Below are 121,896 nucleotides of genomic sequence, written 5' to 3' on the forward strand. Positions count from 1 at the left end.
AATTTTATAATAAATTAAATTAAAAATTTTATTAAAAATTTTACTTAAATAAAAATTTTAATTATTTATAAAAATAAAATTATTATTTATTAAAAAATTATTCTACTTAATAAATTAAAAAAGTACCATATATATATAATGTTTAGAATAAACAAAATTATTTTATTATTATTATTTTTAATTCTATAATATTTTTATTTTATTCAAAAAATTTATATTTTTCTTTCAAAATATGTTATTATAAATTTAAAATAGAATTTTAATACAACAAGATTTCTTTTTATTTATTTTTCAACGATTTTATTTTTAGTAGAAAAAGAACATATTTTTTTCTTTTTCCAACGATTTTATAGTTTAAATAATTTTTTAATTTTTTAATAGAATCCTACCAATTTTAATTAATTTTAATTTTTAATAACTAATTAAATTTAATTATTTATTATTATAATTAATTTTAAATTACATAATCAATTAAATTTAATCTTTCATTATTAAAATACTAAATTACAATGAATATTTTTAGAAATTTCAATATTTCCCTCTTCATATATTTATAGAATTATAGATACATGCATTACATCAACAACAGTAAGAACAGAGTCAACACCTAAAAGGCAATTGCATATCAATTATAAGAACCAACATTAGTGTGGGAAGATCAATGGATAGGGCTAGAACCAGTACTCTATCCATCAAGCCAAATTGACTAAAAATGGACGAAGGACCTAATTATTGATGGAACCAACTATTAAAGACTAAATCAGCTATTGTTGGAAATTGAAGGACCCAAATATTAGTTATGGCATAATTTAGAAAATAAAAAATAAATTTGTATGGATGGATCTGTTGGATTTTCCATAAAAAAATATATACAATATATTTATTTTATAAAACTTGTTGCAACTTAATGATGATATGGAAATATAAATTTTCTCAGTTGAATTATAGGCTTGCAACATGCTTTTTAAGGAAAAAATAATATTAAAAGCTATTAATCTTTTTCACATTTTATTTATTTTATTTCTAAATTTTAAGAAATTATTAAAGAAAAGTGAATTGTTCAAAGCCTCATGTCCCCTATTTGAGGACAACGAAAGCTTAGATTTTTGTTCATAGCCATGGCCTCCGCATCCAAACAATTGCTCATATTCATATCCAATTTCAAGCTATGAGCGGCACCCACTACAACCTCTAAGCCCAGAAGAGCTAAACCTCAGCCAAAACATTTTGAAGGATTCATTCCCTTCCTCAAACAACGCTACATTAACCTCCCATTACGTAGGCTTAGATGAGTCTGACAAAACCCTTGTTCTTTCCCAGTTATAAGAACCCATCAAATAAATTCATATTTTAGAAATTATTGTGTAATTCCGAATTACATGCTCCCTCTATATAAAATCTTAAATCTCATTCCCCATTAACATGGAAAAAAAAATAAAAGAAGCCATAAAATTAACGGTTGAACATTTTGCCCAATCCATTAGAATGAGAGGTCTTAACTTATCTAATATTTATTTATTTTTTTAATTTATATTATTAAAATTATTTTATTATAAGCTTTAAAATCAAACATTCTTAAAAGATAAGCAACTCTAACAACAAAAATCATACGTTTGAGGAAGTTTTCTGACTTCACAAGTATCATAACTAAATTACATTAATTGACTAATTCCCTAATATTAACTTACTTATCATGAGTCTTAAGACCAAACTAGGACATTTGATCGTGAAGCAGAGGAGGAATTCCAACCTCCGACGTTGCTTCCAGCATCTGTGTGACCTTCTTCATAGAAGGCCTAAGAACTGGATCAGGATGAATGCACCATATTCCCACCATTGCCATTCTCTCGAACCTCTTAAAATCACTCAATACTTCAGGATCATGCCTTACTACCATCTCTAGCTTCCCTTTCATCATACAACTTACAACCCAATCCGAGAGAACAAGATCATCCTCTTCGCTCTCTTCCTCCACCCGATTTAACTCAATGTGCCTTCTGCAGCATAAAATTTCAAGTAACACCACTCCAAAACTGTAAACATCAACTTTAGATGTCACTGGTGCATTCCTCAGCCACTCAGGTGCCAAATATCCCATTGTCCCTCTTACATTTGTGTCTGTTCTGGTTTGATCTTTGTTCAATAGCTTGGACAGGCCAAAATCTGCAATCTTGGCACTGTAATTGGCATCAAGCAGAACATTTTGAGGCTTTACGTCACAATGGATTATCTGGGTCTCGCACTCTTCATGAAAGTAAAGCAAGCCTCTTGATATTCCAAGCACCATTTCTGCCCTCGGAACCCAGCTTGGCCTTTCTCCTTCCTCAAACAGAAGATCAGATAGTGTGCCATTGGCCATTAACTCATAGACTAGAAGCCGTTGATTGTTCTCTACACAATAGCCCAATAGTCTTACCAAATTCTTGTGGTATGTCCGGCCTATTATCTTGAGTTCTGTCATGAATTCCTCTTCACTTTTCTCAATCTCTTTCTCCAGCTTCTTTACTGCAATTTCGATCCGCATATTCTTTAAGCTTAGAACCCCACTGTAAACTTTACCAGAGGATCCTCTTCCCACGGTCTTACTAAACCCATTTGTTGCCTCATGCAGCTCTACGTATTTGAATTCTCGAAAGTTGACTCCTATAGTAGTATCAGAAGAGTGCTTCCTTCTGACAAATTTTCTAGTAGCTGGATGATAGTAGATAGCTGTGGCTCCGAACACGAAAGCAAGAGTGGCACTAACAATAAGACTAATCTCCAGAAAAGCTCGAAAATTAAAATGATTTTTCTTCTCACCTTCCTGAGTGCCAGGATTGCTGCTCTTCAGTGGCACCTTGACAAATGCAGTGATTCCCTTGGTAGAAGCACTTTTTCTTGCATTTAGCAGAGGCATTCTTTTCTTATTGCATCTAGAATCAACCAAGGAAGCAGCAATGCTATAGCAATCATCCATGAGAGCCACTTTGCATCCCTCCACATCAACATTCAATACTCTATCCAGATCTGCAAAACCCTCGAATGGGAAGTCAGCATCATCAATCACCGCAATTGTGAAATTTCTCATTGAAGGGTCTGCACAATAATTCACCACAGTTTCAGGGTGACACCCTTTTGAAATGTGATTAGGATCCAATGGGATGTAACCTGGTATGCAATTACAGGTCACTGTTTCATTATCCGGAGAAGAACACATGCCATTGACACCGCATACAGCATTAACCAAGCAAGGTTCATGGATAGCCTTCCACATACTTATCCATCCACTACCGTTTGATTTATGATAAACATATTGTTGGAAATTGCCCATATCATCAATCGTTGCTCGGTGATAGTACTCACCAGTCGGGGCTGAGAAGTTTTCCGTCAAAGAGTAAATAACATCATTGGTGCTATTGACAATGTATAGGGAAGCATTAGAATCAAACACCAGACTGTCATTGCTGACCAGAGTTCCAGTGAACCAATATCCAGGATCAGAGAAGTGATAAGCAGAAAGCACCAAATTCCCATCATATTGCATTTCCAACATGAAGTTTCCAGTTGAGTAATCAGTAGTCCCTTTTGCATTTGAAAAGAGCATTTGGCCATTAGTTAGAACTTGAGTAGGTAAGAGTGTATCTGTTGGCGAATCAAAGCTCTGCCAGATGACTCTGGAATTGCCATCTTTCAACACAAAGTTGCCATTATTTTCCATGAATCCTAAACTCGCAGCCGCTCCACCGTATACAGATTGAACACTACCATTGGAATACGTTAGGAAAAGCTGACCGGCGAAAGTTAGGCGGATTGTGGATCCAGCTTCTGCAGGAGTATCGCGGTTAGCTGACCAGACTAGTGTTCTTTCTGGTATTTTGTCGAACCAAATCCCCATAAGATAGAGATTGTTCTGCAGAGGATAGAACCCAAATGCAAATTCACCAGAGAGGGATCGCCAAGAATCATTGGTTCCAGCTGTAATACTGGAACCTAGGCTTATATTTGGCAGAATCTGGGCATGTAATCCACAGAAGTTTAGCGCTAGTATCAGAAGATAAGGAAGAAGTTTCTTGGCAGCCATTTCTAACTTTCTTTTTTGGAACTGAAGAAATAAACAAGTATATTACCAAAGGTTTATGAGTTGGAAACAATTATCAATGAATCAAAGTGAAAAGAGGAAGAAATTCTACAAGTCCAGAAATTAATTCCCTCTCCCATTTGATAGCCATTAACTCCCAATTGAATATATTGTTTTGACTTGGATGTGGATAATTTATAATTAAGTAGTCAATCAACAAAGGTAAGATGGTGAAGGCATGGCAGGCGGCGAAGCCAAATTCCAATCTGCTGACTTTAGTCCTCTTCTCTACCACTTGCGCTAAAAGAGCCATTTTATTATCTTTGACTCTTTCTAGGTCAATGGACTTCCAATCTTCCATTTTGCACTGGTGGGTAATCTGTTATATTCAACAGTATGGCCACAGAGGCTTAGTCAACAATCAACACGTTAATTAATTAACCAAGTAACCATGTTCACGCAAGGAAAACCCGCAAATAGATGATATAATAGATGAGAAATTATTTGGTAGGTTTAGCTTAGATGTCAGAATTTTTGCACACCGTCACTTAATTATGTGGTGAAGGCATGCGAGAATAATGGCAGAAACTTTATGTTCTGCACGTTATTGAAATATAATAGAAAAATATGAGCAAAAGATATGGAATTTCTAGGGTCAACTAATGGGGGGATTTGAATTATAATATTGATCTACTAATAGCAGAACAGAACAGATAGACAGCCTAACTCAATGAATCGCACTATAATCTTATATGCAATGAATAAACAGCTATGCTATCTGTTTATATAAGTCAGTGTTAATTGAGGCCATAATTCAAATTCCAATTACTACAACTTAGATCAGGCAAACTGTTTACGGTTACATATAAATACAGAAATGAAAAGGCACAAGAACTCGGAGAGTTTTCAAGAATGCTGGATTCTGCGATTCTAATCCATGTATGAAGATTTAACCAATGAAATGCATATCTGCGAACATAATTAAACTTAAAATAAAAGTAAAAAACTAGAATGATATAACTCTGTTTTCTTCCTGTGTTTATCATGGAAACAACAGCCTAAATCCTTATTCATTCCCCTGGTGCATATTGCACTGTTTACAATTATCTTAAACGCATGAAACGGAGATAATACCAATGATCTTAAAACATTTGTGCATCAATCAGAGGAGTACCAACTTCTATTGTTCCTTCCAAAATTTGCATAACCTTTTTCAATGATGGTCTGAGAGTTGGGTTAGGACATATGCACCATAATCCTGCCATCACCATTCTCTCGAACCTATTAAAATCCTGTAAAACATCAGGATCATGGCTGACAATGGCTTTTAAGTTATTAGTTCTTACCGAACACAGAACCCAATCAGTTAGAATCATGTCATCTCCTTCTCTTGCTTCATCAACTTGATGCAACTCTAAGTGCCTTCTGCAAAAAATAGTCTCAAGCAACATCACACCAAAGCTGTAGACATCAACTTTAGTCGTCACAGGAGCATTCTTGAGCCATTCAGGCGCCATATATCCCATGGTTCCTCTAACATTCGTGCTCGTTCGAGTCTGGTCCTTCATCAGGAGCTTTGCGAGACCAAAATCTGCTATCTTGGCTGTATAATTGATGTCAAGAAGAACATTCTGTGGCTTTATGTCGCAATGGATGATCTGCGTTTCACACTCTTCATGCAAGTATAACAAGCCTCTTGCAATTCCAAGTACTATTTCTGCTCTTTTATCCCAACTTGGTTTTGTCTCCTCACCAAACAGAAAATTGGACAAAGTCCCATTCTTCATTAGCTCATAAACCAAAAGTCGATGATTCTGCTCATTGCAGAAACCCAACAGCCTAACAAGATTCCTGTGGTGAGTTAGACCAATTACTTGGACTTCTGTCAGGAATTCTTTTTCGCCTTGATCAATGATCTTCTCAAGCTGCTTCACAGCAATCTCAACATCTTTATCCTCTATATTTAACACCCCACTGTAGACAGTACCAAAAGCACCTTTCCCAAGTTTATTTCTGAAACCATCTGTTGCTTGGCGCAACTCCTGGTAGGAAAATGCCTTCAAATTTATTTCTGCAGGCTTTGGACTTGGAACCGGCTTGATACTTATATAAGGCTGAGCTAGAGGGTGATGGTAAATGGCAATTGCTGCGAAGAGCAAAGCCATTATCGAACACAACAGAAGTCCTGCTAACAGAACAGCCCCGGATGGATATTTACGCCTGTTATTGTCTTGAATTTCGCTCGTGTTATTTACCTTCGGAACTTTAAGAAATGCCACTATATTACTTGTAGAAGGGAAGCTTCTTCTAGCATTCAACAAAGGCATTCTCTTCTTGTAACACACAGATTCGACCAAAACAGCTGCCATGGCAAAACAATCACCCGTGATTTCACTCTGGCATTGATCAAAATCTGCTGGTGCAGTCCTTGCCATATCAGCAAAAGGCCCATTTGGGAAATCAGCATTATCAATCACTTCGATAGTGAAATCTGAAGTCGAAGAATTAGGAGCACAAAAGTCCATCACCACATTAGGGTAGCAGCCTTTTGAGGGAACATTAGGATCCCATGGTGAGTAGCCAGGCAAGCAATCACAGTTGACAGTTTTATTATCAGGTGAAGTGCAGAAGCCATACACCCCACAAATATTATACACCGTGCAAGGCTGAGCAGCAATGAAATCTGGCTCCCACACAACTGTCCATTTGTTGCCATTTTCTTTGTGGTAAACAAGCTGTTGGAGATTTCCGTAGTCATTGATTGTCACTCGGTGGTAGTAATCTTCAATCGGAGTAGGCACTTTCTTTGTCATTGTGGATATGATTGAAGTACGATTCACAACGTATAAAAGAGCAGTACTCTGGTTGAAAATCAAGCTCACATTTTGGTTTCCAGCAGTTAAGGTGAACCAGTAACCAGGATCAGCAAACCTATAGGCAGACATAACAACATTGCCATCCATCTGAACCTCCAACATGTACCTCCCCGTCGAGTAATCCACCGTTCCATTTGCATTAGAGTAGAGCTTCTGGCCCATAACCAGGACTTGGCCTAATAAAATGGTGTCTGTAGGAAAATCAAAGCTTTGCCAGATGATTTTTGAAGAAGAGTCTAGCAAGACAAAATTGCCATCGTCTTGCATCAAAGCAGAAATAGTGGATGTGCCATTGTATACCAAGTATTCGGTTCCATTTGAGTGTGTGAGGACAAGTTGGCCATTAGGCCTCAGATGAATGGTTGATCCAATTTTAGCTGGATCGTCACGGTTGGCTGACCAAGCTAGCGTTCTTTCTGGGATTTTATCAAACCAAATACCAACAAGAAAAAGGCCACTAAGAAGAGGGTAGAAGCCGAAAGCAAAATCACCAGAGGGTGATAGCCATGAAGAATTAATCCCAGCAGTTATGCTGGAACCCAGGGTGACTGTGCTTGTAGTCATCTGAGCAGAAGAGAGAACACAGAGAAGAGACCAAACGAAGATCCTAACTAGAACCATTGTCATACCAAGGAACCTTTAGCAGTAGGAAAGATATAAAACCACAGAGAGGTTATATCCGGAGCAGTTTTTCCCTATTAAAATAGTATTTTCTATTAGATAGAAATTCCAGTCAAATCAATTAAACCTATTCAGGTAGGCAAGAGACAGCGGCCATCAATCTTAATAGAGATTAGTGATTAGATCAGACTAGTTGATTAAAAAAAAAAAAACCAAGAGTAGACAAAATCCCAATTTTAAATTGGAAAATATCCCCTGACTTGTGCGATTGTGTCATCCACGAAAGAATCTTTCAACTGAGATGGAATAACCACAACAAATGCCTTTGGCAATCACTGAACATGAGCCGCCGCGTGGGATTTTTTTTACAAACTCCATTAATTATTGGAAAATTTCAGAAAATGTTTGTAATAAGTCCAATAAATTTTCCATTTCTATAAATTCACCACCTTAACTGGTCAACCTCTCCAATTCACCTCAAAATTAATTTTTTTTAGGTAATTTAAAATATAAACTTATAATTTAAGAGTAACTAAATTCAACTGCTTTCAAAAAAGAAAGAGTAACTAAACTCAATTAATTTAAAACATAGATGCTTCTTTTTTTTATCATAATAATTTTGATATTATAAAAAAATTGAGTTTTATATACCTCCACTCTTATAAGCATAAAGTCCTTCAACTCACCTTTCTACTTGTTATAGGCAATAACTCATACTTGATATATAGTATAAGAAGCCATGATATGTGGATAATCATCCTCTCATATAAGAGAATTAACCGGTAATCAAGTAATCAACCAGTAAACTACTCAATTCCCTATCATAGACTTTTTATTTGGGTTCACAATCCACAGTTCAATCGGGTTCAAGCCAAATCAGACTTTTGCCTCAACTTTTGTTCGCATGGTTTCTCTAATAATCGTCCAATAACCTTTTTCTGGTACTCTTGCCATTATTAGTTTAGATTTGACAAAAGAGCAATGTCAAGTTCGAGATAATATGTGAGAGAGTGGTCATGATCAACTACGAAAAAGTTGTTTTCATCTCTAAAGGAATTACTAAAATCAATCTCAGTTGATCGATCATGGCAAAAAAAAAACGTCTTCATTGATGGTTTGGGTGTAATTGCTAGCGGATAGTCCATCTTGCAACTTCTTAGAATCCACTGTAAATTGATGGTAAATTTTTCCTATAAAAAATAAATAAGAAGATAATGAAATCGTTTAATCGCCTAATAATGATCATTACACTCAGAAACTTCATTGTTTTGGCAGTTAAAATAAACAATCATAGCAAAAGGAAATGCATTTGTCCACTCTAATAATGCGTAAGTTGTCTTCATCAATAATTTAATAATAGAATTTCTGTGTTTTTAAAGTTGAGGATCAACAGTTGAAATTTAGACAACTTTTTTTATTTTAAGAATTAAAGCGTATTGATTTCTTCAAAATTGAAATAGTAAAGTTTTTTTTTTATAAAAATTAAAAATAAAGTTTTATGTGCACATGTGTTAATTTTTTAAATAAAATTTTAAAAAAAATAATTTCCCAATTTTTCAAAATTTAACTATAATTTAAAAATGGTTTTAATTTATTTTTTCACTATTTTTTATAACAAAAGTCTTATTTTCTATTTTTTTAATAAAAAATAATATTTTTTATAATTAAAATGATATTATAAATTTTATATAACTAAAATTAAATTATTTAGAAAATATTTATTTATAATAATAAAAACTTAATTATATTATTATAAAATAAACAAATAACATGTATTAAGAATTTTAAAAGAAACATAAAATTTAAAATATATTTTATAATAATTTTTAATAATAAAATATATGATTTTTTTTTTCCAAATACATTGAAGAGTATAAACTTAGGAACATAAAATTATTTTCTTTGACTTGCCATAAAAATATTAATGAAAACTGACAAATACAAGATAGGAGTCTATTACAGCCTAGCATATCTATACAATCCTATAAGCAAAAACCGTATAATTTCCATTAAAATAAAGTAATTATGCATCCATGATGTTATCGCACAAGCATGTTATTTGAAAGAATTTCGCCTACTGACAAAACATATCCACAGTTAGCAGATTCTTGCCTGTACATACATTGTGATTCTTGATCAGTTAAGCAATGGGTTGCTTTCGAAAAAATTTGTAGGTCGAAGCTGAAATTCATCATGAAGTGTGGGCATCACCGGGAAATATTCTTGGCATGGATTGCGGTGGAACCCTACGGTGTACCATACAACTATATCTCTTTTCTCAATTACTCTGTTCCTGCACATTACACAAATCAACATTCAAACATTTTCTTTTTCTTTCATTAATGAAACAAAAATTGGAAAAAAAAATGAAACAAAAATGAAATTCCTAAAATTACCTGAGGCTCACACAGCTAACCCATCATCACCACGGCTCCGGTCAGCGAAAAATCCATCGGCCCATCTCTCCGACTTGTTATGGCGAGTCGCCCACGCTTGGTATTTTGTATAAGCAGCCCTAATGTGCGGATGATCATCATTAGAGAGAAGGGAATTAACTGGTTGTCCAGCAATTAACCGGTAACCCACTTGATTTCCGAGTCGGGTCTTCTTATCCGGATTTACGATCAATAGCTGAGTTGGCTTCAAGCCGAGCCGTATCTCCTACGTCCATAAAAGTCCTAAATACCATTCCTGGTAGGATCCATGCATGGAACAAATGTCTTGGACACATGACCTCTTTGTGGTACACAACGAAATTTCTTCATTTTTGCATCAAATATAGAGGCTTTTGATATAACTATGGCTGCCCGATCTTCAAATGCTAAATGAAGATCGCAATTAGCCCATCTAACCATGTAGCCGTCAATGGTAAACCCACCATCTGTTACGTTATAAATGGTAGAATTAGGCTTTGCCTTGGAACGAAAGTCGGTACCTCCAGCTTTAGGTAAAGGAGCTCTAAATCTGTCAATGTATGCTCTAATTTGCATAGAATCAACATCAACTAGGACACTAATTCCCTCTATAGGCCTTGCAAATACATTAATTAATCCTCCTCTGTAGAATCACGCAACTCTAAGTGCACGTTTTGTAATGTGTTGTCCATACCAACCAACAGTGAAAGGTACGCAGGAAACTTTGGATATGTTTAAGCCCCTTTTTACAATGGATTGAATGATTTTTGGATATTTCAAAGGAAGTTTGCTTGCTTGGAAAAGCTCAGTAAATGTGATAGGTTATGAACTGAAACATTGTTTAGCACCATATAAAAAGAGGCATAGCATATCCAAAATTATTGCATCAACGTGCCCACATAACGGCTACATACGGTTTATAATCTGTCAACTTTTCTTGCTAAGCAGGGAATGCACAGACAAGTTTACATATCATACAAAGTCCTTTTCATGCACCTTTTCGTGCAATGGGAGCAGGAATAATTTGATTTGCTTTGCCTTTAAACTGTGCATAAACTGGAAAACTTCCTGACACTAACATGCTCTCTTTTAAAATCTTGTGCTCATTGTGAGTGAGCCACATGCTCAATTTCTAAGATTAGTAGCCCAGCTGACACTAAAACAAGATATTGGAGTATAATCAAGCATCTTGCTCATCAAATTGAAAATTGAAGCGTATAGATGACTTTGAGTTTCAAACAAAAATTTCATGTGTTCAAACATCTCTCAAGATTTCAAAAGTCCAAGAATGATCAACACTTCCAACATATGGACTCCTATTAGAAATGTAGGGAAAGAGTAAGAAAGGAAGGAAGAAAAGACATAAAAGATATGTTGAGTGCACTTCAAGCAAAATCCCACTATTTTAAAACCTTCATCTATTTGCAGAGCAGTTTGGCCACTGAACAGATTGAGGTGGTCTGAATTTGAGCACCGGATTTCTCTCAAAAAAATTAGTTGGCCGGAGCTCAAATCCACTGCTTAATGCTGGCATTACTGGAAAATCTTCTTGGCATGGTACATGATGAAAACCCACCGTGTACCAAAGCACAATGTCCCTATTTTCTATTATCCTATTCCTGCATTAGCAACCCAGACTCTGTTATTAGAGTTAACCCAACAAATATTTTCAATAAATATATGATTATTGTTCAATTTAACAGAGAGTAATCAAATTGAATTCGCACCTGAGGCCCCATGTAGCTAGGGTATTATCCCCTCTGCTCTGATCTGCATACAGTCCCCCTGCCCATTTTTCAGACTTGTTATACGGTGTAACCCACACATTATAGTTAGTGAAGGCTCCCCTAATCTGAGGGTAATCATTATGTGATAAGAGGGGACTTGTAGTTGATCCAGGGATCAAACGGTAACCAATGAAATTCCCAATATGGGTCCTCTTGTTTGGATTAACTACCAATAGATCAGCTTGATCCAAGCCAAGCTTAATCCTTGCATCAGACTCTGTTTTAGCAGTTTCACTAACAACCCTCCAATAACTCTTCCTAGGCAATTTGTCATCAGTCACTGGTGTCATTTGCATCCTGGATTTGACAAAGGAGTTTGCATATCCATCCACATCAACATCAAGGTAGTAAGTAAGGAAGTGATCATGATGTGCACCCATGGTATTTTCTGCTAATAATGTACCAAACACTTCCTCCTCTATTTGGTCTTTGTGGGTGTATATTGATCCTCTTACTTCTAGCAAACCAGTCAGTCCAACCTGTTAAAAAAATATTATGATGTGTAAGAATCCAGTTCATTTTTTTTATTTGGTTCATTATTCTTATTTAGTTGAGAAATAGAAATGAGTTACCGTGACTTTGATGGAGCCACTCTGCTTAAATTCCCAATCATTTATGTAGTCATAGTTGCCCACAGTTGAAACCATCCTCACCACCAGGCTCACTTCTGGCCTAACCTCCCGAACCTGCAAAACACTTCCTGTTCCAATCAATCAAAGCTCCAGTACTACCAAAAAAACCCTGTAACACTTCACTTACCACATTGCCTGGGATCAGAGTCTCAGTGTGACGCCACATGATATCCCCAGAAAACCTCTCAAAGATGCAAAAGATGTTAGGCATCTGCACAGGCATTCCATTTTGGCTAGCAAAATAAGCGTCCATGAAATATGCATTTTCTGGGCAGTCCCTAAGTGGCTCAAGTGGCACTGCAGACAGACCATACCCATATTCACCCGCATCAAAAAAAGTCCTATAATACCATTCTTCAGTTAGGTCCATATATGGAACGAACAGCTCTGATACAAACCCTTTATATAAAACTTGACGAAACTTGTGCTTCTCAACATCAAATATTGATGCCAGAGATATAACTGGACCTGCTCGAGCATCGAAACTTAGATGAAAATCCCAATTGGCCCACCTGTTTTTTGGTCACAAGAACACTGGAAATTCTAAAACTGTTTATAGCAAGTTAGATAAAGCCCCATAAATAAAGGTTAAGCCAGTGGTCCCTCACTCTTACCTAATCTTGTGTCCGTCAATACTGAAACTTGGCCCATGAGGTTGAGCCACCGTGATCCCATTCAACAGCGGTCCAAACGGCGGCGTTTGCATGGATCCTCTGAAATCAGTTCCTTCCGCTTTTGGGACTGGAACCGTTAATCTATCTTTAAAGTCTATGATCTTCATGTCTTCAAGGTCAACGATCAGTGAAATAGCCTCAATTGGCCTCATGTACAAATTAATAGTCCCATCTAAATAGTAACACATCACCTTCACGATCCTCTTGGACCTTTTTTTCTCCCCAAACCACCCGACGGAAAAACTCCCACAAACGACCTCTTCAATTTTGAGCCCTCTCTTGTTAATCGACTCCAAAAACGGTGCGTACTGAAACGGCAATTGGTTGGCTGCGATTTGCTCTTCGAAAGTGAACAAAGGGTAGCCATAACCATTGTAGACTTGATCTGAAATGATCCGACGGAGTGACAAGTCTACGATGATTTCGTGAGTGGTTTGGTCAATACGGGCGATTACGAAGGATTGGCGATGTAGGTTTTTTCTGGAAGGGTTTCTTATCCATGAAAGGACAGTGGGTTTGGGTGGTTCTTCGAGGCCAACGTACTGAAAGGTGAGGATGTGTGTTGAGTTGGGGTAAGAACTATGGACAATGGTTTGAACCAGCGTGATCTCTTCTGGGGTTAGTGGGTCTAGTGGGTGTTGGCATAGGTGAGGGGGGATAATGGAGAGAGTGTAGAAGAGAAGGAAGAAGAGAGTTTTGGAGAATGGGAACATGGGTGGGATCATCAGCGGACAGTAATGGAAGATTTTTGCCATTGGCATAATAATTAAGAAAGTTTTAGTCTAAGCTCTTTCTGGGTATTCGTCAAATTATACGTCCTTGGACCTTACTGTATGTTGAAAAAGATGTTTTGGATTTTTATGATTAAAATATGGAAATGGTAACATGTTTTTGCTAGTTAATATCTATTTTGCCGGCCAAACTCTTCGCTCTTCACCAACCGTATCACCACTTCTTGAATTGTGGTACGTTGAAAAGATGCTTTTTTGGATTTTTATGATTAAAATATGGAAATGGTAACATGTTTTTGCTAGTTAGTATCTATTTTGCCAGCCAAACTCTTCACTCTTCACCAACCGTATCATCACTGCTTGAATTGTGATGTTTCTAGCAACTTCACATTCCTCCTCCCACATTTTGCATGTCTGTATAATTGCTCGCTTCCTTCTTGTTTCTTTACTGCAACTATAATATGGGCATGCCATTTAAGTAGTGATTCTTGCTTCTTGTTTTCTTCTTTTGTTTGTTTAATCATATCAAATTAATACCTGTCTAATGAATTACAGTGATCTTCTCTGAAATTGGGTTGTTCTTGTTTCCTCCTCCCACCTTTTGCATTTCCATGTCAGTTTCGCGCCTATCTCTCATCGTTAATTAATTCCTTGCTTCTTTGTTGTTTCTTTTACTGCAACTATAATTTGGATATGCAATTTAAGTAGTGATTCTTGCTTCTCGTTTTCTTCTTTTGTTTCTTTATTCATATTAAATTAATGCCTTTCTAATGAAGTATGGTGATCTTCTCTGAAATTGGGCCGTTCTTGTTTCCTCCTTCCACATTTTGCATTTCCATATCAGTTGCGCACCTATCCCTCATCTTTAATTAATTGCTCGCCTCCTTCGTGTTTCTTTACCCCAACTATAAATTGGGCATGCCATTTAAGTAGTGATTCTTGCTTCTCCTTTTCTTCTTCTTCTTTTTTTTTTTTTTCCTTTAATTATATGATATTAAATTAATACCTGTCAATGAGTGTAGTGATATCTGAAAATGGGTTGTTCTTGTTTTGGTTTATTTCTTGGAAGGGTGATTGGATGGCTTCTTATCAAACATATTTAAGTTCTTTACAGTTGGTGATTTCACTTTCTTTTATTCGGCCAGTTTCGCTTTCGTTTAACTAATTCTTTGATACCGATATCTGTATGAATAATATTCATGGCTACGGATATAATGTATATTATAGTTTTAGAGTTAGTTCTCCAAGGTTGTTTTAATTGATTTGTTTATCTAGGTAGATAGGTATAGCTAAATACATGCTTTCATAATATAACTATAAACAAGCTTTCATACTAAATAGACTGAATTTTTCTTAAATCAAGAAAACATATTCAAGAAAAAAAATGTGGCTAGCCTATGGGATTGCCAACCAAGATGACTATCCTCTGTTTAGAAACTAGAATTTTACAAGAATTTAATACACTTGTTTTCTTTTCTTTTCTTTTTTTTATTAATTTTCATGTGTAAAAACCTAATAGTGAAAGAATTAATTTCTTTTTAACTTAAAAAAACTCTTTTTAAAATAAATAAAAATCAATATGATTATGTGAAATTGAATTGAATTCTTTACTTGCAAATGACTTTTTTCAAATTAAGCCTATAAAATTGAAGGAGAGATTTGGTGTCTCTGATAAATATAATGATTAATGGTTTCATCATAAATTTACCAAGAAATTGTTTACCCATGCTTCATGAAAGACTAATGCAATTAATGGTTAATTAAGTATTCATTTCATCTCTTTACAGAGTTTGGGTGGGGGTCTCACCATTTGATGTATCTCCATTGATTTGGTTAGAAAGGCCTTAGAAGTCTTTGTTGAAATACCCAGGTGATCCACTTTCAGAAGGCCTATTGGCCCAAAAAAAAAAAAAAAAAACTCTGTGCAAAGTGTCTTATCTTATTTGATTATGAGCCTTCTTATAAGCTTGGTCTGGACACCTTTTTATATGATCTCCCAAAGGTTAATGGCAAACATAATCTGTTCTAAATATATACATTTGGAAGCTGTTTCCTTAATTCCTAAATGCATTTAGGTGTATTAGACAAAAATTTGGTGCCATTGTGCAGACTTTTCATTATTAGAACTTAATCTTAGGGAGCAAACTATTCTAAGTTGGCCTTATCATTCATATTTTCTGAATACAGTTGAAAGAGAGAAGGATTTATTTTCTGGTGTTAGTTTTATTTGTTTATTTATTTATTTTCTGAAAATATGGAGTCATGGTCCCAACTGTAGTTATGCCTTTCATGCTTGCCTTTTATTGATCTGTATAACTTTTGGTTGCACTATGTTTTCTTTCATCATAGAGTTTGTTGTATATTCATCATTGCCATAAAATTTTGTGGAAATTCAATATTTATCTATTTAATTAGTTATTTATTTTAATTATTTAATAATAATTTAAAATATTTATTAAAAAAATAATATAATAAAATAAAAAATATTTTATTGGATAGCTTGTTTATTTATTTTTATATATATTATTTTCGAAATTAAATATACATTTGTAATCTAATAACACAATTCAATAATAACTCTTATCTCATTCTACACCTAATAAAACTCTTGAAATATATATACCATAATCATTTTTTATGCTAAACTTTACTCTCAAAACCTGATTGTTACCTCCTTTTTCTACCAAATACTCTCAGCATGTATTTTCATCATCTTTTATTTATTGTTATATATATATATATATATATATATATATATATATATATATATATAAAAATTTAGGATTTATAATATGATGTGCGCAGATAATTTCTAAATTTTTATTTCTCAATTCATCACTTTCGATTATGTTTTCAAGGTAAAAAAAATTCTCATTTTTTGTTCAATAATGGGTGAATCTGATTTTATTTTCTCTCATTGATTTGTTACAACTACTCTATAACTTATTTTTTTTTCCTTGATCATTGGTATTGAATTGGGTTGATAATGATTATTATGAGACAAAAACCTTGAATTCAGATTATATATATATATATAATAATCTAAATTCAATGGAATTCGGTGGACAAGCCAGCTCCCTTCTCTGTTATATATATATATGTAAAAGAGAGGGTTGTTCATTGCTCCGGCCCTAGTTTTATTTTATTATTATTTGATATTTTCTTTTATATTTTGGGTGTGTAGGAGATTCAAATGTTCAATCTGTTAGTTGAAATTGTCTCTCTTCCATTGAAAATAACTATTGTCTTGGAGGTTCCAGGTGAGTGATAATTATAGTACATGACACCGTTTTAGTCACTTTTAAAATTTCTTAGCATTAAAATTATTATTAAATGAAGTTTTAAATCAATATTTTAATAATTATTTTACATGTGATTTTCTAGAGTTTTATTTTATTATTGAATTTTATTCTGATTTTGATTAAATAATTGATTTTATCAATTATCTCTGCATTAGAGTCATTAGGATTCTGGGAACAGGCCTTTAGTGTCTTTATATTGATTGATATTTGACTATAAAATTTACTGATGTGTTACACTAAATTTATTTGAGATTGATTTGATCTTATTGACTCTCTGAAATTATTGAAATAAACTATTGAAATTGTACTATCAGCTATTATTTGTTATCTGAAATTTTTTGTTGATTTTGATTGATTTGTACAAATTGATTTTCTATTTTGAATTGGTACCTGTGCCCAGTATCTGTTTCTGTTATCTGGCCTCATCGTGTGGACTATCACGGTTTTAGGTTGCATTGTCGAGTCATGCATTATTGCAGTTTATGGCTTGCATTAGTATCACATGCATTGATACCTGTGAAGGAGGAGGAAAGTATCTAATATCTGATAGCGCGCTTACCATCTGGCCTTTAGTGATGTGGGGTATCATCACCCTGGTACACCGTACCATAAAATTTTTATTGAATCAATTTCTTTTATTTATATGTTTTATGAAATTATTTTATTAATGATTTTGATAGCATGAGCATGATTTTATTGTACAGAAAATTTATTGCGAAATTAATCAAGCGTCTGCCTGTTCCTGTTTTGTTGTGTGCTATAATTATCATTCACTGAGCATTAGCTTAAACCACATTTCCTCTGTCTATTATCTATTTCATATCAGTATAATTCTGTAGCTGATTCAAATATTCAGTCCATTTTCTGGAGAAGAACAATATTTGATTTGTTCTCATGGTATGCCCGAATTCATGTTTCCTCGGGCTAATAATTAGTTTAGTTTATTGAACAGTTTAAGTTTTCATTTGAAATCTGTAGAGACTTCGCAGTTTATTCAAGATACTCTGATAAGACTTGCATGATTTAAGAATACTTAAATTATGCGCCGGTCGCGACACAAAATTTTGGGTCATGACAAAGTTGGTATCAGAGCCCGGTTTAGGTCTAGTAAACTTGCGGAGCATAGGATCCTTAACGTCTTTTCAGTTTATCATTGCTTTAGATATCTGCATCCTTCGTACTTTTTCACCTGTCTTAATTTGGCTCACATTTTCATATTTAATGCTTGTTTATTAAAATGAATAGGTGCCTGGGTCTGTTAGACGTAAGAGGATAACTAGGGCCAAGGGTCTTAATGGTGTAAACCTTAATCCAACAGGGGAGGTACCACCTCAAACTATTAATCAGACATCTGAACAGATGCCTATGGTTAAGACTGGCGCACAACCATTCCAATTTGCTACTGCAGCTCAAGCACCTAGAGCTGGTCAGGTTACTGTGGCAGATCTGGCAGCGGGATTGCATGCAGTAAATCATGCTATTAATACTATAACTGAGTACCTTACAACTCAACCACAACAATCAGTGGTTGGCTCTATTTTAGCACCAGCTCAGGATAGGGCTCGATTCCTTGACTCTACAAACTTTCTCAAGCTAAAACCAAAGGAGTTCACTGGAGAGGATGCATTAGCTGATCCCTTAGATTTTCTAGATGACATGGAGAGGTGTTATGATACTATGGGTTGCAGTAGTGCTAGGATGGTGATGTTGGCAGGAAATCAACTTAAGGGAGTTACTTGTGAGTAGTATATCTCTAAGAATAATGGGTGACCCGAAGGTTCTATCCTCTGGCCTGAGTTTCACTCTCTCTTCTTAGAGCAATTTCTCCCTCCTAGTGTTCAAGAGGCTAAGGCTTGGGAGTTTGAAACCTTGAAGCAAGGCAACATGACAGTTACAGAGTATGAGATGAAGTTTACCAAATTATCCCGCTTTGGTAAACACTTGATTCCAAATGAGGAGAAGAAGGCTCGTAGGTTTGAAAGAGGCTTACGAGACAGGCTAATTAATTGTGTAACTCCTTTACAACTACCTAAATATGAGGAGGTGGTTGATCAGGCTAGACAGATGGAGATGTATGATGATGAATGTTGGGCTCGTGAGCAGCATAAGCGGTTTAAGAAAGATAGTTAAGGTAATCAGTTTAACAGAGGACAAAGTCATTAGGGTTCTTATTAGGGTAATAAGCAGGGTTCTCAGTCTACAGTTGGTAATAGGGCACATCAATCTGGAGTTGGTCAGGGACGTGTGCAGAGGACTCATGCAGGGAATGCTCAGTATAGTCAGATTAGCACTGAGCTTGTTTCCCCTCCTTGTCAGCATTGTGGTAAGCCACATAAGTTGTCATTGGGTCACTGGAGCATGCTTTGGTTGTGGACAGCTGGGACACCGTAGATAGGACTGTCCTACAAGTGGGACAACTCAGGGTGCTGGTCAGGCGACACATTCTACTCCCTCTCAGGTTCAACCAATTTCATAGTAAAGTGATAGAAGTCAGGGTTCTGGTGGTCGTGGTCAGGGTGGTTGAGGTTTTGGGGCTCAAACTCAGGGACAAACATTTGTTGGTAGAGGTCAAGCCAGGGTTTTTGCTTTAACTCAGCAGGATGCTCAGGCATCTAATGTAGTAGTGACAGGTACACTTTCTATTTGTTCATTTGATGCTAGAGTACTGTTTGATTCCAGTTCCACTCATTCCTTTGTTTCTCCATACTTTTCCACGAGATTTAGTACAAAACCTACTTTGTTATAGTATCCTTTATCTATATCAACACCTATGGGGAATGCAATAGATATTGATATGGTGTATAGGGGATGTATAGTTCACATTGGAGATAGGGAATTAGCTGCAGATCTTATTTCTTTGGATATGTTTGAGTTTGATGTGATTTTAGGCATGGATTGGTTTGCTACTTATCACGTTTCATTGGATTGTCATAATAAAGTTGTACTCTTTAAAATTCCTGGGGAGGCAGAATTTTAATTTTAGGAAGATCGCAGTATAGCCTCTAGTAATCTTATCTCAATAGTGAGTGCTAGCCGATTATTGCGAAAGAGGTGTAAGGCGTATCCAGCTTATGTTAAAGACGTTCAAGTAGAAGTTGCAAGTTTGGAGAATGTTGTAGTGGTTAAGGAGTTTCCTGATGTGTTTCCAGAAGATTTATCAGATTTACCCCTGGAGTGAGAGGTAGAGTTTGGTATAGACTTAGTTCCTGGAACTGAGCCCATATCTATGCCACCTTATCGTATGACACCCGAAGAACTTAAGGAATTGAAGGAGCAGCTACAGGACCTACTAGATAAGGGGTTTATTCGCCCTAGTGTTTCTCCATGGGGTGCTCCTGTGTTATTTGTGCGGAAGAAGGATGGGTCTTTGAGAATGTGCATTGATTACAAGCAATTGAATAAGGTGACTATGCATAATAAGTATCCTCTTTCACGCATAGATGACCTGTTTGACCAACTTCAAGGTGCAAAGTATTTTTCCAAGATTGATCTTTGATCTGGGTATCATCAATTGAGGGTCAAGAAAGAAGACATACTCAAGACGGCCTTTAGGACTAGGTATGGACACTATGAATTTCTTGTAATGTCTTTTGGTCTTACCAATGCTTCAGCCACTTTTATGGATCTCATGAATAGAGTTTTCAAGCCTTTCTTAGATCAATTTGTTATAGTGTTCATCGATGAAATTTTAGTGTACACAAAGAGTAAAGAGGAGCATGAGCGGCATTTGAAAATTGTCCTTCAGACCTTACGGGAACATAAGCTAAATGCCAAGTTCTCAAAATGTGAGTTCTGGTTAGATAGTATGGCTTTCCTAGGCCATACAGTATCTAAGGATGAGGTGTGTATTGATAAGAAGAAAGTTGAGGCAGTGCTTCATTGGCCTAGACCCACAACTGTGTTAGAGATTCGTAGTTTTTTGGGTTTAGCAGGGTATTATAGACGGTTTGTTCAAGACTTCTCTCGTATTGCCACACCTTTAACTAAGTTGACACAGAAGAATATAAAATTTCAGTGGTCTGAGGCTTGTGAAAAAAGTTTTCAGGAGCTTAAGACTTGTTTAACTACTGCACCAGTGTTAGCCCTTCCGTCTGGATTAGGGGGTTATGCAGTGTATTGTGATGCTTCTAGGATTAGTTTAGGATGTGTTTTGATGCAGTATGGACAGGTTATTACATATGCTTCTCGTCAGTTGAAAAGGCACGAGCAGAATTATCCAACTCATGATTTGGAAATGGCTGCAGTAATTTTTGCTTTAAAAATCTGGAGACACTATCTTTATGGTGAGACTTGTGAAATCTTCACTGACACAAAAGTCTCAAATACATCTTTGACCAATGTGATCTTAATCTTAGGCAAAAGAGATGGGTAGAATTACTGAAAGATTATGATTGCACCATACAGTATCACCCTAAAAAAGCTAATGTGGTGGCTGATGCTCTAAGCAGGAAGTCTTCTGGTAGTTTAACCCATATATCTATCAAGAAGAGGCCTCTGATTGGTGAATTACATAAGTTGCTAGATCAGGGAGTAGAGTTTAAAATCATAGCTGGATCATTCTTAGCACATTTTCGAGTTAGGCTTATCTTAATTGATCGAATTAAGACTGCTCATAAGAGGGATTCTCAGTTGTGTGAGATTATAGATAGTATTCATCAAGGTCAAGCTCAAGGGTTCATGTTAAATGAGGATGGAGTTATTCGTTATGGCACTAGACTTTGTGTCCCCAATATTGATGAGTTGAGAAGAGAAATCATGGAGGAGGCACACCATTCTGCTTACACAGTACACCCAGGTTCAATTAAGATGTACCATGATTTAAGAGAGCATTATTGGTGGGGTGGTATGAAGAGGGATGTTGTAGACTTTATTGCTAAATGTTTGACTTGTCAACAGGTTAAAGTAGAACATTAGAGACCATCTAGGTTACTTCAGCCATTACCCATTCCCGAGTGGAAGTGGAAGCACATTACTATGGACTTTGTGGTGGGTTTACCTAGTACACGATGTGGTTATAATGCAATTTGGGTGATAGTGGATAGATTGACAAAATCTGCTCATTTCCTTCCTGTGAAGACTACATATGACTTTGCTAAACTTGCACAGTTGTATATAGACAAGATTGTTAGTCTTCATGGTGTTCCAATTTCCATTGTCTCTGATCATGGTACTTAGTTTACTTCTTGATTTTGGAACAAATTCCAAGAAGCTTTAGGAACACGAGTAAACTTTAGTATTGCTTTTCACCCTCAAACAGATGGACAGTCAAAAAGGACTACACAGACATTGAAGGATATGCTTCATGCATGTGTTATGGATTTTAGTGGCTGTTGGGATCATCATTTGCCTTTAGTGGGGTTTGCTTATAATAACAGTTATCAGGCAAGTATAGAGATAGCTCCATATGAGGCATTATATGGTTGAAAGTGTAGGTCACCGATTTGTTGGGATGAAGTTGGAGAAAGAAGGCTTACTAAACCAAAGTTGATACAATTAACTTCAGAGAAGGTTCGGCTAATTCGTGATAGACTTTTGACTGCTCAAAGTCGACAAAGAAGTTATGCCGATCTTAAGCGTAAAGACGTAGAGTTTATGGTTGGTGATCATGTATTTCTAAGAGTTTCAACTATGAAAGGAATCATGAGGTTTGGGAAGAATGGGAAGCTTAGTTCTCGTTTTGTTGGTCCATTTGAAATTTTGGAAAGAATTGAAGCAGTTGCTTACCGTTTAGCCCTTCCACCTGGTTTTGCGCATGTACATCAAGTTTTCCATATTTCTATGCTTAGGAAGTATGTACCAGATCCATCTTATGTTTTGCAACCTCAGACCATACAATTTAGGGACGATATGTCATATGAGAAGTAATCAGTAAAGATCTTAGATCGACAAATTAAAAAACTCCGGTCTAAGGAAGTGGCTTTGGTCAAGGTCTTGTGGCATAATTACTCAAGTAGTGAGGCCACATGGGAGGTAGAATCTGAAATGCAAGCCAAATATCCCACTTATTTAATTCTTCAGGTTAAAATTTTGTCTGTTTAAATTCGAGGACCGAATTTCTTTTAAAGGGGGAAGTATGTGGAAATCCAATATTTATTTATTTAATTATTTATTTATTTTAATTATCTAACAATAATTTAAAATATTTATCTAGAAAAAAAATAATATAATAAAATAGAGAATATTTTATTGGATGGCCTGTTTGTTTGTTTTTATAAATATATTATTTTTAAAATTAAATATATATCTGTAATCTGAACAACCCAATTCAATAATAATTATTATCCCATTCTACACCTAATAGAACTCTTGAAATATATATACCCTAATAATCTCTTCTGCTAAACTTTGCTCTTAAAACCTGTTTGTCACCTCCTTTTTCTACAAAATACTCTCAATAGATATTTTCATCATCTTTTATTTATTGTTATATATATATATATATATATTTACGATTTATAATCTGTTGTGCGCAGAGAATTCTTAAATTTTTATTTCTCAATTCATCATCTTCAATTCTGTTTTTAAGGTAAAAAAAATTCTCGTTATTTGTTCAATAATGGGTGAATCTAATTTTATTTTCTCTCATTGATTTGTTACAACTACTCTAGAAACTTTTTTTTTTTCCTTGACCATTGGTATTGAATTGGGTTGATAATGGTTATTATGAGACAAAAACCTTGAATTCATATTATATATATATATATATAAAAGAGAGGGTTGTTCATTGCTCCGTCCCTGTTCCGTCCCTGGTTTTATTTTATTCTTAGTTGATATTTTTCTTTTATATTTTGGGTGTGTAAGGGATTCAAATATTCAATCTGTCAGTTGAAATTGTCTCTCTTTAATTGAAAATAACTATTGTCTTGGAGGTTCCAAGTGAGTGGTAATTATAGTATATAGCACCATTTTAGTCCCTTTTAAAATTTTTTAGCTATTATTAAATGAAATTTTAAATCAATATTTTAACAATTATTTTACATGTGATTTTCTAGAATTTTATTTTATTATTGAATTTTATTCCGATTTTGATTAAATAATTTATTTTGTCAATTATTTCTGCATTAGAGCCATTAGAATTCCAGGAACAGGCCTTTATTGTCTTTTATATTGATTGATATCTGACTATAAAATTTACTGTTGTGTTACACTGAATTTATTTGAGATTGATTTGATCTTATTGACTCTCTGAAATTATTGAAATAAACTATTAGAATTGCACTATCAGTTATTATTTGTTATTTGAAATTTTTTGTTGATTTTGATTGATTTGTATAAATTGATTTTCTGATTTGAATTGGTACCTGTGCCCAGTATCTGTTTCTGTTATCTGGCCCCACCGTGTGGACTATCATGGTATTAGGTTGCATTGTCGAGTCATGCATCATTGCAGTTTATGATTTGCATTAGTATCACATGTATTGATATCTGTGAAGGAGGAGAAAGGTATCTAATATCTGGTAGCGCGCTTACCATCTGACCTTTGGTGATATGGGGTATCATCATCCTGGTGCACCGTACCATAAAATTTTTATTAAATAAATTTCTTTTATTTATATGTTTTATGAAATTATTTTATTAATGATTTTGATAGCATGAGCATGATTTTATTGGATAGAAAATTTATTGCGAAATTAATCAAGCGTCTGCCTATTCCTGTTTTGTTGTGTGCTATAATTATCATTCACTGAGTATTAGCTCAAATCAAGTTTTCTCTGTCTGTTATCTGTTTCAGATCAGTAGAATTCTGTAGCTGATTCAAATATTCAGTCTATTTTCTGGAGAAAGATAATCTTTGATTTGTTCTCATGGTATGACCGAATTCATGTTTCCTCGGACTAATAATTAGTTTAGTTTATTGAACAGTTTAAGTTTTAATTTGAAATCTGTAGTGACTCCGCAGTTTACTTATGGGATATTTATGATATTTATTCAGTATTTTGTTTATTTAGATTTTATTATTTTTTGAGATTAGTAAGTGACAATATATTTATTCAAGATACTTTGATAAGGCTTGCATGATTTAAGAATACTTATATTATGCGCCGGTCGCGACACAGAATTTTGGGTCGTGACAAATTTACACAATGCAGAAATGGCTAAAGCACAGTACACTGTGGCACTGTCATCTGATAGTGAAACCACTGGAGAGGAGAAATCTTCATCTGCTTTTTCTGAAATTGCAATTGGAATTGACATTGGCACACAGTGCAATGTTGCAGTCTGCTATGGCTCCCAGGTAAAGCTCCTTAAGAATACTAGAATTGAAAAGTTGATGAGACCATATGTCTCCTTCAAGGAAGATACTCCAGGAGGAGTCAGTAAGCAATTTTCCCACAAGCATGAAATCTTATCTGGAGCTACAATCTTCAATATGAAACGCCTGATTGGTAGAGTTCTTACTGATCCAGTTGTTCATGCCTGCAAAAGCCTTCCATTTTTGGTACAGACTTTTGATATTGGTGTCCATCCATTTATTGCAAGCTTGGTAGACAACATTTGGAGATTCACTACTCCTGATGAAGTTCTTGAAGTAATTCTGGCAGAATTACGAGCTGTGGCTAAAGGTTAGCTGAATCAGCCTATTAGAAATGTTGTTCTTACCATTCCAGTCTCATTTAGTAGGTCCCAACTGACACAGATTCAACGAGCTTGTGCCATAGCTGGCCTTCATGTCCTCAGGCTGATTCCTGAACCAATAGCTGTGGCATTTTTATATGCACAGCAACAACAATAGAGTGTGCATGAGAATATGGAAAGTAGAAGTGAGAAGAATGCCCTCATATTCAATATGGGTGCTGGATATTGTGATGTAGCTGTAAGTGCTACTACTGGAGGGGTTTCACAGATTAAAGCCTTGGCAGGAGCTGCTATTGGAGGAGAAGACATCCTGCAGAACATGATGCAACATCTATTGCCAAATTCAGAAAGCCTTTTCTTGAGCCATGGCATCAATGAGATCAAATTGATGGCCTACTTCAAGCTGCAGCCCAAGATGCAATCCACAGGCTTTCTTACCAGACTAGTGTTCAGGTTGGTGTGGATTTGGGAAATGGAAAAAAAATATGCAAGGGCATTACTCAGGAGGAATTCGAGGAAGTGAACCATAAGGTGTTTGAAAAGTGTGAGAGCCTTATAAAGCAGTGCTTACCTAAGATGCACGAAACCGGAGGCGGGAGCGTTTCCCTGTTCTGGAAACGTTTCCTTACCGAAAACATTAGAACGTCTCTAGGCAGTTTTCATAATTCCTTGAAATCGAAAATGAGTTTCCTTCGCTGGACACGCATTTCTTTAAAAAAAAAATCGCACCTCCAGGAAGAAAGAAGGAGAAGGCAAGGAAGAAAGAATAAGAAAAAGAAGAAGAGGAGGAGGAGGAGTACCTGGCGGGGCAGCGAGCCGGCGACGGGAGGTGACTGGTATATATCAATGCTCTGCTCCCTTCACCATCCAATGCTCTACCAGTCTCCCTCCCTTCCCCGATGACTCTACTCCTTCCCCTCATCCCGTGATGTATATCGATGCTCACGCTATTTCCTATTTGAAAACTTTTTTTTAAATCATTATTATTTTTATTTATTCAATTTTCACTGTATTAAAACTTTGACCCTGTGTTTCCTACATTTTAATATTAATTTTATTTTTCTATATATTTATTATTTCAATTATTTATAATTATAAATATAAAAATAATCTAAATAATAAATCAAGTAATTAATTTCATTATCTTTTCCTTTTTTTTAACATTTAAATGTCTTATAACTAGGAATTCCAAATCCATATATATACACACACATATATATATACATCTATTTATTTATAAATATATCCTTATATTTTTTATATTTATGCGTTTTCCCCATATTTTTGTTTCCTATATTTTTTAAAATACCATTTTTTTCGTGTTCGTTTTTGCGTTTCCCCGTGTCTGTGTTTCCGTTTTCGTGCTGCATAGGTGCTTACATGACTCAAAAGTTAGTGTTGCTGTGAAATAGCTTCCGCAAGTGCACGAGTCACAGTAGTATAGTTTTAAAAGTATCATTCCCATAGGGAATTGTACTTAAATTGGAAATAAATGAATAAACTAATTAGAATGCTAAAATTTAAAGATATTTATAATGAAATTTAAAATTAAAATTGGTATTTGAGGAATTTAAGCCAAATCAAACAATTAATTAAACTAATTAAACTAGATGACTAAAATTCAATTTGAAATCACTAATTATGAAATTGGGAGGAATTAAATCTAACTTCAATAAAGATTAAAGTGATTCTAGAGATAGGATTTTCAATATTGTTTGTATGTGGTTTATCCCCAATTTAGCCAAACACATGAAAATTGCAATTTTGCAAAAAATCAATTCTTAGTTCTTTGAAACCTTTCTCAAGCATTTCAAAGTTGATATTCATCAAATCAAACCCTGTTTTCACGGTATTTTAAACCTGACAAAAATCCAATTAAAGCTCTAATTGATTTTAAAAGTCCCCTTAATCCTCTTAGCTTATCTCTAACACCAAGAAAACTAAGTTTATTGTAAGATTATCTATCCTAAATATTCACTTTTCAGTCTATCTGTTAAGGATTAAAACTTCACTTAATGAGGGCCCTTTCATCAAGCAAGGCAACAAGCTCACAAGCAATAAATCAAAATGCAGCAAATCTCATTTAAATGACTAAATCAGTTCAAAAACCACAATACAAAGTAATATTTACAGACCCATCTCTAGAATATCAAAGATCTACTCACAAATCATGATTTTAAGACAAATCCAAGTATAGAAATGAAGAAGAAATGAAAATTTAAACTAAGGGACAGAAAAACCCAGTAAAAATTGTGAAGAAACTGCTGCTAAAACGTTGCAAATGGCGTCCCTTTTTCTGCCACAAGCCTCGATCTCACGTGCTCCTCTTCCCTCTCTCTTTCTTGCAAAATCTCCCTTCTTTTCTCCTTATGGAAAGGAAGAGAAAAAAGTGTTTATATATGGTTCAGAGGTCTGCCCTAGAATGGGTTAAAAGACAGAAGATTTTGGAGAAAATGATGTATTAAATCAAAGGAGCGAAAGTAACACGTCAGCAATTTTCATTAAAACGTCACAAGCTGTGTTGCGCCTTGTGTTGCGCCTTGTATTACAAGTTGTGTAACTTTCTGCCTGAGAAAAACTTCATAGCTGACAACGACACAACCTGTGACACAAGCTGTGTCATAAGTTGTCCAACTTTCTGTTTCTTTAAAACTCAACTTCAAAATTTTCTTTTTAAAATTTTGCAATTCAACTCTAATTTCCTCCAAATGATTGCTCTGATCAAAATATCACCAAAATTCTCTAAATTTAACCTGCAAAACAAATAAATTTCAAAAATTAAACTAAGAAGTGTAAAAAAGTAAAATTAACTAAATATATGCTAATATCTATAGTAATAGTTATAAACAAGAGTAAATTATGTGCAAAAATTATAGCTAAAGGATGATAAAAATGCATGCATCAAAAGTAGACATAGAGGACTTGACTGATGTAATACTTGTAGGTGGACGCTCGCACATGCCAAAAATAAGAAATCTTGTCAAGGATGTATGTAAAAGAGAGGAACTCTACAAAGAAATGAACCCATTGGAAGCTGCAGTCTGTGGAGCAGCTCTTGAAGGAGCAGTGGCTTCTGGAATCGAGGATCCTTTTGGAAGTTTGGATCTATTAACAATCCAAGCTACTCGTTTTAAAACTCAACTTCAAAATTTTCTTTTTAAAATTTTGCAATTCAACTCTAATTTCCTCCAAATGATTGCTCTGATCAAAATATCACCAAAATTCTCTAAATTTAACCTGCAAAACAAATAAATTTCAAAAATTAAACTAAGAAGTGTAAAAAAGTAAAATTAACTAAATATATGCTAATATCTATAGTAATAGTTATAAACAAGAGTAAATTATGTGCAAAAATTATAGCTAAAGGATGATAAAAATGCATGCATCAAAAGTAGACATAGAGGACTTGACTGATGTAATACTTGTAGGTGGACGCTCGCACATGCCAAAAATAAGAAATCTTGTCAAGGATGTATGTAAAAGAGAGGAACTCTACAAAGAAATGAACCCATTGGAAGCTGCAGTCTGTGGAGCAGCTCTTGAAGGAGCAGTGGCTTCTGGAATCGAGGATCCTTTTGGAAGTTTGGATCTATTAACAATCCAAGCTACTCGTTTAGGCATTGGGTACGAGCTGATGGAAACAACTTTATTCCTATAATACCTCAAAATACAACAATGCCTGCAAGGAAAGAGCTGTCATTTACAGCCAGTCATGATAACCAAACAGAAGCACTCATCTTTGTCTATGAAGACGAAGGGAAGACAGTACAAGAGAATCATCTGTTGGGCTTTTTCAAGATTATAGGAATTCCCTCAGCACGTAGAGGAGTTCCAGACATAAATGTGTGCATGGACATTGATGCCTCAAATATGCTGAGAGTTGTTGCTGGAGTAATGATGCCAGGGACTGAACAACCAGTGGCACCATTTATTGAAGTTGGGATGCCTGCAGTCGATGATGGACGTTGTTGGTGCGCTGAAGCCTTGCTCAGGGCTTATGGGTCTACACTAGACCTGGTTAAGTTGCACAAGAAGGTGTAATTGTGATGTTGGCCTCAGAAGATATTTAGGAAGATGAACAGCTTGTAAGAATGATACTATGACAAATTAGGAAGACGAACAATGATACTATGTTTACATATTTCCAAAATTGTGAGGAAATAAAACATGTTTGCTTAACTTTGACGTAATGTTTGTTTCTTCATGCTGGAAATTAAGCGGTCTTTTAAATCTTTATGAGGGTTGGATGATAGTTATGATTACACCTAAATTTTGTTAGACGAGTGCCTCAAGAGAGATGGTTTACTGGCCAACTTTTTTCTCAAAACAGGGAAGGGAATGAGCCTCATCACTTTAGATCCACTATTTACACTTAATATGTGTGAAGGCGATTACGTAGTGATTGGTATTGTTGAATTCCTCGTCAAGCAGGCCAATTCTTGATGCGAGTCACTGATCAAACAGCAACATTTTAATAAGAAAAGAGATGAGGCTGACGCTTATTAATAAAGATGTGAGTCCTGAAGAAAGGCAGAAGAAGATTAGTGAAACTGTTAGCTAAGCTATGTGAGAGAGTGTACTGGTCAAATCACATTATCTCTACAATTCAGTAAAGCAAGCAAGCCTAGATTATATCTATATTACTAATGCAGTTAGAAGTGAAGCTCTAGGCAGCTCCTACCCTCCCTCCACTGGCCAAACAATGCCCTTGTCTCAGACCCACAACAAAATTCATTAGACTATGCTTTATTTTGATCCCAAACACCAGTATTCGAAGAGGGGAATTTTGAGTACTATGATCTTTTTGATGCCAATTGCACAATGGTAAGGGTAGTGCAGGGTGAGGATTAAACTTATATCGATCCATTGATTGTTTGTTTCCGGAACCCATCCTAAGTGGGATATGGAGCGGCCCGTATAGCTAGGACATGAGTTGGGTAGAGCATAAAAAGAAGCCCATGCCCTGCCTTCCAACTCAGAAGATAATATTATTATTATTATTTGTTTTGGGACAATGAGCATCATAATGCAGGAAAAAAATCCACAAGAATCGGTGGTGGAGCGGAGGTGCAAATAAAGGATGGTCGCTTTCTCTCTACTAGTACCCACCATCCTTAATGAGAAACTCTAAAAACCAATGAAAGGGACACTTTCATACCCAAAAACAACAAAGAATAAACTCCAAACACAGACATTGGTACTAGAATTGCAGCCCTACTTTGTCCACAACGATACTCTTGTCAAGCTAAGTGACAAATACCCCAGTGGAAAATAGTGCAACCCAATTAACACTCCAAACAGAAAAAACTCGAAACTCTCTAACGTCACTTCTTCTAAGTTAGCACCTTGATACCTCGACGACAACTACCATACGACAAAAATCCCAACTACTATTAACATATTATATTTTTTTATATATTTGGTAAACCCAATTCCCAATAGTCTCGGTTTAGGTTAGTTTCGGATTGAAAGTTCAACCCAACCTTATACCTAATTAAATTTAATTCAAATCGTTTTGAAAAAGAGTCGATTTCAATGCTTATTTTCTGAACTTTGAATTTTTAATCTCAGTAATTCAGTTTAGTAGTCATGTTCAAATTACTTTTTTAATAAAAAAAATTAACCATTAAATTGTCTTAAACCAAACTAAAATTACAAGAAATCATATCTATAATTGAATTTAAGAAAATTATCTAATACATTAAGAACACGAAAAAAAAAAGTTCTTTTAAATATAAATATTCACTTTTTCCTTATTTATGAGAAATGGAATTCATATTTTTAAGTGAGAAACAAGTGCTTTAGAAATACCCCATAATCTTTCTTAGATTTGTCTCTCCTCCCTACAAATTGTGTTGAGTCAGTGGGTGTAGAATAGACTTTGAGGCGTGATGAATTACTATATTTAAGTTATTAATTGCCTCCACTAGATTGCTGTAAAGTTATAGCAATATACCTCTAGGATACAACAAAGCCTGAAATATGCAAACAACAACTCCTGAAGATTTCCCTTAATAACTCTTTATACAAACCAAATTTAGAGAAATTAGAAGAAAAGAAGAAGTAGAAGTAATATATATGTCCAGATTGAAAAACTTATTTATATTTATAAAAAATGAAAAGTTATAGCACTTTTTCTAGATAGACACATCTATCTATCTTCAATAGATATAACTCATTGTATAAAATATATATCTATTTATTAACAGACACCTATACAAATAGTTGTGACTGTTTGTATAGAATAGAAATGTCTATTTATTAATAGATATATCTACTTTTTAATAAACACATCTGTTCGTAATTTATTTCCGTAAATTATAATAAGATAATTATTTTATTTCACACATATACGTGCCAAGTGCCATAATAAAATAATATATATTGAATTATATATATATAATTCTATACATATTTAACTCTTGTCAAACTTTCTCATATTTTAATAATATATAAATTCTTTATCTCTATATTGTCCAACATACAAGTTATTTATAACAAATTGAAAATGTAAATTTTGACTCGACCTGGTGGCCGGAATACTCTTATATACATACATACACTAGAGTCAGAAAAGGCTCCATTTTGACTTCCCTCAAACAACAAAACAAGACACAAGTTCCTGCCACCAACTCTGCCATCTATCTATTATTTTACAAAACTATATGCACTGATCAACTCATTAACAATTACTACTCATTTACAAATGCAAGAGTACATAACCAAAGTTTTCAAACTTGGGTCAATTTTATTATAAAAATCCAACAAAAACAAGTCATAGATTCTCCTAACATAATTATATATTTGTGATTTGAAACAGAGATCTTCTCAACGCTTTTGCATGGTTTTTGTGATAGATAATATTTCCAATGCAATGCTCACCGTTTCGACCACGCTATCTTCGTCCCATGCCTCACCAGCCAACAATGTTGATTTATATTTGTATTTCTTAGACTACAGAGCTCAAAATCAGAGATGGTGCACAAGGATTCATAACCCGCCTCGCACGTAGTCTCTTCTTAATTACTTTGGTCAATCAATGCACCACCATATAAATTAATTAAGCATAATTTCAAGAAATAATTAATCAATTATTAGTTCTTGTGTCATTGCCATTGACATTTGACAACATTTGACACTTTGTCAATGTAATACTAAAATATACTAAACACTCTTGTGTACTCTCTTTCTCTCTGTTTTCTGGTTTGTCTGTTTGCATGTGGCTTACAAACTCTTCGTTTAGAACCGTTGCGATACGGACATGTGGCGGTGTTTAAGGTGAGAAGAGACAATGGAAACCAGGCCACCAAGTGGGGGCCGCATCTTTGACCTGTACATCATCTCATCGTACGGCCGCCTATAGAGCTTCAAAAAGGGCAAGAACGACTCCTGAGACTTGTCAGTCCGGTTGATGTGGCACTCCTTCTTGAAAAACAAGGCCGGTGACTGGAGGAACGATGGACGTGGGGTCCGCGGATGAGAAATTTTGATAGGCTCACTTGCGGTGACTCGCTGTGGTAGTGGCGTTGATGAGAACAACCTGCCCCTGCCGCTGCCATAGCTTCCAACGTTTATTCTGTTCTTGAGTGGCGTTCTAGCAACCGGTGATGCAAAGGAGAGAGACCTGGCGTTAACCGGGGAGACCAAAGCTGGGCCCATAGGAGAAGAGCTGGTAGTAGTGGGTCCTAGTTTGGATGCTGACATGTCCGTCAAGGTTAGGTGCCAAGGTTTGAGGGAGTCAAAACTATGAGACACAGTGAAGGAAAATCTTGACGAAGAGCATGAACCAATCTTGGCCGTTGATTTGATAGACGAAGGATCAAATCGGAGGGATGAGGCTCGTGGGTAGATGGAGAAGTCACTGTACTCTAATGACTCTTCGAAGTCTAGCGATGAAACCACCATAACGACCGTTGATAGCTCAACAAACGGACGGACACCCTGCAACCACTAAAACTTGCGCTCAAATTTATGTAATTTTTATAAAAAAAAAAAGACAAAATATATATGTTATTTTTTTTTTTAATTTATGGAGAGATCTTAAATGGGAAAAGTCTTAAATTAGGTTTATACTATCACCTTATTTCGCTATGAATTTTTCTAATAATTATCCTTAATAGACAAGAAGATTACCTAATTTAACTTGGGTTATACAGAAGAACATTTAAGGGAAAAAAAATAAAATAAATAAGACAAACCAGAAGTTCACCAAATTCTAAAAGGGTCACATTTTTCAACTTTAGAGCAGTAATTAGTTCAACTCCTTAAGGGCAGAAATAATAATGATCCCTAAATTTTGAAACCTTCACAAACAAACGGTGGATTAAGGTCCCACGAGCACAAAACGACGTTTGTGAAAAAAAAAAAAAAAAACACTTAAAGGCAAATGAGATTTGACTTAAGCTTGATGGCCCAGCGAACCAATTCATGCAAAAAACCAGAGCTTACGCTCATATGGTCAAACAGTTACAAGCACTGCAGATCCAGCAATTTCAACAGTCTTAGACTTTGAGAGATAATGAGGACAAAATAAAATTTTGGTTGATGTAGAAAAAAGACTACTAAATTAGGCAGAATTTGAATTTACCTTCCATAAATAAGAAAAGAGGGAAGGCGGGTCTATTATGAAAGCCTTGTAAAGCCTGCATGGATAGTACTCAGCCACAATTTTCATTGTTGCCAGTAACAAGTTCATAAAAGACGATGCTGATCTGAAAAAGCCTGCAATTAAAAAAAATATTATACCCATTAATTAAGAGATTTAAATCAAAGTTACGAATTGTTAATTGTTAATTAAAGATTGAACATGGTTGGGGATTATCCTTAATCTTGATTTTTGAGGCAAAAGAAGAAAAGGAAAAGGGAATACTGGGTACTTCTGGTGAGGATCAAAATATTTAAGAGCTACAACAGAGAAATAAAAACCGATGAGGTTCAATTCCCGAGAATACCCCTACAATAACTGACCAAAAAGATAACCATGAATGTGACACTTAAAGGGGCACTCCGGACATTGTTCGAGAATATCTCAGATCTCTGCCCAATCTCCGACATGACTGCTAGAGCCCGGTCTCATTAATTTTTTTTTTTTTTTTTTAAACCATGCATCTCGAATGCATTAAAAAGCCCTGGAGGCATCTGAAGATAAACAGCCACTAGTTCCCTTGGAGGATATACTGTCCAGCTAAAAGAGTGGGAACCTTTAAGACACAATTTAGCAAAACAATCTGCAACCAGATTTGCAGTCCTTTTAACCAAGGACAGAACCCTGGGGCAAGGAGGATATAGCAACCTTAATACAGCCACTGGTCTCATTAATTAGGTTCCTTAATACAGCCACTGGTCTCATTAATTAGGTTGCATTACAAGCGGGCAATACATGCAAAGCTTGTAAATGACTTAAAAGTACACCACTTTTCAAATGCTTTTTTGTACTCTCGAAGGGTGATATGGCCAATGGGGAAAAAGACTTACTTGCGTCAAAGAGGATTACAAATTGTTCAACGTTTTTTGCCATGGTTCCTATGGCCACCTCAAGTGTAAAAACCAGCAGCCTAGTAAACCTACAATTTAGGGGGAAAAAAAAGGACGGAAATGAGAAAATAATTGAAAACCAAGAACCGGAAATGTAGATTTTTCTGAGTTTGCTGTTTACTTACAGTTTCTGTGAATGGAATTTTTGGTAATCTTGCTTAATGCGAAATATCTGCACAAGAAGATAATAAAAATGAACAGTTATGACTCGTCACAGCTTGTGCATTCAGTTCACTATATTCCATCTAGAAGAAAACAAGAGAGAGATAAGAGATAGAGAATCACCACAACAGGTCTGGATTCTTCATCATGGCCAGCCACATAGGCAAGTCCTTCAGCGAGCTCAGCTGAGAACTCGTCTGCTATTAGTTGCTCTGCATTTAAAAAAAATTAATTAAAAAATTGAGTGATTTAAGTTTTTTTTTAGTTAACTTGTTCTTTATTTTGAATTAAGGGCATCAATGAACTGGGATGTTTACTTTAACGATCAAATATTCAAAAGGAAGACAAAGAAATGCAAGATTCTAGTGCAACGAAAACAAAAAGAAAATCAGATGCTTGCAAAAAGAGTAGGGGCAGACAGTGCATAGAAGGCTTTTTGAAGGAAATAGAAGGAGGAGGAGAAGGAGAAGGGTCTAATACCAGTGCCTATACTCTCTCTCCAAGAAAGGCAAGCCCTCAAGTGCTTAGCAGCCTTCTTCACATTATCACCTTTTGCTTTCAGAAACCGTTCTACGCAAGCATTGTTGCAGAACTTCTCCTGTTAATAGCAATCACACATCAGAGGGGGTAAGGCTCAAAGAGGTAAATGTAGATCAAGTACAAGCAAATGATTACATGTATATATAGCTTTTCTGTGTGTTAATGAAACTTGGAGAAATCAAGAAACAAACTTTTATTAGCTGAATATGCAGATACCCACCACCTACTACAGTAGAAACACTACATAGCCCAACAGGGTAATTCATAATTGTAGTGACGAAAAATTGGTTAAGCAAATCACAGTAAACAGGCAAAGAACAATAGAAAAAACATAAGCCCACCTGTTTCACTGTGAGTGGAGCTTGTTTTCTTAGAAGCTCGAGAACAGCTTCAACTCTCTGTTTGTTTTTGTGATCTCTCTGCTGTTGCTGTTCTTTCTTGCCCATTTCGAGGAAAACAGAGTAATATCAAAAAAACACCAATATACCAAACTTCTTTTTCACGCAACCATTAAAAACTTGCACTTGCAGGGTTGAGTAGAGAGAGAGAGAGAGAGAGAAAGAGAGAGAGAGATTGAAAAAGAAACTGGCAACTTTGAATAAAGAGAGGGATGGAGGTGAGGGCTATATATATAGGAAACAACAAATAATAACGCCGTTATGTAGCAGACAAAAAAATTTAAAGAATTTGAGGCTTCAACGTCAACTTTGGCTTCTTTAGCCAATGATGGGAAAGGCATTTGCAACGGAAAACGTCGCCGCAATCTCAATTAAAAACCAAACTAGAATTAAAATTAAAGAGAACTTTGCGGTCCAATTCTAATTCTTTTGAACCTTAATCAAAATTAGTCCCAGTAACAAATCTGATATGATAAGATTTTAACAGTAGATTAAAAAAAATATATTTATATTGATGAGGTAGAGCTTGGACCATTTTCGTTGGAGGCTGACTGGGCTCGGCCCAATCTGTCATTGTCAGTCTAATAATTGGATATGATAGTAAATAAGGATAGGCAAAGGACTCCCGTGAACGGATATTTCGGGATGATAATTCATGTGTGAGTTTACAGATTACAGTAATCCTCAAGTGTTGTTTTGGCTATACTTGAAATTTTAGTTTCACTCCGCAAGTTGGTGCAATTTTTGTCCATTCATCATTATTGAATTCCAAGTGTACCTTATGAAATTGTCCAAAAATTGCAACCTACTTTCATGTACCTATACCAATTCTAAAGAAACATATCAGAGGACATTACTGAAGTAAAATATATATATATATATATATATATATATATATATATATATATATTGACATCGTAAATATATAAATTTGGTATTCTTTCACATATAAAAATGAGTTTCACAGAATGAACTTATTTCATGTGAATGGGAAAATATATGTTTTGAATGCACCACTAAATCCCGGACATTCTCCACGTGTCCCGCCTTTTTTTATATCCTTTTTTTCTACTAATAATTTTGTTATTTTCGAAACATCTTGTAGCCTCGAGGAACTTAGCCACCCCAAGTCAACATGGAAGCCACGCACTCTCTTATTAACAGCACATGCACCGCATACTATTAGTTCACCTCTCCATAGCCGAAAAGGAGCATGATTACAGCAAATTTGTGAAAAAATTGGGCATGACGACCTCAACTGACCAGTGAGAATATAATTGCGGTGTAAAAGCAAATAATCGTCTTACATGGATTTAATTTAATTTTCCTTTTTTTTTTGGTTTGAAAAAAAAAAGGAAAAAGCGTCGTTTAATCGTAGGATGAGATTTCCAAGGGGAAAATGTAAGCTTTATCGTAGTAAATAAAAAATAACAGAGAAAGTGTTTTTAGCGGGAGATTTGTTTCAGTTGTATCTATTCATATATGTAATAGATTCTCGTACCTTTTATTATTATTATTATTATTATTATTATTATTATTATTATTATTATAAAATTCATAAATAAATAAAGAAAAAAAAGGACTTTATTTGGTTAATAAGGTGAGATGTGAACATGAATGGCCACCGTTTCGGACAAAACTTAATGATTTGATTTTAAAGTTTAAGCAAATTAAATTCAATTATAAGGTCATCTTAATTTTGATTTTGATTTTAATTTTAATTTTTAATAATTGAAAATTTTTAATATGTCTTTTCAAAATCTTACTTTAATCTATAATTAGACTAATTAATTCTAATATAATTTCATATTAATTTAATAAATTTGATTTTAGCTGATTTGATTCTAATTTCAATTCAGGTTCTATTTTGATTTGAAACTGAATGATGGGAAGGTCTACGTATGAGTAGGATTTGTAAGAATCCCACGTGACCCAAGTTGTAATAAAGTTGGTTTCCTAATCCATTTATTTGACCTTTCCACAAACACCCTTTTGTCTTTAGAATTCAAAATTTGAAGCCCTCTCACTCCCATGTTATTATTAGCCAAGCTAACTATGTATATATAACCCACTTGTATATATGATGTTCAATCATTACCCTTTTAAATTCAAACCATGTATTATTATTATTATTATTATTATTATTATTATTATTATTATTATATGTGTTACGGTGCCCGCTTTGTCCTTTTTTTTTTTTAATTTGGGCATTAATTATTGAATGAGAAATTGGTAAATGACCAAAATGGATTGGCAGCGGCCAGTTTTCTCTCTCATTTGGACACAACTGTGAAAAGGATATTGTCTGTCCTTATGGAATTTTGCTTCAGAGATAAAAACATTTTCTTCCTTTTTCTTATATTTTTACTAAAATATAAAAAAAAATTAACATATTGCTATTTTCTACAAAAAAAAATTAATGTTAAAAATACTTTAATTTTAAATAAATACTTTATATTAATAAAACTATGGGATCTTGAATTTAAATTTTAATTTTAAATAAAAATAATTTTAATAAATTAAATATGCCTTTGTTTTTCCAGGATTTTCTTCACATTGTATGCAGCAGAAAGATCTGCAGTGTTAAAAGGAGATAGACAATGTGGAAAAGAAAAGGAGAATATGGTTGCAAAATGGAGTGAAGGAAGGAATACATTTTTAGGAACCGTTAGAAAAAGAGAGTAACCATGGGATACAACATTCATGGACCTTCCCAATTATTGTGGGCTCCCGTCTATGTTGACTATTAATTCATGGGACCCATATCCTATTGGGCCCCTCCATTTGCCCCAAATTTCTAGTCCACCACTGCTCTGTTTTTGACAACATGAGCTTTGGTAGTGGGAGTACAATTGATTATATTTTAATTTTAAAATATAAAATATTAATCAAACTAAATTAATCAAAATAAAATTGAATCAAATAATCAAAATGTGAATCAAATAATTTTAATTCCATTTTTCAGCTACAATATTAATTTATTTTTAAATTAATTTTCACATATTAAAATTATTATTTTTTTTTTTTTACTAATTTTACTAAGTACTTCATTCTTAAGTTAAAGATAAGGAATTTTACAGACCACACTAACCCAGTTCTGGGTTATTGCCTTATCGTGCGACAATTAATGGACGAGATATGGAGTATACACTCAGGTGGAATAATGGCAATTGGCATGTGTGCCAGGTTTTGTACTGTTGATGGCAGTGGTCAGAAACAAAATAATATCAGTTTTCAATAATTTATCATTGACCTAAAAAATTGGATATGATTTTCATTTCTCAACTTTTTTTTAAGGTGGAATTTTATTGAAATTGAAAAAAAAAATAATATAATACCAGTCATATAATAGATAAATTTCTAAATTCAAAAAAAGGAAAAAAAATCAACCAAAATTAAAAGTGGGTCTCATTTCCAATTGTGTATTCTGTGAATAATATATGTGAACAGTATTTAGCGATAATACACAATTTTATCTCTAAAATACACACACGAAAAGAAATATTATCAAATTTCAATTTGCATATTCAAATATTGATGAGTTATGGTTCGTATTGCTTGTTGGAGAGATTTTTTTTTTTTCTTGCTTCGTAAATTTTAAGTATACTTCTTAAAAGGAAGATAAAGCTAACTCACAGAGAAGATAAGAGTACACAAACAACTAACAAAAAAGGAGGAAAAAAGCTCTCATAAAATTTAAATTTGTGTAAAAATACTTGTTTATGAAGATCTCAAGAGAGGAAAAGAGAAAAGATGATTAATGGTTAAAAATGGCCAAAAATCACTTTTCAAGTTAAGGGGGCAGTTTAAACCAAAAAAAAAAAATTTCTCCCTTGGATTTCTCCCACCCCTTCACGATGTTGCCGCCCACATGAGAGCCACCCTACGTGAAAGAGAAATCTATAAGTTTTGTAATATATATATGGCTAGTTCTAAAGAGGGTACTATAAATATAGCATATGAACTATAAAATGATGCAGTTCTGTTAACACAGCATGAAATATCTCAAAAAGATTCGGCTTTTTTGTATCATTGTTGAAGTTTGATCACGATTTCATTAATAGATTTCACATGAACTTATGTTCAAGAGTCGACTAATAAACTTTTTCCTTTGACAGATTATTTAGTATACATTAGTGGGATGGAATGCTTTATCAAACAAGTGGAAATGTAGGCTAGATTACTCCAACTAAGATTTGAAGAGTTGCCGCAACCCAATGGCCCTTTAAAGTTTAACCCATAAGCCATAGTCCATAATCTATCCCTGTACTTTTGGGTTTTTGTGATTCTTGTCAACCAAGCATTGAAAAAACAAAAACAATGGCATTATTTATCATTGTAATTTACCAGGAAAAAAAAAAAAACTCTCATAATCTTCTTTATAAGCAAGCAATTTGGTTGGGATATTGAATTGCTTGGAGATATTTTTTTTTTTTAAATCATACCTACCATCCTCTTTAACTATTCAAATTCTAACCATGGATATAGTATTATTATGGAAGTAACAAAGCATTATACATGATGCTATTATAGTATGTATCCACAAATAAAGTGAGGGGGACGATGGCCTTAAATTATGTTCATGGCCTATAATGGGAATACATGCTAACACAAAAGTGAGAAAAATAGATCCATTATATTATTTCACTGAAATAAAAATATATATATTTAAAAAAGTATAATTTTTTATATTTTTTAGTGTTTGAAATATTAAGAGATCAATAGAAAATATTTTTTTTTAAAGAAATGATAACTTTTTTTAACTTCTGAATAGTGATATTCTTAATTAGATACTCCATTAAAATTAAATTTATTTTATATGTTAAATCCTTATAAATGACAAAAATCTCCATTAGAAGCGCTTTAACTCATAATTGATATTTACGGTATGAGTGGGATTAGGCTTAATCCAATGGTTTAGGATATATCTATAATTTATTAAAAAAATTGAATTTTGTTATTTTTTTGAAAAATTAAAATTAGAATTGGTTGTGTTGCATAGAAAATTCTAATGCACGTGAAAAATTAGAAAATAGGCATTGTAGAAAATAGGCACGTGAAAATAGCCTTATAATGGGATACAACACTCATGGACCTTCCCAATTGTTGTGGGCTCTCTTCTATGTTGACCATTAATTCTTGGGACCCATGTCCTAATGGGCCCCTCCATTTGCCCTAAATTTCTAGTCCACTGCTGCTCTGTTTTTGACAACATAAGCTCTGGCAGTGGGGGTACAATTGATTGTATTTTAATTATAAAATATAAAATATTAATCAAACTAAATTAACCAAAAAATTGAATTAAATCATTTGATTTGATTTTTCAGCTGTAATATTAATTTATTTTTAAGTTAATTTTCACATATTACATTTTTTTTTACTAATTTTACGAAGTACTTCATGATTAAATTAAAGATAAAGTATTTTACCGACTATACTAACCCAGTTCTGAGTTATTACCTTATTGTGCAACAATTAATGGGCAATATGGAGTATACACTCAGGTGGACTAATGGCAATTGTCATATGTGCCAGGTTTTGTACTGTTGGAGGCAGTGGTCAGAAAGAACATAATATCGGTTTTCAATAATTCACCATTGACCAATAAAATTGGATATGATTTTCATTTCTCAAATTTTTTTCTAAGGTCGAATTTTATTGAAATTGAAAAAAAAAAAATAATACCGGTCATATAATAGATAAATTTTTAAATTCAAAAAGGAGGAAAAAAATCAACCAAAATTAAAAGTGGGTCTCATTTCTAATTGAAAACAAAAAAATGGATGCGTTTTATGAACAGTACATGAACAATACATAGCGGTAATATACAATTTTACCTCTAAAATACGCACATGAAAAAAAAAAATATTATCAAATTTTAACTTGCACATTCAAATATTGATGAGTTATAGTTCGCATGGCTTGTTTGGGAGATTTTTTTTTTTTTTTGTAAATTTTAAATATATTTCTTGAGAGAAAGATAAAATTAACTTATAGAGAAGATAAGAGTATATTAAAAATTCATAATAAAAAATGAGAAAAAAAAGCTCTCATAAAACTTAAATTTATGTAAAAACACTTATTTACGAAGATCTCAAGAGAAAAAGAAAGAGAGAAAATGATTAATGATTAAAAATGATAAAAAAACACTCTTCAAATTAAAGAGACAGTGGCGCTTCAGCGTTTTACATCGTCTATGAAATGTGCATATATGAAATTTATATGGAAATAAAGATTCTATCAAATTGTTATAATTTTAGTAGTGGTTCATTTTCGTCGCTGAATCTATATACATGTGTTCTCTCATTTAAGATGACAAAAAAGTAAAAAAATAATAAAAAAAAATTCTCCCTTAGATTACTGCCACCCCTTCACGATGTCGTCGCCCACATAAGAGCCACCCTACGTGAAAGAGGAATCTATAAATTTTGTAATATATATATATATATATAGCTAGTTCTAAAGAGGGTTCTATAAATATAGCATATGAACTATAAAATGATGCATCAATATATGAGATTTCTGCTAACACAGCACGAAATATCACAAAAAAGATTTGCCTTTTTTTTCTATCATTGTTGAAGTTTGATCATGATTTCCTTAATAGATTTCACATGAACTTATGTTCAAGAGTAGACTAATAAACTTTTTCCTTTTGAGATATTGTTTAGTATACATTAATGGGCTGGCAAACAAATGGAAATGTAGGCTAGATAAGTCCAACTTAGATTTGAAGAGTTGCCGCAACCCAAAGGCTCTTTAAAGTTTAACCCCTAAGCCATAGTCCATAATCTATCCTTGCATTCAAACTTTCTGGTTTTTGTAATTCTTGTCAACCAAGCATTGAAAAAACAAAAATAATGACATTATTTATCATTGTAATTTACCAGGAAAAAAGAACTCTCATAATCTTCTTCATAAGCAAGCAATTTTGGTCAAATCACACCTACCCTCCCCTTTAACTATTCAAATTCTAACCATGGACATAGTATTATTATGCAAGCAACAAAGCATTATACATGATGCTATCATCTTAGTATGTATCCACAGGTAAAGTGAGGGGGACCATGGCCTAAAATTATGCTTATGGCCTACAGTGGGAATACATACTAACACAAAAGTGAGAAAAATAGATTTATTATATTATTTCACTGGAATAAAAATATATTTTCTAAAAATTCATACTTACAAGTGTTTGAAAATATAAAGAAAATGAATCAACAAAAAATAATTTTTTATTAGGGAGAATACTCAAAATGATAATTTGTTTTTTTTTAACTTATGAATAGAAGTATTCTCAATTAGTATTCTCCATTGAAATTAAATTTCTTTTATGAATAATTTTAAAGATGATTTTTTTTTTAAATTAAAATTAGAATTGGTTGTGTTGCATACTGCTAAATCTATCTTTCTAAACTAAGCCTCCAATACAATTATAAAGGCACCTAAAGGGACAGGTGGAGATGCGAGAAGGAGATACTTGTACTGGACTCTTCACTCCAACCTAGTGTTTACTTCAAACACAGAGAAACCCCACGAGTCTCTGACTTTGCTATTTAGCCTGTGAACAATGCTGACGATTCCAAAATGAGGCTTCAGGCAAAAGGGAAGTTAGTGAAAAAAGGAGAAAAATATGCATATATATGGAGAGGGGAAGTTTAGTTTGCCAGAGGAAGTGTATGAAGCACAGATGATTGGTGGGGTGGCTTTGCTTCTTCTACTACAAAGGAAAAAGGGCTAAAAAATGACATTGCACCAATACCCAAAATGTGTGAAATGCATGATTGGCCTGCAAGGGAGTGAGAAAAATTTGTCTCAGCAACAGCAACAGTGGCCTTATTAAGTTCACCCTTGTCCAAGCAAAATATACGCATTTTTTTTCCCTGTTTTCCCCCCTTTTTCCATCCTATTCTCTCACTTACCTGAGCCACACCCACTTCTCCAAATGGGGTGGCTGCAATCCTTTCTCTCTCCATTGAAGAAGCTGTGGTTTCGTCTGCATTCAACTACTAAAAAGAGTATGTTTAGCTCTTATTCACTATGCAGCTGCATTTTCAGTTTATATTTCTTCTTAGAGGTGCTAATTTCTGGTTGTTTTTGGACTCTTTGCTCAAAGTTTAATTTGTCATTCTTAACCTATGCAATATCTTCTTTCTTTCTTTTCTCCTTCTTGGGTTCTTTGCCTTTTATTGGAGAATGAATCCAAAATCATAACAGCATTCACTAAATTTTGCTTCATTTTCATTTCCAATCTCCATTTTATGCCCTTTTTTTTTCCCTTTTCTTTTCTGGGTTCACTTAGTAATTACTTGAAACAAATTAAGAACAAACATAGACAACTTGTCAACTTCCATCCCTTTCTTTTCTGATTGCTCTAACAAGTTATTTATCTATCACCAATCTACTTTTGGTTCCACTAGAACGAATTGTATTCTCTCTCAATTCTCAATAGATTTCTTTTAATGATCTGCAATGTCACACTTTTCTTAACAGAAACTTTTGTTTTAAATTTCTCAGGAAGAGGGATATACATTCTATATGAGGATGTGAAATCTTGCCCCTGTGAAGATGTTCATGTCCTATGGTCAATACTGGTGGAATCCAATGCACCCTCCATGCCATCAAAACAATGAAGGCCTATACTCAGTACAGAATTTACTAAAATTAATGGGAAATTTCGAGTCAACGTCATGTACATAAAATATTTATGATGTTTTATATACTCTGGTGAAAAGGCTTTTTTGTTTTCTACTTTTGCCTTTTTAAGTTTCTTGTCATCTCAGCTACATATACTATACTAGAACATCACTTTCCTTGTTTCATTTTTATTTCCTGTTTTAAACTTTTGCTTGGCCCTAACTACTCTAATTCTGTCTTTATTCCAAAATCCTTTACGTGCTTAATACTTAATTAAGAGGAATTGGTTGAAGGGTAACTCTAATCTTCTTGTATTTCAGCTTCTAATTATTGTTGCTTTATCAGTTTCAGCAGTTGAGGATAGCAGTTTGTTTCTTGTTGTCATATCCTCCTGAACTTGACCTTTGAAAACTATTGAATGGATTGGACAACCTACATGATTGCTCAACAATAAATTCTTATGCAATCAAACGCTACTTTTCATTTACTTTTGAGACAAGAAAACTGGTTTTTGGTTTGTTCTATAACTATGCTCGCATCAGGAAACAATTTCCCCTTCAAATATGCATCATGTTTTGAATTAACAAAAACTTTGAACATGGCATGCTGCTAAGGAATATATAAAAAATAAATAAATAAATAATTGGTACATTCTCATGACGCATTTAATTATAATTAATATAAATTAGAATGTAATTATTTTTTTAAAAAAATCATTGATAAACTACAAATTATAAAAAATTATAGATTTTATATCAAAGAAATCTGGCATCAACCCATTTAAGTATATTATAAATAATGTATAATCCAATTGAATTAGCTAGAAATGTGAATTTCTATTGATTTAGGATAGTTTGTAAGGACTTGATTTTGTTTTTTTTTTTTTTTTTTAGGAGTTAAGCTTGATATTAATTCGAGGACTAAGAGTTTGTGAATATATAGATAGAATAATAAAATAGTATAAAGTAGCTTCATATATGTTTTGAGTTTTATTTTATCTGCATTATTTAGATTGAAAACAACATCTTTTTTTTTTTTTTTTTGTGCTTTGAAACAAAGAAATTCCTTTATAATCGATATTAATCAGCATGGTTATATATGCTTAGGTACTAATTCAATTATCACAATATTTAGAATCCAAATAAAATTAAGATCAGAAATTCATATAATATAATTTTATAATATTATATTAAAAATTTTAATATTTCTCGAGTTAGAATTGAAATTTTAATTGGACATGTATGATTTTGGATTTAGCAAGTTGAGATTTTTTTTTCTTATTTACGTTAAAATTTTAATATTATAAATAATATAAGAAATTAAGGGGTGTATATAGATATATTATTATTATTAAAATATTATAAAATATAGATAGATTATAAATAAATACAAGCCAAACAGAAAACAAGAAGAAATTTTTGTCTATGCCATGCTGATTTTTAAGTAATTAAACAACAACTAGATTAAACTTTCCCTTCCATTTCTTTTTTCATTTTTTTTTTAAATTGGATAATTTTAATCAAGTGTGATATGCTACAAGAAACTACCTCGCCCATACTGACGCAATTTCAACTTAATTTTTTTTTTCCAAGCTTCCACGGGAAACGCCTAAAACAGAAAAAAAAAAAAAAAATGGTTGCCAGGATGGTTTCAATCAATTGTCCGGAGTAATTCCATTCTACTCTCATCTGTTCAGTTCATCCATGTCTGATTTATTTGGTTCAGATTTCTAGTCCTCATTCCTTGGATTAGCTTAATTTAAGTTATGGTTGACCTTGTTTTCACCTAATCAAAACCAATTAAATTTATGAATTGATCTAAAGACTAACTAAACATAGGAAAATATCGAGAAACTCTAATGACTATAATGACCACCGACAAACACATTGAGGTCTATTGGTACTTGTAATAACTTAAAGCAAATGCAAGGGTTATTATCAAATTGGTCAAGGGCTTTCTCCATAAATCAGGAGCCATGAGTTTCACAAAGGCTTTTATGGCATGCTTAATTTTTTTTTTTTTTTTCTTGATAGGAATTCATGAAATTCCTAACTGCAAAATGAGTACAATTACATTAAAAAAAGATAACGTGGCAAGCAAGAAGCTTGTGAATGATGATATATCTTTCCCTCTTATGAAAAGAATCCAAAGGAATTCTTCACCAGTGCTTCAAATTTGAAAGGCCTTTCAATCAGCCACGAAATAACAGTTCTGCAAAAATTAACACATTTTTTCAGCCAGAATAAGGTAGGATTAAAAAAAAAAAAAAACAACCTATTGCAAGGAATGTCAGTAACAATAACATCATCATGAATCAGACTTGGAGACATCTAAATATTAAGTCACCAAATCTACCCGAAGAATTTTTATATGGTGAGATGAATTTGATGAATCCAGCAATAGATTGCCTTGTGCAAAACCTTGGTAGTTGATTTACTTAATGATTTATAAATTTCCTTGATTAACATATGCTAAATAACAGCTGATTTCTTAACTAAAATTTTTTATTCCATCCAAAATATTTGCCCAACTCAAGACAATCAACCTACTAATTGTTACCAAAAGCCATCCAATGTGCTAAACTTTGAGCCAAATGCAATGACTTTCCACTGGGAATAGTAGTCACAAAAAACTGTCTGCCAGTTTTACCTACTCAAATATATTTCTGGACAACTTCCACAAGAAAATGAGACAAATTTTGGTTTTAATCTTTTGGTGAGAAAAGGATCTATCTTCCATCCAACCTTTTACCACAAGAGATTCCAATGACTGAATTAATCTGTCTTAGCAATGAGTTGTGTTACTCGTGGAACTCACCATCTTTGAGAACATCAACTTCCTTTGAATGATGACCCCCATGTCAACAACAAAATAAGATGATATAAAAATTCCCTTTGACTCTAAGTGCTGATAAGGGATTTGAGTACCTAAGTACTCAAGCATTACTAGAAGAAATTAAGAAATAATTGACACTACATATTTGGAATTGTGCACCTCAATTTGAAAGGCAAACGTTTGTCATCTTCCTTCTTCTGCTACTCTAAGTCTCTAAGTCATAATTAAAAATCTCCCAATATGCTGATTCTGCAATGACCTCATCCAATTATACACAAAAAGCAATATTCTAAATAGCTGTATTGTGACTTACGAGCATGATACTGACAATAAAAGATAGACAAACAAAGGGGAAAATGACATATAAACACATGATGATGCTAAGGTATTCATGCACACTCAAAATCTGTCTGGAAAAAGAAAACAAATTACAATTAGAACATTGTTCCCTTGAATGGTTTTGATTTTGTGGTGTAGACAAACCTCATAAGGCTGATGGAGATGAGCGGTCAACCACGCCTGGCAGCCAATCATTAAAGAAATCTAGGCAGCCTGTCTCCACTTGGGATAGGGCACCAAGGGGAGTTACAGTAATCTGAAATGAATACAAGTATTCTGTTACTTATGGACATTTTTATTCATAATTTCAGGTTAGTATCAACATATAGACAAAGATAGTAACGCACATATCCTTCCTGAAGAAATCTATGATCTGTATCATCATCATCAACTTGAGTTCCCTTTGCCTATAAGAATTGAAGGAAAACATTTCTTAAATTTAAGTATGCATAATTCTAGAAAAAGAAAAGAGTGAAAGAAGGATTAAAAGAGCAACATCCAAATCGTGCATCTCCATTCCAAGAGCACATAACAATTTAAGATATCTTAATTATCCACAAACAGCAGCCACAATCAACTTTATTTTCTTTCTGTTTGAAATGGTGATTGATCATAATATACTCAAAACATTTAGATCAAACAGAAAAAGTTTAATATTTGTATACAACTCCATAATCAACTGACTCTATACTCTATGGGTTCATTTGTTGAGCCAATTGACCTACCAATCCAATTCTCGTATTTGAGAAGGATGTCTCTCCCTCCCAAATTTGAGCAGAAAGTGGTTTAGACAAAAAGAAAAGGAAATAATAAATAATTTTAAAAAGGAAAGAAGTGATGAAGGGGGAAGGCGCACACTGCATTATGTTATCCCAGATGACAAAGAATCTCACCCATCATTTGGCCAGGGAAAAGCTTTAGCTTTAGACAGAAAAGTCAAGACAATATTATAACAGGAATATCTACTAAGCAGAAAAATTAATGGAAAACTTGTTAATAAAGGGATAAACATATAATAAAAAAAGAGACCCACTTCTCTTCCAAACCACATTTGTTCTTGTGATACATTTGATGCACCAGTTTCTGTTTGCGCAGCTGAATTTGTGTCCATTGTCATTGTTGATAACATTTTCCCTCCTGTGCCATAAGGAACTTGCTTCCACCCCATCTTAAAAATGCTTTTGCCCTGCTTAGTCAGCTTATATCCCTTAAGGAGGCACAGGAAACAGCCAAGACATAAAATAACATTTCAGTTTATAAGCATAATAGAATCACTAATAATCTTATGATAAGCTAGAATGTGACGGGCCCTACATTCTAAAGTAAGAAGGAACTATATGCAACACATGAGATTATAAGAATGACAAATGAAACGGGTTGTAACACCAGCCTCTACTCTCCCTTGTCAGACTGAATCCTCTTATTTCATACTTCCCTCCAAAAATGAGAATATTAATCTGAAGGGGCAGACAGAAATATTTCAGCAGAAAAACAAGAGTCACATACAGCCAATGTAAATGTCCAGGTGCATCTGCACTTATATTTAGGGTTTAAAACTGACAGTTCTAACCAACTGAACCATGCAACAAAACAGTTTGTAAATCAATAAAAGAATATTTCCAAACAGGATTCACTTCACAGTTTAGACTTTTTGTCAACCCCTCAAGAATGACTCCAACAAAACGAGAATTAAAGATTATTTTAAAAAATCCGTTTAATTTTTTCCATTAATTGTTCTTGAAAAGTTTTAGCTTCCTTGTCTGCAAGATGAAACCATCAGCATTCACCAACGTGGAAAATGAAATGAAGATACATCCAAAAGAAATGCCAATGCCAAAATGTTTCCTTAATTTTGTATGCAACACTGATACTGTAATATTTTGACAAGCTACCCTGAAACTTACCTTATGATTAGCAACATTTGTTGGCAAATCTATATTCAGAAAACAACCTGAAGGGTAATTTTGATTCCTAATCTCAACAAGAACAGCACTTATGATCGGTATGCAAGCTTCAGCTGCAAGTGTGAAGTCCTGAATAGTGCTTTTACTTCCAGACCTATAGGTAACAAAAATAGCCATATGGAAAACAAATTACCCTTTTTGCAATTTTTTTGTCAAACATTTTTGCATGTTAAAAGAATTCTAAGGTTCAAATTCAATCATAAAAAAAGTTAATAGGAAAAAAAAAGTCCTTCTCACTGATCTGGAATTCTGGACTTAAGAATTGAAACACATGTGTGCGTACCAATCATATGAAATGGAGATGGAAGGTACATCATTAAAGATGGCCTCCCGAGCACCGGCAACAGTACCAGAATAAACACTGCAATTATTGAGGGATCCATAAGCATAACATCACGCAGATAACTAAAACAAAAATACATTAAAGACAAGTCAGTTAGAAGCCCTAGTGGTTAAAGGGACACTTTCTTGTTTGATCATAATGTTAAGGGCATGCTTCCTGTACCCCAAACTCAATACCTGTACTCTTTTCTTACAAAATTTTCACTTCAAAAGAGAGAGGGAGTGGAGGATGGAAGAGTAGAAACTACAGTAAGGAAATAAAATTTTGCAGCTGAAAACCTAGGAGAATATGAAAGCCTAAGAAGTGCAATATTACTAACATGTGATAGCCGCAGTTGCTCCCCATATTTATACCACTGATAACCTATATGAAGGAATAGAAAAATATATTAGCACCTTCATGCAGCAATCTGTTGATCAACAGAACCTAAACATGTGAAAAAAGGATGTGTGGAAACATTTTGTTCAGCACAAAAGCGTTCTCCAATAAAGTAACCTCAACTAAGAAAGATGAGATATCCAAATTAAAAAGTAAAATTGTCTTGTCATTGTTGATTGCAACTCTCAAACAGTCAAACCATCAAAGTGAAATTGTTTTGATAGACCACAGCAGAGAAGAAGAACAATATATATATATATATATATATATATATATATATATATATATATATATATATATATATATATGCAAGAAAGAGAGCAAAAGAGTAACAATCTTAAATGAATCCACTCCAGCAGTGGGTTCATTCAGGCTTTTATAACTGCAGATTAAAGCAGATAGCTACCAGATCAGGAATTGACGGAAATAATGCTTTGGAGACTCCTAAAGAAGCACAATCAGCTGGAGTGCCTGCAAATTATAGTAGAATTTCAATTTTTCTAGAAAAATTACTTTGAATATAAGAAAAAGCATTAGTAGTACAAATTGGAGATGTTGATTGATGGTCCGTGTTCAAAGTTTGCCTCCGGAAAAATTAAAAGAAAAAATAAAAAGGAAACTCAAAGGTCTATGAATTGCAGCGGAAAACTTTAAAAAATAATAGAAAAGCAGAATTCTCACGAGGCAGCTAGTGCTTCTTTTTTTTTTTTCCCTACTACAACAATGAACTGAATTGAAAGAATAAACAAGAGAAACATGACAGAGTTAGTATATGCAAAATCAGTAGTGGCATAAATGTTTATGCTCAATTTCCCATTCTAAAGCCTTTGTTTCACTAAACAAATAACTTTCTGCATGACATACAATATGAGGAAGTGTTTCAAACATAATTTTTGAGAGTTCAAAATCAATCTCAACAAAATCCTGCATACTAAAGAATGAACAGGAAAAGATTGGAAAGAAACGCAGTTGATGCATGTTTAAATCCTAATACCTAAAATGAGAATTTGAACAAAGATAAGGCGTATATAAACAATAGCACACCAGAAACTGCAAAGGCTGTTGCTCCATCAATGCCTACTCGCCGAGCTGAAATAGGATGACGCCAAGTAATGCAATGACTGACGCCGGATTTTTCCCTGAAAAATGTTCAATCAGCGATCAATTCATTCGATATAGGAAAGCAATAGTATAAGTTTCAAAAGAATACTACAATAGAAATCACAATCGGAGGAGCAATCGCAGCACAGAATTTCCAATATTAAGCTAAAAATAAACGCAGCAGGTACAGGTCTATGAGGATAAAGAAAGAAAATAAAACATACGAATCAGGGGCGCAAACCAGGACGTGGAAGCGATCAGTGGAGATGAGGACGCAAACCAGAGAACGGAGTCCTGGTGCGTCAATACCGTCGTCGTTGGTGACCATGATCGTGGGCTTCTGATCGGAGTTATAAACGGCACTATCTTCCATTTCTGTGGACGGAAGTGACAAGCAGGAAGAAAGGAAGGAGAGTGCGCCTCGCAAACGCGAAAAGCAATAAACCAGAAAAAGGAATGAAATGCAACAGTAACGCTGTCTCTATTCCACCTCCTCTCAAGTGTTGGTCAATTATGGCCGCATGAGGCTGCTGGTGTGGGAATTTTCCCTTTTTTTTTTTCATTAATTCTTGCTCTTATCTGTTTTTAATTCCATTTTGTAGACTCTCATTCTTTTTTTAATATAGAAGACTAGCTTTAGAGTCTTAGCGTAACTGCTTGGAATTTTGATGGGCTGGAAGAGATATTCAAAAGGGTGAACCAATACTTTTAAAAAAATTTATTCAACATATGGACGATAGCAAATAGAGTATCTATTAGCAGCTTATTAGATATTTTATTTATTAATAATAATAATTATCAATAATTTTATTAAACACTTATATAAATTAATTATTAATTATCAGCAATAATTATCAATGATCAGTTATTAATTATATTTATTAATTAAGCTAAATAAACTTTATTTTGTTAATAAGTCATGTGTTATAATTGGAATAATAATTTTTTTAGAAATTGTTAAGAATTTCTATTTGGAAGTGTAAATTATTATTTTTTAATAAGTATAAATTTTAAATTTTAAATAAAAATAAATAGTAAATTGTAATATTACATTTCACACCTTTTTCATTGTAAAATAACATGAATAAAAGTTAATAACTTATAAATATTAAACTAAATCAATAAATAGATATCACGTATCATAAATATAAATAATTTGTACTCATTTATATGTGATATTTATATTATGTATGGCTTTGAGGGGAAGAGGGACGGGAAAAAAAAAAAAAGTGAATATTTTTAAAATGCGGGAAAAGGTGGGGGAATAAGAAAATATTATCAATTTATTTTGATAATTTAAAATTATTTTTTTAACAGGAGTGTTGTCCCAAAATAGTCCAAGAGGGGGGTAAATTGGACTTTAATAATTTTTCGGCCCTTGCTTGTAGCCTAATGAAAAATTGTGGTTTTGTTTAACTAGGTGCTTTACTAAATAAAATGAAAGTAATATGTGCTTTAATAATGTGTTCCTAAGTTGCAATTCAAGCCTCAATCAATGTATATGGTAATAACTGACAAAGCATGCATCATACAATGTATAACTAATTTCTCAAATCACTCAATATGTCCACAAATTTATCAACTCAATCTATTCAAGCAACATTCAATATCATGTATAAGAAGAAAAATTTAAATTGCACAAAAATAAGGAGGTCAAGGTTAGAGAGATCAAACACAACGATTTTTATAGTGGTTCGGCTTAACTAGCCTACATCCACTCTCTCAAAGAACCCTCTTTGAGTCTTCTCTCCACTATTTGCTCTTTTGAAGGCAAGAGACCAAAAGCCCTTTACAACTTTTTAACACCAAGCTTTTACCAAGGTAACTTGAAACCTTCACAAATGCTATTACAACCACTTACTCTCTCAAGCTTCAATAGGTGCTTGTACAACCTCTCTTAAATGCAATTCAATATTGTAACACTCACTCTTACTCAATACAAATCAAACTATAAAGAAGAGATGAGTTGATTTGCCAATGGAAGCTCAAAATCTTTAAAGCTTTTGAATGAAAGCAATAAATGAAAAATCAAAGTTGGAGTTCAAATGTAAGCTTTCATCAAGTGTAAATGAAGTGAAGAATGTGTATTTGTAGTCCCAAATCATTTTAGACCGTTTGAAACCCTTTTGGAACGTTATACACACTGCCCAAGACAAAATAGCCGTTATTTTGTCTTTTTGTGCGAAGTTGAGCAGCTCTGATAAATTAGCAAACTAATGAAATTTTAGGAGCAGTCAGTAAACTGGTTAGTAAACTAAAAATTTAGCAAACTCATTAGCAAACAAAAAATTTAGCAAACTAAGTCAACAGCTGCATATCTCAACTTGCAATTTCAAATGATTTAGACCTTAAAAAATATTTTAATGGTAGTATCCAAGGTCATGATGAGAAAAAGTAATTAGAAAATAAAATTTCATTTTTGAGCTTCATATTACTAAATTCTCATCCATTCTTTTTACAAAAGACCTAAGACTCAATCTCTAATACTATGCCTTTCATACATTTTCTTTGAGTCTTGGCTTCCATAATTTTGTCTTTTTCTCATTTTGAATTTGTCCTGAAATGCCTTTGAGTATCCTTTCTCCTTAGATGCAACTTCAAGAATTCTTTAGTAATAATGTAATGGCCCGACCCACTAGTGATATTGTCCGCTCTAGGCAGAAACCCTCACTGTTTTAAAACGCGTCACTAGGATTTACGAACCACCAACTTATAAACCCAACATCTCTCCCGTGTTTTGTCGATGTGGGATTTGCCTAGGGTGTTACAATCCACCCCCTTATGGGACTACCATCGTTCGATACCACAAATGTAATAGCCCACTAGTGATATTGTAACCATCAACTTATAAACTCAGCATCTCTCCTGTGTTTTGTCGATGTGGGATTTGCCTAGGGTGTTACAAATAAGACAAAGAATCTACACATCACTTTAAAGTTGAGTTAGATAGATTCTCTTTGAGTATTGTTATCATCAAAATCAATGCTCATTTTGAGCTACACGGGATCAACAAGGAGAATTAAAAAAAGTGAAAATTTAAATTTATGTATATTGAACGAATGATAAACCTTTAATTATAAGATTGAGTTAAATAAATTAAAAATTATTTAATAAAAAGAGAGAAGGAAAAATATTTTTGTTGTTTTTGACTAGTGGAGAAGGGAAGTGAAGGAAATTTCACTTTTAAATTATCAGAAAAAACTCATTAATAATAAAATATTAATAAAATACTGAGCAGTAAAATAATGAAATGTTAAATATGAATTTATAAATAAGTTTTATTAAAATTATCTTCTAAATAATAAAATATTAAACTTAAATTTTAATCGAACGATGGAATATTAGATTTGAGTGTCGTGTGTGCGTCGTTGAGGAGATAGCTTCTGGACCACTTTCTGCTCAATCAGTAATAAACTTTTATAAATTATTAAGTGTATTTAATATATTAAAAAAATAAAAAATAAAAATAATTATATGAAAATTTAATTAAAATAATAAAATAATTTATTTTAAATAAAACTATTAAAATATATATAGACCGTGAATTAAGAATCGTAGGTTAGGTGTACAAAATCTCTTTTTCAGACTAGACTAGCGTTATTAATTGGTGAAAATCTGCCAAAGAATACAGCGAATTTTTGGTATAGGCTGTTTCCCCTTTTTTCCTACAAAATGATAGAGAGCACATAAAAATGGACCCAAATACCTCCAAATCCAACCAAACGCATCAGCTGTATGACCTAAATGAATTGGATCCATCCAAGGCTGGGATGAGGTGCAGTCCAGCTAAACCAAATCAAATAATACCCTGAATTTGGCGTACACAAGTACATGCATGTGTCTTTTTGCCTTGCAACCACCCACTTATAAGGGCAGTACTTTGATAATTCGTGTCATCTTGCATAGACCTACAAAAACCAGACGTACCTAACAGCGGCTGGACAGAGAGGATTTTGATCCTTTACACTAGCGTGCATGTGGAGGGCGAAAGGCACCACTACCCTTTAACCCTAACAGCGCAACCTCCATTGATGTAACCAAATAATTCTTCCTTTTCTTGTTCTTGGACTAGATGTCCTATCATTCCTCCCTGCTTTTATTTGCAGAAACTCTCATTAATTTATTGTTGACGTCAATTATAATTCCAGAAGATGATCTTTCATTTATTAATAACCATTAATTATATTTTTCTTATGAAGCTAATTTAAAAAGTTAACTTTTTAATTATTTTCTAAGAAAAGATGAATCTACTACTGGAGGTGATCATCTGGTGATAAAAATATGTCCACCAGTATGTTTGATTCAATATCAATGCTCATCATCTATATCTTATTACTTGTAATAATGTCTATATCTGTTGCAAACTAAATACTTATAATTATTGTGATTTTATAGGAAAGTATTTATTCTTTCCCATCGTGTTTAGTGGTCGATAAGGTATATAGGGTAGGTTTGGCTACTGGTCCCAAACCAGCCGTTCGGTTTCATTCGAAAACTGTTTTGTTCACTATGCATCCTCTAAAATTATCACTTTTTTTAAAAAAAAAAAAAAAAAAAAAAAAATATATATATATATATATATATATATATATATATATATTTAAATCAAGTTAAAATCAATAAAATCTCAAGACGAATCATAAACACTCCCTTATAATTCGATTTAGGACTAATTTGATTTATTAAACCATTGATCAGACTAATCTCACTCAAATTTAGGGATTATAATAATAATCAAGAAAAATAATCGATGAAAATTTAATAGCTTTTTTTTTTTATGGTTGAAGAAAGGAAAACATAAATCCTGATTCAATCATTTTATTTTCATTTTTATTGCAACTAAAAATTATATATATATATATATATATGTGTGTGTGTGAGAGAATTTACCCATTTCTCAAAATTTATGGAAGCTTGCAATTTTAGGTAACTCTTGAATTTTGCAAGATCTTTGTATACTTTGTACAAAGTTTGTGGTTATTGGCACACATACGAAAATACAAGATGTACTGTTATTTGACACTTGTTAGACAAGGACATGAAATTTTGGGGAAGAAACTAGTGGTGGTTCATCTTCTTAATTACTCATGATTTTCATTGCACAAAGGATTACCAAATCTAGCGTCACCTTGTGTGAAATTCTCTATTTACCAACCACATACAGTTGAAGGAGGGGAAAGGAGTTTACCAAGAAACTGAAGTGAATAGTAAGCAGTAGACAAAAGCATAGAGAATCTCACAATAACAAGGAAAAAGAGATTGTAGAAAATAAATAAATAAAAACGACTAAACCAAAAAATATATGCAAAGAGAAAATCACAAGTACCATTTTATAATATTAAATCTTGGTTGGTCCAGGTTTTGCAAGCTGTTGCAGCTTGAGGGCAAAAACCAGAGAGAGAGATAGAGACTGTGTCGGTTTTGGTTTTAACAGCTCGTGGAAAGAGAGAGTGAAAAAGAGTGGCTGTTTTGTCAGGTTTTGTCTTTGGGTGGGTGCAACCTTGTGATACCTTTGCTTCGTTGACTCTGAGTAGTTGGCCATTAACTTGTTTTTTAATGGACTCACCGAGGCACCTCTTCTTTTCCTATTTCTTTTCTTCCTTCTTAAATATATGGTATTTCCTTCACAAAATTTTTTTTTCTTTATTTTTCCTCTATTAATATTGGACCAGTCACCTTGTCGTCCTTCCTTCTCTCTTCGCTCTTTTAACCACAGAAACATTGTAACTCCGGATAGAAACAAGGAATGAATGGCCCTGGAAGCCTTGAGCCAGCAGATTCTGATGAGTTTGTTGAAGTTGATCCTACTGGAAGATATGGAAGAGTAAATATCGTATCCTCTTTATTGCGTACTCTTTGTGTTCATTTCCTTATCTGAAAATTTATGATTAAATTGAAGACTTGGTTTAACTTTTTATTCGCCTTTCTGCAGTACAATGAAATTCTTGGCAAAGGAGCTTCAAAGACAGTGTATGGGCTTCTTCTTCTTCTTCTTCTTCTTCTTCTTCTTCTTTCCTCAGTTTTGTGCAAACCCTCCCAAGTTTCTTCCAACTATGAACTTTTTTGGTGGATTCCCATTTAAATTTTCTTCTTTTGTTTGTTCTTTCTTTGAATGTGATTTATTTGTTGGTGCAGTTATAAAGCCTTTGATGAGTATGAAGGAATTGAGGTGGCATGGAATCAAGTAAAGCTCTATGATTTTCTCCAAAGTCCTGAGGATCTTGAGAGGCTTTACTGTGAAATTCACCTACTCAAGACCTTAAAGCATGAGAACATCATGAAATTCTACACTTCTTGGGTTGATGCAGCTAACAGGAACATCAACTTTGTCACTGAGATGTTCACCTCTGGTACTCTCAGACAGTAAGCATTAATAAAAGTATCTAAAACTTAGTCTTTTATTTTGTTGGTTTTGCTAGTCTGGTCATTGAATTTTCAACGTTGGTGAGTTTCATTCTGCACATGAATTCTATCTGCAGGTATAGGCTAAAACACAGAAGAGTAAATATTACGGCTGTGAAACATTGGTGTAGGCAGATATTGAAGGGGCTTCACTATCTCCATAGCCATAACCCCCCGGTAATCCACAGAGATCTCAAGTGTGACAACATTTTTGTTAATGGCAACCAAGGAGAAGTCAAGATTGGTGATCTTGGCCTAGCTGCAATCCTTAAGAAATCCTATGCTGCTCGTTGCGTTGGTAACTCTCTCATATTTCCTCCAATATTATTATCAATTGTCATACTAAAGTTGATAATTTTGCTTGTAATTGAGGCAATTGATTTTAATATTTTCTCTTAGATTATTATTTAAAATTTTCTTCTTCTTTCTTTCACTCAGGAACGCCAGAGTTCATGGCTCCGGAGGTGTATAAAGAGGAATACAATGAATTAGTTGACATATATTCATTTGGGATGTGTGTGTTGGAGATGGTTACCTTCGAATTTCCATATAGTGAATGCAACCACCCTGCTCAGATATACAAGAAAGTTATATCTGTACGAAGACTAAAAACTCTTTTTTTCAGATTGAATTCTTTCTTTAGAACCCGTTTTACAAAATGGCATTTTTGTTGCAGGGGAAAAAACCAGATGCTCTATACAAAGTAAAGGACCCTGAGGTGCGACAGTTTGTTGAGAAATGTCTAGCAACCGTGTCGAGTAGACTTTCTGCCAGAGAGCTTTTGAATGACCCTTTTCTCCAAATTGATGATTATGGATATGATTTGAGGTCATTAGACTACCACTGTGATTCGAATGAAACGGAAACTCTCGTAAGACAACCTTTCTATGGAATTAATCACACTAACAACTCTTTGACTAAGGATTATGCCCATTATATTGGTTATGATCCTGAGAAAGAGCTAGAATACCATAAATTTGAGTATGAACCAAGTGAAATTGATCTCTTCTCTTGTCAAGAGGATGAGCATTTAGAAAATATGGACATCACAATCAAAGGTAGGAGGAAAGAGGATGATGGCATCTTCTTAAGGCTTAGAATTGCAGATGAAGAAGGTTAGTAATTAAAGTTACTTTTCTTGTCCATTATTGTGCTTTTAAATAATTATTTAGTTCATAATTCAGCATATAAACCATATCAAGAACTTGATTTTTCTGTGCAGGTCGCATTCGAAATATCTACTTCCCATTTGACATTGAGACTGACACTGCTCTGAGTGTTGCAGCTGAAATGGTTTCTGAGCTTGATATCACTGGCCAAGATGTGTTGAAGATAGCAGATATGATTGATAGTGAAATACCAAGCTTGGTGCCTGAATGGAAGAGGGGACAGGGGAAAGTGGAAAGTCCGCAGGGTACAGATGCAACTTTCTGTCACAATTGCTCTTCATACGGTCACCTGTTGGATTACATGTCATCACATAGTCCAGGAGCAAAGAGCTTGCAAGTTCTTCAGTGTACTAAGCAAGGATGTGCCAATGCACACGGCCGATTTGAGGAGATCACATACCAAGTTGAAGGACTAGAAAAATGTTCCAGCACTGACTGTGCAGCAGGTGGATCAAACCAATCCAATGGCATAAGTTATACTGATATCTGGGCTCAGCGAGATGCACCAGAATTAACTTCACAAGGATCAAGAGAGATTCACTGTGATGATGAAGGACATGATGCAGTGGACCAATCAATTTTTGAAAAGGAAGAGAGAATCATAAACATGGATAGTCTCTGTGAATCCAAAACAAGAAATTGTGTCTCTTCAAGCCTTTCGGCTGATTGTGCTCGCTGGGATGATTATGAAAATGAAATTAGGCAAGAACTGAGGTGGCTTAAAGCAAAATATCAGATGCAGTTAAGAGAGCTTAGAGGCCAACAGTTGAGTGTGGATCAAAAAAAAGATAGCGAAGTGCCTTTGCCTTCAATTTTGCCTAAAGTAAAGACAGAGAAATATAAACCCTCCCTGAAATCTCTTCCATCTGGGAAGCATTTAAGTTCAACCTTCCTTACTGATACTGAGAAGAGATGCACCAATTCAGAATACCAACTAGTCCAAAATTTTGAGGCAATCAAAAGGGGATACAGTCCTGAGCAAATTGTCACTGCTAAGAGTTTCTATACTGGAGATTTGCTTCCATGTTCTCTCCACAGAGCAACCTCCCTGCCAGTTGATGCTCTTGATGTTTAATAACAGCACAGTTTTCTACTGACTTCATCAAGTGTGCACTACACCCACATATTAATCAATATCAAGGATGCTTCTCTCTATTGATAAGGTAAAAAAAGTGGCGAGGAAATTAGCTGTACAAGCAGAGATGTATTTTTTACAGCTTTTTGCAGTCTATCCTCATATGAGATCTGTTGGGAAAAAATCGAATGTTCATTACCAATTAACATCCAAGTAAACAAGTTTCCTCAAATTCTGGCTCGCATATATAATAAGGAAGATTTCCTCCTATGGTATATTATCTCCATCTGTACCAGGAGCTTGCTTGTATTGTCCTCTTTTACCCTGGCAAGGCAGAAAAAAAAAAAAAAAAAAAAAAGAGGCCTCCGGAAGTTCTAAAACTGGGACCATTAGGTCATCAATAGAAGTTACCACTCTCTCTATAAACAACCTATTTTGCATCTTCCCAACCTCTACTTCTCCAATCTAACTTGTACAAAGTAAACTTTGAAATTGAAGAAAAAGTAGAATGGTCCCAACTCCCAAGCCCTCCTTCGAAGGTTTTTGTGCCTGCTATGTGATAAGTTCTGTATACCCAAGTTGACAACATGAGCTAGATATTGGAAGGGTTTGTGGCTGATGCAAGACATGGCAGTGGCACTATACCCATAGGATCAATATACGCCTGCCATTTCCCATAACTGCGACTTTTAAAAAAAAAAAAAAAAAAAAAAAAACTTGTGGGCTACTCTGCTTACTAACAGAGGAATCCATCGCCAAGACAAGACATGCCAAGGAAAAAAATTTGATCTTTCAAGAGTGACAGTACCCTGATAATTACAATTATGTTCAAAACTAAACTAATCCCAGCTTGCAATAAAGCATACTGATCATTGTACTGCAAAGTATACAAGGGGTTGGTTGAATGGTGGATATGAGAAAGAAGTGGGATTCTTGAACTCTTGCATGCTTTTAAACTATTCATTAATGTTAGCTTATGATGAATTAGTTGCTTTTGGGAACTTTAGGTCTATTCTTGATCATATATCATGGCTTTGAAGTAGACATCAGGAAAAAAGTTGGGTCATAGAAAAGTAATCTAACACGTAGAGAGATTCCTTTATCACTCTTCCCATTTACTACTTTTTCAAAAGACTCCTTGCAAGTCCGGCTTCTAGGTTCAATTAATTGCAAATAAATTAAATTGTATACTCTCATTAAATATAAGAGTAAAGATGAGCATTAAAACTTTGATTAATTCAACACCAGAGGAAAAGTAAAAAAGCAACCGTACAAACCGCAGTGCATATTGTCACTTTGCAAAATTGCATTGAATCTGTCATCTTCAGCCCTTCAGCCTAACCTGCCACTTTTGTCGTTTACGTGCCAAATTGGCTACGGCTGTGCTTGGTTAAATTCAATATTAATTGGGTTTTCATTGCGAAGCTATCCATTGCTACAATTTTTTGGGAAAAAAAAAAGAGAAAAAGCGGTCTTTACGTTAATAGCACCGTTATGTTGACGGAGATGGACAAATGCAAGTGATTAGAATTTTAACTGAAAAAAAATAATAAAATAAATCATCAGAATATAATTTTATAATGTATTATTTGTAAATTAATTAAATATATATATATATTCGAATATAAATAAATTTTGTTATTAAAATTATTTTTTAAATTATAATTTTAATATTATTAAATTAAAATTTATTAATAAAATTTAATTATTTAAGACATTAATTTATTAAATTAGTGTAATACAATCGCTATAGCCAATTGTTTTCTGATGATGACAACTCAATCATTGATTTAGTAATCATCACTGATGTCATTCAAAGCAAGATTTCGAAAATCCAAATCACAAGATGAAATATAAACAACTGGAAACAGGCAGAATCATAATAATCCATCAGACGTCGGCCCAAGCGTGGCATTGCCCTTGGTATTTGGCACTGTAGTGCCACCTTCTTTATCCATGGATTGTCCTTTCCTCCGCCGCTTAATATGACCCACCCACGTAGAATCTTATGCCTAATTATCTCAGTATAAAACTACTACTTTTTTTTAAGTGGCTATGCTTACAATTTTAAATCTTAAGATTTTTAAATAATTTTTTAAAAATTTTAGTATAAAGCTAACTATTGACAAATTTTTATTCAGTCTGAGGATAGATAAGATTGAACAGCTCCAAATCCACAATAACTAAATTAATAATTCTATTGTTTTCGCCATCATGTCTGAACAGATGACAGACCCAAATGCTATTTGGAATTACATAGGATTGTTGATTTGTTCATTTAGATATGGCGTCTTTTAGTTTTGTTATTCAGAAATTGACAAGCTAGACCGGCCCATTAGCTCAACTCAGCTCACGGGAATGATTAGCTCTGACCTTTTTTTTTTTTTTTTTTTTTTTAACCATGCTTACAAGTTGTAAATATATCATTGGACTTCATTGCTCTGATAAAATATCAAATTTCTCACCGACCCGTGAATGTGGATCATCAAACAGGTTGCCTCACGTGCTGAAATTGGGCTCACCACCACCAACGGACAATGGTATTCAAATATTGCAGGGAGTCCTCCACGTCATTGGTGCTTCTAATGGCAGGATTTTTGTTTACGTTTATTATAGCCATCAAGACTGTAACATGTGAATGAACTCAAGCAAGACAAAATATTCTTAAAATAACTCGATAGTCATCCGATCAGCATCGCTCATTTTCCTTTCCACATATATTGCCAAAATATTCTTACAATAAATTGTTCAAAGTTTTTAAAAGGGAATTCGTAAAATTTGTTTAGGTATGTGTTTGTATTGAGTATTGACAGTGAATGAGTGCATTTTGATTCGGTCTAATTTTTTCTGGAATATAAACAGAAATAAACTACACTGCAAACCAATCCTGTGAGATTAAAATTCCAATGAAATGAATTCATCTTCCTATTCACAACATTGCCTTTCAAAAAGTGTCGTCTCTTTCGTCTACTTTGGAACAAAAAAAACATTGCCCGATAATCAAATAGGTCTCAAAAGTGGGTAATCTTCAAGCAGTGCCTCTTCTGACAAAGTATCATTCCCATCCTGGGCAGTCCACAGCACCTCTACAGCCTACAGGGGGGAAATATGAATATATGTATTAGATAAGCACATGAGTTCATAGTCGGAATACAATATTTCAAGTTTTGATCATCACCAGAAGGTTGGTTGAACCAATATTCAAAGATCTCAAGGCATCTTTCATGTCATGAATGCTTGTAATGGCAGGAACCCTGTATGAACCTTTAGCAGCTATCAGGACTGTCACCTGTAAATGAGTAGCAGGATGAAAACTCCAAATGGTTGTGAAAGATATAGTAGTATTTCAAATCTAAAAAATATGAATTTGAATATCAAGATGACTGACATGAAAAAATGGGGATTAGTGTTATAGCCAAGAAATAAAATAAAGCAAATCCTACCCAACTGTTAAGTAGGTACTTGCTAGTTGCTAGCATCAACTTTACATCTTTTATGCCTTTATACATGTTTGATGTTTACCCTCATTTGAAGGAAAACCAAGAAGATAACAATTTATATATAAGTTAATAATGATCATAGTGTGTAATCTTGAAATAAAATCCAGTTCACTGCCTGGACGTTCAATATGCAATATTTTGTATGATCAAGTAGAAGTAAAATATGACACACTTAAAAATACCCGACTCCTAGATAAGCGACAAGTGACACATGCACTCATATCTGTTGAAGTGTCGCCAAATTCGAAGGAAAATCACACCTATATTAATGAACACTACTCAAACCTATCAGTCGGGTAAATCGACCGAACCGCCCTGAAAAGGTTACCCATCCGTTACCTTTAGGAACCACAAGAGGGTAAGACTATTTTGCTAAAGAATCAAGGGTCACTTATTGACATAGAGACAGGCACATTTAATAGCTGAATAACTATGGTACCAGACACAACAAATATCATCATCACTGACACCATAACCACCATTACAAGAATGACAAAATGGCAATGACTGGAGACAAACTTTGAACACACGCTATTAAAGCTGTAAGCCAACATTAAGCAAGTACCCTAACCTAACATTTGACACTCCCTCATTGACTTAATTGTCTTCAAGGTAAAACATTTGAACTCTTACTTCTCTATCTGTTATCTTCTTTGCTGTTAACCACTTGTCATATGAACTCTTACTTCTCTACCTGTTATCTCCTTTGCTGTTAACCTCTTGTCATAACTTTTACTGAGTTAAACATCGGAGTGCCAACAGGAAACACACCCATTAGCTTTCCGAAGTTTCTTTGTCTTTCAGATAACATCAACCGGTCCTTGAACCACCTGAGACCAACCAAATCCACCCACAGCCTATCCATATACCTTAACAAAGCCTCATATCTTGTTATATTCTTCCTGACAGAAACCACGTGTTGTTCATCCAAGATACCACCAGTATCACCATTCACCAATCCATGATTTTTTTTAACTAAAAAATAAAAAGACAAGTAGAAAATTATGTTCTTCCCAATTGTTTTACTATGAAATTCTTCCTGGTGGAATTGAGTCTGTTACCAATTGGGAATCTCTAAGACTCTAGTATGGTGGCTAATAATCAATACGAAGACATTCCATAGAACGTCAATTACATGTATCGTTGCAAGAAAGCAAAGGACTACAGAGGATATGTTAATATTGTCAGATGGATATATTGCAATATAAATACTTATTTTTAGAAAATGCAATAATCAATTATAGTATCTGAACGGCAAAGCAAATGACTTTACCACAATGTATTCTTTGCCAAGTTTGCTAGCTTTAGGAGTAACTGCTCTTTGCATCTTGACATTGTTGACATTAACCAGAGACTCCATGTCCATTTTCCCTCTTTCTTCTCTTGAGAGTTCTCCGAAGCTCTTTTCCACATTTTCAACACTCCAATGCTGTTTCACCTGTGAAAAAAAGTTGTGAGTACATTAAAAATGTTTGGTTATTACATAACATTTTCATAGTAACACCAGTCTTCAAAGGACATGAGTTCAAGTAATCAATTGCAGGGAACAACAATTTCCTTCTCAGATGTCGTTGGTTTCGAGGAAGAAAGTGAAAGGAAAATATATGTTAAATGAAGTTGGAAGCTGCAACTTCCATTTACTGCTTAAATACAGTCATTTCTTTTGCAGACATTATAAAATAATAGTGAAAACTTATCAGCATATATTCAGCTGAGAAACTCAAAAATGGAAAATCTAATGATCATACAGAAACTGAAGCATCATAATTTACACAATAAGAGAAACTTCAACTTAGTCATTAGAGAAGATAAAATTGACTTACAGATGAATAACCAGAGATAAAGTATTTTGGACGTCGAAGCAGAGCTGATGTGGTTTCTGCATCCATAATGCACCACATGTATTAGCAGCAATGGAGTAACTGCGTCTTTCACATGTTGATTAGATCATTACGAATAATTTCAATAACTCAAACCAATTCATAAATATCACAGTTCACAGTAATGCCAAAGGTTTCATAATAAGTACCTGTCAGTATGAATTGCCATCCATTTGGGGAACCAGTGTCTGTTGTTTCTGCAATCTCATTGAGCTCTTTTTGAAGTGAATGAGCCTTGCCTGTTAACCCAACCTGCATAAAAGGGACAAACTAAATTCCCAGGTTGAATTGATTAACCAATATAGATAAAATTCGATTTCGGTTCTATGGAAGCACTTGTCTGAATCAGAGATAGAATCACGAAAATCAAGAAAAATGAAATGCAAGATTATTCATGTAAGGTAGGACTCGTTTTTTGCCAAGTCCCACCTGTAGATGGCGCGGTCTTGATGATTCAACTGAACTTTGGACCTTTATAATTTTTTATTTTCTTTGGCAACAAAGCATTGGCCCTTCAAGGTAGTCATTTTATCAAACGGAAATTAACTGAGAAACAAGAGGCAATCCTTGAAATAATTGGAAGTCCAATTTTGTTCAATTGGATAAAATTGCAATCAATTTGCCCTTTTGCAAAAAAGGTTTGGATTTTTTTTTTTATCATTATGCCTGCTAAATTTGACATGACAAACTGAAAAGATAATCGAAAAATTAAGCAAAAGATGAGTTTGACATACCTGGACCATTATAACGCTGCCTTTGTTGTTCATATATTCGAAATAGACAGCCACTGCAACAGCTCCTACCATGCCAGTAGTTATAACAACAACACCCCATGTAGAAAAATCAACAATTTCACTTCCTCCCCTCTTCATCTTCTCATTTTGAGATGATAATGAACTGTAACCTCTACTTCCATGGCGATAATGATGATGATAATAATGATTTGATGGTGAGAAATGCGAGGAATGAGAAGATGATGATGGAGATGATCGCTTAGAGAAAGAGTTGCCGCCCATTCTACCGCCAGAAGCAGCAAAAGCGATGCATGTAACAAAGGATAGTGATAAAAACAGAGTAAGTGCATGAATTGTTGATTTTAGTGATCCCATTTTCAGTGCCAAATTCTATTTGTGGGTTTGGAACAGGGGAGAATGGGGATGGTGCGCTTAAGGGTAGAGAGGAAACTTAGCGAGGTGGTAACTGGCAAGGTGCTTCTCTACCGGGAATATGTCGGCACCTTCCAGGAATTAACGAATTGACGCGGTTAGTTAGTTGGTCAGACATTGACCTCTTTGATCAAAATGCCCCTAATTGGACGGTTAGGATTCTTTTAATTGCCCTTTGTATTTTATTATTATTATTATTATTAATAAAAGAAAAGAGTTTCATTTTCATTAGAATAAAAATTCTAAGTGCATCCAAGGCCCAAGAAGGAAAACAAGGCTATTTAACTGTGGAATCTTAATATGTCTCATTAAATTAAAGCCCAAGCCCAAAGAAGTTTTTTTTGCATATATATATATATATGTATATATATATATATATATATATATATAATTCATAAAATACCTTTCTTATCTTGAAAAAATAAAAGTTAATTTGTTTATTAACTAAAGCATATATCAATAAGTTGAAGAAGATATTTAGTTTGTTTTATAAGTTAAAAAAATAACTTAAAACAATTTAAGAGTTATAATAAAATATTTTTTTAATTATTTATTTATTTTAAAATTATTATTTAATTAAATAAAATAATATTTTCAAAATATTAACACTATCATTATTTTAACAAAGGTTAAATTATTTAAAAAATACAATATATCATTTTTAATTATTTTAATAAATTAAGTGACTTTTGCATATGCATCAAATAAACATTTAAACAGTTAAACTACTTAAAACTTTTGAAATAGTTTTAGTAAACGCTCATATAATTATTTTTAAAATAATTTATAATTTAAAAGGAATATTTTAAATAAAAAATAACTAATCAAATCAAATACTTTTTTAATTTAATATTATTAGAATCTTCTCCAAAATTATAAAATATTTAACTTAAATTTTGTTAGAGCCAATTATTAAAAAAATTATTAAATAAATAACACTTGAAAAACTCTACCTGTAAACAAAGTTTGATATATAAAATCAACCTAAATAAAATATAATTACTCTTACAAAGTATTTAATATATCTTATAAATCAAAGTTATAAGTAGATTAATATTCAATTATACTTATAAATTTAAAAAATTAATTAAAATAAACTTTAATTTATAAGTGAGATACTTTCATATCTTACTTATTTTAAAATTACTATTTAATTTATTAAAATACGACATTATTCTAATAGATTTAAAAAATATCAATATTATTATTTTAAGTATCTTTTAGTTAAATATTTAAATTATTTATTTAAATTTTAATTTTAAATAATTTCACTAAATAATAAATTATTTATTTTTAAATTAATTTATAAATTAAAAATACATTTTAAATAAGAAGTAAAAATAAGTATTCAAACCTACTCTCTTAATTTATATCATAATAATAATAATAATAATAATAATATTATTATTATTATTATTATTAAATAATTTGAGATTTATTAGGAATTAATTTGATTTTAGAATTAAACAAATTCACAGATTTTTATATGTCCTTCAAACCAAACAGAACATAATTAAAAAAAAAAAGGAGTTTACATAATTTAAAAATAATTTAATTATTGAAAAAAAAAACCAGAAACATAAAACAGATGAGATCACCTGAGCAACCAAACAGCGTCCATAGTATTTCACTGTTGCATAAATAAAACCCTAACAATATCTCGATTTCCAACTTTTACTCAAACACGACCTCCCATCGGCGCAAAGGGAAAAACTAGCTTCAGAGAACCAACAGAAGTGAGCGCTAATAGATCCTCAGTATTTTGCAAATAGATTGATCCTACGTACACATATAGATTTGCACTTTTTTTTTTTTTGGAGGTGGGAAATCGACTGGGCTTGGGGGCTGACATACGATTCTGTCTAGAATGCAGAGGAGCATGAGCCAAAGTACTGGCTGATCAGGGCGTTCTTGATGTTTTGTAGTTCATGATATATGGGTATGCAATTTAGTTTATTTGTTTGCAATTCTTGATGAAATTATGTTTAGATGTATAGCATTTTGTTAAATGGAAAATATCCGAGGCATAATTACGGTTTAGTGTTGCTGTTAGTGTAATTTTTGGAAGGTACTTCTTGAAGGAAAGAATGAAGAAACGAGAGCAACATATTATTATTGAGATTGCCATTGAACTAAACCGAAGTTGGACCTGCATCATCATAAATCAGAATTGACTAGAACTACCAAGGGTCAATTTGATTCTTTTTTTTTTTTTTTTTTATTCCTCCAATTCTAAATTATCGATTCCAATCTGAAATCAACCTGAATCAAACCAATGGCCAATTCTAACAACAGTAGACCCAGAAAAGGTGAACGTGTCCAAACCAAAAGAAGAAATGAAATCCAGGAAGGTAAAACAATCTTGTTTTTACCAAAAATGCCCTGCTCTAAACCCTGAAAAATGAGCACTCTCACGAGTCTGAGTCTGAGTCTGAGTCTGAGTCTGAATTCATATCAGGGAACAAAACCCAGTCACTTCTCACCTAAATCCACAATGGATGCTGTCGTCGGTTTTTCCTTCCATGTGTTAATTTCTTCGACTGTAGCACACGCGCATCCTTAAATGTACTAGTAACATGTTAGTCAAAACTGTGAAAACTACCACTAACTCAAGTCAAGCCTCCCTGATCCTGCCACGTCATGCGAGCTCACTGGAAACGTGGAGCCTGGTCCACTTGGCCAGATCATAGAGGTAATACATTGATCTGCCGCAGCAGGATTTGGAGGGAAAACTGGAAAACTAATTACATGAAAAGAGAAAACGTAAATAAGAAAAAATTAAGGGGAAAAAGAAATAATAGCAACAGAGGCCGCGCCTATGGCTTATTGGCTGTCCTGTTTATATTGGGCCATTACAATGTAAACATAAAAATCTCTCTTTCTGTCTATCTCTCTCTTTCTCTTCCTTTCTCTCGCTTTCTTCGCCGGAAAGTTGCGTCATCAATCGGTCATGCAAGCCGTCTGATTGCTGCTAACGGAACGCGGCGAGGTATTATTCTTTGCTCGATTTACAGTTTAGTCGCGTTTCGGTTTTTGTGGAGGGGTTGCGTTTTTGGTAGTCGCTGGGTCAGATCTGGCTGTTTTTGCTCTTGTATTTTGATCTGAGAGAGATTTAGGGTTTTTAAATTTGTTTCTTTGAAATCAATTGCTCAAATTGGGATGGTTTTAAATCGAATTTTAAAACTATAGGGGTTTTGGTTGTTTTTGGCTGTGTTTATGGAAGAGGGAAGAAGATCTGGTGACCTGTCAGGGATTATGGTGAAGAATAGGAGCTCTTCGGGCTGTTTGATTGTGAGAAAAAAGGGTAATGATGGTGTGGGAGGAGTGGGTTCTTCTGGTTCACGTAAGGTGTTTGGGTCCAAGAAAGACAAGAAGAGGGCTAGGATGGATATGAGCGATTCAGGGTCTAGTGATGAGCTGTTAATGCCATCTCGAAGAAGGGTAGGCGCTGAAACTTTACGGGTTTGTAATGGTTTGAGTCTTTATGATGAGGGTATTGTAGAAGAGAATGATATTAGCAGGAAGAGGAGTAGGGGAGAAAATGTTAGGAGTAATGATGTTGACGTGATCGGTAGGAATGGGGATTTCAGTGAAAGGAAGAGGAATAGGTTAGATGTGTTTGAATTTGACGAATATGATGTGAATGACGGAGAAATGATGAGGAGGAATCGCGTTGATGAAGGTGGGATGGAAGGAAGGAGGTTTTTTGGGTCAGTGATGGCGGGGAGAAGTGGCATTGAAAGGGAATACGAGACAGGATCCAGTAGACATCCTGGTGTTGATAGAAGAAAGAGTTCATATTTTGAGAGAACAAGTGGGCTACATCGGGCGAATCATGGTGACAGAGATGGGGCTCATCCACCTATGTCATTTTATAGCGATAAATATGATTCAGATGAACCCATTAGGGTTCAGGGGAAAAATGGTGTTTTAAAGGTAATGGTGAACAAGAAGAAGGTGAATGGGTCTTTGAAAAGTTATGACCTCTTGGAAGCAGAGGAGAAAAGAAAGGGTGTGAGGATGAAAGATACTGTCAAGAGGAATGTTCTAATCGGTCCCTCTATTTACCCTGAGTCTAAAAGTGCTGAGAAAGCGAGTTCATTTGTTGGGACACTGAAAAAGCCAATGAACACGCTGAGATCATCGTCAGCTAAGAACTCATCCGCCAGGAATGGTAATGTAAGAGATCACAATTCTGAAGATAGTGGTACATCTTTAAAATTGGGATCGAAGAATATGGAGGCTCGTAATTCTTTGAAAACGCCATTGCCAGCTAAGAATCCTAAGGGCCATGAGGTAGATTCAGAGGACAGTGATACATCATTGAATCCGGGGCTAAAGAATGCGAAAGCTCCTAAATCTATGATAGGGGCAAGCAGTGATGGTGAAATAAGTCCATGCAATCAGCTTCCATCTGCTAGAATTAAAGAAGGGAAGGTTAAGCGTGGTACTGGAACAGAAAAGCAAAAGTTGCGTGAACATATAAGGGGGATGCTTCTGAATGCAGGCTGGACAATAGACTATAGACCAAGAAGGAACAGAGACTACCTAGATGCGGTTTACATAAACCCAACGGGAACAGCTTATTGGTCCATCATCAAGGCATATGATGCACTTCTAAAGCAATTAAATGACGAGGAAGAGGAAGCAAAATCTAAGGCTGATGGTTCTCCATTTACGCCACTATCAGATGAGGTGCTCAGCCAACTTACAAGGAAGACTCGGAAGAAGATGGAGAAAGAAATGAAAAGGAAGCAAAGAGGTGAAAGTGAGAATGCACGAGAAACTGCAGCAAGAAAGTCTTCAAGTTCCAGGCATGATGAGGAAAGCATGGACAGTGGAAGCCATGAAGAGAAACTGAGCTCCTTCATTAAACAGGGTGGTAAGTCATTGAAGAGTAGAACAAACGGTAACAGTTATCTCAATGTAAACACAAAAGGTCAAAGTTCTACTCGTCAACTGCATAATGGCATGGAGAAAATACCCTCTGGATCCAATTCTCATCAAGGAAGAAAAAGTAGAAAACTTGGCAGATGTACTTTGTTGGTACGGAATTCTAATGAAGGGCTAAACTCAGAGAGTGATGGCTTTGTTCCATATGCTGGCAAACGGACACTGCTTTCCTGGCTGATTGATTGTGGAACTGTTCAGTTGAGCCAAAAGGTGCGGTACATGAATCGCCGCCGAACAAAAGTAATACTGGAGGGCTGGGTAACGAGAGATGGTATTCATTGTGGTTGTTGTAGCAAAATCCTCACAGTTTCAAAGTTTGAGATCCATGCAGGGAGCAAACTACGCCAAACATTTCAAAATATATATCTTGATTCTGGGGTTTCCCTTATGGAGTGCCAGATTGATGCATGGAATAGACAGGAGTTGGTTAAGCACATTGGTTTTCATTCTGTAGATGTTGATGGTGATGATCCAAATGATGATACGTGTGGCCTTTGTGGAGATGGTGGGGATTTGATATGTTGTGATGGTTGTCCATCAACATTTCATCAGAGCTGCCTTGGTATACTGGTACTTTTACAGCAACTCAAATGCTATTGTATTATTTACATGCACAAACTGTGCATGCAGCGCACCTTTTTGTTTTGTGATTGATTTTCTCATGGGATTCTCTTGTTTGCATTTTTGTGTTTATTTTTTTTTCTCTCTGGTTCCATCGAAGATTGTTGTGGAAAGAGGCTTTAGAGAAATTTCTTCAGTGTTGAGAGTTTCTTGGAGCTTGTTGATAAATAATATTAGTCTTTGCTGTGTTGTACAGAATGTTAAGAACCACCACACCCCCTCTCCCCCCCCTTCTCTTTCCTTATTCCCTTCCTTGCTCCTTTTGGTGCATTAGTTCTGAATTGTAATGGTGAAATATTGATGTTATGGTAGTTTTTGTTTGAAACAAAGTGAAGAGGAGGGAGCGATTAAGTAACCCGAGGCACAGGGGTTGGTAGGGATTGTCTAACTCATCATATGAGTAATGCCTAGCATGAACATTCACCTGTCTTGCAACTACCATTTAAGTTGGTACAAAGTACAAACCATTTATTGTTGGCCTTATGCTGGATACTGATCATATGATTGAATGCTTGAAGAATGCATGTGGTCATGATGGATTAACCTGATTTCATACTTATGCCTCCTTGTGATCTGAAGTTTTGAATAAAACATTCATGGAACTTTTGCATTATTATTCTCGGTTGGATATCCCTTGCGTCTTTGAAGCCAGCAAACAACTCTAGATCTCATATCGGAGCAAACTAAACTAAGTTGTTGGTGAAATTAGTATTTTTGTTAACTATTTGATCTTAGTAGCTTTGATTTCGTCTATTTTATTTATGTTGTTTATGGTACTTATGCTTGTCTTCTCATTGCAGATGTTGCCCCCAGGTGACTGGCATTGTCCAAATTGTACATGCAAATTTTGTGGGGTAGCCGGTGAAAATATTTCTCAGGGAGATGATGCAACTGGTTGTGAACTTCCTACTTGCAGCATGTGTGCAAAGAAATGTATTCATCCTTAACATTTTGATTTTGAATCTTGTTCCTGATATTCTCTTCATTCCTTTCTTTTCATATGTTCTTTGAAATTTGAATTGTACTTCTATGTAGATCACAAATCATGCATACTGGAGATGGATGCTCTTTCTATCGATACCAATAGTTCATTTTGTTGTTTTTGTGGGAAGACATGTAGACAGGTATATCTTTTCACAAGATTTTGAGAATTTTGTCTTCTTTTGTCTGTGTTCTGTGGTAATTTTTTCTTTTCATTTATGATATGGCAACTTTGATCTTAACATAAGAGCCTGGTCGATGGTTTTTTTTTGCCTGCCTGTACTTTAATGTATTGTATAGACTTATACTCTTGTTGCTTGCTCAGCTTTTTGAGCAATTGCAGAAGTATCTTGGGGTCAAAAATGAGCTTGAAGCAGGATTTTCATGGTCTCTCATACATAGAACAGATGTAGACTTGGATACATCTCTCCAGGGACTTCCTCAAAGAGTAGAATGCAATTCAAAGTTGGCTGTTGCTTTGTCTGTTATGGATGAATGCTTTTTGCCTATTGTTGACAGGAGGAGTGGGATCAACTTAATCAAGAATGTTCTTTATAACTGTGGGTAAGTGTTCTTTATTCTTTGATCATGGTTACTCATTTGTACTATTATGTTCCTAAAGCCTTCATATATTTGCATACTTGTGGGAATGGATGAGCGAAATGTTTTCTGGTGACTAGGTGAATCTAAAATTGTGATTACTCAAATTCAAACTACTATTAATTCTTTTGGCCTTGAGGTGGTTTTCCATGGAATGGACATGTATGTGTTCTATTTGATTTTATAGTCATTTGCATTTGATTTACCCAATCTTATGCCTGCAGTTTGACATGATGTGGAGTCCATTGCATACTAATAACCATCTCATATTATTTACTAGAGTTATTATGCTCTTAAATATCTAGCTTTTACTATTGTTTTGGTTGCAAATTGTGGATGTTAAGAAAAGTTTAAATGTTAATATAAAGAATAAACTCGCAATCTTTAGACATGTACTTTGTCAGAATAGTAAGATCATTTACATGTGCTTTTATGTTGGGTATGAAGGTGTTAAGCCCATGCTAGGATGGGGAAAGGTGCACAGCATAAACTTATTGTGTGTCTGCCTTTGGCCTGATCGCGTATTGTTAATCCACACAAGCTTGCTTGGTGTAATCAAGAGTAGATAGTGCTGAGTGCACTCAAAGAATCCCATCTGTCCCTAATTGTCTTGTTAACAGCATCTTGCAGCATAGGTGTATGACCGTGTGGAAAGTCCGACTCTTAAGTTGGCAAGGACTATAAATTTAGACTTCAAATCTGCACCCACCCCAGGGTTCTCAACTAAGCTTTGATCCAAAACTATTGATGTCAGTTGTATGATTACTAGTCTTCCATCATGTTGAAGCTGGGTCCATATTAATAGCTACAATTACTAGCCTTCCATTATGTTGAAGCTGGGTACACATTGATATTTGATAGCGACATGTTTAGAAAGCAGATATTTTCTTACAAGGTCAACCCATTATCTTTGTTCTATTGCTTTCCCTTTTGTCCTATATACTTGAAGGTGGTCGCCCTCCCACTGCTATATCTGCATTGTATACGGTCAAAACCTTCCCTGTCAGAGGAACAAGTAGGCTAGATTAGGTGCCAATTAGTATGTGATTAAATGGGAAGACGGATGAGACGACTTTTAGTGAAAATTATGGGATATAGTGTGCTTTGAGTGCAAATGTTGTACTTTTACTTCCACTCTAGCATATATAGTGAGTTTGAATTTCCTCTGAACTCTTCTGGGTCTTATTTCTCATCAATATATCAGCATTACAAACTTTGTCTGTGTGGGATTGTGCATGAGATCCTATCATTGGCTTTTCAATAGTAATGAACTTCTTTTGATAATTACTTATGAAAATTTCTGTCACATGGGTCCTTAATCTTCATTTTCTCTTGTTGCTTCTCTTTATCATGCACAGATCAAACTTTAACCGGCTGAATTATAGTGGTTTTTATGCTGCTATTCTGGAGAGGGGTGATGAAATAATTTCTGCTGCATCCATCAGGTATAAAGTTACTGGTCATTTATTAGCTGTATTCCACATATGCAATTTATAGCCATCAGGATATGAAGAAAGACAAGTAAGAAGGGAGAGCTGTGAGAGAAATAATACTGAGTGGAATTTTCTGGGGTGAAAATTATATGGTTGTTGTTAAAGATTGAGCTGATTCATCTATCAGAAGAGAGAGAGAGAGAGAAAGAGAGAGAGATAGAGAGAAGAGAGAAGGGGGTGAGGTTGGATTGTTCAATACCTGGAATTAAACTTTCTTATCTGGAAAGTTGAATGGCGTACAGGAGTCTTGTTCCTTAACACTTCTTTTAGCACTTCTTCCGTGGTGTGATTAACTTTGCTTCAAGTTTACTTGAATGATTTTGGTCCCCGCTTAGCTAAATACTAACAATACCTGTTTACTGCCTTGTTTAGATTGTAGTGTGGAGTCCTTGTTCATTTGGTCTTGAGATCATCTATTATTTATACGTGTGGATTAGCATGAATTTGAATGATGACCATTATGTGTTGCCCATGGTTTAGGTTTCATGGAACTCAGTTGGCAGAGATGCCATTCATTGGAACACGCCATGCATACAGGCGTCAAGGGATGTGCCGTCGGCTTTTTTGTGCCATTGAATCAGTAAGAAATAAATACTAATTTCTCTTTTGCAACTTTGCATTTGCATGCCTAAACAAATGGAAGTATGGATTTTGCTTCCATCTTTCCTCCAGTTTACTTTTGTCCTGCTTTTTTTTCCTTACATTATGCTGATCTTTTCTTTCCTTTGCAGGCACTCTGCTCCCTGAAGGTTCAGAAACTGATTATCCCTGCAATTTCTGAACTTACTCATACATGGACAGGGGTTTTTGGTTTCACCACTCTTGATGAATCACTCAAGCAAGAATTGAAGTCTATGAATATGTTGGTGTTCCCTGGTATAGACATGTTGCAGAAGCAGCTATTGGATCAAGAAAATATTGATGGAAACACGACTACAGGCTCAGGTTTTAGTCAAATGCATTCTGTTTGCTTTCCACTAAACTTTATATATATATATATATATATATATATATATATATTATCTTTATTCAACCTTATGTTTCTTCCCATAGGTGCGAAAGGGATGGAATTTAAAGATGGTCAAAGTATCACACCTGAAGTGGCAGTTAAATCTGACATTGATTCTTCAGCCATGCATGATGATCTTAATGAGTGTGATAATGGTGGTTTGGAATGTGCCAGTGGGACAAATGATGAAGTGGCTGCCACAAATTCTGGTTCACAATGTATGGGCATTCCAATAAATGATGTTTCAATGATTAGTAGTTCTTTAGATGCATCTCTTGAACCTAAAAATTCTTTACCGCTTAAGGAGACTGCAAATGCGGATTCTGGTGCAGGAGATAAGTTAGATGAAGCTGCTTTGGAGAAGAAAAGTGAATGCATGTCTGACACAAGTCATTATGATCTGGACAAGATGGACAATATAGAGGGTTCAAATTCTCCTGCTGGAGATAATACTCAGTCTTGTATTGAGGGTGATGTGTCTCCTACAAATTCTGATTCCCGATGTCTGGGTTTTGCCTTAGATGATACTTCTGTGATGAGCAGTTCTTTAGTTGCTTCTAATGAACTTAAAAGTTTAGTTTCATTTGAGAGGAATACATGTGCTGATTCAGAATCAGGGGACAAATTGGCTGAGTTGACTTCTGACAGAAAATGTCTCATCATCTCTGATATGAGTGATGATAGACAGGAGGAAAATAAACCAGAAGTGGCTGCTCTTGTCAAAGATAATGTTCAGTGTTGTGAAGAGGGCGATGTTGGTGATGCCTATGCGTTAAATCTAATTGAATCTTCTTCTGATGAACATAAAATCTCAATCTCCACAGAAGAGACTAAATCTGTTGTTTGTCAATTGAAGAACGAGTTTTCTGAACTGGCTTCCAATGGGAAACACCATTTTGACTCCGGTGCAAATCATAGTGCAGTAGAGATGGAAACTAAGCCTGTAGCGGATTCTCCCATTGACGATAGATCCCTGTCTAGCACAGAGGATGTACACACAGTAAATGAAAATGCTGATGTGGCTTGTATTGAAGCTGTCCCTCCCATGACAGAGAGAACTGTTGATAACTCCAGTGAGAAGGTTGACAAAGGTCCAGTCTTGTCTGTTTCCACGTCCAGTGGCACTGATGGGTATTCCGTGCAAGTTAAATTTGAGCCAAAGGATGAAGTAGCCTTTGAGGGGGGAAGCAAATTAGATGTGGCTTCAGAAGCTGTTTCTGAAGCAAAACATTGTGAAGTAAGTGCTCCACATACTCGTGCAGATGATTTCAGGACTGATGTGAGTGAAGGGAAAACTGAATCATGCTCTGTTTGATACATTGAGAGCATTCCTCTTCAATGTTCTCTTTAACACTTGTATGGTTATTAATGTGGAATGCAGCGACTGTAACATGAGAGTTAGGCCATTTGTGCTGTTGTCTGACGCTCTGACTTTGATGTTAGAAAGAAATTATAGGTTTCTGATGAAAAGTAGTTAGTCCTGCCGAGTGAGATTTTAAAATTTCTGGTTTTAACTCTCGAGCAAAATTAACTCAGCACTGGGAACTTCAAATTGGGCTCTTGGTAGAAGTAATTGGTGCCGTATGAGGTAATTGGTGCCGTATGAGCTTTGAGGTCAGAGGAGAAGTTGCTGCTGTGGAAACACATGTTCTGGAGGTTGATGGGCAGATGCTTTGAATATTGCTGGTTAATTTTCTCATGCCTTACAGCATGTTCATATCTGAATCTGCCAAGTTCCACATTCATAGTCTCTCTGGAAGTCTTGTATTAATTCATTTTTATGTAGCAACACCCTTTATATACTACATCTATGTTAACTTGTCAGAATGACATAGGTGGTTGCAGACAGATTTTGAATAACATTGTTCTTGTAATTATAACCTTTGTTCCATATGCCAGCATTTGTTCATATGATTTATGTCAGCTGCAAGTTCTATGCTTATCTCAATTGAGCTGGAGTGCATACTTCTTACTGAAGCAACATGTTCGTATTCCATGCTTCTAGCGGGCATTCTGCATATAATGCTGCATGAGAATTAACGTTTTATTACTACTGGAGTATGTAATTTGGACATGATTCGAATGTTTCTGCTGTACAGAGTGTCTTCCATGCGCTTGGCGAGGAAATTGGATTTTCTCAATATTAGTTGAACTGTTCCTTAGATACTAGAAAATTGAGTTATCGAGTTAGAATCGGAGTACTTTCTTGCATTCTTCTTATATGTACTAGAAGAATGGTGTCGACGGTCGGCGCTACTCTTGCGTATTTTAATTGCATTGGTTAAAGTGGAAGGCCCGGGTGCCAGTGATTTTGTTTCTATTTCTCTTAACAATGGAAAGGGTTATTTCATTTTATTAATGAATGCTGGCAGCCGGCAGCCGGCAGCCATGCTTCTCTGTACGCAGGGAAGAGCAGGTGCGTTTGCTTGGTAGGCTCGAGTTTATAAATTTGAGCCCCCATAGTCCTGTTACACAAGTCAGTTTTATCGAGACTGCAAGATGCAAGGGGAAGGAGAAGCCCCTGGAGAAGTACGCAGGCGTACTTCCTTGTTAAACGAAGATGGGAATTTCAAAGGCTTGGCCTGGACCTTGATGAACCTAGTGCCAGGATTCAGCATTGGAGATTTCTACGACTCGGGTGGGACTTTTCTGTTTAACAAGTGTAATTTTTCTTTATGAAAACGTACAATCTCCATCTCTGTGAGCCTGTGGATTTGTTTTTGTTTTATTTCTATTATCCTGTAAAATTCATAGCTATGCGTACAATAATTGTTCAAATGACTCTATTATCCTGTATTATTTTAGATGATACAAAAAAAAAAAAATTATTTGCATTTTAAAATTTTTATAAGTTAATTTTAAATTAAATAAATTTTAATACTTTTATTTAAAACATTTCAAAAAATATTTTTCTCAGACCCTTCAGTGTTCAGTCGGAAAACTACGTCGTTGGTAGCACAGTTCGCCAGATTCGGTCAAGCGCTGCTTTTTATTCCTTCCTCAGCATTTTGACTAAAAACGAAAAGGAAATGGAGCTCAGGGTCCCTGTTCACAGCCTGAGCAACTCCTCATTACCTTCGCTAACCAAACCAAAGGTGAGAATTTCTCAGAGAAAACTAGTGCCTGTACGTATTACCTACCCAATCTTATCTTCAACTCCTATTCGAATGGAATCCCAATCGCCTCTCCGCGCCACCCCAACCGAAGACCATCGCTCCACAGTAACCTCGTCTTCGCCCATCGAATCCGGTAAATTTCTGTCCCTGACCTAATTTCACTTCTTTCACTATTTTTTCTTTTGAGTATTGCGCTAATGATCTTATTTTTCTCAGGAGCAAGACAAGGTCGAATCGGAGAAGTGAAGAGAGTCACCAGGGAAACTAATGTCTCGGTGAAGATAAACTTGGACGGTACAGGAATTGCTGATTCTAGTACTGGAATTCCATTTCTCGATCACATGTTAGATGTTAGTTCTCTTACCTGAACGCTTAAATTTTGTTTAGTATTTAGTTAATCAGTCTTTTTATTTGTTTGATGCGTGATGTTTGTTGATTATTGCTTTGTTTTTTTCCATCGTTTTCATTGATCTTTTTAGCAACTTGCTTCGCATGGGCTGTTTGATGTTCATGTGAGGGCAACTGGGGACATTCACATCGATGATCATCACACTAACGAAGATGTTGCTCTTGCTATAGGAACGGTAATTGCATTTTGTTTTTATAATTTTCATTTATTACGGTCTAGTAATTAAAATTAATTTCAGATTTAAGTCATATCCTTGCTTGCATATACATATACCATATCTGCAAGTTTTTGTTTGTGGGGATAAGAATTAGTTTGTAAACTTATGCTTGGCCTGCAGGCATTGCTGCAGGCTCTTGGTGACAGGAAAGGAATTAATCGGTTTGGTGACTTCTCAGCCCCTCTTGATGAGGCATTGATACATGTTTCATTGGTAGGTTCTGTGCAGTAGTTTCTTTGACATTGTCATTAATAGAGAATAAGGATTTCCAAAAAAAAAAAAAAAAATGTTGCAACAATTCAGCATTGTCAAACTTTAGAAACGCTTCAAAGTTAAAGATATGGATGATGCAATGTGTTGTCACTATTTGATATGATAGACTAACGTTGATACTGCTCAAGTTAATAATTCTTAACAAGTTTGATCATAACTTCTGGAGTTCCAGGCCAAAGGATTATCCTTAATTGAAATGTGTATTTATAGAGATTATACAGATTTTCGATGTCCTAAAAACAGCTAGATTTTAGTAGGAGGTACTTAGGAGGAAAAAAGGTAAGAGCTTTTGCTAACATAGAAGATTAAAATCTAAGATTCAGTTCTACAATGAGAATGCTTTGCAATGTCATCAACCCTGATAGTGTGAAGTCTTTGAGGCTTCATGGAAGTTGTGCCTGAAATGCAATATTGAAGCACAGTTATGCATGTGCTTTGTATTATCATATTTACTTGAACTGAAGGCTTTAATTCCTATTAAACCAGGTCATTTGTCAACTTTTTGCAACTTATAATGTGTTAATAGACTTAGTTTATTTCAGGATTTGTCTGGGCGGCCACATTTGAGTTATGATTTGGAAATTCCCACTCAGAGAGTTGGTACATATGACACTCAGGTGTTTCTCTAACTTCACTTCCCTAACAATAATTTGAATTTCTCAATTTGTTACCCAACTCTTGAATGTTGGTTGAACTTATCTCTGGATTTGATGACTAGATGTAATATAGTGCACACCTTTAGAAATTCTAAAATAATGCAATGAATTTAGCTATTGGGTTCCTTTTCTCAAGTTTTCAAATTTTACTATTTGTTGAAAATATTGTTTGCCAAAATTCAGTAATTCATTGTTGTATCCATTCATTTGTAGTTGGTGGAGCACTTTTTCCAGTCTTTAGTGAATACTTCCGGTATGACACTTCACATTCGGCAGGTAATATTTCCATGAGGTATTTAAAATCTTTGATTCAAGCCAACACCATCCTAGTATTCTTGGCTGTGGGAAAAATTTAGGGGGGAAAAAAAGAAATGAAATATCTTTATATCCTCTACTATTTTGTAACTTATGTTCACAAACTATCTTCTTTCCTTGCGATCAGTTTTGTCAAAAGCGCTAGGTGCCCTTAAGGCGAGAAGGTCCTCCATTGCCATAGGTGCTAGGCACTTGCCTAGGCGCTCACCTGAGCAAAGCGAGGCGCTAATTCATTCTAAAATAATAAATAATTAAATATACAATATAAAAAACTAATATATTACAACTCAACTCAACTCAATTCAACTCAACTAAGTCTTTATCCCAAAAATTTGGGGTCGGCTATATGGATTCTCTTTCTCCACTCTAAACGATTTTGGGTCAAATCCTCGAAAATGTGTAATGTATAAAAAACTAATATATTACACAATCAATAAATTGCTAAATTTCATATCCATATTTCATAATATATTATATGGTTTAAGCTTCAAGATCAAAAGCATTCATGTATGTTTTAATACTGTATCCTTTTTATTGTTTGTGTGCTAGAATAGACTAGATTATTATAATAGAGTACTCAAATAGATTGTAATGTGTAATGTAACAGAATTTTAGAAAAATAATATTCATTGAATGTATCGAGTGTTTTCTTAAAAAATAATATTCAAGAGGGGTAAAAAAATTTGGGATGGGCAGTGTATTTGATAGGGTTAGGAATTTAGATCATAGAACAATGAAGGAGAAGAATAAAAAGATTCTTTTATTGCCACTGACTGAGTATAAGAACAATGAAATCTAAAGAACTCCACGACACTTCTAATAAGGAGTAATAAAAACAAGAAAATGAACAATAAACATACTCGACTGGAATAATGAAAAAGTGACAGAATTTTAGACAAAAAAAAATAGAATATATGCAGAATTTTAAATAATATACTGGTTTAAGAAAAAAAAGTGATAACAAAAAAAGAATTTCAGAATTTGAGAGATAGAAGAGAAAAATGAAGAAAAATAATGGAAATGTTTAACAAAAAAAAAGAAAGAAAGAAAGAAAGAGGAGAAGGTGGCCATGCTCTCTCTAAACTTTTTTTTTTTTTTTTTTTTAAATTTCTCACCTTTTCTCGCCTGTCCTCGCCTCTCCTAGGGGCACCTAGGCAGCGCCTGGTTGAAGTCGCCTTGCCTGGAGGCTTCCTAGCCGAGGTGCCTGGATTTCGCCTCGCCCAGGTGCCTATGCGAGAGACCAGGCGCCTGGCGACAGCACTGCTTGTGATCTAAAATTCATGTCAGTATTTTGCTTGCTTGTTCACTTTTATTGTTAATTTTTCTTGCTTTATGATTTTCCTCATAATTATTTGGCCATAATGCTTTTATTCTTGAACTTTTGCTTCACTTTTTTGTTTCTAATAGCATATTCAAATATTGTTTTGAGTATAGCTTGCTGGAAGAAATTCTCATCATATTATTGAAGCAACCTTCAAAGCATTTGCTAGAGCTCTTCGGCAAGCAACTGAATATGATCCACGTCGCCTTGGGACTGTGCCAAGGTTTGATATTACCTTTTAAGCAGTAATCGCATTGGTATCGGAAGCATGTCTTTTCCTCATGAATATGATCTGGTTTGATTTTTGAAGATGAGAACTATCTCTGCAATATTTATATTAATAAAAAAAATTATGGCATGCCAATAATTAGACAGTTCTTTACATTCTTCTTCCATTTTCATACTTTTTTGTGTATCTTGAAATGCTTGCTTATTGTAAGAAATCCATAAGTTAATGAGAAGGTTTCATGGAGAGCTATGAATTATGGAATCAAAATTTTGTATTTATTATAGGTCACAGAATCCTCCTTTTGAAAAGTAATCAAGCAATACATGCAAGTTGCAAGCATCTGAGGGCACTCTGGTGTTCATTTTCCTGATATCTATTTGGTATTTATTTAGCATGCCTGCTGTCCATTAGACAGCTCATTGTGTGGCACATTGCAGTTTTATTTGGCGTTCAAGGAATTTCTTTCACATATACATGAGATGCATATTAAGAAGGCATGCGATGTAATAACTTTTGCATGTCTAGGTGGATTAAATCAGTCAATGTGTGCCAGGTTTAGGTCTAAAATTTTGTGATTTTGATGTGCAGTTCAAAAGGGGTGCTGTCACGAGCCTGATGCTGCTTGATTATCATGCAATGGATGGTTTAGGATGGCCTTCAGGTGTTGCTAGCAGTGAATATATTTTATTCATGCATTCACCAGTGAGATGCATTTTGGTGATCTCTTATAGTGCACTTGAGACAATCAGTTGAGCTACATTACAATGGATAGTTTGTCGTTGTATATCATAGTTCTGCTGAAGACTGTCTAATTTGGGCAACACTTGGAAGCTATAAAGGATGCAGTGCTTCTATGACTAGTTTGTGTCTTGTGAACATGAAGAAATCAAATAATACGGTATTCAAACACGTATAGAAAGGCTTATCCGACCATCCGTCAACAATAATTGCTCTTCAATTATGAGAAACTAACTAGTTGGAACCTGTCGATTATTGAAACTTTCTTGATAGGTGGCCGCTGGCCAATGCAGAAACATGGTGAACCAGCTGTGTTACTATTTTCTGCTACCCATTGACATAAAAGTGCTTGGATTGCATGAATTTTACAGGAATATAGAATCATAGTCATAAATTTCCTATTTTCTAAGGCTCACAGCATATCTGGACTCACGATCTGAGCTTTCTTTCTTTCTTTTTTCTTTTCTGTTTTCCCTGCTTTTTAATATGAAATAAAGATTGATTGCACATAGACAATGCAGCCTATCTGCAATCCTGAAATCTGCACTCGAGTTGCTCATCTGCTACAAAAATTCTTCAGCCGTACTCAAATCATTTAATATCTCAGACCTGACCTTTTCAGGAAGTGGTGCAGATGGGCCAGCCTTCGAGTAGAAACTGGCCAGACATCTGATTGCCTTTTCTAGTTCCACATATGATTCCTGCCAAGAACCACACGATTGCAAATCAGTGACAGAAAGAAACCAACCTTGCGAACTCTTGACAAGTTAAAGATCCATCAATACCTCATGCGCCACCTTTTCTTGTCCTCTCCAACTGCTCAGATACTCTCTAATGGACTCTTTTGCTGCATCTGCAGTCCGTCTAAATTTGGCAATATCCTTGGGGTCTTCATTTAATGACTCACGCAGTGTCTTTACAACCTCTCGTGCTGACTTGAGGTAAGCCCTGGGCAATAGTTTCCCAGATTTGGTTTTCTCACTACGATCAAACAGTGATTTAATGGCTCCAACAACTCCATCTTTCTCCTCTTGGTCATTTGATTCCTCTTCCGCTCTTACTGGCAATGGCATTGAGATGCAATTTAGATTCTGAATGGCAAGAAATGAAGCACTGCAGACTAGAATATGCCGACGACTTGAAGAAGCAGCTTGAGATGACACAACAGAATTACACTTCAATTGCAGTTTACCTGACATGTGGCAGAAAAGGTGTTAAGACATCACTGAGGACTCGGTTGTTGACTTGCTGCTGAGTTACTGGTGTGGATGGATCATGGATAAATAGAAGATAAAATATAGGAAATGGGGATTATCTTGAATCATAATAATTTGCACATATGAGCAAAACACTAGACTATACAAATAAAGGATGGGTTTGTACTTACAGACAGAGTCATTGTTGGGGTTTGAGGTTTTTCTCGATGTTTGGCAAGTGAAGGGGGATATCTTTGCAGTAAGAAGCACAGCCATTTCTTATTCCTGGTAATTCAATAGCTAAATCCACTGCATCCCTTAATCCAACAACAATCTCCAGAATTCTGCTACCTTACCAACTTGGCAATCACCTTAATAACATATATCAGTCAGAAAATGCAGAAATATCTTATATCTGTTCACTGTTCATACGAATTATGACGATAACTAGCTAAAACAAAACGAAATAAGAAAGAGAAGAAAGAAAAATACCAGCATCAGCACAGTTCCTTTTACAAGCAGACTTTGGTTCTCAATCCCTGCCTCAACTCAACCCCCTCCCCTGCCCTTCCCCTTTCGGTTCTATCCAGATGGATACGGCAGGTATTTGATATAAGCATCATGGGTATTAGTCATCCAAAATAGTGTACGGACACGTTAAAACGGCGTCATGTAGGCCTTGGAGTTTGGACACTTATGAGGGCGTTTGGGTCATTAGCCACTGTGCAATTAATTGTATAGGTCCCCTTTTCCTCTGAGGAGGACCGAGGCTCTCCTTTCTCAGCATCTTTGCTCTTATTCCTAACATTAATGGCCAAGAGCCGTATTTATATTCTCTTGGCCTCTGAACATAGACGCAGCTTAGCTCTCTGTTACTAATATCCTATGACGATTTGAAATTTCTATCCGCTTTCTTGTAATGGTAGTATTATCTCTTGGAAAACCCTAGCTAATTCCACTCGATTCACGAGAATGGCCAGTGGCTCCCACCCCAAATCCTCCTTGGATAAGCCTTCCTCCTCCTCTGCTTCCCACCGCAAATCCCGCTGGGAATCCTCCACTGCCACCACCGATAATCCGTCTTCGGACTCCAAAACCAACGACCATAAATCAATTAAACCCGCTTTGAATTCGAAACCTTCGCCAAAGCCCAACGCAGTTCCATCTCCCAAGCCCACTTCCGCTGCTCCTCCGTCAGACCTTGTCTCTGCTCTGCCGAGACCGTCATTCCCTTTGCCTGACCTGGTCCCCCCTCCCCCTCCCACCTATGGCTTTCACATGCTGGAGCGTCGCGCCATTGTACTCGCCGACGGCAGCGTCCGCTCTTACTTCGCCCTCCCTCCTGATTACCAGGACTTCCCTCCTCGTCCACCTCTACCCCCACGGTTCCTCCCCCTGGGTCCTAACCCCGACTTCCCCGGTGCTGTCAATGTTCCCCGCTTCCCTCCAATGAGCCCTGAAGGGTTAGGGTTCCGCTATAATAATCAAAGCCACAACCCTTCTATGAAGAGGAAGTATAGTGGCGGTGAGGAGGAATTCAGGTTTGGGAATAAACCCAACGGGCTGCACCCGGGGCCTGACAATCGCGGTGAATTTTTGGCGGGGACAAGCAGCCCTTTTAGGAGAAATCTAGGTGATGAATCCAGAACGGGAAAATATATGAGGATTGCAGGTGATAGTGTAGGTGTTGTCAATAAGCATCTTGAAGTGGACCAGAATAAACTAAAGAAGGCGTTTTTGCATTTCACTAAGGTGATTAATGAGACTGAGGCGGAGAGAAAACGTTACTTGGAGGACGGGAAGCAGGGCCGCCTTCAATGTGTGGCGTGTGGCAGGTTTGCTACATTTAATTAATTTGATTCTTTCCTATTATTTTGTGTATTGGTTACTGCATATTACTGTAAGAAGCCACTTTTTTCATGCCTCATTTATGTAAATGCTCATACTTGAAATTGGATTTGGTGCGTGTGTGCGCGAGCAAGCGCGCGGTGTAGGTTAGTGTGTATGTCGTGAAGCTTTCTAATGGGTGTAGGTTATCTTTTCTTTTGATTGGGTGATGTGTGTGTGTGTGTGTATGTGTCGTGAAGCTTTCTAATGGGTGGAGGTTATCTTTTCTTTTGATTGGGTGATGTGTGTGTGTGTTGTGAAGCTTTCTAATGGGTGTAAGTTATGTGTGTGTGTGTGTGTGTGTGTGTGTGTGTGTGTGTGTGTGTGTGTGTGTGTGTCGTGAAGCTTTCTAATGGGTGGAGGTTATCTTTTCTTTTGATTAGGTGATTTGATGAAAGTTATCGTCCTTGCAAATGAGATTGAGGATAACTAGCAACAGCTGTTGCTTCACCTTATTGTTCTTTATTTATTTCTTCTGGATTATGTACAACTTACATACCAAGTTCGTCAGCCGTGCTTAGTTATTTATGTGCCAACTTTGCAAAACAGAATGGTGGTTGTTCATTGGCTAATTATTGATGATCAATGCAATTTTAATGTGTTATTTGTGTAGAAATGCAAAATAAAACTAGTTCCCATGTTCAGTGTTTCGGTGATCTACAAAGTCAGTTGAAGCTTTTTAATGGGTGTAGGTTATCTTCTCTTTTGATTGGGTATTTTGATGAAAGTTATTGCCCTTGCAAATGAGTTTCTGGATAACTAACAATAGCTGCTGCTTCCCCTTGTTCTTCTTTATTTATTTCTTCCGGATGATAAAAGTAATAGACTGTATTCATCAGCCGTGCTTAGATATATTGTATATATGCGGCTGACTTTACGAAACTGAATGAGGGTTGTTCGTAGGGTAACCATGGATATCACACAATCTTAAAATGTGTTATTCATGTAGAAATGTGGAATAAAACTGGTTCCTATGTCTAATGTTTCAGTGATCTACAAAGTCAGTTGAAGTCAGTTCCCTAAGTAATATTGTTCAGGATATTAGTTTACCAGTTGTATGTGCTAATGTGCATGTGGCCAGGGTGTTGAACAATCTCTCTCTCTTTCATCCCTGTATGTGGAAAAAAGGAGGTGGTGTTGGATTGGTTTAAATCGTCTTGTGTGGTAACCTTTAGGGCTTGTTCTGATATGTCTTCCTTTTGCTGTCCTTGTTTTATGATTAGATTCTTCACCTTTATTTCTAAATGCATTGTAATCTTGAGTTAACATGTCTATTAGCTAGTGCCTATATGGTTAAAAATTGTGCTGTTTTGTTATGCATCAGCTTAATTATCGAATTATTAACAAAAGCTGCTATATTCGGCTAGTTATATAGTGGGCTGAAGTCGGTGTTCAAATTGCTGGCTAAATCATTATGATCTGGGAAAATTAGCTTTAAAGTTCTAATTCATGCTGTTAACTGGGAGTTTTGCATTCATCTAAAGCTGCCAGATCTCTTCTACCCACCTCCTCCCCCCCCTCCTTCTCTCTTTTTTCTCGTTCTCTCTCTCAAATTGATGCAGTTATGTCTATATTCTATGTTGTCTTCTCTATATGTTTATGAGATTATCCCTGTCTGTTAATTTTGACATAGTCTAATTATATTCTTTAATTGGGGTAACTTCTTGTAGTCATGGTTTCTTTAATCGATGTCTAAAGCTTTCCTTTTGATTAATGCTGTGCATCCAGTTTTTTACAAAGTTTTACCTTTTGAGATAAGGTAACTTCAATAGTATTTGGTTTGATATGCTACTTTTTGTTTGAGCAGTGGGTTTGACACTGCATTTATAATCTTAATTGTGACTTGGCTATTAGCAAGGTAGTTTTAGTTTAGCAGAGTGTGGCAAGGCTTTGGTAAGTGTACGTTTCTTTCCTTTGTTCTGCATGCGTATATATATATATGTACACACACACACACACACACACACACACGTGTGTGTGTGTGTGTGTGTGTGTGTGTGTGTGTGTGTGTGTAGAGGTTTGACGCCGCATTTATAATCTTAATTGTGACTTGGCTATTAGCAAGGTAGTTGTAGTTTAGCAGTGTAGTAAGGCTTTGGTGTGTATATATATATATATATATATATATATATATGAGCCATTTCCCTTTTAGATTTGAATCTTTATTCATACTTCACTTTTTTTGTTCTTAATTGCACTAACTAATGGCTTGTATCAAGCATCTCCTCCTGCATCTTCCTTTAGGTTTAAATCATTATGCTCTTATATAGTGTTTTAAGGATGTTTTGAGCAAACATGTGACATACTTTAAGTTGTGTTTTGAGTTTAATTTTGATCTTTTAATTGGTTTACTTTGACTGCTTCCCTATGGGAAGTTGACTTTTACTCTAGTTGTTACATGGGGGACAATGCTATCTATGTTCTGATTGAATATGGTAGGTTGACGTTATAGGCAGAAAGTGTGTGTTTTGCGCTGTCTGGCAGAAAGTATTGTTTATATTGCACTGTCTAGCTGATGTGGATTAAGCAAATATTCAACAAATGTAGAACTTCTACACATGGAATCAAATAACGGCCGTTACGTAACGTAACGGCCATTATTTACAGGTTTTAGAGAAGCCCGTTACCCGTTAGGCCGTTATTTACGGATCTATTTTGATTTGCAGAATAACGGCCGTTTCTATTGTTAAATAACGGTAACGGCCGTTACTAATGTGACATAATTTGTGGGCTGGTGGGGGGCAGAAATCACATGATTTTAGCAGTCCAAAACAGTCCAAAATGGCAAAGAATAATTCAAAGTAATAATTCAGTACAAACTCACTTTTTTACTTTCAAATAATGCTCCATTCTCTAGTCTCCACTTTCATAACTCATTTTCTTTTAATTGAAAACAAAAGACAGCAGCGGCAGCCCCCTATACATGATAGCGTCTTTATTTGATATATAAATGCTTAGTATATAGTTGTATATCTTAATTTTATTTATTTCTACTAATATCTACTCATTTTATGAACTTAACAAATTTTTTCAAAAAAATTTGTGTAGCGTCAGGCTATTACCGTTACGTTACGGCCGTTACAGGCCCGTTTCCGTTACCTGCGACTGCGACTGCGACTGCAACTGCGACCGCGACCATGATTTAAAACCATGCTTCTACAGTAATTTGGAGTAGAAATGAGACAATTCACAGTAGTGAAATGTCATGGCCTTGTTGGGGAAGTACTGTGCTGTGACCATATTTTGTGATACTGATCTATTATCTACTTGGAGAAGTAGATGGAGTAGTAAATGAGCTGGTGTTTACAGAATTTTGAAAAATGATTTATCCGTGTGCTATTTGAGACCATCTGTTGTACCGTGAAGTGGGAAGGGTTCGTTGTTTTGGTGGTGAGCAAGGTTGGAGTGCAATTTAAACGAAATAGGCCATGATAATAAAATGGAATAACAGAATTAACATTAGAGAAGGGAACAGGTATTATTGAATAATGTGCTTGTCTTTATTGGATTTAGTCATGTGCTTGTTTGCTTAAGGCTCGGGGTTTAGGGAGTCCTCTCCCTTATATTTTTCCATTAAAAATGTGATAACATGTTAGGATTTGTTATATATTTACTAATTTATGTCCAGAATGCCAAAGTCTGGCATCTGTAGTTTTTTTATTTATTTAAAGTGACTACCTACAACATTCAATTAGTGATATGGTGTGCTTCTAGTCTTAATCTGTGATATCCTTCTAGCAACCTGGTTTCCTGGTTATGCCGATCAGACTTTTGTCTGTGCCCTATGGTTGATGTTATACCGGTTTTTCTGTGAACTTTGGTTTACTATATGTCTATTTTTGGTAATGCCTATATCATTGTCTACTTCCCTTTTCCATGATGTTAAAGCAGTCCATTCTATGTTGTATTAAAGCAGTCCATTCTATGTTGTACCTTTGGCGTTACTGCGAAGTTCATGAGTGACTATTGGCTCTGTAAATGTTGTGCTCAATCCATATACTCCAGTTCATGTCAACCATGTCTGATGATTGCAGAGAGAGTTGTGATGTTTGTTTAGGAGGAATTGGAATGTGAACATCAATCGTATGTTATTGTCAGGTTCAATGTGACCGAGTTTTGTTATTTTCTGTTTTCTTGTCGTCTGGTAGGTTCCCTTAGAGAGTTCAGTTCCCACAAGTAATAACAAAAGCGGAACCACCACCTTAACTGATTTACATTTATTTAACTCTACTTGATTACTTGATTCGAAGTTCATGTGCTGTCCAAGTGAATTAGCCTCCAATTTCTTGAATTTTATAAGGACTACATGATCTATTTCCTGGCTGTTTGTGGCTTTTATTCATTCTAAAACTGCTGAATTTGCTGTCTCTAAACTCTGTTGCCCTTTTAGTTTGACATTGTAAACTCCCTGAAATATTTGAAAGAAAGACCTGAATTATTATTCTTGAACCCATGACATGCAAAATTACAGGTCTTCAAAAGACTTCCCAGATATGCATGCTCTTATAATGCACACATACAACTCAGATAATGCTGAATTGCAAGTTCATGCGCTGTCCAAGTGAATTAGCCTCCAATTTCTTGAATTTTATAAGGACTACATGATCTATTTCCTGGCTGTTTGTGGCTTTTATTCATTCTAAAACTGCTGAATTTGCTGTCTCTAAACTCTGTTGCCCTTTTAGTTTGACATTGTAAACTCCCTGAAATATTTGAAAGAAAGACCTGAATTATTATTCTTGAACCCATGACATGCAACAATTACAGGTCTTCAAAAGACTTCCCAGATATGCATGCTCTTATAATGCACACATACAACTCAGATAATGCTGACTTGCATGTGGATCACTTGGGCTTACACAAAGCTCTCTGTGTTTTAATGGGATGGAACTACTCAAAGCCCCCTGATAATGCAAAGTCCTATCAGTTCTTGCCTGCTGATGAAGCAGCAGCAAACCAAGATGATATGATTTTGTGGCCCCCTCTGGTGATAATTCATAACACAGTTACAGGAAAGGGTAAAGATGGGCGCATGGAGGGTTTGGGAAACAAAGCAATGGATAACAGAATAAGAGGTACAATGTGCTCCTCTTTTTTTTTTTTTTTTTTTAATTGATACCATATGCTGTGATGTTCATCTGGTTAAGCTAATCCTTTCATTTTGTAGGATGTGGTATGGCATTCCTGCTTTGCAGTAGTTGTTTTAGGTTCCTGTTACTAGCAATATTATTAGTTACACCAACCCCATTTTGTTACAGTGTATGCTTCTGGGGTTACTAATGATATTTGCTTGAACAATAAAAAAAATCTGGGAATGCTAATGATATTTACTCTGAAATCAATTCTTCAATCCAAATCTGTGGCATGCACTTGTAGTAGAGAATTGACAGTTATAGAAAGCACAGTTGATGGATCATTGACAAAAACATAACAGGAAGTGTTATTTTGAAACATTGCCAACTGTTAGCCAATAACCATTCCTTCTGATGCAGTATGGACTACGGAAAGATAGAATTTATGTGTTATGTTCATTGCAAAATTAGGAAATTAAGAGTTTTTATTACTCAAGAATTCTATTACGTTTAATATTTTATTTTGAAATTATTATATTATATTTAGGAAGTTTATTTAATTTAGTATTTCTAATTAGATTTGAATTAGGGCTTCTAATTCTGCTTCGATTAGGATTGTAAGCTCTATAAATAGAGCTAAGTCTTCTATTATTATTAGTTTGATTATTATGAATTATTGACTATTAAATAAAGCATTTTTTGAGAATGTGTTTCTCCCCCAATTTCTGAGAATTTGCTTCTCATTATTTTTGAGAATTCGTTTCTCTTGCTCCCTAAGATTCCTAGTTCTACATCACCTTATCCTGTGAATCTCACGAGCTATATAATCGCATTGAGGTTAACGGCTTAGAAGAGAACTGTACATTTCTTTCAATTAATGGTCTTTTTATGATAGGGCAGAGTTGAGCAATATGCATTCTTGTGCTCTCTGGTGCTAATGGCCCTGGTTGGCTATGGTAAAGTCAAATTTAGGGTTTGTGAAGGCTGCTGAAGCTGCTTGCGGTTTGTAGATGAAGTTGGTGTTGAGAAGGGATTTTTTAAGGGTTGTATTGGGCAGGAGATTAAGATATGGCTAGCAGGTTTACTGGGACAGCAGTTAATTATTGGATTTAGTGTTGAATTTGGAGGAAAAGCTGGAAAGTATTTATGAGTTGGGGTTTTGAATGGTGTAGTAATTGGGCCATATTTGTGGGCGAATAAAACAAGAAAAGAACAAAAAATGGAGGCTGTCTATGTGCTGTGAAGATTGACATAGCCAGTAGTTTGCAGTAGAGATGGAAGGGGGAAAAAAGATGATAGGTAATAAAGAACAAAAGAGAGAGAAAAAAGAAGAAAGAGAAAATGCTTACAATACACGTCTCTAAAGTAAAACCAAATTGCCATAATTCTGACATTAGAAGTCTGAGAAATGTTTGCATTGCTTTAGATAGTGCATAGACGTAGCTTTGGCTAATTTATTGGGTTTAGGTTGAGTCAAGCTCAGGTAATAAAAAGTTATGATTTTTAATTAACTCAGTTGCATTGGTACCTTAAATATCTACTGCTTATCATTTAATTTATTTATCATTGTGTTGTTTTAAAGATGCTGGCCACATTAATAGTTCTGATTTCTATTTCTTGTTACTTGTTTTAGATCCTCTTTGCTGATACGGTGTGCTTGATTATTGGTTGTCGGCAGGATATTTGTTTTTTTATTTTTGATGACCTGTAGGTGTTCTTAGTATTTCTAGTTCTAGTCACTTTTTCTGCATTACATTGAAATTTAAATGGTTAGTTTTTGTGCAGATGGTCCAATGTAGCCATACTAGTTGTATCTGCGTCATCTCTAACTTCTTTTCAAGTTTGTTAATTCTTGTGAGTGATGATACATACCCTGGTTGAAGTAGGCATGATTGCTAATTCTTTCATACTGCCAATATATTTATCATGTAATATTATCCATTGAATGCATGAGCTGCTTTGCTCTTAGCTGAGTGGTCTTTCTTGAAAATGATGTTGATTTTAGGGAAGTGGTGGACCTTATTGTAAATGACGATAGCTGTTGCAGGTCACCGTTGATGTGTAAAATCTTTTTTTTTTTTTTTTTTTTTTTTTTTTGTTTTGAAAACTTCCTTACTGTTTGGTAGATGAGGTTTATTTTTGGAAAGTGGTAGATCTTTTAAAAAATGTTTATGATTCAGGTAAATTTATACTTTGGCTTCAATTCTGGCTGGTTGGTCTACTTGTTTGAAGCCACTCCTGTTCAACTTTGATTTTATGGGATGATGAAGGATACAAGGATAATTAATCTAGAATTAAGTGAATTGAAATTTGTCTTGGATTTTAGAATTTATTTACAGCCATTAGATTTTTGTATAAGATAATTACTTGGGACTTGTCTTTTCTCTCTTACAGAAAAAGTTAGTTGAGACAGCAGCTGATTGAGTGCATTTTGACTCCTTGTTTACTCGTACAAAATGATTGACCTTTTTTATTTTCTTAGGGTTGCGAGGGAGCTGTTAATCTCTTGTCCTAAGTGTGAGCTATACGCTCTTATCTTGGTGAAATTCATCATGACACGATATTTAAGCCTAAAGCAAACTTATATCTAGGTGCTTCAGTGGCATATACCCATTCTTTGTAAAAGATTGAGCTTTTCTTGTCTGGGTTTAATGTCACTATTATGCATGTACCTGTTGGAGTTGTACATTTTCTTACTTTTATGGTATGCTGAGCAAGTAGAAAAAATCATTTTTTTAATAAGAATTTTTTTTTTTGAGTTTGGTATTGCTGTTGAAAATCTTGAGATTTATTTATGCAATTGTTTGGCTCTTTTAATTTGCATGTCTCGTTTCTCGAACCAATTTGGCTGTGCACATTGATTCCTTGATAGGGGATTAGCTTATGAATTTGAGTGGCTAGATTACTAATCCTCTTCATCCATAGTTCAGAAAACGAGTTATTATTCTACCTATGTTTTATTTTTGCACATAAATGTTAATAACATACTTTTCATCAGGTGACCATATGTTTTATGTCTGAGATACCTGTCATATAAGCAGCTAGGGAGTGATGTAATCTGGGTTTGAATTTTCAAAGGCAGGGTGCCCAGATGCTTGGTGTTTCTTTGAATGATTAAATATAGGAACATTCTCCAATCTACATAGTTTTGTGACAAGTGTGTCTTGACATCAAGCCTGTAGCTACTGTGTGAGTGCCAAAGTCATTTTGAGGGAGATTTTGAATTTTAGAAGATGTAGGGTGCCCTGCAAAGTTTTTCATGGGCTCAAGAGTTGCTTACTGATATTTCTAGATTAGTGGGAAATATTTTACATTTGTTTTAATTCTAAAAATGGCATGTATTTCAGATCTTGGATTTGCTGGTGGCAAGTCAAAGTCCTTGTATGGAAGAGATGGTCATCTGGGCATAACAATTATAAAATTTAGTGGTGATCAATTGGGCCTGAAGGAGGCTGTGCGGCTTGCAGAACACTTTGAGAAGGAAAATCATGGGCGTAAAGCTTGGGGACACGTACAGCCCATCACGTTAGGTAAGGATGATGAGAAAAATCCAAACCTTGTGAAGGTAGAACGGAATGGGGAACAAAAGAGGATTTTATATGGCTATCTTGGAACGGCTGTTGATCTCTACAAGGTTGATTTTGAAACAAAGAAGAAGGTTTCTATTGAGAGCTTGGGGGAATACAAAACATCCAAGTAGATTCTAGATGACATGCGAGGTATAAATGGATCCTTTTCTTTGTTTTATTTTTTAAAATGATAATAATAAGGAATGGGGAGATACAGGGGATTGAATTTCTGCCATCTTACACAATGAGACTGGCCTAATGACAAGTAAAAAAATTGTATCTTATATTATTGTTATTTTTTTATGGCTTCTGGTGTAGAATGTAGGTAAAGGCTTCATGTAGGCTGATTGCTAGCTGTATTTTTAACTTAAAGAGGTGAGCACTGAGCAGGCTCTTGGAGTGGTGATGCTAAATTTAGTAGTTGATGTACCGAATACTATGGTATATAAGAATTTCTTTTTCCCGTTATTCTTGCGGGCGATGCTTGGATATAGTTTGTCATTATTTGTTAAAACTGTGTTAGCCAGCATTGGTTGTGCAACCTACTATGCGTTTTATGGCAGCTGGCACAATGGCACATGTACTTCGTAAAACGCACGAGAAAAATGGAGGACTGCTTGTGAAAAAGGTTTCACATGCTGGCATGATGAAATCGTGACGTTGAATTAAAGATCTTTCCGGCGAGAGGCTGTATGGTTTTGTTGGACTGTTCTACCTGGCCAATTACGGATGAGTGGGAGTAGAGCAGGAACGAGTGTTGTGATTTTTAATCGGTACTACTGGTAAGTGGCAAGTAATAATGACTTGTCATATATGGCAGTTTGGAATTCCAGCTTGAAGATAAGATATGATAACCAAGCAAAATAGGAAATTGGACGGAGTCGAGCCATACATCTGGCTTAGTTCATATTTTAGTATCCTACTGCATTCTTTTATGTTTATGTATTGATTAGCCTGAAAAATGCATGCATATCTAATAATGTTGTTATTCTTGTCCTTCCTAACGTGTGTCTTGGCTCAGTTTAAGTAGCAAGTATTTTAGAGGAGGGGAAGCATCATCCTCCCTCTTTAATTAGTTGCCCTTATAGGAGGTGTAAGGGGGAAGCTTCTCGCTCTTTCCCAATCAAATCTTGGGACCTGCGAGGAGGAGCCTTTGTGGTGGTGAATGAGAAATTGGACACAGCGTTGTTGTTGCTTGTGTTGGAAGTGGCTGTCAATTGTGTATCATATCATATCGTATCCTTGGTTTAGGTTTGGATACGACCCCTGTCGTGGAGGGCCAGGGAATCATGTGGAAAATCCATATGCTTTTTCTTTATCAGGGGATGAATGGGCAAGTTTCCATTATTACAATTTTTTTTTTTTGAAGCTACCATAATACGTATTCAACTTAATTTTGTCTTTTAATTGTGTGGACACTAGTATGTGATTCTCTTGGGGGTGCAAGTATCTTAATGCGATAGAGGTCTTAGTTCATGAAAATGACCCATCGCCACCATGACCATCCATGTTTGTATGCACGAGGCACTTAAAAACCCGCTACTCGTGGTACTTAATTCTAAGTCCCAACCAACTACTTCTAATGACATTTTTCTTGGCCAACCAATTACGCCTTCCGGTGGGTCCACTCCTCACAGTGCTTTCGAAATATATGTTTCTTTATACATGTGAATTTTTTATATTTTTATTAAATAAAATGTAATTACATTTTTTTGCTTATTAAGAATATTAATTTTTTATACTCTCCACATAATTATATATTATAATTTTTCATATGATAGATAATAAAATAATCAGATGGGTCCCCCAAGCATTTGAATCAATCAACAGCTAATGAATGAATTAATGAAGAAAAAGAAGTAGCAAATCGCAATTGCTGAAACTAAAAGTCATTGATGGATTGATGGATTCGTTTGAAATTGGAACAGTGCTTGTTTTCATATATCCCATCATCACCACTACTTCACTAGGCATTGGCCATTTTGTCATAAAAAAAAAAATAATAATACTAAAAAAACAAGATATTTTAAAAACAAGAATGGGATGCGCATGCCTGAATCTCTGGTTTCACTTCGCGTCACCTGTACATACATTATACAATGCTGTTATCATTATTATTATTATTATTATTGTTATTAATATAAAAGAGAGACCGGCATGTCTTTACTTTATCTGACGACTCCCATGTGGTGGTCAGTGGTGCTACTGTTTCTCCACCACCGCCTCTCTCCTTTTCATTTCACCTCCTTTTTCTTTTTTTTTTTTTTCCTTGTTTTTTTACACCTAATTTCGGTTTCTGCGAAAGCGAAAGTTATCCCCTCTTGTCCTCTACTCCGTTCATCCCCTTTACCCTACGCACCCCCAGCGCATTCTATATTCTCTTATGAAGCGCCTTTTTCTTTCAATCGCCAGTACACGTGTCGTGTCTTATCCTTGCCACGTCATGCCTTCTCTTCTCTTTCTTCTCTCCGCATCCACGGTCCTACCTTTTATCGCTTCTCTCTTTCTCTCTCTAGGGTTTCTTTCTTTTCTTCTCTTTCAGCTGCTGAGTTACTTGTGCTGTCCGATTCCCACCAACCATGGGGTCGATCCCCGATCCAGGCGAGTTAACCGAGTTGACTCGGCCGAGCTTCGACCAGTTCCAACGCCAGACCTCTCTTATGACCAGCTGTACTCTTCTCTGGAAGGAGCTTTCTGACCACTTCACCTCTCTCGAGCAGAACCTCCAGAAGAAATCGGAAGCTCTCAAGCATAAATTACAGACACTAGACCACGACACGAAGGCCACGCTCGCATCCCTCAAGAAGCGTGAGGTCACTATTGACGGAAGTGTGGAGATTACACTCGAGCGTGTAGAGGAGCATAGAGAAGCCGCTCTCAAGTTAGTCGAGAACTCCAATTTTGACCATCCTGATGGCGAGGTGGATGACGGCGATGGACTGTTACAGCTTCTGAAATCCTTCTGCTTGAAAATGCACTCCAGGGAGTTCTGGCAGTTTGTGATTACCAAGAAGAAGGAACTTGATGTGTTGAGGAGCCAGATTCCTTTGGCTTTGGCAGAATGCGTGGATCCTGCTAGGTTTGCCTTGGAAGCCATTTCAGAGGTCTTTCCGGTGGATAAGAGAGTAGAAAGGACTGAGAAAGGGAATGATTTGGGATGGGCTTGTGTGCTGGTTCTGGAGAGCTTGATTCCAGTGGTGGTAGACCCGGTGATAGGCAAGTCCAGGCTGTTAGTGACACCAAGTGTGACAGAAAGGGCCAAAGAGATTGCGGAGACTTGGAAGAGAAGCCTGGAAGAGCGTGGTGGGATTGAGAATGTCAAGACTCCTGATGTGCATACTTTCTTGCAGCATTTGGTCACTTTTGGGATTGTGAAGAAGGAGGATATGGATTTGTACAGGAAACTCGTAGTTGGGTCTGCTTGGCGCAAGCAGATGCCTAAGCTTGCTCTCTCGCTTGGTTTGGCTGATAAAATGCCTGGTATGTTTCTTCTTTATGTATAACTTTCCTCATTTTCTAATTTTATTTGGTTTTCCCGGCGATTCTACAAAAATATTACTTTTTCTGCCACCAAAGGCGCTCTTTCATTGTATCCTCAAACCCAAGAAGTATGTCCTAGTTGCGTGTAATGTTTCCTTATATTATGCTGAGGAGCATACGGAGGACTGGTTCAACTTGATCAAGTTTGGTTGTGTAATTTCTTGTTAGTTTGTAGTTGAATGAACAAGTATGTGTGGTAAAGTGGTGATCCATAAAGTTTTGCTGTACATGTTCTGATAAAAATCGAGGGAGGGGGGAGGGGGATGGTATAATTTATTGTCAACAGCAGAGCAGTGTATAAGCTCAGTTATCAATAGATGAGCATTTGTGTGTGCGACACACAGAGAGGGAAAGAAGAACATGAAGAAGACAGAAGAGAGGGGGAGAGAGGGGTGGGATGCAAGCTTTCAGTGTGTTGATAAGGTAGGGTTCTAACCTTTTTTGCACTTATTCCAAAATTTCAATCAGTAGATCATATTGATCATTCAGCCCCGGTCATGGAGCTTGATTCTGGTAAACTTGGGAGTCTATATCAAGTAGCTAGCATCTTGATTGAGTTCTGTTTAACTTGGTCCTTGGGTGTTGCCTATCAAGGTGAAGGCGGCTCATTGTGCCTTACAAGAAGACTTGTATTTTTGTTGGTTTTCTGGTACACTTGATTATTCTTCAACTAGATACTGTTGTCCACTTAACAAGAAGACAAGCATCTTCTGCGTAGCTGAATTTATGGATTTCTTACTCCTCAACCATTTCTTTAGAAAATCAATTGTAAATTTTTGCTGGCAGTCCAATGGGCCAGTTTCAATGTTGTCATTTTAAAAGGCTGCAAAGGTCCAATATGCTTTGTCATTCTAAAGCTTCTGTGCTTTATTATGATCAACGTAAATTTATCTTCTGTGAGGCCAATGAGTTTTGCATGTATAGCTTTTCAAGTTCCAACTTTAATCCTTTTTTTTTATAAGCCAGCAAGAATGGAAAGGCATTGGTGCTTAATATGGCTAGATTAAAGATTTGGTGAGAAACATTCAATTCGTATGTTTACTTGAATATGTTTGGTATCAATATATCTTTAAATATTTCATTGATATTTGCTGGTATTATTGCATGATTTTGTCTTTTATGATGTATCCTATGGGTCACATCACCTTGTAAATTGCCCGCGAAGCTACTGTAGTTGATTATTGAGGTGATCTTAACTGTTGTCATGTACAGATATGATTGAAGAACTAATTACTAGGGGACAGCAGCTTGATGCTGTGCATTTTACTTATGAAGTTGGCCTTGTAGACAAGTTCCCCCCTGTTCCATTGCTAAAAGCATTTTTGAAGGATGCAAAGAAGGCTGCAGCTTCTATTTTGGATGATCCCGATACTGGTCGAGCTGCGGTATGAATCCTTTATTTTAATCTTCTGGATATGGTTTTAGGTGGTGCTTATTTTATATAGTTTCTGTTTTTCCTGTGTTAAACATTGAATATTAGGTTTCTCTCTTGGATGTGTTCTTTCTGAAAAATATGTTTACTTTCCAGTTTGGTGCAGTGGGTAACCCAATGGCCTTCCAGCGATAGGTCCATTTTTTTATCTCAATATGTACTTACCTAAATGAATAATGATGTGGTGTGCTCACTAGTCATCATCCATAGGCATACCAAGTTTGCTATTGTTGAATTTATATGCAACTACAAACTGGAATGTCTTTGTTTAAGCTTAATTATGAAGGAAAAGATTAATTGCTGAGGGGGGCTTTACTTTGTAGTTCTTACCTAAGGTTGTATCCCCAGGCGAGGGCAATCTATTGACTTTGCCTTGGGACTTGTTAAGCAGCAGTTTGCTTTTCTTTGCCCAAACTTGTACATTTACAACACTAAAACCATATGCTAGGATGAAATGTTGTATTTGCTAACAATAATATCTTGGATGATGACCAGATTTTCTTTTGCCTTAAAAAGATAAAACTAATTGTATAAAAAAATTGTGTAGATTAGAAATGCATTGATTTTAATGAATACAACTAATGCAGTGCATAGGTTATGACAAAAATTTTTATCTAATGTTGTTATACATAACTCTTGTACCATTGTATTGTTATACATAATTATCTATTTTTTTTTTTTATGTTCTATTATTTTATAGGAGTGACTAGTTCATTTCTTTCAACTTACTAGTAGTTATTTTTATCAATGTTGTAGCACCTTGCTGCCCGGAAGGAGCAGTCAGCTCTTCGGGCTGTCATTAAGTGCATTGAAGAATACAAACTAGAGGCTGAGTTCCCACCAGAAAATCTCAAGAAACGCCTTGAACAGGTAGAGAAGGTCAAGACTGAGAAGGTCAAGACTGAGAAGAAAAGGCCAGCTGCAGTTCCTGCCAACAAAAGAACACGTGCCAGCAATGGTGGTCCAATGCCTCCAGCCAAGGCTGGCCGTTTGACAAATGCTTATGTATCGTCTTTTCCTGCACCTCCAACATTTGTGAGGTCTCCCTCTCACGCTCAATACCCTACTGGCGTACCTGCATATCCTTCTCCGGCAGCTGTTTATGGCAGCAGGAGCCCTCAATCTCCATATGCTTACTCACCAGAAGCAGCTGCTCCCATTGCTGGATCGTATCCTGGAGCTCCTTTGAATTATCCTGCATATGGAGGCTATGGAAATGGTTTCGCCCCAGCTTATCAGCAGGCTTACTACCGATAGACATGACTACTCGTTGAAGATGGTAACCACTGATATGATGACCCCAATCTCATTTGCTTTCTCAACTGGCTTGTTTGTAATCACTAACCTTTTTAATGGTAGCGATCTATGTGTGTTAATTATAACTTTCTACTTCTTGCTGTCTCGTGGTAAGAAGTTGTATTTCTAATGTTGATCAAACTGTAGCACTAGGTACTTGTGAAAGTAATCCTGATGGAAACATAACAATGTTGATGTACTAAAATTACGGCCGCTGTTATTAGGGTTAGTTGTAGAAAAGCTGTTCCCTGCTGTCTTGATTGTGGTTTGAATAATCCCGTTTCTTATGGGTTGAGGTTGGAGCAATTGCCATCTTTCATGACCAACTCAATTAAGAATCTAGTAAATCAAAACTGGATGGCATTTGATTCCATTCAAGCACCTTTGTTTCTATCTTCACTTGATAGTTGTGTGATGTAGGGGCCTGCAGTGTTGTAGTACGACTGGTTGCACAGTATTTAGCATACAGATAATGTTTACAGGCAGTTATTGTAGGTGGTGATTCTACCCGCATACTAACCAAAGGCTTTGGCAGGTATTTTGTGAAAGGCAGACCGATGGTTAGTACGTTTATATGATATAATTGTTTCTCAACCTAGTGAAATGTTCTTGCTGTTTACTGGAATGATTTTCGGTTAGCTGCCGGGTCATATGGTGTGGTTTCTTTATTTGGAGCTATAGCTTTTTCTTTTAATGGCTGCAAGGTTGTTTATAACGCACAACTATTTATGGATTGTTGTGCTCGTTATGGGTAAAATTTTCAACAGGGTGAAAGTTTGTGGGGGATGGTATTGTGAATTTGTCCAATTAATTTTTTGTATACTTTTTCTAGTTGAATTATTTGACTGATCGATTAGAGTTTCTTTTGAAATAAATTATTTTTTAAAAAAATAATTAAATTATTTTATTTTAAATATAAAAAAATGATTAAAAAATTAATTAAATTAAATTTCTGTAAAATTTTTGTTTTTAAGAGATAGGTGTTAGATGGTCTCTGAATCCTCAATCTGGTATTGGGGGGCGTCCACCGTGGTTATGTTAGGCGTAACTTTCCCTCTCTAAAACAGTGAGATTCTAGGACGTGATTTGTAATGGTATGTGTTCATACAATTTACGTTAGTTTTACGTGATTTCATCCTTTACTAAATGCGAAGTTTTTTTCAAAGTCTCCCATCCGTTTCATTGTCAATATAGGCAGGCGTATGGGTCTAATTGAATAATAAAATTAATTTGATTTGGTTTGATTTATTTTTTTTTTAATAAATTAATTTAGTTTAATTATAAATTTTAATTTTTGATTTAATTAAGCCTTCAGGTTAAATAGTATGTGCATATAGTTATATGAGTTAGTATATTTTAATCAAATTATCATGGTTTTATCAAGGGTATGTCATGTCTACGTGTAATAAAAAAAACAAAAAAATTTAGTTGGATTCTTTCCACGGAAAACTGACAATGAATCCACTGAAATGGCTCTTGTCAATTAAAACTCCAATTAGCCCATTTTAAACTAGGCTGCCTACCCAGGCCCAGACCAGCCCAGACCAGCCCAGCCCAGCATTTGAATGAAGGCTCTGCCCATGCATCAGCTCTGTTTTCTTCTCATCAAGCTCATCCATCCAACGCCGCATGCTCCATCCCGAGTCTCACTCTCACCCATCTCGCTCGTAGTTTCGACGCCGACTGGTTTTGCCAGAGCCTCTTCTATTGTGTCCGACCGATGTTGTTTCCTGCTTTCCTCTTCTTCTCGTCGATTTAAGGTGAGGCTTAGGCTTTTTTTTTTTTTTTTTTAAATTCTCCCTTGTTGTAAATCTTGCCTCTTCCTTCTCGTCCTACTCGTCTTGTCCTGCTCTCCTACCTGAGGAGATTTAATTTCTCTTTTTTTTTTTTTTCTTATCTTTTATAGCTCCCAAAATTGCTGCCTTGTTCTAGTGTGCTTTGCCGCCACTGCCTCTTGTGTTAAGCTGATAGAGTTTTCGGAGCTAGCAATATCGTCAAGTTCCTACATTTTTATGCGACTAAAGCTGATCGCAAATTCGAGAAGGAACTTCAGTTTTATTACAGTGAGTTTTTAGCTTCTTATTCTGAAGCTGGGAAGTTCTCAATTTTCTTTTTCATTTAAGCATTTGATTTGTTCAAATTAGTTCGCTTACTCAAATGCATGCTTTGTGGTTTAATGGAACTAGTCATAAAATTCACTTAAGATTGGTTTCTGCATCTCTCTTTCACTAAACGGTTCCATGATAAGAATTTCTTGTCAATTTTTATGCAGAGGTTAGAGATACGGTTGCCAGTTTGACTGCACAAAAGCCCATTACTAAGGTAGGAGTTATCTTTTTCACTTCTTTCTCTTTCTCTTTCTTTATCTGAGAAGAATATATTCACCTGCTATAGTTATGTTGGATTCAGAATTGTTTAGATTGAGTTGAAGTGCTTGTCCATGCGCTGTTCTTGATGATTTGTTTGTTGAATCAAAAGAACAATGACTCTTTTCCACTTTTTATTAGTTGCAGTTCTGTCTCTTTGAGTTATTTAAGCAACTATGTTGTTGTTTCTCTTCTTTTGCTTGTATTGTTCTAATGGGTTTCTTCTTGGCATCTCTTATTTTTCATTTTGTGGTGCTTATGATGGCTGCGGGATGAGATAAATGTGGTTTATTTAATTATTTTAAAGTTATAAATAATACAGTCGGTACAATTGAATTCCAAGTTTGTGCTGAATATTGGATAGCGTGACCCTTAATCCCACAGGGACAATTGTTTTTCTTATGTCCAACTACTGAAAGTTAGACAAATCCCTCTAGCTTAACAAATTACTTGAGAAGACTTTTTCTCCCCACTAGAAGGCCCAATAAAGCAGGCTCAAACCGTTTAACTTACTGGGAATCCTGCGATCACATAAAACTCCCGTGGCACGTCTCCACTTCAACCATCCGGCTTTAATCCTATGACTAATATCCTCCTTACATCCCCCATCTACTTGAAGGACTGAGCTGTGAGATATTTAAAGTGATTACTTTGGAACAATACCACTCCATCCAAACTAACTCTTTCTCTATCACCAGTTTGGCCTTCACTGAACTTGCAATGCATGTATTCTGTCTTCCTTCTACTTAACTTAAAGCCCTTTGACTCTAGAGTATTTTTCCAAAACTCTAGCTTTCTATTGATCCCTTCTCGCGTCTCATCTATCAGAACAATATCATCCGCAAACATCATGCACCAAGGAATACTCTCTTGTATATGTTTCGTCAATTCATCTAAAACTAATATAAAAAGGTAAGGGCTTATAGTTGATCCTTGGTGTAATCTAATTGAGATCGGAAAATCTTTTGTGACCCCTCCCACTGTGCGCACAATAGTAGTTGCTCCTTCATACATATCTTTCAACACTTGTATGTACCTAATAGATACCCTCTTTTGTTCTAACACACTTTATAGGACATCTCTTGGAACACTATCATAAGTCTTCTCCAAATTAATAAAAAACATGTGTAGATCTTTCTTCACATCTCTATATTTCTCCATCAAGCTTCTAATAAGAAAGATCACTTCCATAGTTGAACGACCGGGCATGAAGCCAAATTGATTGAGAGACAATCAATCACAATCAGCGTAAGTAGTTTGCGCTTAGCCGGTCTCAAGTCCGGATAAAGGAGGAGGGTTGCGGTAGGTGACAACCAGCGTAAAAATTTCGTCACACCTTATGATATGGATTCAAATGATGAGAAATGTTAATAATATATTTTTTTTTTTTACACATGTTCTTTTGAATATTTTCTTTATTATTGATATAAATTTTTATTTCTTATACCTAGAAATCTATTTTATAGGTTGAATAGAGTTTGATATTAACATTTTTTTTTTCTATTCTTTTTAATTAGATCTTGTGACGATAAATAAAATAAAAATATTTAATAATTCTATGTGCAGGCAACACTTGTCCAACCCCCACGCCTCTTTGTTGTGGGACTCCATCAGCTTTTTACCTTCACACCAAGCTCCAACCACTGCAATCATTTCTGAATTACTATGGCGATTGGCGGCATTAAACAAGCTAGAGATCTGCCTCTACTCATGAATCGCGTCAAGTGAGCCAAGGAAACAAGGCCAAGTTACAGTGATGACTGTGGAGGGGTTTTGTCAGTGTTGCCATGTCATCCACCAAATGTTTGATATTTTACCCATCTGAGAACCAATACTCTCTTCTCCATTTGGTTTTACAAATTTGGCTTATCCAAAATGGCATTGCTTCTGTTTAAGAAACCAACTAGTCTCACGTTGCTAGTGAGTTCCCATTTCCTCTCAATGGTGTCTAGTTTTTGCTCAAAGGCTTCTGCTATTGTGGAGAAGACAAACAGCACGCTCACAAAAGCATCTGTCGATAACAGACGAAACCCTTCTGTGAATTACTCTAGTAATATTCATCTTTCCCCATTATTCAGCCATGGGAGACCTTGTTTGGATCGTTATGATATTGAGCTTGTGGACAATGATACATGGCAAATTTCATCAGGTTTAGCTCATGCCTACAAAGGGTTGGATAGGGAAATGGAAAGGCAGTCTCAGTCTGCTACTGAAGCATATGATGAGCAGGTTGATTATGCAGCATCTTTGAAGGGTGACCCTGATTTTGACGAGATTGATAGTATGAGGATTCGGGGCAATCTTTTTTATAAGCTTGACTGGGACTCCAAGGAGTTTGAAGAGTACAGTTTTGACTTTCACAGGAAGAAATCCTCAAAGAGAAAGGATGGTCCCAAGGGAAAGGAAAAGAAGGAATCTTCAAAGATGGATGATACCAGAAAAGAAATCAAAAAGAAGGAAAGCCCAAGTTGTACTTCAGCTCTTGCAGTTAAAAACCTTCAACAGATAGTGAAGAATGAAAGTGTCTATTCTGTGCTTCTTGATGATATGGATGGCTCTTGCAGTGTTGGGAAAAAGAAGGTTAGAACACCAACTTTCAATCAGCTGACTGCTCCTTACCATGAACCATTTTGTTTGGATATTTTCATATCAAAAGCCTCTGTCCGTGCCTGCATTATTCATCGGGTTGCAAGCAAGGTGGTGGCTGTGGCACATTCGATATCTAAAGACATAAAATTTGATCTACCCTCAACAAGGAATGCAGCTGCTTGTGATGCCGTAGGAGCAATTCTAGCACAAAGAGCTTTGGCAGATGATATTCACAATGTGGTTTACACACCAAGAAAAGGTGAGAGATTGGAGGGTAAGCTTCAGATTGTGCTTCAGTCTATTATAGATAATGGCATTAATGTGAAGCTGAAGCTTAAACAAAGGAAGCCTCAGACGGCTAGACTCCCACATAGACCTAGTGCTTAGAGCATTATTGCCTAAGTGGCTGTATATGGACTATGGAGTCACCTTATTCATCTGGCTGTGTATAGGGCCTCCTCATTCGTCTGCTAGTGTTGCTCTATGGCCATGGTAATATTGTTGCAACTTGCAAGAACTAGATCTTTGATGCTTGAAACTAATTTCAGACTTCAGAAGCAATCCTACTTCAAAAGCAGAGACTTTTAGTCATGACTTCTGGTTGAGAAGTTTTAGGAATGGCACGAGTCCCTATAATATTTTCAATGCGAAACATGGAGGTTTTCTTTCAACAGCCATTTCATTTAAGTGTTGTGCTGAGTTGCAGTCAGACAGGAAATCACATCATCATGAAAAGTGGCAAACTTTCAGAATATTTCTGCTTCCAGTTCATATTGCTTGCGATAACAAAGCAGAGCAAGCCAGTCTACTACAGAATGTTTTGTTACTCATGCGAAGAAGAGAGAATAGCCTTGCAAAATGTCTAGTGTAATTACAGTATCTAATTGTGATGCACAAATGCTTGAATAAATTAAAGGCCTGTTTCCCACGATTAAACTTTTACAGTCTGATTAAATTGTAGGGTCTTGTAGAAAAATATGCTCTTCAATCAATAGGAATGTTATAGATGGCGGATTCATGATGTATAAAGTGAATTAATATCAGTATGATATCAAGGCTTTTTTTCTCGTCTTGATTCAGTTGATCCTTTTCTAGATCTGTCAATTCCAAGTTCCATTTTGTTATTATGAGATGAGTTCTTATTTCACTGAGACGATAGAATGCTTCCTTTGATTTCTATTCAATATTGCCATGATAAAGATTGTACTCAAATTTAGTGTTCAATACCAAAACTCTTTAACTGGAACATCAAGCGCCCGTATTCCAGTCATTAGCTGCGGCTAGTCGCAAAGTTAGCAGCTCATCTTCAGGAATGGTGCACTTAACTATAGTCTCCAAGGAGCAAGGGAACGAAGTTTGGTGGGCATAACTTGTTTGGTGAGAGTAAAGGAAGGATATGGAATGAAATGAAGGGTTGCCATGGCTTTTGTGAGTTGGGAAATGAGGGAAGTTTTGATGAGTATTGAAGCGATTCGTGTTGGTTGATAGGATAAAGTTTTGGTTTTGCAGGGTGTGGAAAATCTCTTTTACATAGAATTTGGCAATTGCCCATTTTGCTGGATACTATAATCCAAAACAGTGTTTTTTTCCCTTCCAATAACTGCTATTAAAATTTCACTTTAATCACAATTCAAATATCAAAAAACTAATTTTTTTTTAATCTAAATCAATTATAAATTATATATATATATATATATATATATATATATATATATATATATATATATATATATATATAAGACGTATAATGTTGTTGTCATTTTGAAATGATTAAATATCATTCAAGTAATCTCTAAACTCAAATTTATTTGAAACACAATTGAATTTCATGTATTAGAATGAAAAATAGAGTGAAAAAAAAAATACCCCATCTCCCTACGAGATATAAATTTAATTTTATAAAATTTGATGGAACATATTCATAAATCTATATTTATCATATTTGATTTGAAAAAAAAAATACTTATAATTCTAAATAATTAATTTTATAAGATTAATTAATTAATTATATTTATGCCAAATCCTATGAAAGTTGAAAAAATTTACAAATAAATTTTATATCTAATAATTGAAATACCAAAATAAGAATTCATGAAAGAATTCACTTACAAATTGAGACATAATATATATATATATATATATATATATATATATATATATATATATATATATATATATATATATATATAATTATTGCAAAGTTTTTATAATTAAAATTTATTAAATTTAATTTTAATTAAATTTTTAATTTAAAATGTGTTTTTTCTCGGCAAGTTAGCAAGTGAATGTGGAATACTGGAAAAGACCCGACTCTCTATTTTGTCGAAGTTGATGGGATGAGCCCTAATTTTCACTGGTGATCCAGCGCCAAGTCACCTGCGGCCAACCCCAGCGGAAAAACCCCTCTTGCTTGGCGAGCTTCCTAGTGTCGAGTCGCTACCACTGTGCCTCTCCGATTCTCACTCAGGACCTCCACTCCATTTTTGCTCTGATAGTCAGGTTTTATTGTTTCCTTTCACCTTTTTTTTTTCCTTCTCTAAACTCTCCTTTTGTTTTGATCAACAATTATTATGTTTTCTATTATACATGGACTTTCCAAATCGCTGGTTGCTTTTAAAACCCAAAGAAAGAATAAATTTTTACTCTTCGCACTGCTAGGGGATGCTTTGAGCTTCCGAAATAAACCTAATCAATCAGGGATTTTAATCTTAGAAACCCTAATTATGGCAAAATATGGAGAAATTTAGCTGACCCATAATAGATTTCAATCACTGTGATTGCAACAGATGCAATCTCCATATAGTAAGAGGGGAAGATTTAGTTGTATTTGCAGGGTGTAGAGTTAGGGTTTCATGATCAGTCTGAAATTTCCATAATGATGTGATATTAGAAGCTAGAAAGGACTATTGGAGCTTAATTTGTTGGTATTGATATCCACTGTGTTTGCCAGTTGTTGGCAGTTTAAGGTTTATGGTGTATAATGATTATTTATCAAATTCTGTTTGTATAATCATATCTATCAAATATTGTGATCTAAGAGGCAATCCCGCACTCCTGCATTTTATTTTTTTTAGTAAAAAACAAAGATTGATTGGAGATGGTGCCAGAAAGGGATTGGAGGTAGAGAATTAGCAATGATTCAACAATTCTTATTGCCACCTCCATTGCACTTCTGATCCTTATGTACTGTAATGTTGAACAGTCAATCATGGATTTGTAAAAATGTTTTAGCAAGAGTAATTGGAGTTTTGACTATTGAACTGTAGTAGAGTTACATAGATGATTCCTTTTCATCAGTATTTGTTCTTTTTTATTTGCAGAGAATCATGGCCTCCAAAGCTGAAGGCGATAGGAAGGAACCAATAAATGAACAGGCAGTTGTGAATGCATACACTGCTATGCGGTCTGAACTGAATCAAATTTACTCAAAGATCACTGAGCTTGAGATGGAAGTGAGTGAGCACTCATTGGTCATTAATGCTATCCAACCACTTGACCCATCCAGACGGTGCTACCGAATGATTGGAGGTGTGCTGGTTGAGAGAACTATCAAAGAGGTCCTGCCTGCTGTCCAGCGCAATAAAGAGGGGATTGAGGAGGTAATTGCAAGGCTTAATGAGGCCTTGGAAAAGAAGAAAAAGGAAATTGCTGAATTTGAAACTAAATACAAGATCAAGATAAGGAAGCCTGAAAATGAGGTGCAGGATGATGGTGGCAAGAAGGAAGGTTCTTCTCAAGGAGTACTCGTGGGTCCTGCAAGTTCAAATGAATGAATTCATAAAGTTCAAGGTTCTTCTCAAGGAGTTATTGTAATTTTTTTATCCCCTTCTATGTTTTCTTGGACAAGTTTGATAAAGTTGTACTTTTTGTTGTGGTGCACCAGTTGTTGGATGTGAACTTTGTTGATCATGATTGTAGACTAGCTGATATTGCTGAACCAGATACTGTTTTGATCCTATTTTCAGTGACAGGGCAACTATTTATGGCACAAGAACAAAACGAATAATGTGATAATGTAGATGAGAATCAACAGTACCATATCCATATGTGTATTTCAAGTTGTAAGATAAAAATGAGTTATTTTGGGTGCAATTGGGTCATAATTTGTTATTGCAGTACATTAAGAGAGTGTTTTGTTTAATTTATAAATTAGTTAAATTTATTTGTAAGTAAAAAAAATTATAAATAAATTATTATTTAATTTAATTTATAAATTAAAAATTATTTAAAATAAATTAAAAATTATAAAATAGATATTATTTACCATATATATATATATATATATATATATATATATATATATATATATATAAGTTATAGCAGGTAGTATGGCTCTACTGAATAATGTAGTCACCTCAGTAACACTACACAATTTTGATCACTTGATTCAAATACCAATGAGCCATGTTTTTAGAATCGTAGAATCTCAAAAACTCAATCATTGCTAATTTTCAAAAAAAGGGTTCGATTCAAAGTTGTTTTATGAGTACAAAGACTATTGTTTCTCAATTTAATTGACAATTGAATAAAGAAAATGGTAGTTTACAGCCTCTCTCCTGTCCACTCCATAACTCTCTTAGCTGAAGAAATCTTGAACGCCTCTGCCAGCAAATACCCTATCAGACAACTCAGCCAAAACAGCATTAACAGTAAGCAAAACAAGGCTAGACCCTGCAATCACCCCAATCACTACACCTGTGGTCCCCAACACTTTCCCAAATGCAGGCCACTCTATCTCCTGGATCTCTTCCACCACACCGCTCAACAAATCTCCTTCTTTCTCCCCTTTCTTCATTGCTCTCTTGATCTCCGCCCCAACATCGCTTACCTCGCCACTTGCCTCATCCGACGATTGCTCTTCCTTCGTGGCCTCAGATTCCGTGCTCTCCTGACTCTCCTCCACTGCCCTCGTTAAGAAAACTCCGCTTCTTCCTTTTGCGTTAGCTGTCTTGAATTTGAAGCGGAAGAAGAGAGGAGACCTACAGGCAGGTGGCGGTTTGAATTTTAAGGAAGGATTTGGTTGGGTGATTCTCGATAGCTGTGGATTGAGGGGGAGTTTGAGCGAGAAAGCTGCAAGCGCCATTTCTGTCCTTTTAGATGAGCCACGTTTTTCTAGTAGATAAAAAGAAGGATTTGATGCCTTTTCGTCACCCACAGCGGTCGCACGCGTCAGTGGTTGTGTGTGGGCTGAGCATATGTGCCGGATTGGGCCACCGGTATTGGGTGTGAGGCCTAATTTGTTTATGTACTGGACTTTGTTACCCATCAATAGAACTTTGTGTAGGACTTTATTTTTTTTTTTTATCAAGACAAAATCCTTCTAAAACAAAAGATTTGTCAAATAATAATAATAATAATAATAAGATTATAATATATTATTCAATTAAAACAAATGAAATCCCATGTATTAAAAACCAAAAACAAATTTGTCTAGGAGAAAATATAAAAGATTTGAAGTGACTTCATCAATAATTGCTGCTTCAAAGTGGAATTGTGATTGTGAAGAACAAAATGCTACCAACATGACAATGTGGTGGTGACTATCCATCCACAGAGACGAGAGTGGATGATGGATCCATAATCAAACAAAATGCTATTCAAGCCAACATGACAGTCCAATTCCCGAGGAACATAACGCATGAAACCGGAGCTCAAATGGTTTTAACCTTTCGAGTTTCACACCTTCTAAAGCCGAATCCTGCACAACCAAACAAATTTGACACAAACCTCACAAAATTTCCCCATGCTCTCACACGCACACACTCTCTCCCTCTCTCTCATTTGAAATTGTTTTTACGTTTTGATCATCTCTGCATGTGATGCAGTTGGTTGCTCCGATATAAACAGATTTGGCACGTGTGTGTGAAGACAATAATCCTGATTAAGCCAAAAGGCAAAGATATCTCTAGCTCCAGAAAAATCGCTTTCTACTTGATTGAGATGAACTATTTAATTTATCCATAAGCTGACAACCATCACTTTTGGACTTATATACATACCAGTGGCGAAATGGCTCCAATCTCCATGGTTGCATTATTTTTAGATTATTTCTAACTGAAAGAAAGAAGGGGGTTATATGAGAAATTATTGAACAAAACAGTTCTCTCCCTTTTTTCTCTTATAGATTTTCCCACATCATAAAATCCACATCCATGGACTGATCATTCATGCCCGCAGATACAGCCATAATGCTGTGTGCTATCCAATAATTTTCAAGTCAGCATATGATATACAAGTTCTGTTTCACCTTTAGCCTTTATATATGATTATTTTATAAGATTTGCTAGGACTTTTCCGTAGACTGGCTGATCAAAATTCTCTGGAGTTAGTAAACCAGCTCACACTAAACCTTCAATTGGTAATTACGGATGCATGCATGAAAAAGGAAATACCAAATTCAATTTTCTCTCGGCCACAAAATCAGCACACAACTGGAGCACAATTATCTCAAATCAATATTACATAGGATCTCACTTTGATGGCAAAGATAAAATTCTGATCTTTCTCATATACAGAATTTGTATATAAAACCATGTCAGACATGATGAATAAAAAGTGTGACACAACCATTACCGTAGATGAAAGCAAATCTTGCTAAACCATGTAAAATCTATTTTCCATTGTTTGTTCTTGCTTTATTATGGTATTAGAGCCTCAGCTGCTCTAACAAGCCCTATCCAGAAAGCTAAGTCCTGCATTTTTTATTTTTTTTCTCAAGAACAAACAGAGGCAAATGACTCAACCTCTTCTCCATTAGCCACCTCACAATAAGTTACCAATCCTTTTACTCAAACAGACAACCAAAACCCACCATTGATTACCTTGAATCCTGCCTCTCAGCTTCCCATAAAACTGACAGGAAGTTCCAATTTTCTCACATGGCAAGCACAACTCACAACTCTTGATCTAATAGGCTATGTAGATGGCTCCCACGTCTGTCCCCCCACAATATCTCTTCGACAATCAAAAGCAGATACCAAATGCAGCACACAAAATCTGGCAACGCCAAGACAATCTAATACGCAACGCCATCATGGCGTCAGTTGATCCTGCTATTGCTCCCTTGGTGGCTTATGCTACTACTGCAAATAAAGCCTGGAACAGACTTGTCACCACATATGCTAATTGATCTCAATCACGGATCTATAGTTTGCGAGAAAAACTCAGTAGCCTGGCAAAGCATACCAAGATAATTGCAAAATATCTCAGAGAAATCCGTTCCATATCTGATGAACTTTCCCTTGCTAGCTTATCATTAGGAGAAGCAAAACTAGTGATCAAAATTCTTAGTGGTCTTGGGCCAAACTATAAAGAGATAAGTGTCGCTATCCGTGTAAGAGACACTCCTATTTCTTTTAAAGAATTGTTTGATAAATTGTATAGCCATGAAGTGTTTTTTATTCATGATATTGCAGCCAAACACTCATCACCAATTAAGATTCAGTATAGTCACAAGGACAACCAAAATGGCCAATGCAGCAATTCTAGCCGTAGCAGTATGAGGGGTCATGGTACTTTCAGAGGCTGACGATCACAGCAAACTTCTCATGGTTATAATTCTGTTGTGGGATGTGAAAATGTAAGGGGTAATTAGTGTAACACCCCTATGTTCACTAGTTCTATACATTTTACTATTCTGGTGATCAGTGTCGGTCCGAATAGTTAAGAGGTTTAGAATCATAATTAAGTCATCTAGAAAAGTCATAAACAAAAATTAATAGCCAATACATGAAGGTTAAATGCAAATGAAGAAAATAAGGTATAATGGGTTAAATGAGCCAAGGCCACAGCGATGGGTGACCGAATCGGGAAGTGACTGCGAGCTCAGTCGCTGACCTATTTTCGAGTAGGACCCTATGGCATCCTAGGCCTAAGAATTATTGCGAAACTAATGGTAATGTAAAAGCCTTAGAAAAGAATAAAAAACCAGTTTGAAAAATTAAACCAGAATTCCTGAAGCAATTAAATGTTACTGGAAAAACGGATCAGACCGGTAAGGGACAATTTGGTCAATTCACCCTTAGAGGTGATTTTTGACCTAAATGTCTAATAAAATATAGGAAATTAAAATATTGAAAATTAGATTAAAAGAGAAGAGGTGAGTGAAAGAAAAGGAAAAAGGAAAAGAATTATGATATCATCCTTATACAAGCATGAGGTAATAAAGAATTTTAATTTAATTTAATTATATTGTGATAAGTATAGCAAGATAATTAAAAAAAAAAGGTAAAAATCCTCATTTTATCTTCTTCCTTGCCGCCCCAATTCTCTCTCTCATCTCTCTCACTATTTTCTCTCATTTCTCTTCCAATTCCTCCATGAAAGCTCACCCCAAGCTTTATAAACTCTAAATTACACCCTTAATCCCTTATAAAACTTGTAGAAAACCTCAAATTGAATTTCAAGAAAAAGATTGGAAGGAGAAAATTTGAAGAAAGTTGAAGGGAATTGAAGTTTCAAAGGCTCATCAAAAAGGTTAGTAGTAATCCTTCTAATTTCTCTCTAAATCTATGCTTAGACACTTTAAACAAATTGGAAATTGTTGAAAATAAAACAAAAATAACATGTTAAGGGACCCCATGAAATTTGGCCACCTTGAGTATGCTTAGGGTTTGATGGAATTTGTTGGAATTAAAAGTGTGTTCAAGCTTAATTTAGTATGTAAATATGTTGTATACACTTTGATTTCATGAATTATGTCAATTGCATAATTAGGGTTCTTGACCAATGGGAAATTTGGAAAAATTTTAGGGATTTAGTGAATTGATGCAAATTGACCTAATTGAGGCTTAAATTGGTCAATTGGTGTGAATTAGATTGTGATTGAATGATTGAAACTAAGATTGAATGGTGTATGTGTAAAGGTCAATTCTGGCAGCTTGACCCATGCCTATTCAAATGAGTATAACTGAAATTCTGTTGCTCCAATTGGTGTAAGGAAAATTGGAGATGAAAATTAAGATCCAAAGTTACAATTTTCATGTAGAAACTTTGCCCTAAAACTGACCACAAGTTAGTAAAAAATTAGGTTGAATCCGCATTAGGTACCCTGCCCCTGTACAGAATTGACCATATGAATAGTACTTGTTCAAATGGTCATAACTTAGCGTAGAAAGGTCCAAATGACCTGATTTTTATATAAATGGAAAGCTTAGACATAGTAGAACTACTTTCATAAGGAATACCAACCCAAATTTTGGTTACAACCTAGTCAAATTGCTTACCAAATTTGGCTCACCAAATCTGCTAGAACCTAAAATTTGCTTAGAATTCTGAAATTGACTAATCCGGCCAGCCTTAGAAAAAGTGGCATAACTTGAGTTACAAAATTCCAAATGGAGTGATTCAAAAAGGGAATTAAAGCTAAGACATTAAGGAACAACTTTGATGAAGGAAAGTTGGTTAAATTTCTACTGTAGAAGGTCTAATGGAATAGTAAAACCAAGTGACCCAAAACTGAAATTTTAGAATTTCACTTAGGGAGTTTGGAATTTCAATTGGCAACCAATGCCAACACAATTGTAGCCCAAAATGTGGTATGTGGGTGCAATTAAAATTAGTATAACTATTTAGTGTGAAAAAGGCAACATTTTGACAAATTGTATAGCCACGAAGTGTTTTTTATTCATGATATTACAGCCAAACACTTATCACCAATTACGATTCAGTGTAGTCACAAGGACAACCAAAATGGCCAACGCAGCAATTCTGACCGTAGCACTATGAGGGGTCATGGTACTTTTGGAGGCTGATGATCATAGTAGACTTCTCATGGTTATAATTCTGCTGTGGGATGCGTGAATGTAAGGGGTAATTAGTGTAACACCCCTATGTTCACTAGTTCTATACATTTTACTATTCGGGTGATCATTGTCGGTCCGAACAGTTAAGAGGTTTAGAACCATAATTAAGTCATCTAGAAAAGTCATAAATAAAAATTAATAGCCATTACATGAAGGTTAAATGCAAATGAAGAAAACAAGGTATAATGGGTTAAATGAGCCAAGGCCACAGCGATGGGTGACCGAATCAGGAAGTGACTACGAGCTCAGTCGCTGTCCTATTTTCGAGTGGGACCTTATGGCACCCTAGGCCTAAGAATTATTGCAAAACTAATGGTAATGTAAAAACCTCAGAAAAGAATAAAAAACTAGTTCGAAAAATTAAACCAAAGTTCCGGAAGCAAATAAATATTACTGGAAAAACGGATCAGACCGGTAAGGGGCAATTTGGTCAATTCACACTTAGAGGTGATTTTTGACCTAAATGTCTAATAAAATATAGAAAATTAAAATATTGAAAATTAGATTAAAAGAGAAGAGGTGAGTGAAAGAAAAGGAAAAAGGAAAAGAATTATGATATCATCCTTATACAAGCATGAGGTAATAAAGAATTTTAATTTAATTTAATTATTTTGTGATAAGTATAACAAGATAATTAAAAAAAAAAGGTAAAAATCCTCATTTTATCTTCTTCCTTGCCGCCCCAATTCTCTCTCTCATATCTCTCACCATTTTCTCTCATTTCTCTTCTAATTCCTCCATGAAAGCTCACCCCAAGCTTTCTAAACCCTAAATTACACCCTTAATCCCTTATAAAACTTGTAGAAAACCTCAAATTGAATTTCAAGAAAAAGATTGGAATGGGAAAATTTGAAGAAAGTTGAAGGGAATTGAAGTTTCAAAGGCTCATCAAAAAGGTTAGTAGTAATCCTTCTAATTTCTCTCTAAATCTATGCTTAGACACTTTAAACAAATTGGAAATTGTTGAAAATAAAACAAAAATAACATGTTAAGGGACCCCATGAAATTCAGCCACCTTGAGTATGCTTAGGGTTTGATGGAATTTGTTGGAATTAAAAGTGTATTCAAGCTTAATTTAGTATGTAAATATGTTGTATACACTTTGTTTTTATGAATTATGTCAATTGCATAATTAGGGTTCTTGACCAATGAGAAATTTGGGAAAAATTTGGGGATTTAGTGAATTGATGCAAATTGACCTAATTGAGGCTTAAATTGGTCAATTGGCATGAATTAGATTGTGATTGAATGATTGAAACTAAGATTGAATGGTGTATGTGTAAGGGTTAATTCTGGTAGCTTGACCCATGCCCATTCAGATGAGTATAACTGAAATTTTGTTGCTCCAATTGGTGAAAGGAAAATTGGAGATGAAAATTAAGACCCAAAGTTACAATTTTCATGTCGAAACCTTGCCCTAAAACTGACCACAAGTTAGTGAAAAATTGGGTTGAATCCGGATTAGGTACCATGTCCCTATACATAATTGACCATATGAACAATACTTGTTCAAATGGTCATAACTTAGAGTAGGAAGGTCCAAATAACCTGATTTTTATATCAATGGAAAGCTTAGACATAGTAGAACAACTTTCATGAGGAATAGCAACTCAAAATTTGGCCACAACCTAGTCAAATTGTCAACTAAATTTGGCTCACCAAATCTACCAGAACCTAAAATTTGCCTAGAATTCTAAAATTGACCAATCCAGCCAGCCTTAGAAAAAGTAGCATAACTTGAGCTACAAAACTTTAAATGGAGTGATTCAAAAAGGGAATTAAAGCTAAGACATTAAGGAACAACTTTGATGAAGGAAAGTTAGCTAAATTTCTACTGTAGAAGGTCCAATGGAATAGTAAATCCAAGTGACCCAAAACTGAAATTTTAGAATCTCACTTAGGGAGTTTGGAATTTCAATTGGCTATCAATGCCAACACAATTGTAGCCCAAAATGTGGTATGTGGGTGCAATTAAAATTAGTATAACTATTTAGTATGAAAAAGGCAACATTTTGATAAATTGGTCAAATAAATAGTAACCATAAACATACCACATACAAAGAATTCAATCCTTAGAGGAAACTTATAAGGAAAATTTATTGTGCATAAATTTAATTATTGAATCAATTATGGTCAATGAGTTGAATGAATATTGAAATGCTTTAAATTGTGTATTTCAGTAAAAAAAGATACTGAAAATGATAGGGAACAAGTGAGTCAAGGCAGAGAGGCGACTCATTAGAAGTTTGTACACAATAATTTTTGCTTTCTCTTTTTCTACTTAAAAATTTATTTTTACATGTATTATGAGCAATATATGTTTATTATAGCTTTGAAAAATGTGGTGTTGCCTATTTTGTAAATGGAAATTTGGAATAAAAATTTCTTAGTGCTTTGCATGAAATTTTTGAACACTATGATTTTGAATTTGGTTTTAGCTTCACACTTGGCATAACAGTATCACTATATTTCTCCTCCATTTATGGGGTTAAGATTGATTATATTCCTCCCTCTTTGGTTTGCTAGTTTGAGGTTGAGATTGGATGAGTACTCATATAGCTAGCTAGCCACCTCCCTCATTGATTTTGATTAGTGGAGTTGAGATTGTTTTGTCGTGATGTACAACATGGCATTGATTCAAAATTTTGTGTCATAACCTAAGATATGTATTGATTAGCAACACTGCGATTTATAATTTATTTTAATAAAATGGTATTATAAGAGTTGACATCAATTTCATGAAATGTGATTGTGAAATGATTTAAAAATGTGTTTATTGATGTATACTTTTTATATTCAGCTATTTTAAAATTTTATCGTGCACCACTGAGTGTTTGCTCAGCAATGGCTTTTTATTGCTGTCGCAGACAGGGAAAAGAACAAAGCAGCAGAGTGAGCTACTCTAGTGACAGGAGAACACCTTTTGAGGATCTTTGTATGGGTATATTGTATATACCCTTATAATTTCTTTTGATGTAATTATTTATGTTCATATGTATCTATTGCACTAGTTGAGCAGTTACAAAGTAAAAATTGTAATGATATTATCTTTGGTTCCTTCATTGTAAATTGAAACTTTTGCTTGTAAATTAGAGTAAATGAAATAAAATTTATGTTTATTGGAATTGTGTTGAAATTGTGTTGAATTGGGGAGTATTGAAGTTGAGATTAAAAATTTTGTATTGGAAGTGCTTTCATTTCAGGTTTTAAATAACTATTTTCTCAAATTATAGCCGGCACTCTGCCAAAATTTTTATAAAATTTGTGAAAATCAAATTTACCAAAATATTTGTTCATGACATAAACTCCATCTAAAGGCTTTTTAATAATGTTTTAACATCACTTTTCATTTTAAAATGAATTGAATTTGTTTAAAATTCCTTATAGTGTATTTAATGAGTTATCGGTAGGCAAAGTAAGGTAATTCATTAGATATATTACGGAATCATGTTATACCTTACGGAGGCGTAAGGTGTGACAATTAGACTTTCAATGCTGCTAATTCAAATTACTCCAGAGTTTAGTGTCAATTATGTGATAAGTATGGACACACAGCCAAAATTTGCCACTCACGATCTCATAATGCCATGGAAGCAAGGGCTAATTTTGCAACAAGAACAACAAGACAACTACCAAATTCATGGATAATGGACTCTGGTGCATCCCATCATGTTACTTCAGATACACAGAACCTTCAAGCTTATTCAGATTATAATGGTTCTGATGAGATAATTATCGGAGATGGTAAGGGCATTCAAATAAAGCATGTGGGAACCACCCACTTGCACTCTTCTTCTGGTGAATTTAAGTTGAATAATGTACTTTGTGCATCATCCATTTGAAAAGAATTTAATATCTGTATCTCAATTTGTTCACAAAATAATGTCACGATTGAATTCTTTTCTGATTGTTTTGTTACGAATGGGCTGGCATGGCAACCAAATTCTCTCTTGGAGTTTTCTTTGCCTGTGTATCTCGTAAGTCCACTACCGAACCTTGGCACCATCATCTTGGCCATCCTCATAATCGTGTTCTTCAACATGTTCTTACTACCTCAAATTTACCTATTAGTTCATCCAAAAGACTAGACTTTTGGAATTCCTGTTCTTGTAATAAACCTCACAGGCTACCTTTTAATCAAATAAGTTTTACTTGCTCTCGTCCTGTAGAACTACTTTATACAAATGTTTGGGGTTTAGCTCTTATAACTGCTTCAAATGGTTGTCGATATTACATTATTTTTGTTGATTGTTTTACCAAGTACACCTGGTTGTTTACTCTCAAACAAAAATCTGAAGTCACAAAAATGTTCTGTCATTTTAAATCTATGGTCGAGAAGTATTTTGTTGTCCCTATACTCACTGTATATTCTGATGGTGGGGGTGAATATGAAGGTTTACATTCAACTTTACTCAATCTTGGCATTCAACACCTCTTTTCTCCACCTCATACACCTCAACGTGTCAGTCCTGCAGAACGTCGTCACCGTCATGTTATGGAAGTAGCCTTAACTTTGCTACACCAAGCCTCCGTTCCACTTCGTTTTTGGTCACATGCTTGTCACTCAGCAACTTATTTCATAAACAAAATGCCCACATCTATTCTTGGCAATGTGTCCCCTTATGAGGCCCTCTTTAAAATAAAAACGACTTACTTAGCCCTTCGCATCTTTGGTTGCCTTTGTTACCCCTGGTTAAAACCATACACCCACCACAAACTTGATGCCAAGTCTATCCCTTGTGTCTTCCTCGGTTACTCGACCTCCCATTATTGTTATAAATGCCTTGATCCTAAGACTTCTAAAATTTATTTTTCTCGTCATGTTATTTTTAATGAAAATATTTTTTCCTTCCAAAGAACCGAAACACTTCCTCCAACTTTACCATAGGATCTTGTCACTCATTGGATTAACCATATACCTTCTCCAAAACCTACTCTACCAAACTATAACACCACCCCAACTCTTCCAGTTGATGATAAAATACCTCCTGTACCATCTACCTCTAATTCACAACCAAAGTCTAAACCCACATCAACCTAAACTTCCTCCAGAAACACTCCTTTCTCCTCATCATCCATGCCCACACATGCCTCAGATGAAGGTGCTCCATCGAATGTTGA

At 35.1% G+C, this 121,896-nt stretch overlaps 15 protein-coding genes, 2 long non-coding RNA genes and 1 pseudogene across 21 annotated transcripts; 9 read left to right on the forward strand and 9 right to left on the reverse strand.

Moving 5' to 3' along the window:
- Positions 1 to 1,593: 1,593 nt before the first annotated feature.
- Positions 1,594 to 4,060, reverse strand: LOC131179515 (G-type lectin S-receptor-like serine/threonine-protein kinase LECRK3). Its single transcript, XM_058146391.1, has one exon. The coding sequence runs from the start codon at positions 4,058 to 4,060 to the stop codon at positions 1,712 to 1,714; it is 2,349 nt and encodes a 782-aa protein (XP_058002374.1). The 3' UTR covers positions 1,594 to 1,711.
- A 1,139-nt stretch (positions 4,061 to 5,199) lies between these two features.
- LOC131179096 (G-type lectin S-receptor-like serine/threonine-protein kinase LECRK4) lies at positions 5,200 to 7,584 on the reverse strand. The gene has a single exon (XM_058144812.1). It carries the CDS (start codon positions 7,558 to 7,560, stop codon positions 5,200 to 5,202), a length of 2,361 nt encoding a protein of 786 aa, XP_058000795.1. The 5' UTR covers positions 7,561 to 7,584.
- Positions 7,585 to 9,539: 1,955 nt separating this feature from the next.
- LOC131179136 (uncharacterized) lies at positions 9,540 to 11,078 on the reverse strand. Its single transcript, XR_009148122.1, has 2 exons — positions 9,951 to 11,078; positions 9,540 to 9,847 (listed from the first exon to the last, which is right to left on the reverse strand). It is a non-coding gene; the product is annotated as an uncharacterized LOC131179136 (long non-coding RNA).
- Positions 11,079 to 11,169: 91 nt separating this feature from the next.
- Positions 11,170 to 13,816, reverse strand: LOC110654130 (primary amine oxidase). Its single transcript, XM_021810016.2, has 5 exons — positions 13,002 to 13,816; positions 12,515 to 12,899; positions 12,328 to 12,441; positions 11,696 to 12,234; positions 11,170 to 11,587 (listed from the first exon to the last, which is right to left on the reverse strand). The coding sequence occupies exons 1-5, from the start codon at positions 13,814 to 13,816 to the stop codon at positions 11,383 to 11,385; spliced, it is 2,058 nt and encodes a 685-aa protein (XP_021665708.2). The 3' UTR covers positions 11,170 to 11,382.
- Positions 13,817 to 25,186: 11,370 nt separating this feature from the next.
- On the forward strand, positions 25,187 to 29,787 carry LOC110654102 (heat shock 70 kDa protein 8-like; annotated as a pseudogene).
- A 2,470-nt stretch (positions 29,788 to 32,257) lies between these two features.
- On the reverse strand, positions 32,258 to 36,493 carry LOC110654131 (uncharacterized). 2 transcript variants are annotated; one of them, XM_021810017.2, is made up of 7 exons: positions 36,249 to 36,493; positions 35,848 to 35,965; positions 35,491 to 35,579; positions 35,331 to 35,377; positions 35,146 to 35,234; positions 34,259 to 34,392; positions 32,258 to 33,621 (listed from the first exon to the last, which is right to left on the reverse strand). In XM_021810017.2, exons 1-7 carry the CDS (start codon positions 36,351 to 36,353, stop codon positions 32,911 to 32,913), a joined length of 1,293 nt encoding a protein of 430 aa, XP_021665709.2. In that variant the 5' UTR covers positions 36,354 to 36,493; the 3' UTR covers positions 32,258 to 32,910. The 2 variants fall into 2 exon arrangements, with proteins under 2 accessions (XP_021665709.2, XP_021665710.2); XM_021810018.2 differs by having other exon boundaries at positions 32,260 to 33,612.
- Positions 36,494 to 43,876: 7,383 nt separating this feature from the next.
- On the forward strand, positions 43,877 to 45,184 carry LOC131179516 (uncharacterized). Its single transcript, XR_009148424.1, has 2 exons — positions 43,877 to 44,323; positions 44,823 to 45,184. It is a non-coding gene; the product is annotated as an uncharacterized LOC131179516 (long non-coding RNA).
- Positions 45,185 to 46,873: 1,689 nt separating this feature from the next.
- Positions 46,874 to 52,514, reverse strand: LOC110654132 (uncharacterized). Of its 2 annotated transcripts, none has more exons than XM_058145092.1 (10): positions 52,127 to 52,514; positions 51,846 to 51,940; positions 51,208 to 51,272; positions 50,743 to 50,786; positions 50,364 to 50,441; positions 50,021 to 50,174; positions 49,150 to 49,314; positions 48,464 to 48,523; positions 48,261 to 48,372; positions 46,874 to 47,153 (listed from the first exon to the last, which is right to left on the reverse strand). In XM_058145092.1, the coding sequence occupies exons 1-9, from the start codon at positions 52,273 to 52,275 to the stop codon at positions 48,262 to 48,264; spliced, it is 921 nt and encodes a 306-aa protein (XP_058001075.1). In that variant the 5' UTR covers positions 52,276 to 52,514; the 3' UTR covers positions 46,874 to 47,153; position 48,261. The 2 variants fall into 2 exon arrangements, with proteins under 2 accessions (XP_058001075.1, XP_058001074.1); XM_058145091.1 differs by having other exon boundaries at positions 49,150 to 49,323; positions 52,127 to 52,504.
- Positions 52,515 to 57,479: 4,965 nt separating this feature from the next.
- Positions 57,480 to 60,780, forward strand: LOC110654135 (probable serine/threonine-protein kinase WNK9). Its single transcript, XM_021810026.2, has 7 exons — positions 57,480 to 57,726; positions 57,835 to 57,872; positions 58,038 to 58,265; positions 58,382 to 58,602; positions 58,743 to 58,900; positions 58,981 to 59,419; positions 59,527 to 60,780. Exons 1-7 carry the CDS (start codon positions 57,649 to 57,651, stop codon positions 60,546 to 60,548), a joined length of 2,184 nt encoding a protein of 727 aa, XP_021665718.2. The 5' UTR covers positions 57,480 to 57,648; the 3' UTR covers positions 60,549 to 60,780.
- A 2,593-nt stretch (positions 60,781 to 63,373) lies between these two features.
- On the reverse strand, positions 63,374 to 67,163 carry LOC110654138 (uncharacterized). Its single transcript, XM_021810031.2, has 6 exons — positions 66,663 to 67,163; positions 66,078 to 66,180; positions 65,872 to 65,927; positions 65,322 to 65,486; positions 63,727 to 63,837; positions 63,374 to 63,641 (listed from the first exon to the last, which is right to left on the reverse strand). Exons 1-6 carry the CDS (start codon positions 67,035 to 67,037, stop codon positions 63,549 to 63,551), a joined length of 903 nt encoding a protein of 300 aa, XP_021665723.2. The 5' UTR covers positions 67,038 to 67,163; the 3' UTR covers positions 63,374 to 63,548.
- A 2,614-nt stretch (positions 67,164 to 69,777) lies between these two features.
- Positions 69,778 to 78,699, forward strand: LOC110654134 (uncharacterized). The gene is made up of 8 exons (XM_021810024.2): positions 69,778 to 72,617; positions 73,469 to 73,601; positions 73,704 to 73,792; positions 73,975 to 74,213; positions 75,608 to 75,694; positions 76,223 to 76,322; positions 76,474 to 76,687; positions 76,796 to 78,699. The coding sequence occupies exons 1-8, from the start codon at positions 70,311 to 70,313 to the stop codon at positions 78,064 to 78,066; spliced, it is 4,440 nt and encodes a 1,479-aa protein (XP_021665716.2). The 5' UTR covers positions 69,778 to 70,310; the 3' UTR covers positions 78,067 to 78,699.
- Positions 78,700 to 78,854: 155 nt separating this feature from the next.
- LOC110654137 (imidazoleglycerol-phosphate dehydratase 1, chloroplastic) lies at positions 78,855 to 84,426 on the forward strand. 2 transcript variants are annotated; one of them, XM_021810029.2, is made up of 9 exons: positions 78,855 to 79,434; positions 79,669 to 80,000; positions 80,084 to 80,217; positions 80,347 to 80,451; positions 80,614 to 80,706; positions 81,309 to 81,383; positions 81,636 to 81,698; positions 83,172 to 83,281; positions 83,876 to 84,426. In XM_021810029.2, the coding sequence occupies exons 1-9, from the start codon at positions 79,427 to 79,429 to the stop codon at positions 83,901 to 83,903; spliced, it is 948 nt and encodes a 315-aa protein (XP_021665721.2). In that variant the 5' UTR covers positions 78,855 to 79,426; the 3' UTR covers positions 83,904 to 84,426. The 2 variants fall into 2 exon arrangements, with proteins under 2 accessions (XP_021665721.2, XP_021665722.2); XM_021810030.2 differs by having other exon boundaries at positions 80,626 to 80,706.
- LOC110654139 (photosystem II D1 precursor processing protein PSB27-H2, chloroplastic) lies at positions 84,360 to 85,850 on the reverse strand. Its single transcript, XM_021810032.2, has 4 exons — positions 85,714 to 85,850; positions 85,413 to 85,592; positions 84,811 to 85,217; positions 84,360 to 84,726 (listed from the first exon to the last, which is right to left on the reverse strand). The coding sequence occupies exons 2-4, from the start codon at positions 85,495 to 85,497 to the stop codon at positions 84,589 to 84,591; spliced, it is 630 nt and encodes a 209-aa protein (XP_021665724.1). The 5' UTR covers positions 85,498 to 85,592; positions 85,714 to 85,850; the 3' UTR covers positions 84,360 to 84,588.
- Positions 85,851 to 85,904: 54 nt separating this feature from the next.
- Positions 85,905 to 96,217, forward strand: LOC110654136 (uncharacterized). Its single transcript, XM_021810027.2, has 3 exons — positions 85,905 to 87,056; positions 91,876 to 92,183; positions 95,528 to 96,217. Exons 1-3 carry the CDS (start codon positions 86,194 to 86,196, stop codon positions 95,878 to 95,880), a joined length of 1,524 nt encoding a protein of 507 aa, XP_021665719.2. The 5' UTR covers positions 85,905 to 86,193; the 3' UTR covers positions 95,881 to 96,217.
- Positions 96,218 to 98,197: 1,980 nt separating this feature from the next.
- On the forward strand, positions 98,198 to 102,269 carry LOC110654140 (FRIGIDA-like protein 4a). The gene is made up of 3 exons (XM_058145093.1): positions 98,198 to 99,229; positions 100,502 to 100,674; positions 101,478 to 102,269. Exons 1-3 carry the CDS (start codon positions 98,329 to 98,331, stop codon positions 101,976 to 101,978), a joined length of 1,575 nt encoding a protein of 524 aa, XP_058001076.1. The 5' UTR covers positions 98,198 to 98,328; the 3' UTR covers positions 101,979 to 102,269.
- Positions 102,270 to 103,987: 1,718 nt separating this feature from the next.
- On the forward strand, positions 103,988 to 108,051 carry LOC110654141 (uncharacterized). Its single transcript, XM_021810035.2, has 3 exons — positions 103,988 to 104,080; positions 104,290 to 104,339; positions 105,950 to 108,051. The coding sequence occupies exon 3, from the start codon at positions 106,259 to 106,261 to the stop codon at positions 107,357 to 107,359; it is 1,101 nt and encodes a 366-aa protein (XP_021665727.2). The 5' UTR covers positions 103,988 to 104,080; positions 104,290 to 104,339; positions 105,950 to 106,258; the 3' UTR covers positions 107,360 to 108,051.
- On the forward strand, positions 103,994 to 110,912 carry LOC110654143 (prefoldin subunit 2). Of its 2 annotated transcripts, XM_021810039.2 has the most exons (3): positions 103,994 to 104,080; positions 104,290 to 104,339; positions 110,293 to 110,912. In XM_021810039.2, the coding sequence occupies exon 3, from the start codon at positions 110,299 to 110,301 to the stop codon at positions 110,743 to 110,745; it is 447 nt and encodes a 148-aa protein (XP_021665731.1). In that variant the 5' UTR covers positions 103,994 to 104,080; positions 104,290 to 104,339; positions 110,293 to 110,298; the 3' UTR covers positions 110,746 to 110,912. The 2 variants fall into 2 exon arrangements, with proteins under 2 accessions (XP_021665731.1, XP_021665730.1); XM_021810038.2 differs by lacking the exons at positions 103,994 to 104,080; positions 104,290 to 104,339 and adding an exon at positions 109,241 to 109,471.
- A 508-nt stretch (positions 110,913 to 111,420) lies between these two features.
- LOC110654142 (preprotein translocase subunit SECE1) lies at positions 111,421 to 112,089 on the reverse strand. The gene has a single exon (XM_021810036.2). The coding sequence runs from the start codon at positions 112,053 to 112,055 to the stop codon at positions 111,549 to 111,551; it is 507 nt and encodes a 168-aa protein (XP_021665728.2). The 5' UTR covers positions 112,056 to 112,089; the 3' UTR covers positions 111,421 to 111,548.
- Positions 112,090 to 121,896: the final 9,807 nt, after the last annotated feature.

Source organism: Hevea brasiliensis, chromosome 4 (genome assembly GCF_030052815.1).
Source record: "Hevea brasiliensis isolate MT/VB/25A 57/8 chromosome 4, ASM3005281v1, whole genome shotgun sequence".
NCBI classification, from domain to species: domain Eukaryota; kingdom Viridiplantae; phylum Streptophyta; class Magnoliopsida; order Malpighiales; family Euphorbiaceae; genus Hevea; species Hevea brasiliensis.

What these genes read in the sequence shown, in the direction of transcription:
- LOC131179515 (XM_058146391.1), bottom strand. Translation starts at nt 4,060, where the DNA reads ATGGCTGCCAAGAAACTTCTTCCTTATCTTCTGATACTAGCGCTAAAC.
- LOC131179096 (XM_058144812.1), bottom strand. Translation starts at nt 7,560, where the DNA reads ATGACAATGGTTCTAGTTAGGATCTTCGTTTGGTCTCTTCTCTGTGTT.
- LOC110654130 (XM_021810016.2), bottom strand. Translation starts at nt 13,816, where the DNA reads ATGGCAAAAATCTTCCATTACTGTCCGCTGATGATCCCACCCATGTTC. An exon ending in ATTGACGGACACAAGATTAG is followed by an intron (nt 12,900 to 13,001) that starts GTAAGAGTGAGG and finishes ACCAAAAAACAG; the next exon opens with GTGGGCCAATTGGGATTTTC. An exon ending in GTGGCTCCATCAAAGTCACG is followed by an intron (nt 12,235 to 12,327) that starts GTAACTCATTTC and finishes TTTTTTTAACAG; the next exon opens with GTTGGACTGACTGGTTTGCT.
- LOC110654131 (XM_021810017.2), bottom strand. Translation starts at nt 36,353, where the DNA reads ATGGGCAAGAAAGAACAGCAACAGCAGAGAGATCACAAAAACAAACAG. An exon ending in CTCCACTCACAGTGAAACAG is followed by an intron (nt 35,966 to 36,248) that starts GTGGGCTTATGT and finishes TGCTATTAACAG; the next exon opens with GAGAAGTTCTGCAACAATGC. An exon ending in AAGAATCCAGACCTGTTGTG is followed by an intron (nt 35,378 to 35,490) that starts GTGATTCTCTAT and finishes CTTCTTGTGCAG; the next exon opens with ATATTTCGCATTAAGCAAGA.
- LOC110654132 (XM_058145091.1), bottom strand. Translation starts at nt 52,275, where the DNA reads ATGGAAGATAGTGCCGTTTATAACTCCGATCAGAAGCCCACGATCATG. An exon ending in TTCCGTCAATTCCTGATCTG is followed by an intron (nt 50,787 to 51,207) that starts GTAGCTATCTGC and finishes TCCTTCATATAG; the next exon opens with GTTATCAGTGGTATAAATAT. An exon ending in GATTTCTTCAGGAAGGATAT is followed by an intron (nt 48,373 to 48,463) that starts GTGCGTTACTAT and finishes TATTCATTTCAG; the next exon opens with ATTACTGTAACTCCCCTTGG.
- LOC110654135 (XM_021810026.2), top strand. Translation starts at nt 57,649, where the DNA reads ATGAATGGCCCTGGAAGCCTTGAGCCAGCAGATTCTGATGAGTTTGTT. An exon ending in CTACTGGAAGATATGGAAGA is followed by an intron (nt 57,727 to 57,834) that starts GTAAATATCGTA and finishes GCCTTTCTGCAG; the next exon opens with TACAATGAAATTCTTGGCAA. An exon ending in ACCTCTGGTACTCTCAGACA is followed by an intron (nt 58,266 to 58,381) that starts GTAAGCATTAAT and finishes TTCTATCTGCAG; the next exon opens with GTATAGGCTAAAACACAGAA.
- LOC110654138 (XM_021810031.2), bottom strand. Translation starts at nt 67,037, where the DNA reads ATGGGATCACTAAAATCAACAATTCATGCACTTACTCTGTTTTTATCA. An exon ending in TTATCTCTGGTTATTCATCT is followed by an intron (nt 65,487 to 65,871) that starts GTAAGTCAATTT and finishes TTTTTTTCACAG; the next exon opens with GTGAAACAGCATTGGAGTGT. An exon ending in TTGGTTCAACCAACCTTCTG is followed by an intron (nt 63,642 to 63,726) that starts GTGATGATCAAA and finishes TCCCCCCTGTAG; the next exon opens with GCTGTAGAGGTGCTGTGGAC.
- LOC110654134 (XM_021810024.2), top strand. Translation starts at nt 70,311, where the DNA reads ATGGAAGAGGGAAGAAGATCTGGTGACCTGTCAGGGATTATGGTGAAG. An exon ending in AGAGCTGCCTTGGTATACTG is followed by an intron (nt 72,618 to 73,468) that starts GTACTTTTACAG and finishes TTCTCATTGCAG; the next exon opens with ATGTTGCCCCCAGGTGACTG. An exon ending in AATGTTCTTTATAACTGTGG is followed by an intron (nt 74,214 to 75,607) that starts GTAAGTGTTCTT and finishes TATCATGCACAG; the next exon opens with ATCAAACTTTAACCGGCTGA.
- LOC110654137 (XM_021810029.2), top strand. An exon ending in TGACACTTCACATTCGGCAG is followed by an intron (nt 81,699 to 83,171) that starts GTAATATTTCCA and finishes TTTTGAGTATAG; the next exon opens with CTTGCTGGAAGAAATTCTCA. An exon ending in CGCCTTGGGACTGTGCCAAG is followed by an intron (nt 83,282 to 83,875) that starts GTTTGATATTAC and finishes TTTGATGTGCAG; the next exon opens with TTCAAAAGGGGTGCTGTCAC.
- LOC110654139 (XM_021810032.2), bottom strand. Translation starts at nt 85,497, where the DNA reads ATGGCTGTGCTTCTTACTGCAAAGATATCCCCCTTCACTTGCCAAACA. An exon ending in CCCCAACAATGACTCTGTCT is followed by an intron (nt 85,218 to 85,412) that starts GTAAGTACAAAC and finishes GCCACATGTCAG; the next exon opens with GTAAACTGCAATTGAAGTGT. An exon ending in AAGAAAAGGTGGCGCATGAG is followed by an intron (nt 84,727 to 84,810) that starts GTATTGATGGAT and finishes GGTTCTTGGCAG; the next exon opens with GAATCATATGTGGAACTAGA.
- LOC110654136 (XM_021810027.2), top strand. Translation starts at nt 86,194, where the DNA reads ATGGCCAGTGGCTCCCACCCCAAATCCTCCTTGGATAAGCCTTCCTCC. An exon ending in CAATGTGTGGCGTGTGGCAG is followed by an intron (nt 87,057 to 91,875) that starts GTTTGCTACATT and finishes CAACAATTACAG; the next exon opens with GTCTTCAAAAGACTTCCCAG. An exon ending in AATGGATAACAGAATAAGAG is followed by an intron (nt 92,184 to 95,527) that starts GTACAATGTGCT and finishes CATGTATTTCAG; the next exon opens with ATCTTGGATTTGCTGGTGGC.
- LOC110654140 (XM_058145093.1), top strand. Translation starts at nt 98,329, where the DNA reads ATGGGGTCGATCCCCGATCCAGGCGAGTTAACCGAGTTGACTCGGCCG. An exon ending in TTTGGCTGATAAAATGCCTG is followed by an intron (nt 99,230 to 100,501) that starts GTATGTTTCTTC and finishes TGTCATGTACAG; the next exon opens with ATATGATTGAAGAACTAATT. An exon ending in CCGATACTGGTCGAGCTGCG is followed by an intron (nt 100,675 to 101,477) that starts GTATGAATCCTT and finishes TCAATGTTGTAG; the next exon opens with CACCTTGCTGCCCGGAAGGA.
- LOC110654141 (XM_021810035.2), top strand. Translation starts at nt 106,259, where the DNA reads ATGGCATTGCTTCTGTTTAAGAAACCAACTAGTCTCACGTTGCTAGTG.
- LOC110654143 (XM_021810039.2), top strand. Translation starts at nt 110,299, where the DNA reads ATGGCCTCCAAAGCTGAAGGCGATAGGAAGGAACCAATAAATGAACAG.
- LOC110654142 (XM_021810036.2), bottom strand. Translation starts at nt 112,055, where the DNA reads ATGGCGCTTGCAGCTTTCTCGCTCAAACTCCCCCTCAATCCACAGCTA.